Source organism: Onychostruthus taczanowskii, unplaced genomic scaffold (assembly GCF_017590055.1).
Source record: "Onychostruthus taczanowskii isolate IOZ18803 unplaced genomic scaffold, ASM1759005v1 scaffold10, whole genome shotgun sequence".
NCBI lineage: Eukaryota > Metazoa > Chordata > Aves > Passeriformes > Passeridae > Onychostruthus > Onychostruthus taczanowskii.
The window spans coordinates 5,972,774-6,116,328 of NW_024496526.1; the positions used below are offsets into that span (position 1 = coordinate 5,972,774).

The window sequence follows — 143,555 nt, forward strand, 5'->3', positions numbered from 1 at the left end:
AAATTACTCCATCCTAATGACTAAGCTTTTAGGAAATAATTTCTCTTGTGGCATAATTTGTTGGGTGAGCAACCTGTGGTCCGACTGATAAATCACTGAATTGTTCTTCAAATCCACTTGCAACTCAAAACAATGAAACCTTTGGTTTTTTCTATTATTAACTGAAAAAAACCTTCTTTGAATATCTGCAATTTAGAAGATAATATTTCTGCCATTCATGCATTTTAATATTTAGAAACCAAATGTCAATTAAAACAATTAATTTGTTGAGATGTTTAGCGCTGATCAATTTGTTCCCTTATGTACAATCTATGATACAACAGCACATCTTATGTCTCAGATGAGGTTGCCAAGAATGCTGCATCCTTTTGCTTTTGTTCTATGGACTGAATTTCTTTGATCATATCAGATATGAGCAAGGTTCCCTCCTTTTCAGAGACATTCTAAACAGCCAACTTCAATGGCAGCCCCTTCAGTCCCAGCCAAAAATGGTGTGGTGTGTTTTGTTTCTAAATATTTGCCACTAGCTGGAGTAATTCCATTCATTATTTCATGCAGGCCACCACCGAGCTTTCAGATGGCAGCAGCTTTTGGTCCCTCACTTGGCCTGGGATGAATTCTTATTAACTGCTGCAGTTATGGAGAAATATCATAAGCACATCCACAAAGGCTCTTTTCTGCCTCTCTGAAAAGGTGCCTGCAGTGGGAAAAGAGGAGTGAGGTGCTCCGAGAACCCTTTTGGTGTAACTGATAGCACTGGCTAAGGTTTGATAGGGGATATGATCGGGAAGTGTCACAATGGTGTAAGTAAGGATTGTGTCCTAGGTCTGGACACTGGAGGGTACCTGAAATACGGGTTGTGAATGCTCAGAGTGTACTGAGGTGTCAGGCACTCGTGTGGGCATCTGTGGGATGCAGTCACTGCAATTCCCAACACCCCTCCCTTCCAGCCTGAGCTCACCCTTGCTTTTTGAAGACAAGGGAATGGGCCACAAAGGGAGAAAGAGCCTCCAGTGGTTTCAGCAAAGCTGCTGTAGCACAGAGCCCCACTTGAGGCTCGGGGCTCTCTCCCCTTGCACGGCATTGCTGGGGCCAAGTGCGGCTCGGCCTCCCGTGAGCCAGCCCGGAGCCCCATCCCTGCAGCCAGGCCTTTCCCGAGCCCCTGCTCTCCCCGTGTCCTGAGCAGGGCCGGGAACAGCGGGGCCCTTAGAGCCGCCTCGAGAGGCTTGGCATCCCTTAGGTGATGGAGTGGGTGCGGTGCCGCCAGTGCTGTGCCCCCGCCTGACCTGGCACACGAGCAGAGCCCAGGGGAGGGAACAGGGGAGATGGGCTCGCTCCAAGCTGCTTTTCCTGCCCGTGCCAAGCCATTGCCTTTGGGCTGGCTTGCGTCCCGCCTGCGTTGGCTCCGAGTAAATGTTAAAGCCTTCGTGGGGCTGCCAAAGGGAAGAGAGTTTGAGGGGGCAGGAAAAAAGGAATGGCAGAGGCTGGATGGCATTTTCCTGGGGCTCTTGCACATCCCCAGGATACCGCTACCTGCCAGGAGGCCTTCGCGTGACTTGGAAAAATCACTGGTTTATGTTGCTCTTTCCAGTTAAATTTCCTTCCCTCGTCAATCCTAGATAAAAGGCTGTATGTTACGGCAGCTCTCAGGATAAAGCCAAAACAGGCATGTCAGTCAGCATGAGGAAAACAAGCTACTGATTTAAGACTGCAGTGCTGAGTACATGCTCAGCTCAGTCGCTGTATTGATGTCCCTTCCAAACAAACCTCCTCAGACTGGGAAATTCTTGTTCTTGGAGGAGAAATTCAAAGCCTGGGCAGCCCTCGAAGCCGGCTGAAGTGCAGGGAAGTGACTGGGGCTTGCAGAATCACATTCCTTGGTCAGAAAGGTAAGTTCTTTGTTCAGTTAGAAAATACAAACACATACTTTAGACTCATAAAGGTGAATATGAGCACACAGTGATAGGAAACGGAGCAGGCTTTATTCACATAGCAGTGCACAATCCTCTCTGTTTCCAGGTAAGGGTCACGGATGGTCCAAATAGGTAGCTTTTGCAAATCCATCCATAATTTTCTTATTGAATTCATGTGACAGTTTACAATCCTCTCTGTTTCCAGGCAAGGGTCACGGATGGTCCAAATAACTTAGGTAGCTTTTGCAAATCCATCCATAATTTTCTTATTGAATTCATGTGACAGTTACTTGTGAAGAAATGATGAAAGTATCTCTAAATATTCTTGAAACCTGTAAATTACTTGTAAGTCATTATTCCTATGAAATTTTTCAAAAGTGAACTTTTCAAATATTTGGTAGTATTAGCTTACAGTTCCAGGTAATTTCAGATACCAGCAGCTCTTACAGACAGCTGCTGTTCTGTCAGAAGGCCGGTATTTAGTAACTTCTATGGAAATAAATGCTTTGAACACTGGACAATATTACCTTGCAAAACTTTTTCTTTTCAGCAAAAGCACTTTTTCTTTTCAGCAAAGAAAAACCAATATGAACTCAGAACTTACTACTGCAGAGGGGAGATGTGTAACAAGTACTACATAGGGTGATAAAAGAGAGACGGGCTTGGAAAAGCAGAAATCTCTTTAGGGCTAAAACATGAGTTACCAGTCAAAACAGCCCATGTTTTGTGACATTCTGTCAAGCCCTCCTCTTTCTGTTCCCTCCCCACCCCGCTGTGGGAAATCAAACCCTTTTGATTCTGTGTTCAGTCATTAAAGCCAACACTCATTTGGCATATTCTTTGTTCTCACAGATAAAATGCCCTTCCTCTGGTCCTTGCTGATGATTTCCAGGGGACACTCATTGTCTCACTTCCTCAAGGTTATATACAATGCTTGAATATCTTCTAGAATTCAGCTGCTGATTTGTCTGTTGGGTTCCTTTGTCATAGGCCATCTCACATTGCAAATATATTGTGCAAAGAAGACTCAAGAATTTAAAATCTTGGAGAACATTCCTGTTAAGGCTAATCAAATCCCTCAAATGTGACTGTATTCCTCTCTTATGCCAGTGCAAAACAAGCAAGCTTTGCCCCTGAAAAGGCATCTGGTGGAGCCAGTATGGGTTAGTGCAGCTCTGATTTTCAAGGCAGCATTGGCCATTGCAATTTGAAAGGGTATGAAGTGACCAGGAGAAAAGTAACAAAAAGAGCAGCATTCCAACAAGCTCCTCTCAGAAATCACAACTTATATGCAAGTTGTGACTTAAATATATGTCGGGTTTTGTTAACATTGTAAAAAATCTGTTCGCAGCAAGTATGAGAAGGTTTAATTATTTTTTTCCCCAGCATGCTGATAGGAAGCTGAAGACAGTTGCAAGCAGTTGGTTTTCCACCTACTGCCACGGTGGTGGAAATTTATTCCTTCACTTTGCAAGCAAAGCAATCACAAGCAATCAAACTCCATTTGCCTGAAAGAGATCTCAGAGAAGCTGGACAAAGGTTTGCCCCCAATGAGCAGCAGTGTGTTGGTCCTGCTGCTGATCCCACCCCCTGTGGCCACACACCCACAGTCAGGTCTCTCTTCACCCACAGCCTGAGCAGCAGCAAAAGCCTCTCCCGAACAGGCCAACAGATGGAGAGACTTGTCCTTGGACAAACAGCTCCTGTCTCTGTTTGGGCCTAGTCCTGCCTCTGAAGTGGTCTGGAAGGCAGGGAATTCTGCTGGCTCCAGGGGCAGGCTGAAGGTTTTCATTTCGATGGCGTTGCTGCGCTCCGTGGGCTGTGGGCGGAAGAAGCTGCAAAAGCCAGAGTGCCTCAGCACGGGCACCAGCTGGGGGTGGTCCTGCTCACTCTTGCGGTGGCTGGGGCATGTAGCAGTCAAATCTGAGGTAGTTTGAAAATCCACACCAATTCCTAAGATGCAGTGATACATTTTAGGAGAAAAGTTTCCCTTTGTAGTACTACTAAGCTTCTTCCATGTCTGCGTAAGGAAGTTATACCTCCAGAGGTCATCATTAGGGCTGGAATTTGAAATCCCTCCACCAAAAATCAGCATAGAGTCTTTGCAGACTATTGAAGCGTGACCTACCACCGGAGGAGGTCCTTGGCTGAAGGTAAGAGAAACCAGCAGTTAAGGGGAGACCAAAAAGAAACTTAGCACTGATTTTAGCTTCTGTTTTCCTTTTGACTCAGAAGGATGACTGCTGAACAGCTGCATTGGGACATCAAAATTACACTGCTGACAGCTGCATCAACGCCTTGCCAACAGCTCTCCCGAGCAAAGCCAACTGCAGCCCCGGGGATGGCAGCAGCACTGCATCCTGATCTGAACAATCCCTACAATTACCGAGAGGGCATCGCCTCCCTCTCCACCCGCACGCAGTATCAAAGAGTAAGATTAATTCTCTTTCTCTGCTCTTACAGTGTAACAAATAGAATAGTTCACCTTGTTCTGATGCTGGACCAGCTGCTGCTTCCGAAGTCCCACCTCCACAAGTCCCTCTGTTCAGTGAGCCCCACCAGCCCCCCAAAGAGGTACATGGCTGTGTGATAAACCACCGCCGAGTGGCCGTGCCGCGCTCCGGGGCCACTGCTGTGGCAGGGGCTGGAGACACACAACCACTTCCTTGTATCTGAAACGAAAACACTGATTTACAGATGGACTGACTATTTGAGAAAGGATTTACTTCCTGGAGGAGGTAGCTATTCAGCTGGAGAATAAGGGTTTCTCCTCTAAGCTTATTATGAGTTAACGTATTAAATTCTGACACTGAAAAAGTGCATTTAAAAAATCAGTTTTGAAATAAACTTTTAATGAAAATGTCAGATGCTGTGTGACAGATGCCATCGAAATTTTATTTACAGAGCAGTTTTTCCTACAGCTCTGTCAGTTCATTGACTCTGATACAGAAAGATACTTTTCTGGCTGTTCGATGGAAAAAAAAATCAGTCAACAAAAACATTAATTCATTAATGTCTCTACTTATTCTCCTTAAGAGGGAAGGAAGGATGAGATAAACCCATCATTTTTTCCAAAATAGTGACAGAATGGCCACCAGATAACAGTTATGCATTTAGGAAATCTCTGGGAATCATCTCATTTGCAATAATCAGACTGGTAATGAATATGCTAATAAACTATCTCCTGTCAGGTTTGACTCTCCGTGGTCAGTTGGAGATCTGAGATCAAAAGATGACATTAAGAGGCTGAAATCAGGATCCCTGCTGGATCTGAAAGTTTTTACTAGTCCTTGAAGAATTTTAGTGAGTAGTAAACAAATATTCTCCCTGATTTTCAGCTGTAAAACTGGCAAATACTGCAAAATGTATTCCAGTATAATAGTCTAATTAATTTCAGCCAGCAATTAATTGAATTTGACAGAATTTATCACTAAATGTTGTCAAAGAGAAGCCAAAACTAACTTAGAGCATTTCTACTGACAACAATTTTCTTAGCAGAGCAAGCTCTCCTGCTGCGGTTGTTGTTTTACACTGGATCAAAACCTTATCCTGCTTTTTTAACTTACCAAAATGGAATTCCCAAAACTCCTGAGAAATGCCTTTGATGCCAAAGTATCCCCCATAGATGTACATGCTGGAATGGTACACAACTGCACTGTGACCTTTTCTGTTAGCTGGTGCAGAGCTCTAGAACAGTTCAAAAATAAGACAAAAACCTATAAAGTCCTATCAGCAGCAATGTCTGTCTTGGAAATATGCCTTTTTTTTTTAACCCACAAATGATCCTGCAGTCCCAAACTTCCTCTTGACTCCCCCATCAAGCAAAGGTAACCAGAGTGGTAACTGTGTCACATCTCAAAAAAAAAAAAAAAAATTGGGTGTGATTTCAAGGTATAGAAGCATTGTGATGATGACGTTTCAGTAGCAAAAAAATGAGTGATTCCTAATGTGTAGTGATACAAAATCAATCTCAAAAGACCAAGCCACAAATGCTTCCGCTCAGGTTTCAATTAGAAGTGGCAGTAACTTGGTGAGTCCACGTGTTCACACTGAAGAATTGAAAAATGCTGCAGCACTTCACGTTCCAAAACGTATTAGTGTGGCTGCCAATCTGTTTTCACAACCCTACTTTTAAAAGCACAGGCTTCACGTATGGTTGCAATATTCCATTTAAAATTAGTTTTCTTGAAAAGGATTTCAGAAAAACAGAAGCAGCAGCAGAGGAGAGGACTTAACTTCTTCCATAGGACTTAAAATTTAAGAGCAGTATTTTTAAACACTGTTTTGAAGAAGGAAAAAGCCTTAAGTTATTGAAAGTGCAAAGAAATAAAGTACAGCCACATGTCTCTGAAGAGACGAGATTGGAACTGTTTGGGGGAACATATTTCAAAGCAATCTGTTTAATCAACAAAGCAACAGGCATTTGATTCACACATTCCCCACTTCCTGGCTCCTTACCTCCGTCTCTGCTGGTTCGTTGCAGCTCTCTGTCCATCTTGCGGAATCTGGGGGATTGAGTTAATAAAGCGCAGTTTAGATCCCGCACCACAAGAGGACACTCCTCCCGCAGTAATTGCTCAAATTACACAGCTCATTTTCAAGGAAGTCTCGTCCTGGTGTTTTCTACTGACAAGGCTGCAGAAATCCTGCTAAGACAGCAGCACCGAGAGACTTGCAGGAGACACAGTTTGAACAGTTTTCCTCTATCCTTATCAGATACAGAATCATACAGGTGCCACACTGTGTTCCTGTTTCCTAAAGCTAAATTTTATAATGCAGAAGTAACCTGTGATTTTCATAATTTTCTGAACTTGCAGGAATCCCAGATTTCCCTATGGATGCATGAATCCTCCTGTTTACCACACACACCTCATTATGGCAGACTTGTTCTTTTTCATAGGTCCCTTAAATAGCCCTCAAATAACAGCCAGCAATCACAGATCTGGCATCACCATGAAGGAGAGGAAATATCAGATAACACAGCACAGAATACAATGAGAAATCAGTGCAGGCTTGCATTACTTAAAGCTATTCTTGCCAGAAGATTTTAAATAATAACTATGAAACAGCTAGACATACAACCAGTGCTGAACAACTCATTTCCAATTTCCACTGGTAAGTACTGTGAGTAGTAAGATGCTTTCTCCTTTAAAATATGTTCTGAGGCTTTTCTTTCTTCCAGCAGGTTATCTCAGACAACTGGTGTAAAAAACCCCATTGTCTTAAGATTACGTAGTGAAGTAGCAAAAGAAGCCAGGACACTTAAATCTTGGTCTGGACACAAGATTTACTGGCTCAAAAAGAACTGAGCCTCTCTCTCTCCCCTCCTGATCTGACATCAAAATACCAGCTATTATTGCACACAGGATTTCCAAAGGGTGAATCCATGGTGTATGGCACTGCTATTAGATTCAATGCTGCACTGTTTTTCTTAGAATACACACTTAAGAGATCCCACATGTTTGTTATTAGGAGAAAAAAAATCCATGTTATAAAATGTTGATGTTAGTTTCCCACTTTATTTAATATTTTATTTCTCTTGCTCTAGCTTATGTGTTTCTTCAGTAAAAGTACAAATGAGATCTATTTACTGATCTACTTTCTTCCATAAGAGCTTGGTTTTTAAAATATAAGTGGCATTGAAAAAAATTAAATAATACACCAATTGTCAGGTCTTATGATCAAATAGTAAATGTAAAAAGGAGAGAGGGGAGGAATGGAAATTCTGAGACCTTAAAATACATAAAATTTTCCCATAAAATCCTCTCTAATTGAAGTAAGACCTGCATCTCTGATAGCTTAACAGCCTAATTTTGAGGGGAAAATATGCACACAGTTTTACACATATTACTTGCTGTAAAGCTTAAGGAAGGCTCTGTTACAAGCAGCAGAAAACAGTTTGGTTCTTATTATTTATTCCTGCCTATGGAATGTCCCATGGAAAAGACTGGCTTTTGTGTATCATACCAATGTCATATATCCAGAGAGGAGTTTTTGCTTGTGTGAAAGCAGAATCCACCATCCCACCAAAAATATACAGGCTGCCCTGCAAAATGCACAAATATTTGTCACTTACAGTAAGGCACATGGCATTAAAATGATTTTAAAAACAATTCTTAAATGCAAAGGTTGCTCTCAGCAAAATTTATTTAACAAGTTACAAAATATAGTAAACAATGTTTTAACAATTAATCCCAAAAAGCCACCAACTTTAATTATTCTTTTTTTCTCTCCCAGTGGGAAGCCCTGAAGAACATTCTGCTGTTTAATGAGGAGAGTATTTCAGAACTGCTCGTTCCGTGTCAGCCTGGGGCAGCTTCAGGGCTGGGAATCCAGAGCTCTCTTGAGGCATTGCTCAGGTATGTTGGATTATCCATGTTTAGAGAAATGTTTCATTGTGTGGTAGCTCTTGATATCCTAAATTCTGTCTTCCCCTCGCAGGCAGGGCTGTAATTCTTACTTTGCTTTTACTCCCTCATCCCTCTTCTACCAGAGTTCTGTAGTGAATGTTTTTATGCCGTAGCTGATCATGCAAATGAATTCAGAGCAACTGTTACAACTGCACAGATAAGTCAGAGGAAGTGCTGCCAGGGTCTTTATCTGGTATTATTGAGCACCGACTGAGGAAACCAGAGGGCTGCTGCAGGGCTGAATTACTGTCACTCTGTTCAGAAAGATTCCAAACATTGGTACAGCTACATCCAGAACTGCAACAACACAAAAATGCTTTCTGGGCATAGTATTTCAGTGCATAATACCTATGGCATTTTATTGCACTGTATAGTAGGAAATAAAATGTCAGGATATGGACAACATAATCCTTGTCTACTACCTTATAAGCCACCATTGAATGTTCTTCCAGTTCTTCTGGACCATCTCTTGAGCATTCCAACATTTCCCATTCATTTTTCACTGTAAACCAAAGCTGAAGTTAAGACAGTGGTGCACTCAACACATAAACAGTAGGGGAAAGGTGAAAAGGTGGGCTTTGAATGTGGCTGTGCTGCTTAAAATGAAGCATTTTGTCATCTTTCCTCTGTTCTCCCAAAAATTAAATATATGCATTTTTTTCTATTTAGCAAATTTAAATATAATAGTAATAGTTACATTTAAATATAATAATTGTTACTTACATCAAAACTGGACAAGTCCATGAGTATGAACAATTAGCAAAATTCTGTTTTATTCCAGTAACAACTGAACAGGGAAAACCATACATCAAGTCAAAAAATACAAGGTATTGCATTCACATGTTTGTGCACTTTCATATGCATGAATTATTGCTGTGTTAGAGAGTCAGGAAAGCTCATTGATATCCCTTGCTAGAATCAGGATATTTTAAATTATTCAGTATTTCTGGTCGAGAAAAAAAAAGCCTCAAAAACAAAAGGAACTGAACTGAAGTCAAAACTCTGAGGGACACTTGCAAGAGGAGAAAACACCCCCCATCTGCCCAATGAACAAAAAGCAGTTTATCCAGCCTGTGATGGAAAGACCTTAAATGAGGATAATCTGTTAAGTACAGAGCGTCCTCAGTTTCACGGTGGCGATGTAGAACGGCTTTAATCCTGACAAACAGGAGAAGGGCCAGCTCACCTGTGTGGTATCTCCAGAAGTCCCTCAGCGCGGTGCTGCCGTGCCCTCCGTGGAGGTACACGCAGCCCCTGCAGACAGCACAGGCGTGCTTGTATCGGTCACACGGACGCGGCCGCTGCGCCTCGGCCGCTCCCCGCGCACCGCGGGCAGCGCTTCCCTTCATGCTGAGAACCAGGACCTTATCCAAGGATCAACTTGCAAAGGGCTGCCATGTCAGTGGAGGGTCCCAAAATATCAGGGACAGGGCTGAACCCCGTTTGGTCTGCAAAAAGACAAAAAAGGAAAACAGAAAAGTCTCCACCTTATGATAAAATGTTACTGTGTTTTCTTTTCAATCCCCTCAAAAGCAACATTGGACAAGTTTGTGATAATACACCAACTTGAGTAAAGCACCTGAAATTCTGACTCAGATTCTTGTACCAGCGAGGCTGGGACAGGAACATTCCTGGAGCTGAAAGTTTTCCAGAGAATATCAGTGAACTGAAGTCAGTGAAGCTCCAACATGCTACATTTACAATACCGGGGCTTGGTCTTTTTTCACAGCTAAAAGAGTACTTTAGACAAACCTGTACTAAAAACAACTTTGGAAAGAGTGATTATTTCGGATGGAAGTAATGCATTAGCAGTTGTCCAGAATTTGTTTAGACTTTTATCTGTAAACCTGCTGAAATGAGGATGCATCTGGAAAAAAATGACACAAGCCCTTCCCATGCCACAAGATGTCACTGTGTTCTGTGAAGACATAAGTACCAGGAAAACATTCTTCTATTAATCCTCTTCAAAACAGTGGCTTATTTCAACATAAATTATTTTACAAAGCACACACAAAAAACCCCCAAGCATTAGACCAGATTTGGGAATTTGCGTTGATAATGTGTCTGAGGTGACGTGTCAACAAATGGAGTGACAAAGTCTCCCAACTCCAAGAGTTTTCTGTGGGAGCCAGATTCCAGCTGCATTGAGAACCCAGGATGGAAATCAATAGGGTAGAGTAATTTACCTAACAGTAATGTGTAAGTCCAGGGCAAGCTGCACTTAACTTGAGGAAGAACAAAGATTACAGTAAAACAAGCTAGATACAGAAGCTAGTTATATTTCATATTAATATGAAATTGTACCTAACCTAATTTATCATCCATTCATCTCTAAAATTTACCCTTTTTAAGACTGGAATATATTCAGTGACAAAGAGATGCTAGAGAATCTCTTGCAGCATATTCAGGCAAGATTAACTACTTCAATTTTGTTGGGAGATGTTTATTATGCACAACAGTATTGTAAGCTATTACTGTAGAAACTGAAGTATATTCTTTGTATGTTTTTTCTGAAGGAATACAAAGATGGGTGGTACTCACTAAGGGTGCATTTCTCATGTCCAGGGGAATTAGCAGATATGAAGTAATGACACATTATAGGTATGTAAGTCCATAGTGCTTCCTGGCATCCCATTGAAAAGGGAAAAGCAGCTGAAGGCATGAAACAGGGATTATCTCCCTAACTCTGCCAAGCTTCTGAGCAACCACAGCCAAATCATTCACTTCCACACCTAAACGGGGACAGTCACTTCCTTAGTACAACACTTCAAATTTGCTGATGCAGTGCAGTGTAACAGTGCCAAGGTATTACTGCTATTGATGTTATTAACTCTGAAAAGGGTGATAGGTTACTCATACTTTACAAAGGTAAAACAGGCTTGTCCCCTTGCTGTTTGTGGTTTCTTTCTCAGTTATAAAGCTGGTTGTTCTCCTTCTTACATATTTCTGCTTGTTTTTGTTCCTCCATCCTGTTGTACAAACATTCAGAGATGATGACAGCCCTGATTTCATATAACAGATTAGCAACAAAGTCCTGTCCAGTTGTTTGTCTAGCCCAGCTGAACTCTTGCAAGGCAGGCGAGCAGGATGGGATAACAAAAGGCCAAGCGGGGCTGAACTGAATGGGTGTCACCTCCCAGTCACACCTTTTCAGCTTCGGCTGACCCTTGTGAATCTTGGCCATTTACTCTCTGCTGAAGCATTTTTGGTAGCAGACCTACAATCCCTAACAATCAGTTAACTGCTCCACTTCAGAGCTGGGGAAAAAACCCACCAAGTTAATCATGAATCTTGCCTTTCATCATTGGTATTTTAAATTGCAAACTTGACTCCCAGATTGCCGTCTACAGAGTTCACCTACTGTCAACCTGAGCAGTCCCATTTCCAAAGAAAAGCTGCTCCTCTTCTGAGAACAATGTCACCGAGACTTGTCCTCTGTGTCCTGCACCGCTGACCTCAGTTTCAACTTGATACAATCTCAGTTATCCAATAGGAAGCTCTGACTTCAGAAAAAAAAATTTAAAAAGACAACTCTGAACATTTTTATTCAACTTTTTTTTTTTTTTTCCCAAAACAGCTGTAGCACACACAAAAATGTCTGCTGCTCTCCAAAGTCTTCTGCCATTCCACTCTAAAAATAGCTCCTGTGCAATCAGTCCCAATTGTTAAAGGGCTGGAGGAGCTGAGTGGAGGGCCTGGAGAGCTGCAATTAGTGCAGTAACTATAGCACTGTGTATCAATTAATGGCGCCCCACTACTGTTTCATAATACAAATAATTCAGGAAATGTAGCAAGACAGGAATTACTTCAGGAAATGTAGTTTATATGTTCATTATACAATTATTTATATTTCTGATAGATGTGGTTTCTCAGACAAATGATTTATTTATTTAAAGTATTGCATAAATAGATCTTCATTAAAGCTTTTTTTTCTATCTCGGCCCCTTGATTCATTTCCATCTGTTTTCAATACACTCAGAAAAGTTTCATTTTTAAAATGATCAAGCTTTTTGGAATCTAATGAGATATGAAATCACTCATGTGGGGAGGGGCCCAAGTAGGAAATCTTCTTCTGTTTTGGGGCTTTTTGTTAATGACCCAGTTTTCTGAACTCAAGCCTTGAACCTTTCCAGACAGAACACTGCATTTTCTCACAGGCAACTTGATGCTTTACTGCTTTTCAAAAATAATAACAGATCTTCCCATTTGTACTTATCCCAGAAACCTTGGCTCTAGAGGTGGTTTTATTGTAAGTCTTGTTCTAACGGGACTGCCTGCATGAATGAGGAAACTCTGGAGACTTGCAAGGCCCTTACAAAGTTTTAGAAACAAACCCAACTTGTTTAGAATAGAGAAAAGGCTTTTTTTTTCAGTATATCTTGTGTACTTGCAATGCTTCACTATGTGTGATAAATTTAGTATCCTCTGGTTTGCTATTTTATTTTTTCCTAAACTCAGGATCACCTGAACTGTTTCTGTTGTGGGTATTTTTTTGTTTGGTTTGTTTTTTTTTTCAAAATACAGGAAGTAATTTTCAGAGATGCTCAGCTTCAGAATTTCAACCTGGAAATGTGAATGGCTCTAAGACTGTTGGGTGTCTGTGACAGTTCTGTATTATTAGCATTCTGAACTGAAAAAAGGGCCTGGCTTTGCCACGTGTAGTAAAACATGCAATTACCACATGACTGAGCTTACAAGTGCAGGAGCCAAGACAAAAGGAAGGGAACAGAAAGAGGTATTGCTTCTTACAGGGAGAAGCTGAAGGACAGAGAGAGGCTTTGTAAAATGACAAAGCAGAAGACACAGCTCCATCCTGATTTCAGGGTTCAGAAGAAAGACAGGTACTTTCAAGTAAAACAATAACAATCCTGTTGTCTGAATAAAGCTTAGAGCAGACATACTAAAAACTGACAGAAAAACTGGAAAGCTTTTATTTGAATAACTCTTAGTTGAATTTTAACAATTTTCGGGCAGTATTTGTAAACATGATCACTGCTATATCTCAGTGCTTCAAAATGCTTTTTGACATGAACAGGTATTTTAAAGGGGGCAACTTTTCTGACCAGCATATATTACAGTTTCTATAATATGTTCTACTGTATGACACAAAAAATACAATTACAGTTTCTCTGTGCTGTAAGGCTCTGTAGGTAACTGCTCCTTCTGGAGAGAGCAGTGCCACAGCACCGAGGGCATTGGCACCATCACTGCACAACAGAGAGAACATCATCAGTCTCTCCCAGAGAAAAGCTCACTGCGTGGTTCTGGAGCTCTGCAGGCAAGAGATTGCTTTTCTTTAATTCAGATCACATTAATATTAAAGCTGTAATTTTAGAAGTTCATAATAAATTTATGTTTGTGTATCATTGAAAATTAAAATTTGTAAATTGACATTATTAATACATTGTCTTTTGTTTTTTCTAGAAGCTTTCACCCAGGAATGAAAATCCTTCAGTTGTTAGTGTTTTGTAACACTATTTCATCCCTGTTACATAGTGAATTCTTAAGTAGTAATAAAATAACTTATTAAATAAATGTAAATATATGCAGTTGTATTTTCTATATGCTAGGTATAGTTCTTATTTTTAAGTAAACAAACAAAAAAAATATAAACTTGGTTTAGAATAATACAGTAAATATTTCAGCTACTTCCCAAATATGGTGGAGGAGGAAGTGTCTGGAAAAAAGAAATTCAGTATCTTAAATATTTCTGGGGTTGTTACATTTTTATATACACTTCTAGCATATGAATCAGGAAATTGCCTTTTCCACTGTATTTAAATATGTTTTATGGTAAGATGAAAGTGAATACATTTTTGCCACCTTAGTTTCCTTAGTAAATTAAAATTTCATTTGCTGGGGATTTTTTTGTTTGGTTTTTGTTTGTTAGTTATTTGATAGTTTGGGTTTTTTTTAAAGAATGGGCTTTTTTATAAACTAAAAATTAGAATATATTGTTTTGATTAGTAGATCTCCCCATGTAATCTGTTAATTACAATTTACATTTGCAATCATTTAACTGCATCTCAATTTTGAATGAAGTTTCTGAGAAAGAGCTTCCCTAAATACACATCCATGGGTGGCACAAGTGTATAGGAGGTTATGGATATATAAATCCAGGGTAGCAGCCATGTGTGATTAAAAGTTTTTGCTCATAATCAATGTGTGTATGGGTTTTATTTATTTATGGTCCTTAATAGGATATTTACTTCAGGAACCTAATCTGCTTTTCAAATCTTATTTAGGGTCCTGCTGGTGACTCCACCCACAGGCAGAACTCAGTTTCTGTTGTGGTCTCAGCGCAATGGAGAATGGAATGGACACCCTGACTGTGAAGGGTTGCTGCAGCAAGACTTCTGGGCTCTTCAGAAATTATCTGAGACAAACAGGTGATTTTGCATCTTCTAGGTATGACAGAGGGAGGAAATACAGTTTCTGGTCCTCAGACTTTATGAGAAAAGAAATGAGAAATTCCCACCATGTTCTCAAGGCAGTCTTAAGATGTATTTGGCCTTTTAGCCTTTCCTTGGAAGTAATTTGTACTGTCACCACTGGAGCAGGTCATTTCAATGCACAGGTCATCACCCTTTCCCCAGAAAAAGCAGTTCTCAGTGTTCCTAGATGGCATCATTTGGGGATTTCACAAAAACTAACTAGCTGGATTCCTTCAAGGTACAGTAGGCAGGTCCCCTGGAGATTGAATGTAATAAATCTGTCCCTAGGTGTGACTGAATGCATCTTCTTGACAGCTTGTGACCTGCTGCTGAAGTAACTTCAAAATACTTCATTTCCTAAAGGAGACTCTACTCACACTAATTCACAAAATTTTCTAGGTTAGGAAGAAAGACTCTGGTTGACAAAGGAGTCAGTGGCTGCTCAGCCTGACTACTCTCCTCAGGCACGAATTAAGGTACTAGAGTAGTATATACCTGACAGCTGAGAGTCTATCAGTGAAAAACTATTATCTTCCATTAAAACCAAAAAGTCAGCATTGAATTTTACTTGATTGTTCTTTATATCCCCTGACTGAGGAAAAGAAGCATCTAATAAAACACTCAGTCACACTTAAAACTTAATGCCACACTTCATGGAAGATAGACGTTGTGTTTTTCTTGTCCCTGTTACATTTTGCCCTTAGACAAACGTGCAGCAATGAGACAGAGAAGACATACAAGGTTATGAGAATAGCAGAAGCTGTAGCTTGAAGAAATATGAAGGAGTAAAGAAAGGGCACTTGGCAATCAGAAAAATAAAAAGTTCCAGCTGGCAGATACTAAAACATCCAGATATCCTGCTAGAATCAGTATGAATTTAGATTATTCTGTATGGGAGAAGTCATGAGAGACTTGTGTGAGAAAAACTCAGATGGCACAACTGGAATGACTGTCAGTCATGACTGCAGAAAAAGTGAGTACAAAAAGATCTTTTATGGGGAGATGAATTTACACCATCAGGTGAAAGATGATTGCATAAAAACATGATATAATTGCATAGCTGAAATAGATTGCATAGAGAGGAATAGGTGCATTTTAGTCTGGCAAGGAAAACAAAGGTGTCAGCTGACAAACAGTAATAATAACTGTGATGGTTCACTATAACCTTGATGCCAACAGTTACTGGGCTGCACCATCAAGTGGAAAAAACCAAACCCACATCATTTCAATATATAAAAGAGACAGAAAGCATATGAGTAACTTTACACATACACGTTGTCGCTCCAAATTCAAATGGAATTACTCATGTGAATAAAACCAGTGATATGCATGAGCCTGCACAATGTAGCCTAGATACCAGAGCAAAAGAAGGACCAACCCTTTTGTCAGAAGCCTGAAAAAATGTTTTGCAAGCTGTTTTCATATTCAGACTCCAAATGACAGGGTCCGTTTTGGACTGGAGTCCAGCCGTCTGAAAAATTCTCACTCCCAGCTGACATGGTCCAGTATTCATCCCAAGCCAGATGCACTTTGGCTTGGGTTTTGGATGGTTGCATTTCTTTGTTTGTCTTTTGCTCGATAGAAGGCATTTTGTGCTTTATGCTCTTTGACTGTGGAAAAGGGAATGAGCAAAAAGAGGGTGGTGAATCTCCTAAACTGGAAGCAGGCAGCAAGAGCTCTGGCAATTCCTACCACAGACCTCCTGCGCAGCATCGCGGAAGCGGCAGGTCCCGGTCCCCAGCGGTCTCCCGGCTGCTGAGCGCTGACAGCGCTTCCTTCCTTTCATGCGCTTTGTTTCTTTTCGTACCTTTGAGTGAAAGCCACTTTGTGCACAGCTGCACTCAGCCCCGCTCGCTGTCCGGCAGTACCGCGGTGTGCACGGCCGGGCTGTGCCGGTGTTCCCCGGGCTGCTGGGCGTGCATGAGCGCTGCTCAGCGCCCTCAGCGCCCCTCCTGCCCCTGGAGCCCGGCGCGGCTCCTCGGCGGGCCCCGGGCTGCCTCTGGCTGCTGCAGGTGCCCCCGCTGGCGGGCAGGCCTCAGCGCCCTCTCCTCTGATCCCCACCACGGCTGGGCTGGTCCCCACCGAGACGGGGGCAAAGAAAAGAAAAGGAAAAAGAGTCTCGTGAGCCGGCGTGTGGCAGGGGTGCACCAAGCGTGGCCGCGCCCGCTGCCGCCCCTCGGTCCGCCCCAGGCGCACTGAGCCCAGCGGGGCAGCACGGAGGTCCTCGGCCGCTGCGGCGACCCCCGCCCTCCCCCGGCCTTACCCTCCCCTCCCCAGCCGCGGGCGGCGGGGCCGGCGGCGAGCCCGGGGCGGGCGGAGACGCGGCGGGGCCGCCCGCCGCGCGGGTGGGGACGCGCTCGGGGCCGGGCGGCTCCGGCTCTTGTCCCCGTCCCCGCGGCCGGAGCGGCGCCGCGGCGGGGAGGCTGAGCCGAGGATGCGCGGGGTGCTGCGGGCTGCGTTCCTGGCGGGAGGAACGTCTCGTAGTCGTTAACTGCTTTATCAGTCATGGGGAAAGTGCAACATCTCGTTTCTGGCCTGAACGCAGCCAGAAACAAAGATCTCTATAACTTTTGGTTTTCTGGTTTTTTTCTGTGGTAGCGGCCGTGGGAAGGGGGAGGACGGAGAGCGGTGTTTGTTGCTGTGCTCCGTTTCAAGCCCTTTCAAGTCAGCGTTTAGCCCAAAGATCCCTTTTCAGTGAGCCGCAGCCCCAGCGCTTGCTTGGACTTGCGTCCTTGGCTTTCCGTTCGGCTGCCACTGGCTCGCTTTTTTGCCTGTTTCTCGTTTACAGCTACATAAGGCTTCAGAAAACAGGAATGAAACTCCCCCACCCACACGTGCATCTATTTTCCATCCTGACATATTTCCCTGCTTTGAGGCAGAGGCTAAATCTTTCCCCTTAGTATTGTTCCTTAAAAAAGACTTACTTAGGTACTGCAAGTGAAGGCCAACAGAACGACCCAGTCCACAGCAATACAAAGCATATGGTGTGGACTATATAAATAATGCAAATACATTTGATTTTAGTATATTGTGTATAATATATCCGACTGTAGTAGTGATGTGTGCTTCTGAATTTTATTATTCTAGAATTCAGGTGTTATTGAGAGGCAAATCCAGAGCTACAGTGCAGTACTTTCTCCAGCCTTAATTGTGTTCTCCTAGGGATTAAAAAAAACACCAACAACCCAACAACAAAACCCAAACCCCAAACCAAACCCACACATATTTCATAAAAAGAACTCTGAGATCATTAGCTAACATTTGGAAGTCCCTCAAATTAACATGCGTGAAGGACTGTGGCCAAACTCCCACTGGCTCCCATAAAAGCAGTAATCAGTCCTTCAAGTAAGATTCTCCACAAAATAACACCCAGAAGCCCCTGCAGAAAGGATTGCCAATCTCACCATCTGACTAGATTAAAAACAGCAGTAACAATGTGATAATTGACAGAAGAAACTTCCCTGACAAGGAATGAATCAGTGTTTATTTTTAGCCTTTCCCCCAAAAGGCTTTATTTAAATGAAAGATTAGCTAATTATTTCCGTCGTTGTATTGTCCACACTAGAAACAGGAGGTGGCAGATCTGCACTTGTCTTTGGCTCTTCCTTTGAGGTCTGCACCCTGGAAGGGTGAAATTTTGCCAGTTGTCTTTTCATTTCCAGTCTGATCAAATATGAACAGTGTGAAGGTTTCACTAAATTTAGACACCCCCCAATCAATTTTTTTTTCCTGAGTAGAAAGCCCCAGCAAAGGTGTCAGAAAATGTAAATTGTGATTGTGACCGTATCCCACCTTTGCTCAAAGCTTCTCTTGCCTGCAAGTCATTAATCCTGTTGCTGCAACTGCCCACTGCAGCCTTTTGCACTGACAGAGCACTTGCATTCCAAGAAGGTAATTTCCTTTCCCTGTGTACAGGAGCCAGCAGTAAAATTTTATCTAGGAGAAAGCAGCTTACCTAAGAAAAGACTAAAAATATTTGTTCTGTTTTATTGGATAAATGTGAGGAAACTGTATTGATCCCATAGGCGCCAAGTAATATCTGTGTTTCTGATAATAAGCATTTGGGTTCTGTTTTTTTTTTTTTTTTTAATTTTGATTTTTTAAAATTTTGAATTAACTGTGGATTGCAGCATGGGTTTCATAAACAGAAAATTAATCAAACTGCTTTGAAAATGTCTGAGGATACTTTTTTTTTTTTGTTATTGACTTAACTGCTGTGGAATTAAGACACATAAATTACTCATTGTTTCATTCCACCACATATCCATAATATGATGATTGCTACAAAGCACACAAAGAGCTGATTTACCAGTCTCTCACTTTCCATGTCTCAAAGCAGTTGTGCCACATGAAATTCATAAGTCAAATCCCATTAGTTTTAATCTTGGAGAATGAGTCTCACTTTCAGCATTTGAGTCTTTATTCTTCAATGCAAAATGTTTGTGTATATTTTCTTTTCCACACTTGTTAATATTTCATACAATTTTGAATGTGACTACTTTGGCTAGACCAATTCTAGGTAAAATAGTTTATTTGTACTAATTTAGTGTATACTTTTTCATTCTTGAACAGAGTGAAATGTGAAGTAGAAGTAAATGATCATAAAAATATTGTGAAATTCTCAGTTTTATGTGCACCCCACTGATCTTTTTCTTCATCATCACAGAGGGAGAAACTCCACTGTTGTTTTGCTCTTAGGAGGAGCCTGAACCCTCAGCATCTCATTTCACATGCTACTGCAAAAGATGTATCAAAATGGAATTTTTCCTAGAAAGAAAAGTATTATTTTTCCTGTTTCTATATCTCCTAAAGAGACCTGGCTGAAAGGGCTACTCATTGTGATGAGCTCTGCCATGCAAGTATTGACAGCAATGGTGCCTCCACAGCCCCAGATAACTCAATTCCTGTTTAGAAATAAGATGCCTGTAATGCTAATGGGAACATTGTATAAAATTATTTAATCTGTGGGCAATCAGGCCAAAGAAATCCATGAATCATTCATAATCATTCCTTCACATCTGCATTGCAAGAGATACAGTTAAGTACAAAGGAAAACATTACAGATGGGGGAGGCTGAAACAGAGAATAAGGTACAATTGGCATGAAATACATGGGGTTTTAACCAAGATTTATTTTATTGGCTACAGGCCAAGTCTAAAAAATAATTGTTTAGAGGAGAACTTGAGTTCCTAAGTCTAAAACAGAGATGGTGGAAAAACCCCAGTGAGCTGTGTCTGACCTTGCACCACGCCTAGATTCCCAAACCATGTTTCCTGTTTGTACAGAAGCTATATTCTGCTGTATAGAGCCTCTCTGTGTACCCAGTTCAACAGGGCTGAGCAGCTTGGCACTCTTTCATATCTCAGCTCAATCAGGAACTAAAAGCTTTGTGTTGCTTCATTCAGTTCCCCAGAGAGTCTCAGTTCAAGAGGTAATCCTCAAACCTCTCTAAAGGATGCCAATCAGACCGAGTCTTGACAACTGGAGCCGTACCTGTTCCCTCTAAAAGACATTTCTGTGATCTACTAGAGCAGGTAAAGCATTTATCCAGGTAGTGGAAGGTCTGAGTTCAGGGCCTGTTCTTTGCAGATCAGAGATACCAGTAGCCATATTGATGTCTGAGTAAGTATTCACATGAAACCAGCCTCAAAGCTTGATCACTCACAGTGTCAGCTCCATCCCCTGCAAGGGGCACTCCAGAGCAGGTGGTGAAGCTCTGTACAAGGATGCTTAAATGAGCACTGATGTGTTCCTCTCAGATCTGACTGATGCCATGCCAGACAAGGGGGCTGAAAAGTAGCTGAGAGGCAGCGTTAGGGTGGTGGTATTACCTCTGAAATTAGCTGTGCCAGGGGCCTCCCCCTTCAGCATGTTCCTGCTGTTAAGGAAGCAAAATCTACATTCATTGTTGAAACTTTTTCAATATGGAAAGCCGATTTTTTAAAAAAAGAGATAAGTTATCAATTTTAAACAGAAATGTTCCTCTCAGCCTAGCAATAGCTACTCAGGAGTTTGAATTTGCAGCTGACAGGTTGGTAGATATAAGCAGCACTGGCTGCTGGTCAACTCTCCGGGAATGCCTTCAGTGAATACAGGTTTGGGAAATACCACTGGATGGCAATCTTGTGCCACAGAGGCTGTAACCACCTGTGATTTTTTTTTTTTTTTGGCTGCAAACGTAGATGTTTTTTAAAGATTTCCACTTCTTCCAAACACCATCATAGAGTTACTGCACGTAAGGCATTTAGTTTAATTTAGAGTTGCACAAGCATAGCTGGGATAAGAATATGAACCAGATGTTGAGAAGTGATATTTTGACTGTTAATTCAATCAATAAAGTTCTGAACAATTTATGAGACATGAATACAAGCAGCAAGAATAGAGGCTCTGGCCATGGAACAACAAGAGCACCCAGCATCAGTTCTTCTGTGTTGTTACAATCTACACTAAATTCTAATCACCCACCTTAATGCCTTGTTACAAGCCAGTGCTTTTACCCTTAAGACTGCTGTATTATACACAGCATTCTTTAAAGATACAAGAAATTTCTACTATGGCTGGCTTAAAACAAGAAGTTATCTTAGTTCTGAAAGTCAACATTTGAAGTCTTTGTTTTAAGGTTTCCAGTCTATGTATTTAAAATGTTTGGTGAGTGTTTCAATAATTTCTAATATATATTTCATAATATTTCAAATATTATGTTTTTATTTTGAAATATTTGGATAATGGTGCATTTTTTCACAAAGAATAATCATTCTGTAAAAGTCAACATTTTTTTCAGAAAGTATTTAGGTTTTTTGAAAAGGAATAAATTTTGGACTAAATCTATGTTGTTTAAAAGTGGTGATTATTCCAGTTCTCTAGTGGAATAGAATCCTATTCACAATAACTCTTTAGTAAAGATAACCCATTTGGTTTAATGTTCTCTATACTTGTTGTGTATCAATGGGGTGTATGGGAGAACACCAGGAAATTACTGCAAGTACGTTTCAACATCAGGGAAATGTCTTACTTAAATTTGTGCTTCTGCTCCTTTTCTTTTGGCACTGATGGTGACACCTCTTTCCCATTAAAACTTCAGTTCCCCAATCCCAGATTGCACAGTACTCTAAACATTATGAATATCTGACAATTTCAAAAACTCCTTCATTAAAGTCATCTTCTCTACCTTCACTTTCACCAAAACTATCACAAGAACTGGTAACCAATTTGAGCTGAGGTGTTTTCTATTTTGGGGCTGGTAGCATATCTCTGGTTTCAGCCAGGGAAGGAAGTGCTCAGTGTTTTATCACAGCCAACTCTTGTGATTTACTTGGCATAACTGGAAGAAGGAAACTATGTAAATATGGGCTAAAGCTTATTCTTGGGAAATGCACAGTTCCATGGACTTGAGATCTTTAATGTATATTTTTGGTTATTCCTTGCTGTCACTTCAGTTCTCTATTTGTAGTATGAGAATAATAACCCACAAATTCTGTGATGCTTGACGGAAGAGTTCCTTCCATGGGCTAAACATACTCAGAGGCAAACCTGTTAGGCTCAGTGTAAAAATGTTTCAGCACACCTTTCTTTCCCTCCCTGGTTTATAATTCTAAATTAAGAATTGACTGTAATGGCTGAATAACACAGCAACTTGAATATATTCAGAGAATAAGCTGGAAACTATTGTCTTCTTACATTTCTGCCCTTCTGTCTTTACACTTGATGCTGGGACTTAGAGCCTTCCCAGCAGACAGGATAGTCTGCAATTCCCCTATAAAGAACCTGTGTCTCACCCACTTTGGTGTATGTACCCTTGCCATGCACTGAACAGCTGGTAGTTAATTTAATTTTTAAAATCTATTTTGTGGCAATCCCTGCAGCTGTGTTCTTGTTTGTGGTTTCTATGTACTAGCTATTGTAGATATTGGTAGTTGAGAGGGTTGCTCTTCAGGAAAAGTTACAAGCTCTAGGTAGCTTAAATGGAGAACTGAGATCCAGGGAAACAAAGGGATTTGCCCAAGGTCACATGCAAGTTTTGTGGCAGTGTTAATCTACCTGATCTGATTATCTAAGGCGTGTAGGCACCAATGCATATTTAGGTGCATGTATCAGCCACAGGAATGCTAAACTGGAGAAGTCAGTTTGGGAAATTAAAGGGGCGAAAAAAATAAAAGCATGCTTGGCACTACTTGAAGACTTTGCAAGAAATTTCTACTTTCCCATTCTTTGAATACTTTGGAAAAACATAAACACTTGAGATCTGCATTTTAAAGTGTTGTTTCAAGCTGGAGTAGCATCTGTTAAATGCAGTTAAGAAACATCTGTTTTTCCATTCCTGGAACCCTTAGCTGAGGCAGCCGTTTTCCTGTCAGCTCTGCTGTGGAGCAAAATTGGTTCAATAGGTCATTCTGTTCTCTCCATTTCTGAGTTCTCAGTTTCCTATTAAAAAGATGGCCAACAGCATGAGTAAGCAGGAGGGGAAAGGAGATTCTGTGTAATGTGTGTATTGGCCTGTGAAAAAAAATCCATTTAGCTTCAGACTGAGTTAGATAACTGGTGAGAGCAGAGTTATTAAGCATTGCAATGAGCACCAGGGATTATGGGGAGCTGTAAGATTTATTAGCCCCCAAATAGTTTATCGTTCATCAGTGGAAATAACAATCTGATACAAATCTCACTGAAAACAAAACCACACTTCACACTGATGGTCACTAGGCTCTGGATCTGACCCTCCCTGATATTGCTGATAGATGGCCTGGTGGAAACTGGTCACCAGTACGCAATATATTGGTTGCAACTGTTGTTAACTCTGCTCTGAACAGCTCCAGACTGGATGCAGCAATTGGAGGGCCAGCAATGGTGGTATATAACCATCTTTTCAGCCATCACTCACTCCAGTGGAGTCAATCTGAGAACAGCTGGGAGGGAGAATCAGAGGAAGAGTTCAAATGCCTCCTGTAGAGAAGACCAAAAGCATATTGTGTAGGTTTAAGTTCTTACATTCCCAGCTCTCTGTGCTTTGACAGTGCCTTGGACAAACAAATACATTTTGGGAACTGCATATTTTTCCCTTAATTTTTAAGAATAGGATCAAGACTCATAAAGGCATTGAGCTGCTTATGCTCCCCCTGAAATAATCATGAATAACATTGAGATTGTGCACCATAATCTGATATTTAATAAGCAATGAAAACCTGTGTCATTCATTCAGTGGCATTAAAATTAGGTAACTGAGTTGGCAGAACCTTCTATATGTATCCTTACTGAAAAATGACAGCACCCCTGTTTTGAAAACAACTGGAAAAGGACATGTTGTGACCTTCTGTCATGAACACTTTGTTGACAAAAAAAAAAGCCAACAGGCCATTGGAGTCCTGTTTCTTATATGGATATAATTTGGCATCATTCACATTGCTTAAAAAGCAAAACTAATCCAGAGGAAGGGTTTCTTCTTTTTTTTCCTTAGATCTACCTTTCCCTTCCACTTTGTGAATTTAAAATACTGAGGAAGTGAGTCCTAATCGGAGGAAGAGTTTCCAAAACAGAATTGGAGATGCAGCACTTTCTGTGGTGGGGTCTTGCAAAGTGCTGATGGTATAAATTAACTGATGGGGGTCAGGAAACTTGTAAAAGGCAGATAGGGTGCAGGAAAGGAAAAGGGAGTTGAACAACTAGTGGGCAGTTGCAAGCAGCTTCCTGACTCTATTTACTGGGTGAAACATTTTGTTTCCTCCAGAGCAGCGTTGGACTTTGCTTTCGTCATTGCCAGTGTAAGTCAAATGCTGTTATTTGTGTCATGTCTGGCTTATATTGCCCAGCATTCACAGTCTGACACTGACGTGACCATTCCCTAGCTAGACTGGAGCTATCTAAATCAACATGGTGATATGGTCCTTCCAAACCCCAAGTAAACTACAGACAAATGTATGGTTTCATTAAATAAGATCTAGTCTGACTGCCATGAGAGACTATGCCATTTTACTTCATGAATGGCAAAAAAATAATGTGTATATGAAAAAGTGCTGTTGTCAATGTGCAGTTTGGAATGGAATGATGCAGGTTTCTGTGATGCCTGGGATTCTAGTCCATTTTCCTCAATGCTATCTTCATCTGCTTTCTTCAGTCTCATCTGATTTTTGTATTTGCCATATATGCACTTTTTTGTGCAAAAGGGGAGGCTCAGATTGAATATTAGAAATTTCTTCACTGAATGAGTTAAGTTGGAGCAGTTTGTCCAGGGAAGTGGTGGAGTCACCATCCCTGGAAGTGTTCAAAAAAGAGGTGGGCATGGCACCTTTTGATGTGGTTTAGTGGGCATGGCCATACTTGTTTGAAGGCTGCACTTGATGATCTTGGAGGCCTTTTCTAACCTTGACGATTCTTTATTTTGTAATTTGTCTGAACACAGTTACTGTTGTTGTCTGTTAGGAGCACCAATATCTGGAACTGCTGTGACTTACCAAATCACACTCAGCGGTGTGATTCAAACGACCAGCACCTGTTACAGAAAACTGCTGCATGATGTGAACACAAACGTGCTTCTGCACTGCTTGAGTTCCACCTTAGTCCCGCTTTTCCTCATGGATTCTCCCCCCTGGAGCTTTAAGTGGGAACGAGGGACATCTAGTGGCTCAACAGAACATGGCAAAAGATGTTCTGCCCGAAAGGCGCGTTGTTGTGCAAAGAAGACGGTTCAGTGAAAATCAAGCTCAAGACTCTCTCAGTAGTTGAAATGTAGTTTCAATATGTGTAATTCCTTTAGCTAAGAGTCAAATAATCTGTGATGAATTTTATTTTTGTGCTTCTATCTTCTTTGAAAAGGTGGGCTGGCTTTGAAACTTACACAGGTTAAATGTGTTCAGTACCTAATTTCAGGAGGACAGAACATCCTCTTGCACTAGGAGAAGCTGAGATACAGCATATGTGGATAAGAAATAGAAACAAATCATACAACACAGTTTTATATATTTTTTTGATCCCCTAAATGAACAGATTTATTTTATGCATGGCAATTCAGGATGTGATTAATTAGACTCGGTGATACCTAATAGCTTTCAATGACAAGAAATTAATGTGAAGAGCAGTTAAATGGATCTTTTTTCTTTCTCTGCAGTGTGTTTCCTATTTTAATATTTAAATAATGAGTTTCTTTAACAAGAAACCCACTCTGAGTCATGTTTTCCTCTCTCCCTTTTGTTCTTATCCTAACCAGTAACTGCTTGTCATCCCAATAGCTTTTATTATGAGAGATGAGGTGCACTAAAGAGAAGCAAAAATATCTGCATTGAATGATACACTTTTTTTTTTTTTTTTTTTTTGGTTCGTGAGCCCATTTGGGCTAGGTTTGCCATTCTGTCTTTTTCTAGTCTGTACTAAACTAAAAATCTGGATGAAGTCTGTTATGATGCTCAGACCAGGGCAGTGTTTGACCTTTCATCCTGCAATAACTAAAACTGAGAGACCAATGTCAGGTAGTCAAGGGTGTAATCTCTGAATGTGTCTTGTTCCCATCCTAACCCCACAAAAAACCCCAAATTCCATTGATGCAGACAGAGCTGGAGTATTTTGGCTGGGGCACATCACTAAAGAAGGCAGCTACATATAAAGAGGGGGGCTTCTCTGCAAATGAGAGCAAATCATTGCCAAATATTAAGACAGATAATCTTCAGAGAGCAACAGGAGGCATTCTGTCTCACCTGAAATGCTGATAAAACCTGGAAGCCATGGGAGTGAGAGTAGACTGAGAAAAGACGAATGACTTGTTATTTTGCAAACATGTGTAACTTGGGAACTTTTTTAAAAGAGTAAGGAGTGATGATAAAGAAAATACTTTGCTAACAAGAGGATTTTGTCTTCCCTTTCCCCTCTGAACAGATTAAACTAGAAACCTGTAGGCATTGGTGGTTAAACTAAGGAAATTGTGAATAAGTAAGCAAAGGCCTCTCCCAGCTCAGTTCCATGTGGCTCCTCTAAAGACCCTCTGCTAGGGGTCAGGGCGGGATTCTCAGTCTGTGTGTGTGCCATTAAAATGATATAGGAACAGTTATTTTAAAGCAGCTCAGATCGCATTGGAACACAGAAACTGAGTCCAGTGGTTTGGGCTGTTGTTGCTGGGGGATTGTTGTTGGTTATTGTTTCATCAAGATACATTGGAAGCAGGAACTTTATTAATGTCCTACAATTAATGAGTAGTGGAGAGAATATGGCAGCAGAATGATCTTATAATCATTAAGATTAATGAAAATATTTCTTTACAGTAGGGTATTAGCAGCCTTTATTTATGTGATTGAATCTGTAGGTTTTAAACTCCTGAAGTTTCAGGTGAACCAAGAGACACAAAGTTATGTTGTTGAGGTCCCATTTATCTCCAGATTTTTTTCAACAATAGTTCATTGTAGAGAGAAGTTGCCATGAAGAGAGCTTTGAAAGGTTTCTGTTTGGATCTCTAGAGAAGGCTGCATTTAGGATGTGAACATGGATATACCCTGTTGCTGGCAACATTCAAAATAATATTAGGAACATGTGAGCTGGAGTTGGTTTAGCTGGCAAGTAATTCTTTCTATTTCAGAAACTTCTGAGAAAGAATGGCAAAGCCAAGGTACACCTGACAATATATAGGAACTATCCTGATGCAAGTGTGGTCAATGACCAGGATGAAGAAAAAGAAACAGACTGGCTTTTTAATGAATATTAAATGCAAACTTCTTAAATCTCTACTTACCTTTACCACTGTGAGACTCTGGTTACCACATTACCACTTTACCGATTAGTAGGGCAGTGCAAAATGAACCTAGAGTTACATGAGTTCTAGAATGAATAATTTTCCTTGTGAAAAAATCTAGGAAAAATTAACAGTCCTGTACTGACCACAGATGAAGTGAAAAGAGCATGTTTTGGGGAAAGGTTGCAGTATGCCTTAGACAGATTTTGAGCAGAAAAGGTAAATGGGAGAGCTGAGACTCAGCACCTGACATCCTCCACACTTCAGTCTGTTACAGTGCTGGAAATCAGCCTAGCATTCCTCTGTTCTTACTTCTGTTGATGCTGGAGTGCCAACAGCAAAAAAACTGTGACTGCTCCACTCAGCCTTCCACTCCCACTGCCCTGGTGCTTTGCCCCTGGCCCTGTGCAGGCATGGGTACATATTTACTGACTAATACAGGCACACAGAAATTTCCATTGACTAATCTTCCTCTGGCAGGGTGAGTCATCATAAAAGGAAAGGTTGTTTCTGCTTGTTCTTTGTTCAGATTGAATCCAGTCAGAGTTCCAAAAAGGCCAGGCCAGTACCTTCAACACCTATGACCATATCTGCTCTCCCACGGTAACGGAGGGAAGCTTTGAGAGATATCTTAGCTTCAAGATTTCTGAAGGGAAAGATCTTCCTTGGAAACTACATTGAAAAGAGCTGGCAAAGTTCCTGGTAAGAACTTAGCCTTTTCTCCATCTGTCAAAACAAGGCATAATCCTTCCCTGCTTCACAACAGTCTTGGGAGAAATCATCATTAACATGTTTAAATCACTAAAAATGATTTCCTATTATAAACCACCTAGGCTTCAGTTCTTATCAACACAAACTGATCTCACCCTTCTTAAAGATCTTCTCCCTCTTTTCACACATCTGTATTCTTCTTTGCATTCTGCTATTGCAAAGTGCCATTGCTGCTAGCATTGCTTTTATACACCTGAGAGCAGTTTTAACTATCACACTGTATTTTCCTGAACAACTAAATAATCAGCAAAAGAAAATAATTCTTCTTCAATTTCTGTTTTCCTTTTTATCAGTATTGAAAAATGCTTTCTACCTCACATTGCTGACTACTAAAATTTCCTCATCATTGCTCCAACTCCTTGGTATTGTTATGAAGAAGAATATCTGCATATAAAGCATTTTTTAGTCCAGCAGTCTTTAAGAGAATTAACTGTGATTGAAACTGGAGTTCTCTATAAACAGTGCCCTGTATAAATATTATGTGTTGCCTATGCTTGCCTGCTGCAAGGTCTGTAGTTCTTTCTTCAAAAAGACAGCTTTCTCTGGAACAGAACAGCAGCAGACCAAAAGATCAGCACTGTTTTACATGTGAAATGCACTATCCAACTGGAATTGCACAGAGAGCCAAGAGAGCAAAATGCTCTGGAAGCTCCTGCAATCAACTTCATGCCAGAACTGGCAAGATATTTTTAGCTATGACACACTCTTGAAGATTTATTTAGGGTTGTAAGAGGTATACCCAAATCTGGGGGTGGTGACCACTTCAGTTATGGTCCTGCCTTGTCATCATCCAAGTTCTCCCACACATGACCTTGCCTGACCTGTGAAGCAGTCTTTGCTTTTCTCCCTCACTGCCATGATTCCTTTTACTCCTGCTCATCAGTGTCTCTCCTACTATGAATGTAAAATCTTGGCTTTTCCTCATTTCTCCATGGTATAAATCCCTTCCACCTCTTTCCCAAGCCCAGAACTTATTCCCTATCCAGGTTTTCTACCAGATGCTGTATGTTAGCATAAGGAAACCTCCTAGCCTTATATATGTACATGAGAGAGGAACATGAGTTACACTTCATATGGACTTGACAATGAGGGTGGTCAAAGCCTTAAACAGGATGCCCAGGGAGACTGGAGATATTCACACCTAGACCAGGCAAAGTGCTAAGCAACCTGACCTAACTTTGAAGCTCTGTTTTTAGCAGGTAAAGGATGAGGTTATCTCCAGTGATTCCTTTTAATCAAAATTATTTCATCATTCCAATTAAATCTTGAAGAAAAAGAGGAAGAAGGAGAACACAGAAGAATCTAAGAAAATTATGGTTTTCTGGCAAGAAGCAAAAGGAATACAACAAAACAAACTGCTGTGCAAAGTTATCCTGCTTTTCATGCTCACACTGAAGTAACTCAAGATGCAATCAGAGAGATGCTAAAATCTGCAGAGAACCAAGAGAATGAACACCAACGTGTCTGTGGTTAACTAAGGCTTGCTTCATCTGTTTGACCTCAAAGCCTGGTTAGAAATGTGTGTGTTGTCTTTAGAACATTCTCCTCTGAAATATTCCAAAGCACCATCTGTTTTATTTGCAGCAGATTCAGAGTAGGAGCATGATGCAGGCAGTAGCCACCTCCTCAGAGCTTGGGCTGAGCAGTGACCCAGGTGCTGCAGCCAGATGTTCACTGGACATTGACCCCCTTGGGGCTGCAGAGGAGCAGGAGCACACCAGAGGTGTGCCCCCTTCATGGCAAGCAGCAGTTCCAGCTCCCTCATCTTAGGAACACTTCAAAAGGATGGTTTGCAAGTCCAGTGTGTGAATACATTAAATGTCCAAATCAAATCCAGAGCTGTGACAAGTCTTTGCTCTTTTAGGAAATCTCAAATCCAGGTGATCACCTCTATTGGTTTCACAGTACTAGTAAAAATCAAGGTGAGAGCAGAGAAACAAAAATATACATGTAAACTCTATCACAGTTTTTTTAGAAGGACTTCCCAAATTGTACAAAAATTAATGCACCAGTGATCTTAAATCACACTCCTCCAACTCATCAACAATTTGAGAAGTCATTGCCCTCAGATCCTTCATTCCAGAGTACAAGTACTTTAAAAGTCCCCAGAATCTTTATGAAGAAAATGGTTCTGTGCTCTGGTTTATTTTGCTACTGCTGCTGATTTATTTGGGAGATGCATCACCAGTGGATAAATGAGCATTGATAATACCAGCGTCTGTTTAATAAATAATATATTATAAAGTATTGTTCTTCCCTTATCCTCTTAAATAGAACAAGTTCCTGAAATTGAAAGTCCACTAACAAAAGGTACAAATAGAACAAGAAATCTGGCAGCAAAATATTTCTTCTTTAACAATAGAGCTGCAAGACCAACACCCTTTTGTGCAGCTCAGTAGAAGAGTACTGACAAATACTCTTCCATAAAATGCCTGATAAACTGATTTAATATGATAAGGGTCCTCCAAATCCCAGCCATTAAACTAAAAGCCAACAGGAGCTTGAAAATTATGATAAACTATAATATATCGCTCATGGGTGGCCTTAATGTTGAGTCTGGGATGAGTTGCATGAACAAAAATCACTGGAAAAATTTTAATACAAAAGAAGAAACTTGAAAGGCAAGCACAATGACCACCATAACAGAGAATGTAGCAATTCCTAACACAGCATTAAAATGTTGCTTGCTTGAAATCTGGGCTAAATTTTCCTATGAGTGTGTTTTATGGGATTATAACAGAAACAAAATTATCCTGACAACTTGAAAGAAAAAAGAGTGGCTTAGTAGACAAATTGATAAAGCTGAAAAGGACACAGAAGCTTCCAGGCATGCAATGCTGCTTCAGATCTGAAATAAAGCCTGAAAACTTCAAAGCTAAATCCAGTTAAAGAACAATTGTGCTGAGTTAGGACATATGCTTTGCTTCAAATGTTTATTAATTTATTTTTTAAAAGCTGTAAACAATGACCTGGTAAATAAATTTATAGCAATATATCCTTGCAAATGGATTATTTCTGAAGCAGACTTGCAATTAGAAAAGGATCTAAGGAGTAAAACCTAACCCTGCAAATCTGCACAAAATCACATTGACTTCCCATAAGATTTAAAAACCTGTTTGCTTACATTGCTTTAGAAAATATTAACTGGATTCCTTAATCACTTAGATGCTTTCAAAGATTTTACTTTTGCTGAACAAGTCAGGATACTGGCAGGGAGTGGATACACGTGGGTCCCTGTTGCTTACACAGCCCCAGCTGTGGCTGCAGACCCAGCTGTGTTGGGCCTGGGTGTATTTGCCTCGACAGAGCTGGCAACAAGCTCAAAGCTTGAGCTCTGACACGGGCAGCAGCAAGCATTGCTCTGAGGAGGCTCAGTTGTAATAGGTCTCTTAGGCTAGTCCTACTAATGATGAAAACATAGTTTTCTAACTTTGTAATTTTTATTTATTTAAACTTTTCACTGGAAAAGGTAGGAAAGATGAATTAGAAAAGTAATTTTCTTTCACTGGCCATTCAGGATTTTTAAGCTGTTACTTTTTAAATTATCTACAATAGTTTCCTTGTTTTTAGAATGAGTGCATGATATCATATCCTGAGCCCTTCCCTTTTCTTGTAACTTTCTGAGGCACTAGGAGGAGTCCAGCTACAGTCATCCTGTGGATTGGCCTGTAAAACTGCAGTGGAGCTCCTTCTGCCACCTCCTGCCTGCCTGATTGATACTCCTTAAGAAACTGCTGCTCTAGGACGAAGGATCCTTTAAGCACAGTGAGTATCAGCTGAGAAAGCAACCAATTTATCCAGCTTGTAAAGTTGCATCAGAGAGCAATCATTGCTCTGTGTATTTACATTTATGTGCAGTTTGGGACACAAAAGTAACAGGAAAACTTGCTGACAGTATTTGACACTGAAGTGGAGAAGGGAGTTCCCTGGCCCAGCTGGGGTGAGAAAAGGAACAGCAGCGACATGGGAGGCTCTCAGGGTGCAGAGATCGGATTAAGGTGTGGGCTAGGTGTAGAAAAGCTACTTGTATTGTGCCAGGCAACATACCTATTTTTTATGGACAGAGAGACAGGAAAAAACCAGCTGCTAAAATGTATGTACAAGTAGCTGTGCCCAAGCACATGGTATTGTATTAATGCTGGATGATAAGCACCTCTTGTTTATTCTTAATCTGGTTTCATATAAGGAATGTAGTAGTACTAATTAGTAATAAGCAAAATAAAAGCAGAATAAAAGAAATAGTTGTCTTCAGTAATCTTCACTCATCCCTAAAGCATGCAGGCCAAGTACACATTCACAGTGAGTCATTGACTCTTTTTAGTATAACTATAACCTGTGGTGGTGTTACTGCTGCCTTTTTCCATCTTGGTCTGTAGCTCTGAAATGCAGAGCTAAAGGCTCTGCTACCATTGGTGGAGAGACTAAGGTTTTGTCTAGATGTCTCTGGTGTGATAATTTAGTAGAAACTAGTTAAATATATAAATAATAAATTTATTATTGTGATTTATTATTATATTTAACATACGTATGAGTAAGGTAGTATGATCCATGTTTCACAGCGTAAAAACTGTTATAATGAAAGTAAATAAATGATGTGCATTTATAGCTACCGAATGAACTTGCAGAACTTTTTATTAACCAAGAAAGCTGCTTTTAAAAGAATAGAGCATCTGAATTTTCCTGTGTCTGTTGTTCTCATAGAAGACCAAGCCCTAACTTCATTTCGAGGTTGTGAAGGACTTATGACCATGATTTACATAAAGGCCTCGATCTAGGATTAGATGAAACCAACAGAAAGCAGAAATGATATTTCTGTGAAAGCTTAAGATAACAATAACTGTCTTCAAAAAAGTCCTTGGTGATGTGAGCACCTATTCAGGAAAGGCGTAACCTCTGCATGTGTCATTGATGACATTACTTTGTGTTTTTACTTTGCTCACTGGTTTTGATGAGCTCCTTCACGGGGTCACAGCGCAGTGTTAGTAAAAAGCATTGCTTTTTGTTGTCTGCTAAACTGCACTGTGAGGAAAAACTCTTTGGTTAAAAAATTGCTGATGTAGTTAGTTTTATGATAGAGCAAATCTGACATTTTCCATAACATGGCTATGATAAGAGTAGCAGGAGGATAAAGATGTGCTGTGTGCTGCTCAGCCTCATTAGCATGGAGATTGCTGTACCGGAGATGACCATCAGAACACTTCCTCCAGGCTTCTGCCTCCTGCAGTGACCTGATCCAGCTCAGTCCAGAGAGATCAGCTGTCAAACAGACTTCGCAGGTGATGTTTTTACATGCCTACCAATTAGTACTTTTACACGTTTACCAGTTAATAAATGTTTGTGCCATGCAATGTGAGGGGTTTGTAACTCTTTCATTTAATAGAATATCACAGTGGATGTTTTGTTTCCATACGAATGTTTGTTTCTTGAATTCACTGAAAACTTGGTTCCAACAAAGTTGTGTGGCCATGAGTTGAGTAAAAATTATATTTTAGAAAAACATTATTTCCTTTCTCTGAATTTAAATCACTGCCATTCACTTCCATTAGATGTAAACTTGCTTACACATCATTGAAAAAACTCAGTATTTCAGTTGTGTGATCTACTGAAGAATAATTATATATTTTTATTCCTACTTAGAGTTTGGTCTGTCTAGTTTGTGGCAATGATTTTTTTTTCCAACTTATAAACTTATTTCAAGGGCTTGACTCACAGCTTTAGAATTCTAGAATATGTGATGTAGGTTGGCCACTTGCCCTAGATGAAACCATGCTGAATATCTCAAATCTCCTCCCTGACCCACATGTCCTTTCCTGATTTCTTACACCTGGGTATTGAGAGCTCTTGCTCTATGGAAAATGTCTAAGCCTGCCAGCTCTGTTTTGTTCCTTTTTCTCTGAGGAGAGTTTATTGGGGGCTCCTTTTGCTAACTCCTTGAAGAGCTGGAATTTTTTTTTTCCTTTACTAGAGTTCAAGGGCCTGACTTTACTCTTCACCTAACCCATATCCCTGGGGACTGCAAACTCCACTAGTGTGTGATCATGGCAGCCCAGGCTGCTGCCAATATTGAGCTCACCAATTAGCTCACTTGTGTTGCTGACCAACAGGTCCAGTAGTTAATTATTTTGTTGTCATGCTTTAGAGATCCAAAGAAAATAATGAGTCAAATGAAAGAGATGTGTATTTTCCTTTACAGAAACTATCTGATTCTGCTCTTGTATCCTGTTTATATATGTCTTCAAAAATAAATTTTCCGGCACCTTGCATTCAAGAAATGTTAGGTACATAGCAAATGTTTAATTAAGTAATCCCACACAGCACTTGTGAGGCAGGCTCCTTCATTTTACAGGTGAGACAGAGGGTGACAGTAAATTAAGTGACTTGCTTAATATCACACAGTGAGTCAGTGCTAATGCTGAAAATAGACTTTGTCTTCTGGTTCTTTTCCCTGTGTTTTAATCATCAAAGTAGACTTAACTCTAAAGTTGAACAAACTCCTTAGTCTATGAAAATAATTGTTCTAAATTTCATGTTGCAGTTAGTATGTCTTAATCACCTAAACAATACTGAAATATTTACAAAAGTTTTCCGTGCTTAGGACCCTTTTGTCTTTCTTGTTCAGGTTTTGCTTCAGGTTATCAGCTCAATATGTTTTGTTTACAGTGATCCTGAACTTCAAAAACATAATCAAGCAGACCTCCACAAAAAAAAAAAAAAAAAAAAAAAAAAAAAAAAAAAAAGGAATGCACTTTAAAAATGCACTTAAACTCAGAGCAATCTCCTTGAGTCAATGTTACTTTTTTCATACTCTCATGAGTTTAGGGCTGTTCCACTTAATAATACCCATAGCTTTAATTAATGGAGCACGCTGGAGTTACTGGCCCACAGAAAGCGAAAGATAGACTGCTGGTTATGCTGTCATGACTAAATGAAAATGTATCCTGAAGCAAAAAAGAGCAAGAGCATGTTAAGAAATATGTGCTTAGAAGTGTAGTACTGAACTACATGCTGGGTCATCTCTGAATAAACTGGGAGAGAAAGAGATGCCATCCTTGCAGACCTGTTTAAGTGAACAGTACCCGTGTTCAGGCTAATGAAATGCTCCAGCAGCTTTAGAGCTTTCCTGAGCACAGTCCACAGATTTGTTTATACTGATAGGACATATATAAATTTTTCCAATCCTTGCCATGTTACCTGTTTAATAGTGTTCTTCAGTATAGGATAGAATAAACGGCCCAGAAAATATGTACATAGGTATAAGACTTAAAGAGGATCAGGAAAGAGGAATGAGGGAATAATATTACTGTGGCTTGCTCCCTATTAAAGCTGAGTACAGACATAGCTGTCTGTTACACAGCCTTATACAATACTTTGTATCATACAATATTTTTAGTGTGGGTGAGACAAGCAGCAAAGGCTGTGGTCAGCTCCAAGATTTTTGTAAAGACTTTTGCCACATGTAATGAATTTACATTTTACATTGTGATGTAGAAAGCTGTACAACTTAATTGAAATTTAATAACAAAATACCTCAAAAATTCAACTGCTTCATTGCTGAATGCAAATAAAGCTTCTTGGTGGCAGAATCAGTCAGTAAGCATTGGCATGCTATATTTATAGAAACAACTCTGAAGTAATTTAACCTGCTGTACTTGTAAAGAAGATTGTCACATCTTGCCTACTGAATTACAGGCTAGACAGAATGTTTCAGGTAAGATGACAAGGAGAGATGTTCCAGGACATTCTGCTTCCTCTTTGAGGTCAATACATCCAGTTTACCACATAGTTTTCCTTTGGGTTTTATCTTCTTCTTAAAATGAGCATATTTTGCACTTTGCCACTTGGACTGTGTGATCAGTGATTTGCAAGACAGCGCTGTGTCTGTGTACCACTGTCAGGGACAGAGATGCTGCCTTTCAAAGGCTTTTTGAAAAGCAGGCCGGAATTGTTCAGTACAAATTGGGTAAAGACAGTTTTGTGACTTTTATAGACTTTGAAACCAAACCCAAGAAAGCAATGCAAATAACTGACTTTTTTTGGTAGCTCTTCATTTATGTCTCCTTTTATCTGTAGGTCCTATTATTAACCTGTTAAGTGAAATGGTAATAGTGTTTGAGAAGTTGAAAACTTTAATCAAACATTAGACAATATTTTTAAGAATCAGGGTTCAAAATAAAATGCCCAGGTGTTCTCTTCCTGATTGGGAATAGGGAAAAAGTCTGGTCTGTGTGTCTGACCAAAACTAGCCAAACCAGTAGAAATTAAATACATGAACATTCAGTTCATGGGTAGAGATTCATTTTCATTAACAATTCATCTAATAAGTATGAAGAATGAGTCAGCTTGAGAAAAGCAGAAATTACTTGTGGACAATGTGAATGAGAATGGGGGATGCATAATACATTATCACGTTTGAGAGGAGTTCTGACGAAATAGGGGCCTTGAATTTTGGATGCAGAGAGTCATACTTGCTTAATCTGTTACTGAAGAGAATAGACACAAGCCAGCTTCAATGATTAAGTAGATACGGTGCTTTTTTACATAATTAACATTATTTAAGTTCTTACTTTCAGAGAAGACCTCACTGTGTCCTGCCTATCTTAAGTACTTGGATTATTGGTCACTGGTTCCTGGCAGGTCTATTGCAGCCTTGTTCTGTTGATTCAGCGCAGAAAGAAAACATTTTAAGGATGTCAGTTCTTCAAGTAGTGGGGATTATGGGCATGGGAACAGTACGTGTTTGTGAAAGGTATAGGCTGTCAGACTTCATTGCCCATGATGGCAAGAGGGAAACTGAGGTACAGCCACAGAGAGGCTCTGAAGAGTTGATATAGTTAATATAGTTAATGTGTTATTATTTAGATTTGATTCACAGAATTGAGAAAGCATTTGTGGTAATATGGTGCTTAGACATAAGAGCCAGAAAATGAAAGGGAAAAGAAAGTGAAAACAAATGCCTAATGAGGGAGTTGGCCAGTTTATTTTCCAAGCTCTTTCACAGGCCAAAGCACAGTGAAAGGGGCAAAGCTAGCTAATATAATTTAAGAAAAAAATCCAATATGAGTTATCTTAAACTCTATTAATTATAAAATATGCCATTAGCAATGCAGACAAAGTAGATTTTTTCTAACATTCCTTATTATGTGTTAACATGTTACCATAAAGGTCCAAGAACCTTGGATCACACAACTTGCACAATACCCTGTTTCTTGCTGGAACTAGGTACAGCGAGACAAGTACAAGCCGAACTTGTAAATATGCAGAAAACCTTCTGTGTTCAATAAAACAGGTGGTTTCTGCTGAAACTAGTTTTGCTTGAGGACTAATTTGTAGTTCCAAGTGTCTTTCAGTGCTGACAGCTGAAGAAGGTAGCTTGGGGCCAGATTGTAATAATGTTCACTCCTTGATCTAATGGGCGGATGTGTTTAATTAACCTTTGTTTCTGCAGAAGCAGATATTCTGGCAAGCTGTAGGAATGCTAAAGAAGGGAAATCTAAACTGCAATGAACCTAGGCATTTTCTATATATCTAGTACTTGATAAAGAATGTTAATGTAGGTAAATACCGTTTCCTAGGAGATAGATATGTATAAGCAATTTCTGTAAGAAATTTAACATGGATCCCCCTGTAGGACTACCCCTCATTAATTTCACAATTTCCAGCTATGATCCCGTGCCCTTGGGACACTTGTCTCTTGTGTCTGGCACAGTTCTTCAATAGGTGGTCACAAAAGCACATATTTAAAGTGAAAATATTCTGCTTAGTATCTCTTGGATGGAGTTAGACCTGACGGTTGCTTGTTCCATGTCCTCCAGTGACTTTTCCAGATACCAGAGCTTGGACTGACCCTTCCCAGAGCTTCCTGTAAAGTGCAGATCTTAAGGTTTATAGCTAATTCTTCAGAAGGCTTATGGCAAGTCTAATGCAAAGCAGATATCCTTTGCATTAAATTGCTGAAGGCACTGTTTTTTGCTTGAAAAACTAAAGCACTGTAGATTACAATCATACAAGCACAGCAAACTCCCTAGCCACAATGTCCCTAATCTTACACTAAAAAATCACCAGCTTTGTATGAGTATTTGGAAAGAATGCAAATCAGAGCTTATTGTCTCTGACCTTCATCAGTTCTGCTGCCACAATAGCATCATTGTTTCCTATCTCCTCCCCTTAATAAGCAACACCCTCCATTCCTCTCACTTCCTTTCCATCCTAAATCTTTCCATCTGAGAGGCTTTTTAAAGCTCTGCTCTGTCATCTGGTTTTGCTACTACTGTGATCTAAATGCCAAGCATCTTCAGTCCGTCTTAGTCAGCCAAGTCTCTGTGTTCACTTAAAAGGCATCTTATGAGCTTTAGTGTTGGAAATTCCTTCTACTTCTGTAGTCCAACAAACAAGGTATATTCCAGCTGAAAGAAACATTTATGTTGCAGCACTATTCTTACTAAAACTGTGCTGCAGCAACACAGTATTAACCACAATCATAAAGTGCTTTTCCCACCTCAGCACTGTGACACAACTCTTTCCTTCATAATACTGTGCAAAAATCTCTACATTGTCACAGTACATAAGGACGAGTGCTAAGGGTGCAGTTAAATTACTAATTTACTAATCCCATGCTTTATCCACTGGGTTTCTGTTCCAGAATGAAGTGTTGTGACAACAAATGAGGTAACCAAGGAAAAACCAAACTGGCTACAACTGTCAGGATTATGAGTTCAATATAATTCTTCAGCCTGTTCACACTGGTCTCTGTTTGTTTCTAGTAAGGACTGATGACTTCAAAAGCCACAAACTGTGTGTGAAGTTCTTGGGTGATGACAATTTCCATTGTAATGTTGCCCAGTGTCTGAGACTATCCTGGTAGGACTGAGAACCCTGCTTGTGAGCAGTCCTATTGCAAAGAGAAGGTTTGCACTAAGACTGAGGATGGAGTAAGAGTCTTTATGTCTAGATATAAAGAGTGATCTCCAAAAGCTCTTAACACTGAGCATGGTCAGTGGATGCAGTCAGGCTGACGTAGATGAATTTTGGAGATTCTTGACCAGTATGGTTCAAAATGCAGCCCTGTGGCCCAATCTGGTCTGCAGGATCTTCTGTCTTGTTTGAAACACCTCTTCTATGGAAATTCCAACTAGCAAGCTGCTGCCTCTCCCAAAGAGAAGGAAAGGAGTGAGGATTATTCTCAGGATGAGCTGCTGCCTCTTCCCAAAGAGAAGGAATTGTGGGAAAGGATAGCACCCTAATACAGAGAAGTTGTTGCTGCGATTCTGTCTGAATAATTTTGAGTGCTTGGACATGCAACAGAAACACTCCTAGATAGCCTGCTGCCTTATCTCTTTGCTGAGCAGGTAAGAACAGCAGCACTTCTCCACCACTACTGTTCTCATTTGCTACTTGTTGGGGAGTGGGGAGGAGGGATGGGACACAGAGTAGGGAGCAAGGGACAGTAATTTTCTCCTGCAGCCTGTCATTCCACCCAGCCTTCCCCTCAAGCCTGATTTACTGCCCAAGTATGACAGTGTGAATGGTAGGAGGTATGAAATCACAGTCCCGAACTGCTATTCATTGTCATCTCAGTCAAGCTAGCAGGGTACCGCTCCAGATTTTGATCAATGGCAGTTAATTATTTTTCCTCTTTGGAAGTGATATACACTTCTTTCTTTTGTTAGCATGTCTGATAATGGCAGGGGATTTTTCTGAAGGTAATCTTGGAACAAAACAGCAGCTCCAGGCACTCTGTAAGAAGCCAGATACAAGGGAAGGGTGGAGAAAAGTTGCTATTTGATAATAAGAATAATCTACAAGAAAGTTTCCTTATCTCTCTTCAATGCTTGTTTTTCAGAAAGTAACTGTGATGAAAAGGCAGCAACTATTCTTCTCTGAATGTAAAATCTTTTCTGATAAGATTTCTGGAAGAACTTGCATTCAAAGCTATCTTCATTCAAATCCTTCCTAAGATGCATTTCTTCCATAACGTGTTTCTATGCTAATCCACTAGGCGTTGCTATTTACATCTTTAAAAGAAACACAGGACTTAATCTGGACCAATTGTAGAGTAAGAATGACTAAGTGCATGCACGTCCCATAGGAAAACATAGTCTCTGGAAAGAATCTATTGCCTCCTGGCAGTAGTTTTTTATATTGTGGTTTTATTACTTATTGTTGATTATAATCTCCACAAGGAAGGGGCATTTGTCTTTAAGCATCATTTATGCCTTTTACGGCAACATTTATGTCTGTAACTTTCTGTAAGAATATTCTGAGTTGGAAGGGACCCATAAGGATCACAGAGTCCAACTTTTAAGTGAATGGCCCATATGGAGATCAAATCCATGATCTTGTTATCCATGATCTTGTTACCATACTCTGACCAGCTGTGCTAAAAGAAAAGATCAAGAAGGAAACAAGAAGTAATTTTACAATACAAATTAGTTCCATCTTGAATAGCTGTCAAATTTTTCTCTGCCATCCCAGTGTATATCCAGATTTGGTGCTAAAGTCACTGGAATGGAATATGGTCATAACTCTTGAAACAGAGAGGACTGAATGGGAGAGGAGACCAGTAATACTGCAGCTAATAGATTCTTTCCCAGTATCTCAGACTATGCAGACATTAAATAAGGCTTAGTCAGCAGGACAAGGTGAGTCTGTGCTGCCTCGTGTTGTAGGCTGCTAATATAGCTCAGAAGTGCACATCTGCTATGTAACAGTGAAAAAAGGTTCCCAAACCAGGCACTATTCTAGTGAGGTCACAACATCTTGAAATTACATTTGGTCACATATTTAGGCTAGTATTTATTTGGGGTTGCATTAAATTCTTGCTCTAGCAGAACAGTAGCATTTTTTTCAGTGAAAATTTTGGGAAACTTCTGTGATTTACTCTGTGAAAAATTACATGGAGAGACTATTTCCTCTGAGTCATCGCTAGGAAAAATCCATTATTACAGAGGTGAAACATGTAATTGTGATAGCTAGAATTGAAAGAAAATAACTACAACTGTAGGTATTTTGAACATACTCAATTTTTTTGTAGGTATATTGAACATACCCAAATCAGTTGATACAGCATATTTCAAACCCAAAGGTGTCAAAACTATTGCTTTCCAAAATTGTAATTATTATATATGTCCAAAATTTTACATTGCTATAATAATTATCATAATAAAGTTTATCATAATAAAGATTGGTCCTTCACAACCCAAATACTCACTACTAGATAAAACATGGTGGTTATTTATACAGCAGAGAAGAAAGAAATAAGATTACTGCATCCACCAGAAATGTATGGACCTTCTATTTTTTAGCAGCATGTGGATATCTGCTCTGTATTCTGGCAAGGAAGCCCTGACAGAAGTGGCATAGGATGTTGTAGAGTTAGCAAGCTTGGAGCCAGGAAGGAAGGCAATATTTCCTGACACTCGTTAGCAATCTCAGAGGAAGGACAGCATCCTGCCTAGTCATGCTAAATCAGCTAAAGAGGCCCTACTAACACAGCAAATCCCTTACCCACCCTTGCTGAAGCAGAAGGATATTCAGATTTGGTTAGGAAAAAGAAGCCATGATTTTGGATGTGACTGTGCAAAGTACCCATTAAACTTTACTCTCCTACACTGTGACTTTTTAAGTTGCTCAAGGGAGCTATGAAATGAACAACCTGAGGGCTTACCTGTCTTTGGTTTGTCTCCCTTTCTCAAGCTTTAACAAGCACACTTGGTCAGTTTTCCCCTTTTTGTGCTGTGCCTTGGCTTAAATATTTATGCCATGTCCCATTCAAATTCTCAGCAGAGAACTTTCATTCTTTCAGCAGCACAGCTACTACAGGCCATCTGATAATTTGTGAAATTCAAAGGTGATATTAGGTGATTATATCTAAAATCTCAGACTATGTTTTATTGCTATTACCATTTATCAAGGACTTTCAAGCTAGTTCTGATATTTTGTCCCTTTGAGTTTGATTGTTACACGCTCAACTGTTGTCTTCTTACCTAAACTATCTCTCTTAAAAGTTTCTTTGTCCACATTATTTCTGGTTGGATTTGAATCAGCAAAGCAGAACATTTCCTGTCCTTGGTGGGATGAACCCACACTGGATATGAGGAGACTGTGTCAGCACTAACAGGATGCAGAGCAGGAAACACTGCATTTTATTAACAGGAACTAGAATAAGAGTGGCAAAGTTCTGGCACAATTAGAATGAAATGGAGCAAGAGCTGGAACTAGAACTTTTTTTATATAACTAAAATAAGGCTGCCAGCAGACTGGTTTGGTAGGTTTGGAAAACATCAGAAGCATATGAGAAAAAGGTTCAGCTCAAAACCTAGGGTTTGAATGAGAGCTCTGGCTGCCCAAATAACTGGAGCTATGTCTCTGGCAGGCTGGAAAAGTCTTCTCTAGTGAGTTGAGAATACAAATGAGTTATGTCCTGGAGCAACGAGCCATTGACATTCTCCTGAAAAATGAATAGTCAAAAGTTTGGAATTGACAGAAATGGAGTTAGAATTAATATTAGTCAATAAGAATAAAAACAGACTCAAAATCTCCTCCTGGAACACAAAGTATGCTTCTCAGAGAACTAAAAGTGCACATGGACCAAAATACAAATAGGAAATAGCTCTGTGGTGTGGATCTAAAATAAAATCAGGAGTAGCCACAAGTGTGGTGCCTTCTAATCTGTCATAGCTCTGTCTGCTGCTCAGCACTTTCTAATCTGGACTAGCATGCTTTCACACCTCTTCTAGGAGCAACTTTAGAGTCTCTCCATGATCCAGCCCTGTGGGACATTTTTGAAATTTGCTAGATGGAGAAGGAACGTACATCTTAAAAAGAAGACAGATGTTTTATTGGTCAGCTTTAAAGGCTGGTTTTCCTGCTAATTATGGCTATATACTGAAAGAAGTTTCTAAAGAGAGAGGTGAGCATGTCCTCCATTAGTTGACTGGAAAAACACAAAAAGTATTTTTTCTTCTGTAGCCAAAAGAAACTTCTATTTAGCTTGAGGGTAGATGGAAACAATCTTTTTAGAGAAATAAATTTTACAGCCTTTTTCATTGTTGATTTGTGACCTTGAGATCTGTAAAATCAGGCAGTATCCTCCTTTATGACAGCTGCTTTTATAACAACTGACATTGTAGGAGGGCAACCCTTTTATTAAAAGGCCTTTTATTTTAGAAGAGAGAAGGTAAAAGTTGCTGGTGAAGTTGCTTGATACTGTAGATGTGGCAACCAAGGACAAATCATGGCAATCGCACCTTGTTTTTACACTTATGGCTTTTGGGAACTGACAGGAAAGATTATTTTTGATTTATACCCATTTCTGAGAAGCAGACATGATAATTATCAGGTAGTTCACCTGAGTCGTGCAGCAGCTATGTCAGAAGCCAACAGGTAAATTACATGTCATAAGGATCTTGTGTGTGGAGTCACCTCATGAGGACAGCTTTAAACTAAGCTGGAAAATTCTGGTGATGAGATAGAGTGTTTCCCACACTGTCATCAAGCTGTTGAATAAATCTCATTTGCTTTTAATTGGAATGGACTCCTGGATCTGAGGTCTCCTAAGGCCCTCTGGAATCATATTATGATTATTCCTAACTTTTAATGCTGATAATCAATTCTTCTAGCACAGGTAAAAGTTCTAAGTGAATCTTTTACTTCTGTTTGAAAAATAGTTCTCCATCAGAAGTTTTGATTTTTTTTCATGCTGAAATCTTTACCTGCCTCTACTGTTTAATTGCCTTGTTTGCATGACAAGAACTAAGAAATGAAACTTCCATAAGATATGTAGAATCTTAATGGCAGAAAAGCTAACTATGGATTAGTAAAACTGAAAATTTTTGTAAAATCATAGCTCCCTCTGGGCAAAAAATTATAAGAATTGTAAAGATGAGCTCAATTTAATGAAGTATTAAAGATGAGTCCTGAAGTTTGAGGATATTTTAACTGCAAGCAGAATAATGCTGCAACTCTTTCTTCCATGATTCAGACTGTATTTAGAAATGGTAGCTTAGACCTATCTTCATTGATATACAACAAAGCAAGAAAGTGGAAAAGGAATTGAGCTTTACCATCTTTTCCGGAATGAAAGTTTTCTAAGTTATCCCAAGAAAACCCTTGGAGAGGTATAAGAAAAGCCACAAGAAAACTGTTTCTGAGCTAAGAAGTCAAAGAAGCCCAGCTGATCCAAACAAAGGATTCTTTACATGCTAAAGAGAGGGATTCAGCAGGTGGTCACATTGCTTCGGCTCTGTGAAAGGAAACTGAAAAGACAGAACTACATCAAGCTGAATCTAGCATGGACGTGACATGACTGTTGCATTTTGCATCTGACATGATGGATATCTGCAGCCACAATGGCCAAATCCATGGCACTTTTGCTTTCCAAAGAGCATGAAGGACTGCTTTTTTTTCGGAAAAAACTGAAGGAAGATTCCACATTAATTTTAATGCAGTGTGCACTGCTTCCAGAGAATGGAAAAATAAAATTATGGGCCACCTCTCCACATTATATGACCATTTCTCTAGTGATTAAATATCTATCAATTGACATTTAGCATTTTGCAGGTGTTTTCACAGACAGGAATTAGGGGAAAAGCAGGTCTTGTATATCTTATGACCTGGTTATCATTCCATTTAAAATGTTAGTGAACTATTGCATAGAAAATGGAAAGCCTAAAAAATTGCAAGAGTTATAAAAGGAATAACGGTAGTTATGTGAGCCAGATCAAACCCATTCATTTTCTGCTACTGAAAATCTGATCAGGAAAAATAAAGTAAAGGTCTGTTGTTGCCCTTCAAGAAATCCAGCTTAAAGATGAAATTCATGCCTGAGTGCAGCAAATCAATTTTGAAAAGTCAGGATTTGATTTATTGTTCTCTGAAAGGTTGTGTAAAGCTTCTTACTAGAGATCTCAAAGTTACACAAAGGTGTTTTGTATGATTAAAGGCAATGACAGTTCTCAAGGACTTTTAGAAGATGCAGATATAGGTTTATTTTTTACTGTAAGTTTTAGGTTTTCTTTCTGAATAGATGGAACTTTTTTGCATTAATTTGTTCAGCATTTGCATTACAGACACACTGATTCAGCAGTAGTGCAGGTGCAGATTTGCAGTAAATTATATACACAGATTCTGCTCTCATCTATTAAAATGTCAAAACAAGAAAACAAGATTTGAGAAAGCCAAGATATGACACTATTCAATAAACTGTAGTTATCAAAAATGTCTGAAGAAGCCATTCTTTGGCCATTCTGCTCTAGGCAAATCTGTAACACAACTTGCAAGGTCTTAAAACATAGTCCTGCAATGGAAGGGGAAAGCCAGACTAAATTAAAGCAAATATTCACTATTTCCCAGTAAACATCTCCTTTTAGGCTGCAAAGATGAGATGAATTTGGGATTTCAGATATTTATTTTGAGGAGATTAGCCTAGGTAGAAGAGTGGGTGGATTTGCTTGTGACTACATAATGCAGTTCTCTTGTGCTACAAATCCAGTGTGGCTTCAATGAATTTTGGGCACAAACAGTATTTCTGACCCTTAAACACTACTTTAGTTTTGCAAAATCACAACAGCTTCAACTTTTAAATTAGAAATGTATATATACCCACATAGATATGCATCTATGGAGGTTCCTTCCTCCCTATATTTCCCCTTTGCTTGCTCACATTATACACAGTATCAGAACTCTCAACTCAGAACTTCCTGGCTCTTGGCAATTTTTTTAGCCTTCATTTTACTGCAGTGCTCCTGTTTTATTTTTTTATAGTATTCCAGAAAAAAATCATAATGAAATAACAAAAATTGAGGATTGAAGAGAAGCTTATGCCGTGGTTGTGAACTGAGAGAGTCCTGTACTTATTTTTTTGGCCAAGGTACATTACTTTTGTAGACTGAGGACCCCACAAACCAGCACAGCTCCTCCCAAGCTTTTCCAAAGGAATAGGAGATTTACTATAAGTTGTATCAGAAGACAGAATGTAGGGTTGGTGGGGGGTTTTTTTGCCTTTTTTTTTTTACAATGTATTTATTAATGAGTTAGCAAATTGAATATTCATTGAACCTATTAATATATTGAATCACAATTTGCTACTAATGACATAATTAGCTTCTAGCAAATAGTCTTTTCTAAACAGTTAATCTCTGACTCTTCTGACAGATCCTAAGTGTGTGTTACTGTTCACTGAAAAGATAAAAAACAATTCAAAAGCCCAAACGTTGCAGGATACAATGCATGCTTATTTTGAAATTGCTTTCCTTAATCCTCTGATGTAAAGCATATTGTACTCTTATCAATTTAACACTGAGAAAAAGGAGAGGCTCTTTGTAGACTGTATTAGTAGGCTTTGTGGACTGTAGACTTATCAACCACAAGTAACATGTCTTTTCTAGAAAAGGCTGCTGTATAAACTAACACATGAACACTCAGCTCAGTAGTGAAAATTTCTCAAATGCAGCAACATTATCATATGACTGTATAATGTGCTGAACAAGCTCTCTAGCTGAGGACAATGTAATGCTATAACAATACAATACTTACATTTATGTATTCATAGCTACACAAGATTCCTCATAAACTTCACTGGTGGAATAAGTTCCTACAGGTTTACTATCCAGTTTACCCACTTTTTTAAGGTTTTCATTTTTAAATACAGGAACTATATGGTGGTAATTTAGGGAGTAGTATCTGTAGCAAAGTGCAGCTGAAGAGGAATTTTTGTAGACAAAATTTGTAGCCACTTGTTTCACCATCCAAACCGCTTCACGCAGAACTTCCAGAAGAGATTTCCCATTCAAGTTCCCATTTAGACCTTCTTTAATTAGACATTTCCCAGCACAACAGTGCAAAGTGACATTGTAGGTGCAAGAAAAGTCTGATAATTTTTAGTCAAGTTGTATCAGAGTTTATTCTAGTAGTGCCATTCTCAAATAGGTAAAATACTGTCACAACAAAAAACAGTGTTACAAAGTTCAGTTGCCAGGGTCTCTCTGCTAAACTGTGAGATTGCTTTAGAAAAAAAAAATTATATTGCCACTTAAATGGTGAAGGGGTATCAAAGCTTCCAAATATTTGCAAAAGATGTTGTGATTAAACATGGAATAGGGAAAACTGCACTCATAGTAATGAAGATAGTAGACTAAAAATTAAGGGCTCTCGTGGTCAGAATATTTTTACATTAAACAGTTTGGTTTAATTATCTGGTTTAATTTTCAGAAAGACATTTTAACCTCATTCTAAGTTACGCTAACTTAATTAGAGATTATAGACAGAAGTAAATTCTTAAAAATAATATAATTTTAGTTGAAAATTCTTTTTCTTTCTGAAGTATTGCTCCCACACTGCTAGAATGCTGGCTGTTATAAAAGCCAGTAATTTTCATTATTAATGTAATATATTTGTCAATATTTTAATCTGAAAAATTTGATTTAAAAGTAAGGGGGACAAGATCTGTTACCACAAATTTTTTTCAAGTATGCTCAAACTACCTTCCAACAATGGCTGTTCAACAAGGTAGTACTGTTCAACTCAGGGAGGTAAATCCTCAACTGTGTTAGCTGCTTATTATTCTAAAAAAAATATCCCGCCTTATCCATTTTTGTAATACTTTGTGTTTTTACCAAACTGGCTTCAGTGTGTTCTGTAAGACACTAAGGCACACTTTCTACTCTACATTTAACAGGCAAAGCTTCATTTAATGTATCTGCTTCAGCAGTACACTTCAGGAAACACTGGCCAGCTGGAGGGAGTCCAAAGGGGAAGGAGAGTGACTGGCAGTTAGGAAACATGACCTACAAAAAACAACTGCAAAATCAGGTGTTATTTGAAAGAGGAAAAGAACTAGAAAGAGTGAAAAAAGTAATGATTTTTTGCACATATCATACATGTGCAAAAAAAGGGGAAAACAATAATCTCATGGCTATGTCCAGTATGGAACTAATTAATATGCTTAATCTGCAGAACGTGACAGGTAAGGTAAATGATGTTGGGTTTTTTCTTATGATAAAGTAGTCCAGTACTTTAAACAAACTGCTAAGATAATACCACAATCTTAGCTGCATTTTAAAAAGTGGCATGCCAAAAATTATATATGTGTAACTGATCTTGGCTTTGGGCCATGGAATGACCTCTTCTAACTCTTTGTAGACCCTTTATTTTCTTTTGATTCTTGGCTATCAAGTTATTTACAATAAACTTAGCTCCTTCTGTAAAAGTTCCAAGATCAGGCCCTAAATCTGTCATGGTGTTGATAATCATGACGATCAGAAGTGTAACACTTGTAAAACTGGAATGTGAAATCCCTTACCTCACAAAATGTCAGTGAGAATCTCCTTAAAAATGACCTTGTGATATGATCCTGACAAATCCCAGCTGTATCTGAAATGGAAAGGTTATTTGACAGTGAACTTTATTTTAGTGTGGTGACTTCCGGCTGTTTGTAACAAAAATAAAGTGAATGGTACAGTCAAAACACCATAATCTCATACAAGAACAAAACCAGAGTCATATTTCATTGCTTGTTTCAGATATATTTTAGTTTATTGCTTTGTGGTTTTTGAATGCTGAAGTTCATAAATCATGGTGAGGTCAGCTGCATTCTCTTAAGTATACAAATAATCTGTAAAATGTACTTCTTGTTAGGCTATCCATGCCCAAATAGGAAATCATCTTTGACTACATTATTTTTAATATAGAACAAACTCTCTTTGAGGGCACACTATGTACATGTACCTCTTCTTACAAGTTATCTGAGCCTGGACTAACCCTGGCAGCTCAAGTCTGCACGTACCAAAAAACTGTGTGTTTTGGGAACAAATGGGAGATACAGCATTCCAGATAATACAGTGGGGGGTGGTGTTTCTGTTCCCCAAGCATTCTTCTGTTTCCCTGACAAATACTATCAAAGAATAACCAGGTGTGCAAATGGTGTAGGAAAAAAGCTAAATATCTGGGATTTACATTTTTCCCATCACCAGTTTCTGGAACTAACTTCAGCTAATTTCTATTTAGAACTGTTCAAAAGGGAAGCATGAGTCCTAATCTTTGCAAAGAAAAAATATTTACTGTTCAGTCATCCCACCACACTTACTGTTGTTTATGACTCTGGCAGTGACACACAGTGCCCTCTTACATTCTTAGTGGATTAGAAACTAAATATATGCATAAAAAATACTGTCCCCTTCTCCAGGAATTTGCAATTTTAAAAGATGTTACAGCAGGATAAAGCAACAGCCGGAGACAAATTTTTCCATCTCTAGTGAAATTTTACTGTTGTTTAGGAAGTGAAAGCAAATAGAATAAAATAAATGCAATCTATATGACAATGAAAAGGAATTTTCTCCCCTACATTGTTCTATAGAATTTTTCTTCCTAAAGTGCTGAAGCAAAAAATATATCTGTAACCATGGAGATTATACCAGGCAACATGCATAATAATTCAAAATGTAGCATCACACAAATGTTCTTTGTCATGAGTGGATTACTGCAAAGAAGTAGGTTTCCCCTAAACAATTTTCAGAAGCAGGGTAGATGTGGTTAATTTCTTAACCCTCTTTTTTGCAAGGGGAAAGTGGAAGTGTCAGCATTGTGGTATGTGCAGGAGAGCTGTATTGCATTCAGTTTGAAAAGACTCAGCTTCCCAGGTTCTTGGCAGTTTTTAATCATAGATACAATTTGCTGAAAATATTTATCTTCTGTGAATGGTCACATCAGAGCAATGAATCCACAATGCCCACATGGCATGAAAGATGTCTATGGAGACAAAGCTACAGCATAAATTAATTTTTGCTTGGGTCTTCTTTGTTCATTTGTTTTTAGGACCACATACAAATGTCCAGAATTGATATTAAAAACCATTCCTGTTTAATCCTAAAAATACCACCAATTGGCTAATTTAAGTGTTAGCTGTAAAACAGGATTCCTTCACATTTGGCAATATTTTTTTCTCTGTTTATTCTTTCATTGTGTGGATGATAGCAAATAGCTCTCAGTCTGCCAGCTTCTAGTGGAGGATGAATATTGGTGCGGTTCTGATACAATCTAAAAGGCAGAGGGAAAGAATTGCTTTAATCAGGACCTTTTATAATAACTTAATTTCATAATTTCACTTTTCCTCACAAGGAGTTAACTAAAATCTGGTGGTTTGAAGTTTGAGTTAGGAAGAGAAACTGATGATGATATAAAATGATGTAAATCCTGTTTACTTACACACAACATAGAAAATGTTGTTTCCTTGAAAAGAGGAAAAATTCAGAAGATACTTCCTTTTTATGCAGTCCTGAAGTACTTAGCTGTTTCTCAGAGCCACACAACTAGTTTTTTTACTGCCTTTGCAACGTCTTTTTTCCAATTCCTGGCATTTTTTCCCAACTCTGAAATTACAGATTTTAGTAAATCTCTTTCAAATTCCTCCTCCATGTTATTTAGCTTTGGCAATAGGCCATTGTTTCACCTATCACTTTTTTAAAGATGAATTTTTTTTTGCATTTATTTTAAGTGACAGGCCTTTTTTATGTTCTCCAACTTGAAAATGCAATTTCACCCAGCCATCAGTGGATAGAGCTAGAAAGTAATTAATTCTTTCCCTTTCTCTTCTGCAGGAGGCCACACAGAAGCCCAGTGTGAAAGCAGGAGTGAACACAGTTATTTAACATATTACTTCTGTCCCAGAGGAGCTGAACCCTTCAGAGATCAGTGGTAAGCACAATTTCCATCATTTTCCAAAGTGGGTGTTATCATGCAAAGCATGTTTTTCCAGAAGGAAAAATTTTACCCAACATATTCACTCATAAATTTAGTGAGTGGAATTCAAATAGGTCAACCATGAAGCCTAGAAAAATTAAGCAAATTAAAGCAATGAGAAAAGGTATGTTTTCTTTTGTAACTGGCAAGATAGAATCACACACCTGACCGTGTGATTAGTAACATTGAAATGGCCAGAGAGAATTTGGATTTGAGAACTGATAAAGATTTGAAGAAATAATCACAGTAAACACAGCAATAGCCATTGCTTTCTTCCCCTGTGCAGTGAAAACTACTCTGTGCTGCACACACATGACAGTATTGCAGCTCAATGATTTAATAAAGCTCTCAGCACTCCCAACCCATGTGAGCCAAATCAGGGACTCTTCCATTCCTTTGCATTCTGACTTCAAACTTAATTTTTGCATCTATTGGTAGAATTTGCACTAAAATATGTGATGTATTTAAGACAGAGCCCTTCCTAACTTCTTCTCTTACCCCTGCACTCAGCACTGGTGAGGCCACACCTCAAATCCTGCGTCCCGTTCAGGGAGGACATTGAGGTGCTGGAGTGAAGCCAGAGAAGGGAAACGAGGCTGGTGAAGGGTTTGGAGCACAAGTCCTGTGAGGAGTGGCTGAGGGAGCTGGGGGTGTTTAGCCTGGAGAAAAGGAGGCTCAAGGGGAATTTTCTCACTTTCTACAACTCCCTGATAGGAGGCTGCAGCTGTGTGGGGGTCGGGCTCTTCTCCCAGGCAACCAGGGACAGCATGAGGAGGACACAGCCCCAGGTGCACCAGGTGAGGTTTGGGTGGCACATCAGAACGAAATGCTTTACGGAAAGGGTGAATAGACACTGGAATGGGCTGCCCAGGGAGGTGGTGAACTCACCGTCTCTGGAGGTGTTTAGGGAAAGACTGGACGTGGTACTCAGTGCCATGGTCTAATTGACATAGTGGTGCTTAGTCATAGATTGGACTCGATGATCTCAAAGGTCTTTTCCAGCCTAAATGATTGTGATTGTTTTGGATCAAACCGAGCCTGCGAGGCTTACAGGCTCAGCCGCCGGGCGGGGCTCTGCACAGAGCTCGGGGGAACACAGGCTGAGGCAGCCGTGGGGCAGCAGCGCCTCGCGGCCGCTGCATCGCCACAACCGACCCCTCACACGGCGGGGAGCGCCCCTCACGGCCCCCGCCGGCCCCGCCCCAAAGCTGATTGGTTCGTGAGCTCCACGTGACCGGCGGGCGCGCGCTCGCGGGGAGCCGGGCCAGGCGGGAGCGGCGCCGGCGAGGGCGGAAGTGCGCGGCGGGGGCGCGCGGGCGGCGGCGCTGCCCCCTCAATGAGAGTCGGGGCGCGGCGGCAGCGGGAGCAGCGGGGCCGGGGGACACAGCCCAGACAGGAGCCGGGCTGGAGCCGCCGTGCGGAACTGGGCCTTAGCCCCCAGGTGAGAGCGAGCAGCGACCTCGGGATCCCCCCGCCCCAGCCCGATGGTGGGGGCCTCAGCCGTGCCGGCCCCGCGCTCTCGGTGAAGGCAGGCGGGAGTCGCCGGGTCCTGGCTGCAGCCTGGGGATGTGGCTGAGCCCGCCCGTGTCCGCTCTGCGGAAAGGGAGGGAGGGAGGGAAGGTGTCGCCGGCGGTGCGGGGCAGCCCTTCTCTCCGGGGTTTGTCGGGCGAGGAGAGCCCCGCGGCTTCTACCCGGGGGTTCCTGGGCCGTGGGAGAGCACCGGGCGTGGGCGAGGGGAGAGCGGGGCCAGCCGCTGGCCGTGGGGCCTGCGCGGGAGCCGCAGTGCGAGGCGAGAGGCCCCGCTCGTGGGTTCGGCCGCTCCTGCGGCTCCCGGTGGAGCTGGGCTGAGGTGGAGCCGGGGATCCCCGTGCTCCTGTCTACAAGTGGGACGTGGGGGAGGGAAAGGGCGAGGAGGAGCTGGCCTTGAGCGTTAGTGCAGGCTGCCCTGCCTGCTCTTGGTGCCGTCGGATAAGTGATAACGTTTCGTCTGCGGGAGATAAACGGAGGGTTTGGGATGCTGGTGGTCTCAGCTGAGCCAGAAGTTCCTGGGGAGTGTTGTTTTATCTGGCTGTGTTCTCTCTCTGCCCGTCTTTATCCTCCCTGCAGCCTTACCGGTGCAGATCTTGTAGGAAGAGAAGGGTGGTGCCTGAGTGTGACCTTACCTGGAGAAGGGCAGGGAGTGAGGTGAGGCAAAGCAGCCCAGTCATGTTTCCTGAACAGCTGGTGGGGGCCTGACTCGGTCATTCTGCTGGAGCCCTGTTGAATCGATTCTGTTCTGAGAGCAGGAGACTTAGCCTTGACTATGCCTGGGTATTTTCATGGTGGAAGGGACCAAGGAGACTGCACCTGCACAGGGAGCGGCCTTGCCATTTTCAAAGCTCAAGTGTGCAGTCTGATTACTTTTGGGTTTTGCTTTTTTTAAGCTGTTCTAACAGTACTTCTCTGGTTCCAAGATCCTTATGTCTTTTCTGAGGGACAGGGAGGTGCCTGTCCTCATCCTCAGAGGTACATGATTTTCAAGAAAAGATATCTTTTTTTCTTAATGTCTTAAATGCTCCCTGCCCCGACCCTACCCCTCCCACCCCGCAATTAAAGTTGTTAAAGTGAGAGTAGGAACTGGCAAATCAGAACCAGACTTGTGGTTCTTGGATTTGCTTGAAGGCTGAAAATAATTTTATTATAGAGAATTTAATAGAAACAGTTCGATTTCCCTTGACAATAGCATCTTTGCACTTATTCATGCATAGCAGACTTGCTAGAATAGTTTTAACTACTTGGATTTTTGCTTATGATCAGATGATACCATGGTGAAATATTTTGCATTTATTTCCTCTATTAATAAATGCTTCATTTAAGAATAAAATAGCCTTCAGACTAGTCCTGTAAACAAGTTTCCTGTGTTAGACTTTTAGGAGTAAATTGTTTATTTTCACTTCTTTTGGAGTAAGCCAACTTGTTTCTGTTTTGCATGCCTGAAAGAAAGTGAAACTGACCTATTTTTGCTAGTGTTATGTACATACTGCAGAGGAATTTCTAGTCTAAAGATTTAGGTGGAATGCTTTACAAAAGCTTTTAACTGAAAGCTTAATTTGATCAGACAATATCCTTTCTTGGCCGTCCTTTAAAACTCTCAAACTTGTCTCTAATTGTCAGTGCAGTGGTACTGGAAATCTGGGTAGAAGAGCAGTTGAAGCATTTTCTTCAAATCAAGTCAGTAATGATGGGACACTGCCTGGACCACTTGGATGTGTACACTGGAATCCTAGATAGTTCATAGTTTCTGTGATCTAATGCCTCATTTAGACTCAAATTTTTTTCAGCTGCTTAATTGATTTTGCACCTACTGTTATTTGACTAAATGCTGGATAAAATTACTTGCTTCTCTGGGAAGTGTTGGGGTGCAAGCTTCACATGGAACAAAATTGTGCTGTGAATGGAGCAGAAATGGCCACATGAAACAGCAGAACAAGCTCTAGCATCATAATTTGGGAATCTGGTTCTTAGTTTGTTCTTGTCCTGTAAACCTGTTCACTTTCCACGCAGTGGATAATTGCACAGTAACTCAGTCATTTCCTACTAACTAGATTCAAGCTCCACGTGACTGATTAAATGAATTGCTTTCTATTACACAACGGATTCATGTGAATTAACAGCCTCTCTTAGCAGGGGCACTGAGGGAGCCTGTTTCTCATGACAGCTGTGCAGGCACTAAGCACCCATGGGAGGGCAAGTACACGGTGGTATCAGGACAAACATTCCCTGAGGTCAGGAGGTGTCTTGTGGTGCCTGTTGCTGTACCAAGCAACTTGGGATGGCAGTAGTGGTGTCCAGGGGTTTGAGTGAAAGGCAGTGGCTGGGGAGCCCACAGAAGCAGAGAAATGTAGTGTTTGATGCTTTTCACTCCCTGGGTGCCTGACTTCAAGAAACTTTGCATGGCTCACTTAGGAGATGTGCTGATCCTAATTATCAACCAGGTTATGTAGCAACTTATATTCTCAAACTCATTCTGTCTTGAGTTGGAAATATTATCCTACTGATAAAAACCTGCAGATTTTAGGTTTTCTCTCTTTATCCACCTTCAAGCCCCCATGTCTCTGCTAACTGTTCTGCATCACTGTCAAGCAGTGGTGATAAGATTCCATTGCTTGTTGCCTGCTATTGCTTGGAGCAGCAGGATCAGCAGACTGTCTTGGTTGTTTTACTCTCCTAGTGGTAATAGTCAATTTTGTGGCTTTTTTTTTGGTATGATACAGTTGATGCTTGCTTCTTGATAAGAGGTTCAGAACATGTATTTTAAAAATCCTTGCTAAAAGCTGCTATGGAGCAATCATTTTGTTGGTAGCTCTTTTGGCTCATTAAACAGAACTAACCAACCTTCTCCATGCTTGCCCCAGAAATATCAAGTTGTCTTGTCATTTAAGCAAGATAAGTCTGTATAACTCATGCTTTATCTCTTCATGTTCTCCCAAATATTTATTTAATAGTAATATTAGAGGATCTGTTTTGTCTCTTGTGCTTGAGATGTGCAAATGTGTTTTTCAAGACTTGTCAAAATGAAAGTCATGGAGTCTTGTAATGTGAGAATGCTATTTAGGCTGATGTGTAAGTAGCTGCTTGATTCTTTATGGTAACAAAGTGCTTGCTTAGAGCTTCAGCTGTTTTCTGTGGAACCTTGAGCGCATTGCCCTCCTTGCTGAAGCTGTTGACAAAGGAATAATGGTTGATTACACGAATATGAGACTTAATGAAAATGCAGTCCTGACTAGGAATCTCTGCTGGATCACAAGTTGAAGACTGAAAAAATCAGTTCTGGGATTATAAGCATTTGTTAAAGTCTTAATCCTGTCAGCCGTTACTTTGTGAATTAGTGTTGCTGTCAGTTGAAGTGATTAGTGTGAAATGTTTTAGGCCACTAATAATGCAGTGAAACTGGAGTTTTTAATATGTTCTTCTTAAATTTGGAATGTGTCAAAACTAATCTGAAGGCAAAGCATAGAACTGGAAAGCTGGGAACATGCTGAGTTAAGCAGATGCTGTGATTTCTCTGGTTTCTAGCTCTTTCTGTATATATTTTTACCTGTAGTGAAAGATTATTTTTCAGAAGAGTACTGGAGACCTAGACTTAGCCCCTATTTTGGGCATGCTAGATGGACATATTAAAGAATGTTTCCAGCTTGGATTTAATATTGATGACTTTTTTTTTCCTTTTTTCCAAGCTGGTGGTTTGAATCACAGGTTTAACAGAGGAAAGAATCCCACTTTATGGACAAGATTGTTATAGAGTACTGTATTACAGTTTTATACTGAACATGATAAAGCACTTTAAAAGATTATTTGTAGGAACTACCTGAATGCTGGAATTCATGTTGCAGAACACACACCAAAGTGGCTTTTTTTTTTTTAAAGTAGGTGTTTTATAAGGTTGGTGCTACCCTGCTCCAGGGGATGCTGTCTTGGGTACCAGGCTAAAGCAGACATTTAACAAGTGAAGTAGTTTTAGATCAAGTTGCATGTCAGTTGCTTCCGCTTTCCAGAAAAGAGGTGCTTTTACTAATTGAGGAAGCTGCTCCCTGATTAAAATGAATTAATTGTAAAATATGTAGTGATCTGTGATATAGCCTTTCCACTAAACTGCTCTCCATGATGGTACTCTTCTGCTATTTAGTGTTCTTGGCTTACTTGAGATCTCATTTTGGGTAGGTAAGGAATTCTCATTGGTGTACTCACCAAGAAGTCTCACTAACTGACTTTTATGGCAGCTTTCTGCTTTTATCTACCATGTCATAAAACAGAATAGCCAAGAAATTTAAAGAAATGGTGTCTCAAAACAGCCCCAGTTCCAAGTACGCATTCCAATCTTTCTTTGCACTTTATCATGTCTTAAAACACAGTTTAAGAATCAATTTTTTAAGCAATTCTGCAGGTGTTGGAAATTTACTTTTAAGTTTGTCTTATAGGGCAAACCAAATTCAAAGTAGGCTTTATTGGTTGAATCTGTTCTGAAGTTTTAATGGAAGAAGACTAATTAGAAAATTATTAGGCATACCAGTTGGTGGTGATACTGTGCATCTTTATAGTATTAGATAAAGTTTCTAATAAAAGTGTTAGTCACGATGGATTTGCCTTAAGTTTTCTAGCTCTGCTGTACTACTTGTGCAAGTTGAAAAATGGGCCTTCTCACAGATAAGATTTGTAGCAACTGCATTGCTGGGCACAGGCTTGACTTAAAGTTGCTTAGGCTGGAAGACACTTGTGGAGACTGCCTAGTCCAGTCCTCCTGCTGACTGCTGCTCCTGACCCATAAGCTGGCAGAGCTTTGTGCACTCCAGCTTTTCTCATGGGAAAGAAGCTCTCCTGCCTTGCCAGTCTGTCCTAAAGAGCCTGTAGCCATCCACACAGCAGCACTGTAGCCATGAGAGCTATCCCAGCTCATCTCTGTGGTCCCAATGAGGTTCTAACCCCTGCAGCTACACACAGACCACCAGCGTCTCCAGCTCGTTCCCTGTACTGCATGCATTAGTGTGTAGAAGCACCCTGATTTCCCAGGAAAGGCACGAGCTCTGAGCTGAGCTGGCTGTGTATGAGAACAGTAGTTTTTTTTATTCTGGTTAAGTGCTCTGCAGATATAGGAAATGTCTCTAGGAGCACACAAGAATAAATGCACAGTTTACATTCTGCACTAGTTCTGTATGTTCATGTGACCTGTCATTTGCTAGGTCGTAAAGGGAAGTGTCCTGAGCTAAATGTGTCCTAATTCTCTGTGTTGAAGTCAAGTGGTTCTGAGTTAATAGTCTGCCACCCAAACCCAGAGTTACCAAGCATGTTATATTGTGCCACTCTTAATTCTATAGCACTCTGGAGGCTGTTGAAGAGCACACATTTGGCTGTAAATGTCTTTATAGTGGTAGGCACAGCACACTATGAGGGAGACCAAGGATAGCACTTCTCCCGTAAGTAAAGCTGTCCACAACTATAGGGCTGCTGAAATTGCATAAGACCCCTGTACTGGTGTCACAATCCAGTTCCCATTTGAAGATAGAAATACTGGTTTTGTCTTTGAGGTAAAGTGTATGAATACAGTAGTCTGGAGGACTGTCTTATTGAAAACATCTGCTCCTAGTCGAGTAGAAAGGCAGCTTCTTGCATGTGCAGAATACCTTGGTATGATGTTCTATACCTCATTGGGGAAACTGGAGTAAAGAAATCTGTTTAAAGGTGACATAACACAGCAGCTGAATTATGGGTACTAAATGTCACTATTGTTGTTTTGTGTGATGTAAATGCATTGATTGAAAGATGGAGAGAAAGGGTTCAGTGCTTGACACTTGTGTGATGTTGCCTGATTGAGGGAACTTAGTGACTCACTGTATGCATCTGTGAACCCTGCAGTGAAGTCAGTGAAGTGCTTAAAATAGTGGGAGTACCTTCATAGGCTATAGGAAGGTGATCCCTGAGTGCTCCTAGGGAGCTGGGATTCTATGGTTAAGAGTGAGCTCAGAATGGGGGATTATTGCTTGCCTATCAGCATCAAATGTGGTCTCAACAGTGCCTTATATTTCCCCATATGGAGATGTGAGCATGAGATATTAACTTCAGTTTGTGAGCAAGGAATGTAATTGTATGAGCAGAGACAGTTGCTTCTGCGGGTGTTACCTGAATAATGTTTGGACTTGTGACTTACCCCAGATGTCCAGCTCACTATGGAAGCATGACGTAGTGAGATACATCCTTTGGGGAAGCAACAGTAGCAGCTTGTGGCCTGTCTGCAGTGTCTGGTGCCTTGTTGGTGAGACCAATGGACCCGGTCTGGTAGCCCCAGGACTGGGTAACAGTAGTGAGAGCTCCTGCAACTCTGTAGCACACTTCTCAGTTGAATGGGCGTTTGTTGGAGTTTGTGAAATCAATGGTAGTGTTGACTTTCTTGTGGATTATATAGCTGCAGCTTTTTCCCTGAAGTAACTGAAACCATGTTGTAACCTCATACTGAGGTAAGATTTTGGTTATTTTGAGCTCTAGAGTGCCACTTAAGACACTGATTGTGTGATCTGACGTGTTTGACTTGGCTGTTATATTTGTTAGGCTCTTGGAGATCCAGTTAAAAATTGGTATGAGATTAACTATCTGAAGCATGTCACCACTATCTCTTGGTGGCTTGGTGGACTTCGTGTATGCTGTGTATCAGAGATGGACATGTTTCTGCATGGGTGAACTTTCAAAGGAAGTGTAGTTGAAATACACTTTGCAAGTCAGTGGGAGTGAGGCTGTTGAGCAAGTCTGTTGCCTGAGTGTCACTTTTCTGGTATGAGCCAAATTACCTAGTGTGAACTGTGCTGTCATAATTCACCCTAGGTAATTAGGCAACTAGACTGTTATCACCACAGTGACAAACTCTTAGCATAATAATACTGATTAATGGTATTAACTCAGTCCTTGTGCTTATAGAAGAATTTTGTCAGGTTTTCTAGCAACATCTTGCAGGCTAAGAGCAACATGGTAGATCTCTCTCTGCTGTCGTCTGTCTGCAATATGTCTTCTGGGTTAGACTTGGAGGCTTTCTGAAAGTATTTGGAGAGGTCTGGCTAGATATCTCCCTACTGAAGAAGTGGTTTTAGCTGTAATAGCACTACTGTCTGATGACTTTCACTCCAGGTAATACTTTCTTGCTGAAATAAAGAGTATATTCTCTCTGGTGCTACATATGCCCTACTAGCTGCTCTGTACTGAGTAATATGGAAAATAATGTGGAGAGTGATTTCTTACATATTTACCCATAAAACTGACTCTGTGCAACTATGATGCTTGCATGCTATCTGTACAACAGTGAGGCAGTTATTATAACTGTACTGCCTACATGCAATGACAATCTCTTGATACTGTGGGTACCTGGCTATTAAGAGCATTAGCTTTGTAGCATGACATTGAAACCTTATTTACTTATATATAGATGTATGTGATTTTTTGGGGTTGGGGGGAGGGTGTGCTCCAGTGCCTTAAAAGCACTGTTGGAGGGAAGTCCTTTTTCTTCTCTGAGCTACTGCTCAGAAACAAGTTACTTGGCTGTTTTTCTTTCACTCTGATGGAATTCTAAAAATAAACAGTCAATCAAAACCAAGCAACAAAACAAAAAAATCCCTGAAAAAAAACCCCGAACAAACAAATTCACGTATTTAAGTTCCTTAGGAACAGGGATATATGTTTGCTTATATTTAACTTCAGCATAAGATCTGAGTTTTAAAGGGTTGCTTTAAAGTGTTACTCTTCTGAGCAATGGATCAGACTCTTTCCTGTGACTAAATCTTTGAAGGTTGTAACCTTGCTACAGACTTGGACAGGATGTAGTTCCAGTTTTTCTTAGATATCAAGATTATTCTTAGCAAGATTATTGGCTTGAGATTACTGCTGATGTGTAAGGTAATATCTGTCTATTTGTAATGAGTAATCCGGAATGGTTCTGTGCTGAATGATGTGAGAGGGCATATATTTAAGAATTTTATCTAGTAAGTAAATCTAAGTTAAATGCTGTCAGATTTGCTTTCCAAGCTGCATGGATGCATCTCTGAAAACCTGTAAGAAGAGTTAAGCTGTGCTTGGCAAGGATGGAGAGGAGTGTGGGGAATGTGAGTATATACAGGTATTTTGTGCTTAAAATGGATCACTGTTGTGGTGGTCCAGGTCTGAACAGAGCCTTAAAACATGGAATTAACCAAGTCTAGCTATAACCCATTGGAAAGAGCAGCGTGCTAGGCTTTGTAGGTTGCAAGGACAATGACCAGTCAAAGGAGGAGTCTCTTGTTCTTCCTGTTCTACATAACTGTAGGTGCCAAAAAATATTTTGTATACTAATCACGCTTCTCAAAATCACTTGATTTTATTAAACTTTTTTAGTCTAAGTGAAGAGCTGGAGATAATTGCGTGCAAATGTGTGGGACAGTGAAAAGTAAGATACAGTATGGAGACCAAGGTCACTAGTAGAGATTCTTAATCCTAATTGGCTGGCATCCACTGATTGGATGTCTGATGCTATTAATACTATTGGAATATTTTAGTATATAGTGATATCTGCGTCCTCTTCATGCATGCAGAGAGGGCTCCTGATCACAACTATATTAAAAATACTGTTTTTATACTCCCTGTGATATTTTCCAGATGAGCAAGTCTTAGGGACTCTCCTGCAGTACAAGTTCATCTCACAGTCTGCAGTCTTTCTTATTATGAAAGCCAATACTCCAGTCTGATTCTTTTGATGAAAAACAATTCTGAATTGAAATGGTTCTTCAGTCTGTGCCTGCCATTTCCCCAGCCTTGTAGGAGATGGAGAGCAATAATGACCTGGCTTCAGGTTCTGGTTTAACCTTTAACTGCTGTAACAAAGTGAACTTGCTAGTCCTGGTCTTGCTTCATGTGTCAGTTAGTTAGCAGTGTATGTGTAGCTCCTGCTAGAGCATATTTGTAGCAGCCAATATCTGTAAGTCTACACACAATCTGGGAGATTTAGGCAGGACTAGTAACTAATAATAATTGTCTGAAACTGGTGTAATGTAACTTTCAGTGTATTAAGTACATGTATTTATTCTGAGTTTTTTCCAGTAACATTTAGGGATATAGTTGTTGCCACTTAGAACAAGAATCTAGCCTATATAAGGAGGTTAGATCCCTTAATGTGTACAGAGTAAAGCAGTTCCTTGCTTTAAATTCTTACTTTTCATCCTGCTATTATAAAGTATTAAGTTTTCAAAATCTGTTTTGAGTTTCTTTTGCAGTGCCCTTGTTGTGGCAACTGCAAGTCTACTAGTAGGTCTTAGGGAGAGAAAATGCCCGATTACCAAAAGCAAATCTGAGTTTTGGGTTTCACTCCATTGCTCAGCCTGGCCACTGAGGCCAGGGGTGTGGCTGCCCCTTGTCTAAGGAGTGAATTGTGAACATTGCTGCCCGGTTTCTGCAGCAATATAAGTAACTGCATGGCTGCTACACCTTCTTTGGCCTGAGCTGTACAAACTCCCTTCACATCAGCACTGAGGCGTGTGTGGCCTTGCAGATGTGACTGGCAGCCCCAGTGGGCTGTGCTGAATGGCTCTGCTGAAGGAGGAGATGGGCTGGAACAGCCAGGGGCAAGAAAGAGGGGACTGAGGGACAGAGGATGGTTATGGCAGCATTGGGTGATATAAATGGGGACTGCAAAACTACCCCATTGTGCTCTGGGAGTCATCTCAAGATGAATGAATTCTTTGACCCAATTAAACGTGGCTCAGAAAAATTTATAAGCACAACTGAGACAGTAGAAACGTCCAGCATTACATGGGGATGAGGATATCCCAAGCAGGAATTTCTACCAAACACATCATGATCTCTGTTTAGAAACCATTAACTGGGTATATGCTAGAGGTAAGATATTAGCACAGCAAAAGAGGACAGAGTAGCATTTGTAATTTTTCAGCCTGCATATCCTAAAATTTTCAGTGGCATTAAATATGCCACTTAATCTCAAATGGATTTTTTTAGTTGAATTACCAGTTGGAGCATTTACAGTCCATTGAAAGCTAATGGAATTTCAGTACTTAAATATTTTTTGGGTAACCTCAGAATGGCTGAGGAGCTCTTACAGTTCATAGCTCAGTGAGATTGTTAATTAGTTTTGTGATCCAGGGAATTTCTGTGACTACATTCTTATGGGCATATCACAGAACCAAACACTTCAAAGCCTCTAATTCATATTCTGATAAATGAGGATCACTAAAATACCATTGCAAAACCTTGCTCTTTCTGTGCTGGCTTTTGATGACATCATATTAAGTCTTTATAATAGGTTGAATACCCAGATTTTCCTTTAAAAGTAGGTATCTGAAGGGTTTAACAAAGCTTCTCTGTCAAGCTATTGGGCTAAGGGTTTCTAGAATCCTGTTTTAAAATCCAAAGAATGGCTGCTTTCAGTGGCAGGATAGCAGTGAAAAGAAATGTCCAAAGATATCAGCTGCACAGCAAGAGAACAAGGGCTGATCTCAGCAATTTTGAGCTTAGAGCTTTATTTCAGTTTTAAATCTCAAACTGAATGGAAGAACTAGCAGCAATTCCAATTAAAGCCTTTGGAGGGTCTCAGATTCTTTTATTATAGCAACAGAATATTTATTGAAAACCAGGTAGACTTAGTGAAGCTTCTGTTTTGGTTTTTTTTTTTTTTTTCCTCATGTACTTGGATGAACTGTAGCAAAGTTTCATTCTTGTGAAGTGACAAGAGTGTTTTTCTTTAAGTGTTCTGCCGCTGTGGTCGTCCTAATTCACGTGAAATAAACAGGGATGTGAAAGTGTGGTCTGGTTTGAAATACATATAGTTATTCAGTCATAGTCTTTGAATCTTGGTATTAGGTAAAGCAGTCCTGTTTATAATCTGTGTTCTGAGCAGTTTTACTGTTTAGGTTGAGGAGAGGGTGGAGAAAAAGCAGTTTACTAAGATGTTTATAAACAATTGCCTTGAAGTGCTCAGTTTCAAGGTACCAGCCAAGAATGACACAACATTGTTCAGGGAGCTTTAGTTAACCTGCAGGAATTGTAATCTAAACAGATAAGGGAAGGCTGAAATAGCTGGTGAGTTTAGGTTTAGATATCTTACATTGAAGGTGGCATGGTTTGATTAGTCCTGTGGCCAAGTAGAGATCTTCAGAAGTCTAAATCAAAACAGCTGATTAGTAACTCCTATGGTTTGAATTGTAGATTCTGTGCTTCATGTGGGCAGCCTGTGGGCTGGTGTAACCTTCCTTCCTTGATCTGAAGAGCATCTTTCACCAGCATCACAAAGCTCCCATTGTGCATAAGGCTGTGTGTTACCTATTATAGAATAAATGCAGAGTTATCAAGTCAGTGGCTTAATCCTTATCTTTGAAAACATATGAACCAGGTAATTACTTCTATTTTCTTGAAGAAGAAAGACTGCTAGAAAAAGTTTATTCTCTGACATGGCATCTGTCTAGCAGTTTATTTCAAGGCAGGGTGATTGGTAACCAGAAGGAACCACCTCCCCTGCCTCACTCCCCCAAATAAACTTTCAGAAGGCTTGGGGTGTGGTGGGTTTTTTTTTGTTTGGTTGGCTGTTTTTGTGGGTTGGGTTTGGGTTTTTTTTTTTTTTTTTTTTTTTTTACAGCTTATGACACCCAGCATATGAAGTTCAACATGGTGTCATTAAACCTGAGGGTAAAGTGACAGATGGAAATTAAATAGATTGACTGACTGCCCAATGGATTGCTTCTTGTCCTGTCAGAGGAGGGTGAATCTTGCTGGAAAGTAAACTGAGAGCATTAGGGGAGACGAGGCATCTTACCACAGCTTTGGGTGTCTTGTCTGGACACCTACTCAGAGTGTGCTCTTCAGCATATGCAATAATACCCTTTGTCTTAAATCTATGCTCCTTAAACTGAAGGGACTTGAGTAATGTTTTAAAGCAATTGCAGTTGTCGCAGTTGTCACAGTTGTTCTAGACACTGCTCCTTTTTTTGAGAAGTGGTTGGATTTCCCAAGACGTGTTTTTCTGTGAACAGGTGAGTTAATGTCAGTGTCTTGACTGCCTCAAGGATGCCTAATGTACAGAATAGGAAGAAAATTCATCCTTGCCTACTCAGAGATAGCAGAGGAGAGACCTTCCACTTGTGTTAATAGATTTTGGGGCTTTTTTTACTTTTTTTAACCTCAAGTAGCTGTTAGATGTGAGCTTTGAACCATGTTGTGTAAACTGTTTCTTGGGCTGCAGAAGTGGAGATAAAAATAAACAAACAGTTGGCTCCAAGGCCTTCTCTTGTTGTTTCATTAGAATATTCCTATTATAATCTCACCATGCCCCTTTCTGAAGCAGTGATGTGCTGTCAGCCTGTTGTTCTGTAAGCACTGGCACTTCTGCACTGATACTGTGTTAATCCTGTGTCACACTGCTTCAGCCTTGCCTTGTCCTCTGTTCTTGCCTCCTCACTGCTCGGCTCTTCTGGGCTGGAGGGGGCCATGCTCTCCCTCCCATGCCACCAAAGAAGAGCTGCTTTGTGTGCAGTTTCTGGGACCTCACTGAGTGCACACTGCACAGGGTCTGTGTTGTGAGCATACTGCTGCATTCACAGGGTCCCTGTAGTCCTAATCCTCTGAAATATTTGAGTGGCACTTGGAACAGCTCTGCAGGGAAGATCGAGTACCTTGGCTATGGAGAGCTTTAGATGCAAACTGTCAATTTTGATGCTATTGGGTGGATTTTGCTTTGATTATGAATCAGGTAATAGTGTAAGGCTGACCTTGCAGTTTCTACACGGCTGTTGTTTGGGTGGAATAGAGAAGGAAGGATTTAAGTATTCCCTCCACTTACCATTATGATGAACTCAAGCTTGTCAGTATTTTTGCTAAAATAGAACTATTAATTTGCCATAACCATGTAAAGATGTCGTATTTGTATTGACAGAAAGGAAAGTCTTATCTCTTGGCTATTAGTACATTAAGCCTTTATTGCTGTTGCATAGCACAGTGGACTTAGGGCTGGTGCCTATTACATATTCCTAAGTTTGTGATGCCAGAAAATTGTCTAATTTGAAAACTTTGTATTAAATAACACGACAGTTACAATAATGTTAGGATGTCTGATAAAAGAATACTCACAGGTTAAAACCAGTCACAATTATATGAAAAGTAGCTAAGGGTCACACTCTAGAAAGCGCTTATCTACTACTGTGAAAGCCAGACTACTCTTGAACTATGACAAAACAGCATTCTCTACAATTTAAGAGCAGGCTGTGTTATTTCTAGAACACTTAAAGTCCCTGAATTGTCTTGTTGTGTGGCCAATCTGTAGCTCTTGTTTCTTGGGTGTTTATGTCCAAGCAAGCTGAATTCCAGTTTACCATTTGTAGACTATGTGGACGATAGGCAAAACAACAACTTCGAGTTCGGGTGCTACCTGTTGTGTTTTTTCACATTCCCTTGGTAGGGAAATGTTCTCTTCCTCTCTTGCCTCTCCAGTGACTGAGTTAAAAATCAATCTCTGTGGTAATTGCTGAATTCACTGTCCCAACAAATACATGTTTGTGCTGTACAGGGAGAACCTATGGAGAAGTAGGAATTGTCACGCCTCATTTCTGTACTAAGGAGTGTCCTGGATGAGGGAGCTGATGTATAACATAATAGAGAAGATTACCAGAGGAAAATATCTGTCTTCACTTACCAGTGTTTATCCCAGAATGAGCACTTAAAGATGATTAATTTGCATTGCTGTACTAAATGTATGTAGCAAACAGGTGTGAGTAAAAAACTGCATGGAAAAATACTGCTACTCAGATGTTTGACAGTGCTGTCCTGAGGGCACTTCTTGATTGTTGGCATGTTTGTTCTTGTATGCATGAGTCAATGAGAACTTAGTTTGATTTGTTGCTTTTCAGAACATCAAGTCATGACAAGGGGAAAAAAATAGTTACTATCAGTGTACTCTAAGGGCAGTTGTCCAGACTGGTCATGGAATTGTCAGTCTCAGAATGCAGGGCACATAAACTGGATTGCTTGGAGCAAACTGCTTTCAGGAAGAGGGTTGGACTGGACAGTATCCAAAGGTCCCTTTCCAAGCTAAATAATCCTATGGCATGTTTGTAGGCTGATGATCCCTTAGTCTCTTGTTAATTTTGTTTAAGCCAGCCGGTTGTCCTGAAGCTTTTTCCAGTATACTACTCAGTAACTTCTACTGTTGGCCTTGTGTTTCCATACAATTGCACTTGCTGATGTGGCAGTTGCAGTGTTTTTCTAGAGTAATTGTGTCCAGGTAAATTTGAAACTCCTGGAAGGTCCATTGCTTCTGGAATGAAGTGTGCTGCTATAAATCAAGGCTGGTACAGCCACTTCCTGTAGCAGTGTTTTCTGAATGGTCTGCTGGTCTCCTTACAGCTCTCTGCCAGGATATGAACAGCTGGGGTCCTTTGTGGTGCTCCAAGGACACAAGAATGTCTATCCTGCCATCTACCATATACTCTTCATGTGTCTGAAATACTAATATTTGGGTTTTTTTCCTGTGTGGGAATCCTGACTGGTGACACATCTTTGTTTCATTTATTTCTGCTTTTATCTTCAATGTGCTGTCCTTGGAGATGCTGCTCTGTGCTAATCAGCATGGCAGCTGCTGTTACAACTACTGTGTCCAACTACTCTTTAAAAAACCCAACCAACCAAAAAAGAGGCAGTATTATTTTTAAGGAGCCTCCAGTATTTAATTACTAGGCTCACATAACACACAAACAGAGGCTTGTTAGCTAGGGCTTGTTTATTGAAGCTTACTCCTTTATGGCTTAGCAACATCAGGAGGAGAATAGGAACTGAGATTTTTTTGCAGTAAAGCAGGAATGTTTTTTTTCCTAAGCAAATTAGATTTGCAGCATCAAAAGGCAGGAAGAGTGTAAAATAAATGGTAATACCATGTCATGAGACTTTCTGCTAGAAGCTTTTGCAACTTGTTCCTGCCAATTTACTGTGTATCTCTGCTGTTTTCTTAGCCTACGCAGGGAGAAGATCAAAAGCCAGATTTCTGCCTATGAGCAGATCTAAGGTATAGCTGTATCAACATTAAAGAAATATTTTAGAAAGGTGTAATGCCTTATAACAAGAACAATAAAAACCACTTAATTTCATATCTTTTAAGAGAGAGTGGGTTTTTCTTTAGAAACTCCTCTAGACACTAGTCTTGTAGGCTGGGTTTACAAATTAAGAGTAGCTTGTTAGAAACCTTTGGCACTTTTATTAATCATACTGTTGTCACAAATAGAAGGCATTTGTTTTCATACCTTGTCCTACTCATACCTTAGGCATGGTTTGCATGCCAGTGCATTGGAGTGGCCCATTCTTTAGGCTTGCAGGGCAGAGTTTTAATCTGTTTTTTCAGCACTTGTGAGACGCTTTACCTGCATGCTACCCTGATGTCACCAATGTCATGGATGGGTGACTGTGCTCCTTCTCTCTGCAGATCTGATTGGTTGCCTGGCACTTCGTCTGTGGCAAGCAGGACAATGGCTGCCAGCAAGAGCAAGAACCAGAGTTCCTTGGCCCTCCATAAAGTAATTATGGTTGGCAGTGGAGGTGTGGGTAAATCTGCCCTCACACTTCAGTTTATGTATGATGAGGTAAGTAACTTCGGTTCAGCTTCTCTAAAGCACAAATTCACGTGGCTTGCTAGGCTTTTTTTTTTTTTTTTGTGAGACAGGAGAAGTACATGTGATGAGCAAAAGACCTGATGACCCAGCTGGGCAGGAGCAGGATGTAGAAAGCTGGGAGATGTGTCCTCTGGGAACATCTCTGGCTCAAGGTGACAAAATTGATGCTTATTTGTGAAAGAACTGTCTTCAGAAGTCATACATAATGTATGGGTGCTTGTGTACAGAAGCTGTTACTACTTGGAGTTGAACTTTAATTTTGTAATTTAGGTCAGTTAAGGCTGAAGTCAGAAGTAAACACTCTAGCTCATTCTGAGCTGAGTGATGAAGTAGGCATGTTCATAGCATGAATTCTTCCATGCTGGTATACTGGAAGCTAGATTAGGCAGCCCACACTAGTTAGGTGAAGGAATACATGATCTTGTAGTTGAAAAGTTAGTATTTATCTACAGTTTGTCCACACATACTGTAGTAGTGTAAGTATCTGAACAGGGGATATAGTCATTAATGAAAGCCAGCCAGCTTGATTGGGCTTAATTGTTGTGTTCTGAGGCTGAGAGGCTCTTTACCTCTCTACTTCTCTACTGGATGTGTGCTGTTGAACTGGCAGTGGCTTTGTGGATCTGATCAATACTGAATGGACTAAAGTATGTGCCTGTGTAATTATGGAACAGGCTTTCATGTTCAGCAGCTGGATGCTCTCATCTACACCTGTTAAAAGTTCAGATACCTGTTCCTGAAGTATATTCAAATGCATTTTCTAAAAGTGGGAGATCCAGATAAGGCCAGCACATTGCTTAACTTATACTGCAAGTCTGTTCTTAAATTCTGCTGAAGCTGCTGACAGTGTTTTGTGTAGCAAAACCTGACTAGGCAAATTGGCTCTTTGATGTATTAAGGGCTTAAATAATTTGCTTTTAATAGTAACACTAAAAAAAAAAAAAAAAAGTGGTGGAACTTAGTGGCTGACTGAATTATGAGAAGGTTTTGGGGAATTTAAATGTCACTGAAGTGAAAGAAGGAAGATAGACAAATACTGAGACTTTGACAGTAATTCTAAACACTGATCCCTTTCTTGTCAGTTTGTAGAAGACTATGAACCTACCAAGGCTGACAGCTACAGAAAGAAAGTAGTTCTGGATGGTGAAGAAGTTCAAATAGACATTCTGGACACAGCAGGGCAGGAGGATTATGCAGCTATCAGAGACAACTATTTCCGCAGTGGAGAAGGGTTTCTTCTTGTCTTTTCAATAACAGAGCACGAATCCTTCACAGCAACAGCAGAGTTTCGGTGAGTAGTTTCTCTCCTAGGCAGGGGAAGTTATCCAGTTCCTGTGTTGCTCTGACAGCTCTGCCTAAAAGCTACAGCTCTTTATTCTTTGTCTGTTATCATTTGATCAATGAAAGTGACACCTGACCATTTTGCTCTCAGTAACTGATAATCTAAACCACAGTATTCAGCCTCTGGCTTTAGTCATCTTCGTGCCTGTAACTTACGAGTACACTATGCCAGCAGCAACTTCAGGCAAGTAACAGATTCTTGGACTCCTAAAAAAGGCATATTCCAGCCAATTTTCAGTCTTCATGGATGTGAAGTTTAATTATCTTAGAACAGTACTTCTGGAATTAAGTCTGTCTTTTGGCCAGGTTTCAGACACAGTATTGCTTACTGCTAGAAGCAGGTGCTCTAAGGAAGGGAAGGATTAGCCTCCACTCTCAGGTATGGATTGGTGCCAAACAAGGGTTGGCAGCCAGGCATTGCTATTGTAGGCAGACGTATTCCTAGAAAGACACAGGGTAGTAGTAAGCACTTCCATTTTTCTTCTTGGAATTAGCAGTTCTGATGTAAAAATTGGTACCAGATTGACCACAGAAACTGCTTGTGTAGTGTGGGGGGTAAGTAGAAAAGGATTTAAACCACCTCTCTGGTTTTAGAATCCATGTGGCCACATTCTTCAGGGCAAGTGTTCTAACTGTTTTTGATAATACCTATTGCCTCAGTAGGAGGTAAATCAGAGATTGCCTGGAATAGCTGTATAACTTGAAGGAAAACTTCCCAAAGCATAGGGAAATTATAGGAGTTCTATGCTTGTCAGAATAAAAGCTCTTTATCAGTCTGCCTTATGTTCCCTTTGCTTCGGTGGTACGAGGTTAACAGATACTAACTGGTAATGGAAATGCTGTAGCTGAGGACACTTATTTCTAGGTTTTTCTTAAAGCTAAGGCAAACTTCCTTGCACTCCAGAACTTGCCATCCTCTTTCAACAGTACTGGATGACCACAAAATCTTTCATGAGGTATACAAATACTGATCCTTTGTCACGTAATACTTCTGTGACTTTGTTCTGCTTCAGAAAGCTGACAGTCATGGGACACACAAGCAGAGCTCAGTTTGCTCTAACTGCAGCTCTGAAAGGAGCCAACAGTTCAACTGTTACAGGGCTGCAAAACTGAGTACTAGGACTCTTCCTAATGTAAGATGGAGGAAAAGGTCAGGTAACACTCAAAGAACACAAAGAAAATGAGACAAGTGGAAGCACTTGGTTTTGGCTTATACGCATAAGTGAAATATAATGTTAAATCCAAAGTTAAAGGCTTTGAATGAAAGAGAGTAGGAGTAGTTGTCTTGGCAGTTTGGTTTTTTTGCCAGACTTCTGTAAGTAGGTTAACGGTGTGTTGGTTCAAGATTCCAGCACAGCAAAACAATGAAAAAGCAATGCTAGCCCTCAAGATGGGCAAGAAGGCCTAAGAGCTTTGTGATGCAGAATCTCCTACTTTTCAGTGGTTCAGAAGTAAAACAAATAGTGAAATTAGTTAAATGGAATATTTAGGCTGACATGCAAGAACCAGCTCCTTGGTCCAGGAAGGAGTGTGGAATGGGTAGTATGAGTCACCAGCATCCCAAGCCAAACTGCAGAGTGCTATTATTTACTGCAGATCAAAAGGTTCCGGAATCCTAACGTTACAAAAAAAGTTGAATACTGAACAAATGATAGGCTTGTCTTTAAACCCTAGCTCTCCTGCTGATGCTATGCATTCAGTGTTTTCTTTCATCTGAAAATGTGTGAAGATGCAGTTAAATGCAACAGCAGATTGTCTGCTTCAGTGTTAATGCTATTTTAGAGTCTCATGTACTCTCCGTACATTGTTATTTTGTAGATGGAAAATGCAGGCATCTTAAGTAGTGTGGTAACTCGGTGAGATGAGAGGGTGTAGCACTGTGCTCATGCCTTGTTTAGCTCTTCTTCATAACCATTTAAAAATAGTTCAGAGTGGTAGAGTTCTTCCAGCATCCTAGATGGACAGCAGCACGTGTCAGTCTGGTTTCAGCTTGTGTTTTACCCCAGTAAAGAACAGACTGAGACTGGTATGCAACATCACTCCATCTCCTTTCCTGGATGCCAGTACATCCTCATAGCATGACAGGTTAATGCTGGCAGTTTGAATATCTTCCTGGAGTTTGTGAAGGGGGAAGGTTGCTAGCATTTTAGTTCAGAATTGTGTAGTAAGTCTGTCCTTTGGGTAAAGTTTAGGTAGCCATTAGGGATGATCTCTGCCAGCTACTGTTGCCTTGGCAAAGACTTCATGTTGCCCAGACCTATATAGAGACTGTGAATTAAAGATGGTGACTGAATGCCAAGGTGGAACTTGGCAAACATGGCACTTGTACTTTTTCCTCATTCAAATGTGAACTCCTGCCAGTTGCTCTTCTGCCATAGTCGTCTTCTTTCCTAGAGCCTGATTACTCACTAACTAGATGGTAGAATTGCCTTCCTGGAAGTGTGAGGCTTTCAGTAGTGTAAAGCCCATAGCATTACTATGCTAATCTTGGAATAATTTTAAAGTGTGTGTCCAGCTGTTGGGAAATAACCAGCTGAAAGCACTGATAATGTGCAGACCACTTGATCCACTTCACATAAGCGTGAGAGTTTTGTTGCTACTACTAACAAGATATTTTTATTTTGAATACCTCATGCATTAGGGAACAGATCCTGCGTGTGAAGGCTGAAGAGGACAAAATCCCTTTACTGGTAGTGGGAAACAAATCTGACCTGGAGGAGCGCAGACAAGTGCCTGTAGAAGAGGCTCGAAGTAAGGCAGAAGAATGGGGGGTGCAGTACGTAGAAACCTCAGCCAAAACTCGAGCGAATGTAGATAAGGTAAGAGAAATTACATCTGCTCAATTAGATCATCACTACTTGTTTAGTAGCTGACTCTTGCTGGGACAAAAGCAAGTCCACAGTTTGGTTTCTGAAAGCCTGGTTTATTTAAAACAAAAAACAGTGCACTTGCAGGAAGGTGTGCACTTAAGCACATACCTAGCTTAAAGTAACCTCAGATCTGGAACAAGTTAATGCTATTGTTTTGTTTTAACTGTTTGGACCTGAACCAATAGTTTTTCAATAGTACTTTGGGTAATTGGTTCTAAGGATTCCCTAAGTATGTAATTTTATTTGTAGGGTGTGTCCTTGTAACACCAATCAATAACAAGCTATGGACAATTAGAAGTTGTTCCTCCTTCCCTGTGAAGCTACATGTAGTGTGGTTAATCTTAAGCATTTTAGTCTTGTTTTCTGCCAAGACTACTTTGAATTGTGAGAAGAACTTGTTGCTGTGTCCCTGTCCTGTTATGACTTGTCCTTGGTGGTATAGGACAGTTATTCTCATGTTATTCTGCTGATGGTTTCTTGTATAAACAGTGTTGGTGGAATATTCTAGAAGAGGTATGAATTATGACTGTAGAGTGTTTGTCCTGTATAGAGGACAAATCAATTTCAGTCATACCCTTAATTTTCTTTGTAGTGAGGAATTCTTGAAGAAAAGGGTGCCTTTTTACTTCACCAATTCACGGAAGATGACATGAAATTACTGTTTGCACCCTAAGGGCTCCAAATGTGTCTTACTAATATGCATCTGTTTAAAGATTACAAATTCTAAGCAGTTTTCTCTTTGGATAAAGAACACTTGCAGCTAGCTGTACTCTTCTAGACTGCTTCCTGTTCTTCTATACTAGTTCACTAGTGGAAATGCTGGTGGTGCACAAGTTACTGGCAGGAACTCCTTCTCTCATTAAAACTACAGTATATGAAACTCCTGAATTGAGACCTCTTGATTTCAAGAACATGGTATAATTTCAGTTTGGTGAAGTCACTGTCCGTTGCATAAACTGGGTGATGTAGTGAAACATGAATATTCAGACTTGCTTTTTCCTATAAGCATCTGATATTACTAATGAATGGCTAGCCTATTTTATATGTAGACTAGTTTTTCTGATCAGTTGGGATTAACAGCAGTGGAGCTGTGTGTCTGGAGTGTACTAGCATGGTGATCTAGATTTGCTGTTGCAGGTCTTCACTGGCTAGCTCATGTGGCATACTGGTTATCCTCTGTATTAGCACTGTTAGGTGTATTGTACAACAAGATACTTCTCTTTGTGGTGATTGTGTGTTAGTACTGTAGCAGAATAAAAAAAAACCTTTAGAGGGTTTTGAATTTCAAACTAATCTACTTTTGATCAGTAGCATGGTCTTGTTTCCAAGTATCAAAGGCTTGAGAGTTCCCTGTTTGGAAAAAACTGCACTTTAGTTCTACAGAGCGATGCTAAACTCTTGTTCTGTAATCATAAAAATAATTTCAAATAATAAAATAAAATTATTTTAAAATAATCCTAAATATAAATACCCAATGACTGTACAGCAAAACGGCTCTTGCATCTTAAGTGGTATGTACCTAGACATCAGGAACAATCAGGGGTGAAATTGCCTAAGTTTTGGATAAAAAAAATGAGAGACGTGAAAGGAAGCATGACTTTCTCTGAATTTTTCTTAGAACATTATTTTGAGAATTTTTTGTGCCCTGTCACTTGAATGCTGCACCTTTGTAGTTATAGACCAAGCAGAATAGTAACTGCATGGAAAAGGCTGGACTAACTGCTTTCCATAGTTAACAGCACTGGAAATGTTGGCTAGGCACAGACAAATGTTCTCATGAGTTCTCTGAATGCTGCTTTTGTTCAACAATGGTTTTTAATAAAAAATCTCTTAAAACAGGGCTGTTGAATTTTTTGATAGCCAGGTAAGATTGTGCAGCTTTTTGTCACTGCTTAACACACTACGTGATTCTGATGTTGAGTTTGTCACAGGAATCTTTGCCTAGCATTACTTCTACTGTGTTGAGTACAGTGTGGTTCTACATCTTTATTTGGTGCTGTGGAATACAGTAGTTTTTATCTGCTTTCTGGTGGCTGATGTTGTTTAATCTTTCTTTATTTTTCCCTTCTAGGTGTTCTTTGATTTAATGAGAGAAATAAGAGCAAAGAAAATGTCAGAAAACAAAGACAAGAATGGCAAGAAAAGTGGCAAGAACAAGAAAAGCTTTAAAGAAAGATGTTGCTTACTGTGATGCTTTGGAACTGTAAATATCCATCTACAGGTGGCTTGGATAAAATACCACTAAGGATATAGGGCTGGATTCATGAAAGGAAGTCTGTATTGACTCCCTTATCTTTTGCTTTGCATATCACACCTCCAAAATGTGAAAACAACTTTGCAACCATTTCCAGTATCCAACAAAACCTTTGCCTCCTTAAACTGAAATGGGCTCCATCTTCCAACTTTCAAAACTAGAAATAGTTTCAGAACTACAATCCTTCTGCTTGGTTAGACAATGTACTTTTGTATTAACTTCCTTCTAATGTTTCTGTGTGTTTCTCTTGAACCTCTATTGGCCTTAACCAGCACAGCTGTTCAGGTTCAAACACTTTTTCCCGCTGTTGCTGCCCTCCTTGATGGTGCAAACTGCAGAGAGGCTAGATGACACCTAGTAAAGGGTTTGAGTCTCCATCTTCTCTTAGTTGTCACTGATATTTCTTACACTGAAATCTGCTGACTTCCTCCCCACGCTCCATGTAAGAAATAGCGACCGACAGCTGAGAGTCAACTCAAAACAAACTTTCTTCTGTGTTCTGTTTAGTCAATACAGCATTCATGAATCAAGCCTAAGGACTCAATTCATACTTATTTAGGAAATGAAAAAATTGATATTTAAATACAGGCTGGATGCATTCCCTGCTGGGGTCTGTCTTCTCATCCTTAAATTAGTGATATGGGGTGAGAAAGTGACTGTAAGCCTTTCTTCAAAAGGAATAGTATTATCACCATCTCCCTGAAATGCTCTCCTGGGTTTCTTCCATGTATTGTCTTGACTCAATTACACTCTACATCTGTCATCCTTTCCTTCCCTTGTACTGGAATAGTGGAAATAGGTGTTGATTTAATCAGTTATGTTTATATTGGAACACTTGTGATGATAGTGTTGGAAAGTGAGAACATCTGCATCTGTCTCCTGTCTTGCTGAAGATGAAAATGCTGAATAAGTGTGGGTCCCATCACACAATCATGACCTGGAATAGGTGAGGCATATATGTTACCTCTCAATGATTAGCTGGCTAGTGAGCTGTATGGTGTCAAAAAGCAAATGAAGTTAAGCAGTTGCCACATCTATTACTCACTGTTAATTTTATATGTACTGTTTCTGATGCACAGCAACCTAGTACATGATGAGTTTTGCTGTCACTTACACAGTGGTGGTCATGTCAGTTCAACAAAAACAGTCTAGAAGTGGAAAAGTCAGTACTTAGCAGGTTCTGTTGTCAGCTGAATGAAATGAACTTTCTGATGCAGTTTAAATGAAGTGCAGTTGCCAAAAATCACTTCTGTCACTGTGGAAAAGAACTCTCTTCTGGTTGTGGAGTTACTCAATGAATTATGGCTATCTTCTGCCTCAGGAGTAGAGAAACTTGAAGAGTAACTGTATCTTGCTCGTAACTGGATGCTTAAAACACAGTTGCTTGGTGAAACTAATTTAAGTGATTGTTCAATGAAGCTCATTGCAGCACTAAATTAACTAATGGTGTTTCTTCCTGAAATGGAGTAGTGAATACTGTTCAGTACTTAGTATTGTCATTTGAGGTTGAAAAATATTTTTTCACGTGTACTAGATTGCTTGTGTGCATTCCCTCTCTGAACATTGAAAAAAGTAAGATGTGATCTACATCAGAACCTCTGTTGACCTGAGGTTTTACAGGGATTTATCACAAACTCATTGTCTTCCATAACTAGTTCATCTTGTCAGGCAACTCATTGAATTGGGGAAACTGTACTAAATAAAAGGTGCTGTAATCTTCATTCTTGTCAAATTAAATTCCTTCTTTGTTACTCTTATCTTGTATGGGCAGAAAGAAAGGTTAACCAGCTCTGGAAGTTATTCTCTGTGAACAGTATAATTAATTGTGAAGTTGGCTTTGTAATGCCCAATAGTGTTTTGAAGCGGAAGCTGGAAGCCTGCTGGCTTACAGAACTTGTCACTTGAGCTGTGTCACCTGTATCTAAAGCCTAAGCACTGAATAGGACACTGGGAGCTGTAACACATCTAACAAAGCTTCCTATTCAACTTCCATGGATAAAAGTCCTTTTCTGACTGTATATTGTCCATACAGCAAATGAATGTCCTCTTCTGGAGAAAGGCAACTCAGGTTTGGTTTTAGTTGAGACTTAAAGGTTAAGTCCTTAATTAACCTAAAGAGTAAACAACAGTTGAGTTCACATTACAAGCTTATCAAGGTCAAGCCCCTCTGAGGCGGGCTGTAAAATGTGTATAACAAAATTGAATAAACTGTCCTTGCTGTATGAATAATGAATTCAGCAAAGCTCACAATGAGCAGCTCAGCTACGTTGGCTCAAGAGACTTGCATGCCTTGACTTTTGATCTCTATAGTCTTAAAGCACCCGACAGTATTTGACAGGACAGATCAATTTCTTCTCAGAACAGCGAGTCTCTCACTGGTGTTCTTACAGTCCATGTGCTGTTTTCACTCAGGTTATTTTTTTCTCCAGCTGATAAAGCTATGCCAATGAGGTGGACTTACTTGGAAGAAGGTGCTTGCTGTTTCATGGCTTCATGCTGCATCTCTTCAGTGTTCTGTTCTTGTCACCTGCTCCAGAAAGACTAGGCCTGGAGACTAAATAAAGCAGCTTTTCAGTTTTCCTCTTTTGCACTTGCGACAAACTCAGTTTAACTTGCCAGTTACAGCTGAAAACACAATAAACAAAGCAGCTACATTGCCTACTTTGGAACAGTGGGCAGCAAGCTTTCTGACTTGTACCAGAAAGGCAATAAAACTGGTCCCCTGGACTGAAATCCTGTTGTCTCCACCTCATGGTGGAAGTGCCTGAACATATGCCCTTCTGAATAGAGGCAATATGATTTGGGGGTTCTTGAATGGCTTTCAGGTGTGCTTCACTGGACATCAATGGATATCACCATCAGGTGGGTTGAGTGGAGTGAATATAACACGGCACAGCATCCTGTAAGCAGTGTGAATGGAGCTTGGAGTAAGTGGGGGTCAGGCACATCAAATAAGGGATGACTTTGGCAGCAGGGGGTTCGTGGCTGCCTGCTGGTCCTGCAGTGTAGCTGAGGAGACTGAAGGCTGGATTGAAGCTGATGTATTCTATCAGCCTTTGCACGTTGGGTAATTAAAAACCACTGCTTCTCTTTGTTGGTATAATGTGCTCTTAAATCATTCTGGAGCATGGCTGTAGGCAGGTAACTGGATATTTGCAGCTGGAGGTCATGCAAGACTTGACTATGCACTTGCACTTAAGCATTCAAGTATTATTCTTGCGCAATGGCTTAACATGAAGTCAGGGAACTGTTTACTGCTATGTGCAATCTTCCATATGTGGCTTAGCTTCGAGTGCTCCAGTTTTCCTTCTGGTTTGAGCAGAACAAACAATCCACTGTTATAACAAGGGCTAAGTCATTATATGAAAAAAAAAAAAAGCAGGACTCCAGGACTGCAAAGGCAGACTTGACTCTTGTAGAGGAGCATGTCTCCAGGTGGGAGTACAGATGTAGCATGAAGTGTGTTTTCAATGACTTGTGCCATATGCGTTCTTATACAGACTGATACACCTCTGCTGCAATTTCTAGGGGAACACTTGGCTTGATGAGGAGGAAGATGTATGCATATATTTACTGGGCATTAAACTTCAGTACGATGTTGATAACCATCTGAAGTTCCAGTTGAGTCCTATCTGGCTGAAGTATAATGCTCAAGAATACTTCAGGTCCAAGGTACAAAACTACAATCTGGAATGCAGTAAGAGGCATGTAAGGGGGATATGCATCTAACTAAATGCTCACCCAGATCTGTTTTTAAAGCTTTTCAAAGCATTAACCCAGTTCTTAGGCCTGACAGGTCTATCAATTCTTGCTCAGAAAGAGGATACTGTTATCAGTTCAGTTCTGTTATGTAGACAGAAGCTTTCCTTAATTGCTATAAACATATGTTGCAGTGTTCACCTCCTGTTGACTTTATAGTTGGGAGAAGGAGGGAAGAGGAACAAATAAAAAAGCTATGATTTTCACCGTAATCTCCACACTTCATGGAAATGGCAGGTGTTCCTCTTGGGAGGGGAAGGTGTTATCTCTAACACCAAGTGAGAAGTTTAGTGTAGAGGAAGTGATTGTGATTGCAAGACTTAATGAAACTGCCTCTAAACTATGTATGCTATACTATACAATGTAAATTTATTTTTTTCCTTACATAGCTTCAGAGCTTTGTCTCTAACTTGCACAAACATTTTTAATGTCTGTAAAACTGGTCACTTTTCATTATCATGCTAATACAACTGATTTGTATTACTATTGATAATAAAAAGAAAAAATGAGCTTCATATTTGTTTGTTATTAATTTTTACAGCATTCTAAAAGCCTACCTAATCCCCAAATTCTTGAATGAGCCAACCACTGCTTTTCAGTGTTGGAAACTAACCTTTCTATCAAATATGTAACAAGATTATATTGCAGACTATGGGAGGGGAGGAAGAGGTGACTGAGACACTCATCATTGGCTTTCTGGAAATGGTATGCATGTTTTTCAGGACTGAATTGACATAGTAGTTTGGTTCATTCACAGCTGATTTTCCAGAACTTAATTGGATAGACAGCTTGTATATGAATGACAGAGTTGCTTTGTCTTTTCTTCAGACAATCTTGTGCCTTTGAATAACAGAATAAGCAACACTGTGTGGAAAAAGTAGTCCTTAGTCTTTTGAGTATGCCAGACTCCATTCTCTCTGTAGGTTTGTGGTGAATGAACTGCAGGAGAGAAGCTGAGATGCTTCTGAGGCAGGATGGCTCAGGACAGACTCATTGCTCTCTAATGCCACTTAATTTGGAGTGGCAGAACAATGGGTTTCAAAGTAAACTTTCAGGCAGTTTCTGTCACCACTGCTGTATAAGTTGGAAGTGGAACATTCTCTAGCTGATGACTTCTGGCCAAGGACTACAGCAATTTACATAATCTTGTTTACATGGTGCTTGCCTGGTGTTTGCCCTGTGTTTCTGATTGCCACGGTGCTCTCCTTCTCTGTGAAGTAACTTTTAAAATACTCTGTGGCAGAGAAAGGGTAGCATGAAAGTGTCGTGTAGGAGGCAGGAGAGGGTTCTGAGCACACTTGTTTTACAGTGCTATACCCAAACCCAGATTGGCACCTTTTTCTTCAGATAGTTCTGCAGAGGCTTGTGAGGAACAGGCTTGCCTTTGGTTGCAGCAGGATAAAACAGGAGGGTGATGACTCGTACATAGCTTGGCTCCTGCCTTTTTTTGTTTGCCTGTATTCTGCCCCAACCAGAACATTTTAGTGTGGTTCTGTGAGCTAAGTGCTGACATTCCTGGGATGGTACAGGCACCTCTTCCTGAGAACTGCTGGCTCCATCTTGTGGATTTAGGAGTTAGAAGCTCTGCTGTGGAGAGGGGCTGTTCTGCATGCTCAGACGAGCAGACAAGTTGCTGCTATTTATCTGCCACCTGAAGTACATGTAGAAATCCACACTAGCTAGATTCTTCTGGTCTTGTTGCTTGGCTGTATTATTCTCTCATGTGGTATGAGACTTTGTTCTAAAATTAAATTTTCCTTTTGCATGCAAATGCTAATGTTAAATCTTGCCTAAACATTCTTCCGTGCAGCAGAACACCCAATTTCTCATGAGGACGGCGGATTTACGTTTTTTCTGGCATTAAACCAGTTTGCCTTGCAAGTGTAAGTTTGTTCTGCTTGCTGAGCACTGATTTGCATGCCTGAAAGAATACTTATTGTTCCCTGAGACTCTGCAGTACTTCACTAAATGTTTTGTTTCTATGGGTGACTAAAGATGCTGGGCTTTCTTTGAAATATAAAGCCTTAATTTGGGGGTGGGGCAGAGAATATTCTATGGGGTTTTTTTTCCCTGGCCCATGGTCTTTCCTCCCACAAACTACTCAGTGTCTGTTATGGGAATAGGATCTACTAGGGATATAGCAGCAAATGGCCCCTTAAGCATTGTAACTCCAAGGGAATTGGAACTAAAAAGTTGAGGTGAGACTGGGATCACATGCTCTGTACTTGCCTTCCTGATAGAGTTGATTAATCTCTAGAGTTTACAGTAAGTTCCCTTCAATGAGCTTTGTTACTTGGCTTTGAGGCAGAATCATGTTTTTGATATAATCAGAGTTTATGGAGTTTGTTTTTAAAGCCTAGCGTTTGGGGTATCGGAGGCTTTATGCATGTTAGCTTCATAGGCCAAATACCAGAATTCAAGGACAAACTTGTGCACACATGTAGCATTGAGAGACAAGGAAAGTTACTCCCTACTGTTTAATAATGCTGTGTTTTTATTCTAGAAAGGAAAACACATACAACAAACTGAACCTGCTGTTTGGATGAGTGTTTCAACCTGTGGTCTGTACAAGTGCTCTGTAACATGATTACTCTCCCACAAAACGATGGCATTACAATTCTATACTTGTAAACAAGGAAAACAACTGTGGACTGTGGGAAGGAGTAATTATCTGAAAAAATAGCCAAATTCTTCCTTGTTTCTAAATGAAAACCATCATGGTACCATTGCCCAAGATACCCTGCAGTTTTACTCCTAGAAGTTTGGCTCTTCAGTTTTAAATGGCTGCTGAGAAGCAGAGAGACATGGTCCTGGTGAGACACAGACCTCCCTGACAGAAGTGTCCTTTCCCAGAATGACAGGCTTCAGAAATGAGATATTAAAACTGTTTCTTGCTTGGAAGTTGGTGCTATGAAAACCCAAACCTATTTGGTTGCTGAAAAAATGCCTGCAGGAGGGACTAGGTGTTTAGTTTTAATTTTCTAGTTTGTGCCCTGGGCATTGGTGTGGAAGAGCCTCTTTCACTCGGGGGTCTCTGCTTTCATTTCTCTATAGCCTGCTTGAGGGGTCCAAAGGGTTTCCTAGGTCTGCTTGAGTTCAGGCAGCTTCATAAAATATAAGCCCTTCTTTTCCTTTCACTCCTGGTGATTGCACCCCAATTAGGTGCTGAGCAGTGCCACTGTGTGACAGGTACTTGCATTCCCAGCTATGGTTGGCTGCCTCATTCCAGCTCTGAAGACTGTAGGACAACAGAGTGAATCGCTCTATGGGAAGAACAACTACTCACAGAGAAGGATTATGAGCACTAGGAGAGCTGGATGCTTCAGACTTTGCTAATGAAAGCTGCTTCCTACCTGAAGAACAGCAGCAGAATATGTGATTCACCTACCTCTCCAGTCAAGTTAGAACTTTCTAATGTGGTACCTTGAGTAAATCTGCTTGAATGATGACAGTAGTGCACTAAACACTCGTGGAGCAGAGGGAAACACTGTGCCTTCTTGAATTTTTGATTTGCCTTTTTTTCCCCCTTTTCCCTCCCTGAACAGTACAGAGGGAGGAGGGCAGGCAGAGCTTCTCCTGCGTGGGAATAAAGGCCACATTTGCAGCTTTGCCTCAGGAGCTTGAAAAACCGTAAGTCAGGCCTCCAAAACTGCATTTGGTTTAGAAATAATGAGATGCTTTAGAAAATGAACTTGGAGTTCTCTTTCACAGTCTTTTTGTTTCCAAGCATTTTGAGTACCCTTGCTTCATGTTTGCAAGCTTGCTTTCTTCAACAATGATGGCAGAAGTACTTTTTTCAATGAAAACAAAGATGTTCTTATGCTTGCTGATTCCAGCACCTGGGGCATAAATTTTAAAATATTGTGGCATTTGGAGAGAACTGGAGGCAGGACACGCAAACCACTCAACTTTAAGCCCCATTTCTGCTGGGTCACCATCCTTTCCAGTAGGAATCTGAAGGATTGCAAAAGCCAGAACATAAGGATCCCCTGTTGGTGGTCCCAGTGTCTGTCTTGGCAGCTTGCCAGGAGCCCAAGGGATGCACTTAATTTTCTTTATTCATTAGCATATTTTTAATCAAATCCATCAAACCACAATGTTTCCACATGTCTCTCCCATGGCAGATGAACAAAAATAGGTCAGTGCCCAAATGTACCTTTAACACACTGCAGTTCACTCCCCTTCTATAGTTGCAGCTGGAGGACAGCAAATGACTTGTACTCTGCACCTGGTGAAAACTTGTGATGAAGACTTTGCTTCTGTCCTGAAAGAGGTGAGCACATGGAGTTTGTCCATGACACAAACTGCTTTCCATCCGCTGCCCAGTCAGAGGGCAGAAAGAGCTGTGTCTGAATCCTCTCCAACTTGCAACTAAGTTTACAGCCATTTGTTTAATAGTGAATAATCAAGCAGGTGCAATGTCCAGGGCTGAATTCCCTGGCCTTAATGAAGTTCCAAGACTGCTTACACCTAGTTTAATAACAGGCTTTTACATTCTTGTCACCTGTAACCTACCTTCATATACCTCATGCTGCCAACCCATCTCTAGCCAGGCAAGGAAAATGTTGCAGTGTTGAGATCATGTTCACACTTGCAGCTGAGACGTGTCTTGCCTTGTTTCTTATCTCTGAATTGTTCATAACAAGAGCTAAGTAAAAATTACTCTTCATGTTTTTTACATGAGCTTTCAAAGTTGGTTCTGGGTGGGGTGAATATTGCATCAACACCAAGTTAAAACTTATCTTTTGTTCTTCTTTTTTGGAAAGAAATGGGGATATAGATTCCAGGGAAACAGTCTTCCCTATGAGACATAAATCGGGTAAAGTCAGAGGTATTAAATAGGTTTGGAGTTTTTGAAATACAAGTGTATGACAAAGGGATGTGTGCTTTACTTTGTTTTCTTTCTCTTTTCCTAAGAAGCCTTTCCCAGGACTTCAAATTTAAAAAGTTGATGAACACATATCCTAAATGCAGAAATTGGAATGGACTTGCAGCCTATTCCTAGCTGCAGAAAAGCTAGGGAAGTGAAAGGTGAAAAGCTCTGCAGCCCCACCTCTCCTGGTAACCCCTTCCTGCTGACAGCACCATCACCCCAGACAGGCTGCAGCAAGTGACGCATGCACAGAGGAAACTCTGCTGCTGGCAGAGTCTCTCTTTCAGTCATCACAGGCTCCTTTGCGGTTCCTCTTGTTTTGGGAAATAACCAAGGGGTGAGGGTAGGAAAGGTGTCTTAGCAAGACTGTTAATTTTGGCTTCCCAGTTAAAGGATTTGGGCACTTCCTGCTGGGAAGGCCTTTTGCATGTATTTGTGTCAGAAGGCCGAAAACAGAGTATAACCTCTAAAGGCTGAAAGTCCACAGTGAGAAGATGAAGTTTTCTCTGATGTGCACCAGGTGGTCCCAGCTAAACAACAAAGCTCCATCAGTTGTGGGGCTGGGGAGCTGTTTACTCCTGCCGTGTTGCATGCCTGTAATCGTTCACAGCAGCAGTCCCATGTTACGGGCAAATACTCTACCAATTTATTGTTCTATTCATTTGGCTCTTCCACTTCTGCTCTAAGTACTATCTTCCTTGACAGCTACCAACCACTTGGTTACTTTCAAGTCTTAATACAGACAGTTAATGGTTTGCCTTGTCTAAATGACTTACCCCTGTATTCTTTTATTGTCCTTTAACCATTACTGTTAAACAAGCTCAGCCTTGCTACCTAGACAGAAAATAAGTTCCAGCAGGACTAATTTTCCTACAGGATTAATCCTGCAAGTTCATGACTTGTCACTTTGAGAGGGAAGAGAGTCACTTGGCACATTTACCTCACGATCTCTCTGCTCTCCTGTAGTTTTGTGGGCAGACCTGGGTCTGCACAGAATTTATTGTGCAGGGTTTGTGCAGCTCTGGGGGAGCTGCCTCTGCTTTTGCTTTGTGGAGTGCTAGCATGGCAACAACAGTGATGTTTTAGTTTGGGGGAAGAAGGCTTAGAAAAGGACTTGGGCATCACTGAGGAGTGTTGCAATGCCAGTTCTTGGCAGCTGCTGCAAATCTTTGCCTTTTGAAGTGATGCTTCCTGAGCCATGCTCTACCTCAAAATGGCAGCCACCAAAACCAAGAGGCTGCTCCTCTGCCTGAGCAAGCCATAGGCAACACAGCCTCTTAAATTTACCTTGCTTGGGGGCTGAGGATCCCTTGGGCTTCACAATTTAGGCTCTCTCTTGGCTTTTTTCCAGGAACACAGCGTGGGTCCGTTCATGCAAGGGAAAGGCAGGGTGGTTGGCAGCACAGCAGTGTTTTGTATACACTGTGCTCGGCACTCAAAAGGCTAGTGCTGAACATGGGGAATTTCACATGGCTCAATTCCCTTCTGCCCCGGGGAATGTGTATGCCTCCTCTCCCAGCAGAGTGCGCTTACCAGGGTATGCTTGGTGCCAGGGAGGGGACTGCCTCCATCCTCTTAAAGCTGGTCTCATGTGAATTAGCTAGTTCCAAATGTTTTGGCTAGCAGGGTGAGAAGAAGGGAGGCATGGGCTTGTGGCTCCCTGAACTGTCTGTTTACAGAGTTGTGGGTTCCTGCTCCCTTTGGTCACGCACTGACTCAACTGGAGGCTTGGGGAGTGCTCCTGTCCCAGCACCACCCCATGGCCTTCTCCTTCTGAGAACACCTGAGCTGTCTCTCATGCTCCCTGGGATTCCTGTCAGGCAGAACAGAAGACTGAGCCCAGCTCTTCTTCATGAACTGTTGGACTACTGACTAAATTAAGGTATGAATAAAAATAGCCTACGCCCATATCCTCCACCCACCTTGGGCTCTTTTAGAAACAGAAAAGAAAAAAAAAATTGCATTTATTGCTGCATTTTTGGACACCTGATCTGGAAGGTGGGCTGACTGAAAACACCTGCTGCACTGAGTCCTTAGGGAAGAAAGTCAGAGATGTTCGTCTAGTCATTGTAAAGGACTTAGTCTGAGATGGATGCTGCTAGCTTTGCAAGGCTTGGAGGCCTTTGGTTTGCCACTAAAGCCAGCAACAGGCACCTGGGCATCTTAAATATATCATTATGGAAGTCGCTACCACATCAGATGCTCAAGGTTTCTTTGCATTTGCTATGACACAAGTGATTTTAACATAGAAAGTCAATTAATAAGGGTAGCAATTCAGCAGCGGCTAAAACCAAACGTTTCACAAATTTCAAGTTGCTCTAGCAGAAGTTGAATAAGTGTCTTTTGTCTCCTTGAACTTTGTCCTGACCTGCATGCACAATATGATTTGTACTGGGAGTGACAGGGAGTGGACACCCAGAAAATGTTTCCCCAAAGTGAAATCTATGCCTTATTTCTCATGATATTTGTTCCAGTAGTTCACCAGGCTGTGGTCAATTTACTTAGCTGCTGTCCAGGAAATACAGACAAACAGTATGCAATCATACTGATGATATTAAACAAAAGCACCTTTCCAGTGTGACTGCACATCACTGGCAGCTTGAGTGCACATTTTGAGGTGGGGAAATGCCTATGACCTGAGGAGCTCCTGAAGCTGAATGAAACAAGCAGCCTTAGAAATGCAGTCCAAGCCATCACAGCTAATGCTCAGTTTTTATGTCGTTATGAAGAGACTATCTTTAACACACATACACACAAAATATAGGGTACTGTGATGCCTAAATAACTGGTTATCTTAAAATTTTCTCTAACCCTGACATCTGGAAAAAGCTGTGGCTGTACAAAATACCATCTATTGCTAATTCTTTATGCTCTAGCACCTTTCACCCTGAAGGACCAGACCCCTTGAACTCTGGCCCATGACTACCTTCCCATTCGCCCCGAAAGACCACAGTAAATGAGGTCATCTTAGAGAAGTCCAGCTGTGTGATAGCAGCTGCTGCCTTATGCTCCCCTAAAGGGAAAGTGGGGCCTGTTTTGGGGTGTGTTGGGACCAACTGGATGCAGGCCTTGCATTTTCTCTCAGTGCCCTTCACTGTTCTTGTAGAGGTGGCCCTGCAGAAGAGGGTCCCAAAGGATGCAGCAGCCAAGTACAGCATCTGATGGAGTGAAAATTTGTGCACAATTCAGAGCAAGTACCAGTTCACAATAACCTCTAGTAAAGAGGAATTGTGGAGAATAAAACAACTAATTGGGTCTGTGTCAGGGTGCTTTAGTACCAACAATAAAATTTGGCCAAAGAAATGAAGCTCACACCTTTCTGTTGCACACAAATAAACCAATATTTCCTAGGGATCTTTCACAACCAGTATTGGTGAGGATTTATCACACATAATGTCCAAACCTGAATGCACCTGGCCCCGGTATGGGATCCTTAGTGATTGTTTTTTGGGGTTTGGGTGGTTTTTTTAATATTCCATTTTCAGCTGGAAATTACTGATGTGACCAAAGTCCGATTCCTTTCAGCAGTTTCTCCCTTCCTCCCCCCACCTTTTCGCACTCCCTGAGGTCTGACCATCTGGAAATCCTCCTCCACCTCTTCATCATGTGTGAATTTCCACCTAGGGCTGAAAGTGTCACTGTACTAAAGTGTGATGCATTAACACATTGAGGCAGAAAGCAGAGGGGAGTTGGGGATTATAACACTTCATGACCCACTCCGCAGTTGCTCTATGATTTAATCATCTTTATCAGCTTGTATCCTTTTCTTTGTATCCCATATTTTCCCTGTATCTTTTATTTAAAAATTTCCATAATTAAAAAAACCCCAATGCTGTACACAAACACGTAGAGTGTAGAAACTTATATTGAGACTAGGATCAACTGAAAAAGGCAAACATGCCTTACTCAAGCAATCTGGGGGACCTAGATCCCTCTTTCACAATGAAGCTTAATAATTATCCATATCTCCTGTTGCAAACTTGGGTTTCTTCCTCCCAACTCTCATGCATATGATCTGAAAAATATATACTTATACCTAAAATGTAAGTAGTAAAAATGTTATCTTATATAGAAATGAAACAAACTCTAGAAACCAGGTGCCATGTTGGTTTATACTTTAGGTAGACTGGAATGGAAAATTCACTAATTTGGAAGTCAGTTAGTTGCCTAGCCTTCTTCTAACTAAATACTGAGGCTTATTATGCTTCAAATAAATATATATATGTATTTTGTGGCTTGGGTGCTGTAATCATCTTGGATGTAATAATGTTACTAGCCTCAGGGCTATATTTATTAAGATTTTAATTTAAAATCTTTCTGTCCTTCAGCATTTAAACAGAGGAAAACCCCATGTGGAGTAGCCAAAAAAAAAAAAGTTCATCCTTTTCTTTTTTATGCATTCCCCTCCCCTAGGCCCTCTCTCTCATCTTTTAAGCAAAAAACCCTAGAACAACACACTTTCCTGTTGCAGCTCTGAACCCTGCTAAGACTTCAGTACCTGTGTATGTTTGTAAGACCCAATGTCTGCTTAACATGATCTGTGTGCTTCTGCTCTTGCCATCTCTCAAGCAGTGGTTTATTTTCTTATCCTGGTATAATGGTATCAGTATATTTCACAGTAATATTTCCACGTATTATAATTTATTCTTAATAATGTTCTTGGTAAGGATCTCAACCACAGCTGTAAACACTGAGGGGGCAAGATTATTACTTAGAAGTGCAAAGGGCTGTGGAGAAGTTTGAGGGTTATTCTTTGTGTAATAAGCTCCCCCACCTCTGGTAAGATCATGGCAGGGAAATAGCAGAACAAGAAGACCTGTTTGTAGGCTGGAGAGTGAAAAAGCTGTCACAGTGTAAGTGCTTTTTCATGTGTTTTGGAAGAAATGGCAGAGGTTGCATCCAAGTCATACAGCGCTTGCAACCCATTTTGTTTCAATCCTGCAGCATACTCAGGCACTGACTTATGACTGATAGATACTAAGCAGGGCAGAAGGTGATTCAGAAATATTTGTTAATAACCTTCTCCTGTGATTTAGTGTGGTAGCAGAGGACCTTGCTTGAAGCCAATGTCCATGCAGCAAACGTGGTGGGTGAGGCAGTGTGAACATTCTAGCCAGAGGCCTGCAGTGGCTAAACAGCACTGGGCAGATGAGCGTGAGTCGTGTGGGGCAGCTCTCAGCTGGGCTGAATCTATAGAGCTCCACTAACTGCGACACTGCTGCTGCTCTGCCCCAGTGGGAGAGCCTCCCTGCTTGAACTGGGGCACTTTGGTGCTCTTACAGCAGCGCCTTGATCCTGGCCCTAGCAGAGAGTCAACCATGTCACAATCAACTTTCAAATCTCACTCTGACATTCTTTTGCAAAGAGCCAAACTGCACAACAGTTTTCGTTTAATATAATAAGATTCATGGAAACAAAACTGTGCAATTTAACTATGAACAGATTGAAAAATTACTTTTGACATACAGTACCAAGGCCATGCTGTTTGTGTCAAGCTCCATGGAAAAGATGAATTCTTGTATGCCTCTTTTCTTCATTTCAAAGCAACTTACAAAGGACTGAATGCTGTCATCCTAACTCACAGCTAGTGAAAATGGGGTAAAGAGAGAGAAACTCAGGCCTAAGCCCAGGACTTCTGGCTGCAGCCTGTCAGCAGGAAGTAGGTGTAGACACTTCCTCTACATTGTGCTACTTGCTTGTGGGGAAAAAAAAAAGCTTGTGTTCAAGTACTCATGGAGTGCTACTGATTGTCCTTTGTGACATGACTCAAGTACTTCATTTCTCTTATGGCATTGCAAAGCTACCGGCCATTTTTTGATCCTGAGCTTCATTTAAAACTTGAGGGAAACATCTCCATCTTGTCACCACTCCCTGATAACCACTGCTTTTCTCAGGACAGCTGATTTTAACATTGCTCCATCCTAAAGTTAATTTTCTGGATCTGTCGGATACATCAGTCATGGGTGGATGACAAAAGAAAAGCACCCGTGGACTTCTAAATGCGCTGCCTCAGTAAGTAGCATTCAAATTACAAAAAGTCAAGTTTTAAGTATTTTGTTTACCACTTAAATGCAGATTTTATTTTTACCCACTTTGCTACTTTGCAAGCCTTTTGGTGTGAACTTAAACAAACATGAAAATCATGTTCTTTACAGCATGCTAAAAGTGCTTATATGTTAAAAGTGCTCACCACAAAGCAGACACTTCTTTGTTGGGCAACCAGCACAGCTTTTTCATGTTCTCTGTGTGTCCTCACCCGCCCCAACCTATTTAGGTCAATACAAGCAACTTCAGAGGAAGTCACTGCCTGGTTATAAGGCTACGGCTTTGGACTGCAGAGGACAGACTGTGCGAGGAAAACAAGAACACTCTGGGCCACCAACAAGCAGAGGACAGCTTCTGAATATCACACGGGATATCCACCCCATGGCATCTGGTCCCTTTACTCTGGAGACTGGAGCAGATCCCTGAAGTCAGCCCTTTTGGCAAAGGGACACTGCTGTGCATAGAGACCTGTCTGAGGCAGGGACCTGGCTGCACTGCACCACGGGCACGAGATTCAGCCACGCTTCATTCCCCACTGCGAACCTGGGCTCGGCTGCAAACCTTCCCAGAGCATGGAGGGCTCATTGAAGAGGATCAGCCAGCCAACACATTGCCCATGAAGCACAGCCAGGTAGCTGAGGTGAGGGGAGTGGGACTCCAGCCACGCTGAAGCAGTTGCAGTGGGAGCAGGAGGCTGAGGCTGTGAGTATACCCCTGCCACCCTGTCCTGCTGTCTCCCCCATGTCCCCCATCCTGCCTGACACTTGTGCTGAAAGCTGGCATTCAATAGGTGCTCTTCAAAACCTGTTGAGGGCTCTACTGTATTTCACTGTGACTCAGATTCTCGTTGTACCTGCTTTAGATGAAGAGTTCCCAGTTTGGTCAGGTCTTTTGTTTCTGTCTGCTAAACCTCTGTTCTTCCAAACTCTGTTCAGAGTAGGATTCTTTCTTTTAGAGAACAAATCTCTGTTAACAAACGTTTTTCAATTAAAGAAGCATGGGCAGGAGCGAAGAAACCAGATTAACCTCTTAGTGTTTTTATTTTTTAATGAGTTAGGTCTATCTTTGACAGATCAGAAAATGTCTAGTCATTCAGAATGGCACTTAACCACCTGATTTTCAATAGGACTTTTCTTTTATACAGAATTATGCTGCTTTTGAAACATCCACTGTCTTTGTCACACTTATTCAAGAAGTAATTTTGTGTAGTGAGGAGTGAGTCTGATTACAGATACATAATTTCATCTGAGGTTAAAGAATGTAATGAACACAAATTCCAGATAGAGAAGAGCACTCCCAGCCTACCCCTGTGTGTCTCAGCTTTTCTGTATTTCCTGCAAGAGGACAATGGCCACTTTGTAAAAAGCTCTTTCAGATATGAGGCAGAAGTATATACTTCAAGGTCTAGCCTTGAAACTTCTGTGGGATAGCAATGCTCTTCTGAAGTGCCATTTAAAACAGATTGCGTTTCACTACGTGCAAAAATCCCCCATATAGATGCAGCTATATGAGCAAAAAAAAAAGTGCTTTTGCCAGTATAGCCTATTTTATTTGGGAAACGCTTGCAGAAAAAGATGCTTGTGCTAGTAAAACTTGTATTTGCTAGTTATCAAAGGAGAAGCATTTCTAGTGCAAACCAGGCCTCTCGTATGTGAAGCTTTTATTCAGTTCAGCCATCAGTACAGTAGAGAAAATCCTACCTCAAAGGGATTAGTAAGGTTACCTAATAGATATTATTAATGGTTTAAGTGCATAAAAAGTGCTTTAGCTAAAGGTGAAGGGCTAGATCCTTCACTAATGTAAATTGTTCATGGTCCCACTGAGGGCATGGTGGAAACACAGTGCACTGAGGGAGCTTCCTTGTGCCATCGCCTCCTGCTCAGCTTCTAGCTCAGGGCTGCACTGAATGGCCTCTCCAAGAGTGACTTCTGCATCCTTACCCCTGAGAAAAATGTGTATAAGCAAATATCTAGGTTATAAAGGAAGAGTTGTATCTAGGAAGACCCTGTTTGGGCAGGGAGGTTGGATCTGATGGCCCCACGGGTGGTCCCTTCCAACCTGACCCGTTCCACGATTCTGTAGCAGTCGGATGTCTCGGGAACATGCCGACTTACACTGCCTGAGGATCTCAGTTTATACTGCTTTCATTATACTAGTAGCTTTTTATAGGCATCAGATTCCAGTCATGAGACTTGATGATTCTACAGAAAATACCCTCCGACGCTGTACCTTCTCACAGCAGGGCTCTCTGGCTAATCGTGTGCCTGCCCGTCAAGCACAAATCCCAGCCATTTCCTTCCCAGTTTTCCCCTGCATTTAATGTATGGAAAAGCATGACCCTGAATCAGATGAATAGCAGCCGGTTTGAGAAGGTGTGTGTGAAAATGTATCCTCACGCAGATGAGCTCAGAACAAATAGAATGGAGGGGAGGAGGGGAAGAGAGCAGAGCCGGGGAATGTGAAGCTACCCTCTCCCTGATAGTTCAGCCACTATGTGTAAGCAACAAGTTTATGCCCAAGGGAAAGAACTGAAAGCTGAGGAAATCTTAAAATTAACAGAGCTTTATGGCTCAATCAATAGGCCATGCTCCCTGAGCGAGATTAGAAATCAGATGCCACATTTCTTTCTGTGAACCCTGTTTGCTCTCCCCGAAGGCTCTTCTGCCTGAAAGCATCTGAGGTTTGATTAAGTTCTTCTCTAGGAGAAAGCCAGAGAAAGTCCATTGTATGAGAACTGCCTCCAGAATGCTGTGTTGGACACACTTTAAATAACAATAGAGGTTATTAGAGTATTAGTTTGTTAGTAATTGTGAGAGAAGATAAGTCTTCCCAATATTTGAATATGCAAAATGGCTTTGGCTAACTGAGAAAGGGGGGGGGGGGGAAGCAAAAACCAAAACATGCCACTACAGTGAGTAACAGGGATGATTAAAAATACCCATATGTAAAAAAGAAAACCCCTACCTTGTTTTACTGCTAGAAATACCTTGCCAGATTTGTTATCCCCATCAACCCCTTATATTTTCCCTCTTTGGCATTTCATCTTCACTGGGGAAATGAAATAGTTTTTTCCAAAGGGAGATGGACTGTGTTAGCACCTATGTCTTGTATTTCTTGACAGTGACCTCTATGAACCAGTCATCACTGCTCTGCCTGTTGTTTTCTTGTTAGCTCTTTGCTGTCAAATTAATTACTGTGAAGTACTAAGCTTGTTGCATTCACGTGCTCTTATTAGCTCACAGGATGTCAGAGTGATTGGATTTTTAGCATTATTTCTTTTTTTACATTCCAGGCTTTCCATTCAAAACCTGTTACTGGCAGGGAGGAAATACTGTACCTAATTCTGATCTCTCATCAGGGTAGCTCCAGTGATGCTGAGGATTTACAAAGCTGTATATTCAATTAGACTTTGTTTATATTAAACCCAACACGAACAATTAGATTTGGATTGTAATGTGACTTTGAAGCACAGCATTAAATGTCCTTCCTTTTGCAGTATAGAAGAAGAAAGAAAGCATTTATGATGAGAATAGCATTTGTCCCCTCCATTCTTAAATCACAGTAATAAGCTGATCCTCCACTTGACCCTCTTCACACTCCTGAGTTGCTTGTATTAGTGACATCTAACAGCTCTCACTCGAGTGCAGTCCAGGGATCAATGAGAAGTTTTATTATTTTCTTCTTCTACAAAATGAAACGAGCAGAAGGGACTTCTTTGCTGTCATGCTTGAAATTTGTGTGTCCTGCATCTGCCCTTGAAAAGCACCATCTGGCTCGGTGAAAGAACTGAAGGTCTTGAGAGTTGTCTTCATTCCTGAAGGTAGATTTTTCTTTGTTATTTTAAAAAAGAAAAAGAAAAAAAAATAAAAAAAAGGAAAGTAGATGCGATTAGAAGGGCCGGCTGCCCGGGCAGGAGGCTCAGCCCAAGGTGCTCCTTCGCCCAGCGCAGAGCTCCGGCTCCAGCGCGCACCGCCCGCTGCCCAGCCCCAGCCCCTCGCCTCTGCGGGACCTGACACCCCAGCCCGGCCCGCGGAAACCTCCTCAGCGCCCCCCACGACCCGGTCCTCCCGTGGGTCGGAGGGCTGGCACGGGATGCCGGCTGTCCCCGTCCCGCTGTCCCGGTGCCGCTGTCCCGGTGACCCCGCCCGGCCCCGCCGCCGCTTCCCCGCGCGGCCCAGAGGGGGCGCCCTCGGCCCAGGCTTCCCCTGTGGCGGCGGCGGCGCGCGCGGGCCCCGCGCAGGTGAGCGCGACCCCGCGGGGGCCCGGCCCGGCCGGGGCGCGGAGCGGCCGCGGTGACGACACCTCGGTGGTGACACCTCGGTGGTGACACCTCGGTGGTGACACCTCGGTGGTGACACCTCGGTGGTCACGCCCCGGTGGTGCCCGGTGTGCGCCGGGCTTCTCCCCCCGCCCCCTCGGCCCCGGTCCCTGGCCGCTGGTCCCCGGGCAGGGCTTCTGGCGGGAGCCGGGCGGGAATCTCTCCTGACGCCCGCCGTGAGGGGTGTCACAGCCATCCCCTTTGCCTCGGTGCCCGCTCCCCCCACCCCCCGCCACAGCGCTGCCCCGCGAAGGCGCGCAGGAAAACCCGGTCCCCGGGCGCGGGCAGGGCCGGCTGTGCTGCCGGCTCCCCGCCACGGCTGCGGGAGTGCAGCGGTCCCGTTATTTCCCCTCCCGGCTCCCCTCGGCCGCCGCCCCGGTCCCCCTCCCCCTGCTGCCTCCGCCAGGCTCCGCGTCCCTCCTGCCTCACGGAAAACACACACAGTCCCCGGCACCCGCCCCGGCTACCCGGCCCATTCAAACAAACAAACAGAAACCCGCCCCGTCGCAAAGCCAACCGACGGTAAACTTTCTAATGACTTCTTCTTTCAAGTGCTTAAAAGGCAAGGAGCACCGGGGGGGGGGCGGAGGGGGGGGAAGAAGGGGGCATCCATCTCCCGGCCGGGGCGGGAGGGGGCCCAGAGCTGCAGCCGCTCGGGGTCCGTCCGTCCGTCCTGCCGGACGACGGGACAGGGACGCGAGCCGGTGTGTGGTGGGTGTGTTTGCAGGAACCGGGAGGGAGGGAGGGGACGGGGGGAGTTAAAGAAACAGCATAGTTAATATTTCCACATCAGGAAGTTACTGTAATAGCCCAGGGGGCAAAAGACTTAACTTAATCTCCTAAATAGTGAGGAACCCATGGCGTCTCTGTTATAGGTTGGAGTTCCCACGTGGTTTTAACTCCTGTATAAAAGTTTCAGTAGAAAGTGCCACAATGTCGTGATTTTGCAGGGGGGAAAAATTAGCAGGAGGAGATCAGAGAAGATAAGAGAGGAGCAAGCAGCTTCCCCGAGACCTTTCACTGCGGATCCGAGAGGGAACATCAGACGCGTAAAAAAAGAAAAACAAAAAACAAAAACCAAAAAAGCCAAACAAAACAAAAAACCCCAAACAAAACAAAACACAGCGTTCAAGCCAGCACAAGGCGAGCGAAAGATCAAAAAGACGCAGAGGGAGACAGATTAACTGGAGCAGCAGCAGCAGCAACAACAACAAAAATCACACTTAAAATAATAACAATAATAATAAAACCCAAACCACCAACAAGGGAGATATTGTTTAAAAGAGCAAGCGAGGGAGCGAGCCGAAGAGCTGGTCTGACCGAGTGGATCCGTGCAGCTTCTCCTGGGATCGCCGGGATCGCGCCGCTTCTCCGCTCCGCGTCGCGCAGCGTGCGGTGCCCTGCCCGCGGTGGGGGTCCCCGAGCGCCGCCACCGCATCCGCGCCGGACTCCGGACCCTCCGCGCTGCTTTGAAAATAAAAGCATCTCGCTAATAATAAGCGGGACGGTGTGGGGAGAAGACTCGCAACAGTGGAGCTGCCAGCCGCGCACCCCCTGCCCGCCGCCCCTGGCTCCCTCCCCAGCTATGCTCCGGGTCAACTTTGATGGCACGTTGAGAAGCAGCGGGCGCTGAAGGGGGACAACCGAGCGGCGCGGAGCCGACCTGCTCAGAGACCTGCACCCACGGATTGTCTTGCGGGGGCGGAGTGGGCGGGGGGGTACAAGTGGCATTTCTCCCCCCCCCCCTCCTTCCAGGCTATAAATTGGATTGTATATAAATCTGCTTCGTTTATCTCCCTGACCCCCCTCAATGACGCTGGACTAGAGAGCTCCTCTCCGCGGCCCGCCCGGACCTGCCGAAGCGAGCGATGGACCACGAGCGACTGCGCCCGGGGATGCCCCTCTGAAGCGACGCGGGGCACCGGGGCAGAGCGGCGCCGCCTCTCCCCTGCTCCCCGGATCCCCTCGCACCTCCGGCTCGCTCCCCGCTCCCCCTCCCTCCTCCCCGGGCTCCGCAGCCACCCCCTCACCTGCTGCCGTCCCCCTCCCCCGTGGAGCCGGGCTCTCTCCGTGCACGCCAAGCCTGTTCCCCCCCCCGCCGCCAACTTCGCCCTCGGTGCCTGCGCGTGCAGCCTCCCCCCTCCGCCTCCCCGGCGGCACACGCCGCTTCCCCGGGCGCCCCCTCCCTCCGCCGCGGCTCCCCCCCTGCGCGGAGCGGTTGCGGCCCCCCAGCTTGGCTGCCACCGCCCCCTCCGCGCCGCGGAGCGCTCGGAGCGGCGCTGCCTGCAGACGGGCTCCCTGCGGCGCTCCGGGGCGGCCCCCAGCTCGGCCCCCCGCTCCTCCGCCATGGACGGGGCGGCTCGCCGGGGGGTGCTGGCCGCGCTGCTGGCCTGCGGGCTGCTCCTGCTGGGCGCCGCGGCCACCCCGACCCCGCCGGCCCCCGCCGGCGGCTCCCCGCAGGACACATGCACCTCCTGCGGCTTCCGGCGGCCCGAGGAGCCGGGCAAGGTGGACGGGGATTTCCTGGAGGCGGTGAAGAGGCACATCCTGAGCCGGCTGCAGATGCGGGACCGGCCCAACATCACGCACGCCGTGCCCAAGGCGGCCATGGTCACGGCGCTGCGCAAGCTGCACGCCGGCAAGGTGCGGGAGGACGGCCGCGTGGAGATCCCCAGCCTGGACGGGCAGGCGAGCGCCGGGCCCCCGGCCCACGACCCGGTCTCCGAGATCATCAGCTTCGCCGAGACAGGTGGGCGCCGCCCGGCCGCGCGCCCCCGCCGCCCGCGCCCCCTGCCCGACCCGCCGCGGCCCCTGCCCTGCCGCGCTCCCCGCCCGTCCTGCCTCGCCCCGTCTGTCATTCCCCCTGCTGGACCCCTGTCAGTCCCCCTGCTTGACCTCTGTCAGTCTTCCTTCTCGCCCTGCCTGTCCTCCTGCCCACCTTCTCTTTCCGCCTGCCTGACCCGTAGCAGTTCCCTGGCTGCCCTTGCCTGGCCCCCTGCGCGCCCTGCCTGTCCTCCCGGCTGTCCTTCGGCCTGGTACAGGCACCTGGCCGCCCAGCTCACCCGCTTGTCCTTCGCTCTCCCCTCTGCCCCGCACCGTCTCGCTCTGGCCCTGCCCGCGCTTTCCCGTCCTCCCTGCTTGTGCCCCTGTGCCCGGGATTCTCCCCGGGCTGCGCCTTGCAACTCCCTGCTCTTGTCCCTCCATCCCTCCGCAGCCTCTGTGCCCCCGGCTCCCCTCCGGCCGTCCTTCCAGCTGCACCGGGGCTTGTCTCTGTCCCTGCGTGTCCCACTGTCCCTCCTCTGCCTGTCCCGCTCCATCTCTTGCATCCCTTGCCTTGTCTGTCTGCCCTGCACATTCATCTGGTTCACTGCCTGCATCTGTCTGTCGAGGCTTGCATTTGCCCATCCTCTCTTTCGTTTGTTTTCCATTTATTTAGCTTTCATTTCAGTATTGGCCTTGTCTGTTTGTCCATTGCATGCAGTGTCCTACCAAGTGTGTCTGTCTCCTGTCTGTCTGTCAGTCCGTTTACTAACTGCCCTCCATCCCCACGGTACCAGCCATCTCAGTCCTGTCCAGCCATTGCAGTTATGTGTCACTGAATCCCTTCAGCACAGCTTTCCAGTAGTTTAACCACTGTCCCTGTGAACTTTGCACATCTGGCTGGAACACCATCACTCTGTGAATTACCTCTCTCCTGTCTATCTGCCCATCTCTCCTTTCCTTCATCACTCTATCGCTCGTTTCATTTTCCTCTCTCTATCTTCTTGTGGCATCTATATATCATTTGTCCACAAAATAAATCTCTTTCTATCCTGTATGCTGCCCACTCATCTTCTTTATCTACCCTCCCACTTACCAAAGGCATATACATTTACAGTATCTATGGGATCTGTTGCATTATACATATGCTTGTTATATTCACATACAAAATTTATGAGCGCACACAATCTCACACAACACAAGTGATGTGGATCGGTGCAGCAGTACCGTACTGTTCTTTTTCTGTCACTGTCACCACAGTTTACGAAAAAGTTGTGTATTTACTAACATGCGAAAGGCTTTCTTAGTGTACATTTTGGGGGTTATTATTTTTTAATAGGATGTTGTTGGGAGATTGGGGGTGGGCTTGTACTTCCATTTGGTATTCAGTCAATCGCTGTCTTTTGTAACACTTCCAAAATTGACTTTATGTAAAACGTAGACAAACACAGTGAAAATTTTTGTCACTGAACTATTACAAGGTACTGAATGGGCTCTGGAGGCACATTTGAAAGGCATCTAGGGTAACAAATGAAGACGCCGACTACGCAAAAAATCCCATTCAGAGATTGACAAAAATGCTAAAGATTCTTAGGGAAGGAAAAGGCAGAAAAAAAATCTACATTTAGCTCTGTACAGACGGAAGCAAAACTGATAAGGGCAGATGAGAAAATGCCTTTCCAGCAATAATTTTAAATAGCGATTGGGATGCTTTGATTCAGGGACCAGAATTACGGTCTCCGCCATAAAGGCCGGCACATTTATCACCTACACCAAATTTAGTTCGGACTTACATTACAAAATTGCAGGAAGGCCGCTGGTATTTCTGAAATGTTTCATGCAGCAGGCTCTTCTGTTTACAAATAAGGGGTTATGTCAGACATTTGGTGACATTTGGTTTTCTGTGACAATTTCTCTCCTTTAATTCTGGTGTTGCTGAAAAGCGTATTGAGAACAGCCAATAACGGCGTTACAGCGGGAACAACCGCTCCATTGCCTTGCCTCGTATGGGAGCTCATCGTTCTGGGGAGAAAAGGCAGAGATCGAAAAGATTAATAATAGCTGATATTCTACCAGACTAAGTGGGGGTTAGCTTGATCTGTTGGACAAGCAGGCACATTACTGAAATATTTTCCGTTCTGTCTCGTGAATCCTCTCCTTTAAACCGCAGCGAGAATATGTGCAAATCGAAACAAAATCCCTGGTTTGGCATTGGCGTTTTAGTGGTTATTGAAAGAGCTCTCCCCATGAGAATTGGCAGGTAGCTGAACGTTAAAACTATTCTTAAACTGATGAGATAGCAGAGTCTAGTCCTAGTGCTGGTCTTTTTCAAGGTGCTGCTGTAGCATCTTTAAATCTGGCTTTCTGGAAAAAAACATATATTCTGTAAAACTCTTGTTGATGTCTGTGGATCTGACACATCCGAGTACAGCCCGATGCTGAAGGCTGCTGTGGGAAGTCCCCTTTTCAATGAATTCTAATTGCAAATTGGGGATATCTGATGCAGTGCATGCCTTCTGACTGGCACAGCCCCGTCACTGTTCGCTCGATCTGCTGTGCTCTAGTGTTGTCCCTGAATCCAGAATGGCACACAAGCTAACATTTCCTTTTTGACTTAATCTTGCTGATCTCTCCTTATCTTGCAGACGATCTGGCCTCATCTAGAGTCCGCCTCTATTTCTTCATCTCAAATGAAGGGAACCAGAACTTGTTTGTCGTTCAAGCCAGCCTGTGGCTTTACTTGAAGCTGCTTCCATATGTCTTAGAGAAAGGCAGCAGGCGAAAAGTAAGAGTCAAAGTCTATTTCCAAGACCCGGACACTAGCAACAAGTGGAATGTGGTTGAAAAGAAAGTTGATCTCAAAAGAAGTGGTTGGCACACTTTTCCCATGACAGAGGCGATCCAGGCTCTGTTTGAGAGAGGAGAAAGGAGACTGAACTTGGATGTTCAATGTGAGGGCTGTGAAGAGTATTCAGTGCTGCCAATTTATGTGGACCCCGGGGAGGAATCCCACCGGCCTTTTTTAGTGGTGCAAGCCCGCCTCGCTGATAACAAACACAGGATCCGGAAAAGAGGCCTGGAGTGCGATGGCAGGACCAATCTATGTTGCAGGCAACAGTTTTACATTGACTTTAGACTCATTGGGTGGAATGACTGGATCATAGCACCATCAGGTTACTATGGGAATTACTGTGAAGGGAGCTGCCCGGCCTACTTGGCCGGTGTCCCGGGGTCGGCTTCCTCCTTTCACACCGCTGTCGTGAATCAGTACCGAATGCGGGGGCTGAACCCGGGCACCGTGAACTCCTGTTGCATTCCAACCAAACTTAGCACAATGTCAATGCTGTACTTTGATGATGAATACAACATTGTGAAAAGGGACGTTCCCAATATGATTGTGGAAGAATGTGGTTGTGCTTGATTTAAGGTGTGTTTTGGGGGGGGAGAGAGAGAGAGAGAGAGAGAGAGAGAGAAACATTCCCGTACAAGATGGTGTTGGAGGAAGTTTCACTGTGTATCCAGGCATCAGTGTTGGAAAGTCACTGTGGAAAAGTTTGACAAAAAAAAAAAAAAGAAAAAAATAATCATTTCACTTTGGTGTCAGGACAGTGGCAGTTTGTGGATCATGGACGCTTATATATTCTATCACTTATAAGTTAATGCTATGAAATATCTTAAAGACACACACACACACACACGAGATGTGGGCACGCACACAAACACGCGCTCAGACACACAGACACACACAGACACACACACACGAGGCAGCTCAGAAAAGGGACATGAGCACAGAAAGTCAGTGACCAGTGACGATGGACCTAAATGCCTGCCAGTACGAGTGAACGGCTGAGCAGCTGTTTCCCCGCCTGCCGGCAAAGCCAGACCGAAATGAGCTCCCTTTGCTCAGGCAAAAGCACAGACTGTGAGAACACAACGTATTCTTGCACGCAGGTGTCAAAATGACCAAACTTAGAAAATTAAAAAAAAATAAAAAGGAAAAAAAAAAGTTGACTGTCACCTCTTAGGTCTAACAGGAAGCTGCAGGACACCTGCTTTGGGAGGTGATCACTTCCTCTTAATTTAAATTTATCTGAACATAAACATCACAGATACCCACTTCTTGCTACAGCACTTCCAGCAAGGAATCCTGTGGTTCCATCGGGGGGAGAGAGAGAGAGAGAAAAGGGGGCAGACATGTAAGAAACTGCTGTATTTCTAACACCTGGCCGTTGCGGAGTCACAAGCTGGGCTGGCGTGATCCGATGCTTTTACTGCCCACTAGCAACCCATGGTTGGCTACACCCGCCGTGTCTTGGAAAAGGGAATCGATACCATATCTGGACTGTGTTAACTGTTGGCATCTCTCACTGTGCAAAGAACAAAAAGTCAAAAGTTGCAATCTGTGTTCTTCAGTGGGGGACTCGGCAAGGCTACGTCACGTGGGGGACGAGCAAACAAGCAGTGGCCACCACGGCTAAACCAATGAACCCTAAAGAGGAGTGACAGCGACAGAGTGGAGACGTTCTGGGAAATGCAGTGCATTTAATAACAGGCGAGGAACATTTTTACGAGTCTTGGAAAGGAGGAGAGAGGAGAGTGCTTTCAATTTCCTTACCAGGAGGTGTCAAGGATGGCCATAAAGATCAGAAAATAATGATACAGCATAGCACTTGCAAACTGCTTGAATGCACGTATAATAGCACTTGCAAATTTCAATGCCTTGAAAAGTGGTACTTGATAGTGCACTTATCTTTGCTCACTATCTAGGTAAACAGGTGCCGCATGAGCTATGCAATTTAAAGTGTTGACCCATACTAGACAAAACTGGACTTATGATATGACTTTTTTATATTTTTTTATACTTGAAATTAAATCTTTTGCTTCTTTTTTAAAGCGAATGATTGCTTTTAATGTTTGCACTGATTTAGTTGCATGATTAGTCAAAAACTGCCATTTGAAAAAAAATGTTATTTTTATAGCAGCAAAAAATGAATACAGTTAAATGTATTATACAGAAATTTTGGAACCAAAGAGGCCAACATATTAGTTATAATTTTTATGAGATGGCAAAGCCATCATATATCATGTAGTCATACTGAGCAATCCCTCACGAGGCCTACCAATTGTTTCAGGGTACAAAATGGATTCTGTTTGTTCTATTCAGTGTCTTTTCTATACCATACGCACATGGAATGTAGAGTGAAAAAAAAGTGACTATTGTAGAATACATTACAATATGTGCATCCTTTAAATCCAATTTTTATGTTTATTTAATAAAGTTCCTTTTAGGTTCTGTTCCATAATAATTTAAACCAAACAATTTTCACTTAGATTTGCTGTTGAAGTATTTTACATTTGTGTACAGTTTAAATAAATAAAAAAGATTGAAAACTGGATGTGCTTTTTTTTTTTTTCTTTTTTTTTTTCTTTTTTCAGTGTGTAACATCTGGAGGAACTTGCTTACTTTCGGGACTGAATAGGCTGCAGACGGTGAACTGTCGCATTAGACCGTAGTCGTATTAGTCATTGCAGAAAGCCTTGTCTGAGAGCTCAGCTGCGATCCTAAAAATGTTACACTCCAGTTTTATTGCTGTCTATACATGTAAGCATCTGCTTCTTTCTCTCTGCAGCAGTGCAGGGGCTCTGGGCGCAGGAACGGCGCTGTTCCGCATACCTGCAGGTCATTTACAGCAAGTTCCTGGTTCACCTGCTGTGTAAGAATGTAACTTCTTCTCTGGGTCACTCCCTGACTGCTTAGAAGAAGTTAAAAAAAAAAAAAAATTAGATGTGGAAAGCACTTCCAGGAATAAAGGACCAGTAGTAAGTTTGATTAAATTTTTTTTTCCCAAAACTAGCTGACACTAAGAAAATGTTTTTTTTTGTTTTTTTTTATTTTTAGTAAAATATTTCCCTTTTACTAACAAGCCCTCAAAAACTAGCTGACACTAAGAAAAGGTTTTTTTTTTTTATTTTTAGTAAAATATTTCCCTTTTACTAACAAGCCCTCAAAAATGTTGAGAAATACTTAAGTACTCAGGTGCACTTATATCCAGATATTGATTTAACTGATTTTCACAGGTAAATTCTTCCTCCTAGAGACCTGAGCAAATGCCAGCTGAAGCTGACAGAAGGACCTCTGTTGACTTAGCAAATGTTAGATCTGACCCTGAAACCCGAAAAGTGTTGAAGAAGCAAGATCATGCAACTAATGATGGGTTCTAGTTACAATTCACATTCAGGTGTAGCTCTGCCCAGCTCTCCTCACAGCCAGGCTTAAACAGGAGACCTGCAAGAGTAATTTGCTGTGACTGTGTCAACAATCTGCTTCTCAGAACTTTGTCCTCCAGATCAAATTTTTTGAATATCTCACAGCTTTCTCACCACCTAGAGCTGCACATTGATTGTCAAAGCCACTAACCACTCAGTGTTGCTGCTCCACCTCTCAGCAGCCTTCTCTCTGGTTTTCATTCCGTGGGTCAACTGGGCTACTGATGAGTTCAATAAATTCCCCTTGAAATCGGTGGCCAATACACCCCCCTTCACTCTGAAGGCATGTTTGCTCTAATATGACGCTGTCATTATAAATGAGATTGAGCAGCCCCTTAAAAAATGGGATATATTAAGAAATCTTGCCCATTGAAATGCAAGGCCCTGGAGGCTGGCTCCAGTTAGGTTTCCTTCTTAATTGAAAGGGTTTGGTTCCTGGGGTCAAAGCCAAACCCTGCATGGGACACTGGGACTGCTGTGCTCAGGAGGAGACCAGGGTGTGTCGGCGAGGGGTTTGGACCTGCAGCCCCGGGGACCAGGGAGCTGCTGGCAGCCAGGATGCAGCCAGGATGCTTTGAGCCTGGGCTGGCCAGGAGTGAGGGGCAGGAACTGTGCTCTGCTTGGCGAGGGGTTTGGACCTGCAGCCCTGGGAACAGGGAGCTGCTGGCAGCCAGGATGCTTTGAGCCTGGGCTGGCCAGGAGTGAGGGGCAGGAACTGTGCTCTGCATCCTGCTGCAAACCCACAAGCGAGCTTGGGATCCTGAACCCTTTCACACAGGCCATCAAAAAGCACCCCTTTTCTTGGGGTATACAAGTCTTTCCCAGCTTTCTTCCCATATCCCTGCCTTCTCTGCTTCCCGATTTGTAGCTAGAGAGTAGCATTTGTAGAGTCATGGTGTTTATGGGACAGAAACAAGTGCAAGGAAGAGCATGAATATCAGGATAGTGTGAGGGGCATCACCTGGGAGTGGGAAGAACTGGATCATTGTCCAGGCTCCCAGGTCCTTTTATTTCGTGTGAGACTCTAGAAATCGATGTGAACTGAACATGCTTGGAGTTTTCTGCAGCATGGAGTCACTTGCTGCTCTGGGCAGCTCTGCTGCTCTGCTCTCTGCTACAGACAGTGAGGTGTTCTTGTATCCTGGTGCTGACAGCAACCTGTCACACAGATTTCTGAGGCTAAAATGAAATTAAATGGTCTTTAATTTTGTGGGACCAATCTGAGACAGTTTGGGCTTGATTTTTCAGAGATGTGACAAAGCTACTGCTCTTGCCAGCTTTTTACAGGGGAGTGCAGGAATTCTGCTTTGTGAAGCTTCCTGCATTTTTGAAATCGGGCAAAATGAAAAATGAGATGGCCAAGCCTGATGGCTGCTTCTCAAAAATTTTGGGGTGTTCCCATCTGTCATTCCCATCCTTATAAAACCGAGCATCCAGTTTCATTGCTTTATGCCAGGTAAGGTGTTCTACCTCAAAAACCAGCTGGGTCCTATCCATACCCCCCCACCCAAAGGTGACTTGGTGACTCTCTCTTGTCTTTGATAGGCTTTGAACTCGATTTTGTAAGTGCTAAATCATTGTCTTCTGTCATGTGACAGAATCGATCTCTGGAGCTGGAGAACCCTTTAAAACATTCTAACACAGGCAAAACCCCATCCTGGACCTCCCACTGCTGTTAGTGGGGACGGTGTGAACAGGGTGACTGTCACAATGTGGTGCAACAGAGCACTTGTCGGATTAACTCTGCATACATCACGTATTTCCACACATAATAGACACCTGCTCCAAAATTGCCAGCTCTCACCTTCTTTGCTTTGTCACTTGTGAGAGATGAACTCAGCAGCTGAAAATTAACTGCTGCACTTGCCCTGCCACTAGAGAAGAGGGAAACTCCCCCACTGAACGCATCCTTTATAAGGATAATTTTTGTATGGAGTGGTTTCTACTGGGAAGGGTGGGAAAACATTTTGCAAAATGGATCAGAAATACAAATTTCTGTCAAAGAGGGGAGTCTGTTTCTGTTAATACTGATGTCAGTCTACAGTAACTCCTCTAAAGTCTGCAGATGTAATTCAGGCTAGCACCAATATGAGTAAAGACACACCTGAATCTGGTTTTCTGGAATTCCTGATTGGGCCCAGCTGATTCTCAGTTTTCAGTATTTCCAAAAGAAGTAATTTTTCCTTTAGAATCAGCAGCTAAAAGTTTTAGCAGAACCCACACATTCTGGGTGACAGATCAGAACACGAGTAGAAGACATCTAACTTTGTCATGAATCCCTACATACACTGGAATTTGGCCAGGAATTAGCAGTCTGCATCAGTAAAAAATGTCCCAGTAGCTTTCATTTGCTTGCCCAGTCAGTAACCTTGAACTAAAAGCTGGATTTACATGCCTGCTTATAACAGTAGGGGCCAATTTTATTTGGGTAACTTCATTGATTTCAAGGGAATTGTTTCTGATTTGTACTAGAATAAGTGGGAGCAGATTTAGGTTCTTTAATGTTCTTCCAGTTTAGCTCTTGGAATAACTTATATTTCATTATTATGTGTTTATGTAATTAGTGCAATTATATCAAATTATATAATTGGTACAATTACTTGGACTCATGTAACCACTGCATATAGCATTCCATGCTGTAAAATCTTTTACACTGGGGGAAAAAAAGCAAAAAAAAGCAGTCAATATTACATGGGAATCTTAATTTGTTTTTAAATTCCAGTATCAAATTTAGGGCCTGACCACATGCAAGGAACTTCTGGTTCACATCAGTGGAATCTCTGAGCAGGCAGCTTGCAGCCTTCACCATAGATATTGCGTTTTTAATCTGATTTGGCCAATTCTATTCAACAGAGGCCCTCCTGGAATGTGTGCAGCTCTAACCAGCCTTCCCTGTACAAAGCAGAGACGTCAAGCTTTTACACACACACCACATGCATGACCTGAGAGATCTCGAAGCCATCAGAGCCCTGAGATATGTGTACAGCTTTTTTATACTTGATCAGGTATACTGTCTTTGTGATCTGCTGTTGAGAATTTTAAACTAATATTTTATTAAATTCATAGACTCCCACTTTTTGGTCATTGAAACTGGATTTTCCCCCTCCCCTTCTATAATTTGCTTTCAGGCTACATTGCTGTGAGGGCTTGGAAGTAGAGGGTTCTGTTGTATCTGTTGGGGGCAGAGGGAGGTTTTTCTGCCCCTGTACTCCACTCTGGTGAGACCCTGCCTGGAGTCTGCACCCAGCTCTGGGGCCCCCAGCATAAGAAGGGCATGGACTTGTTGGAAGAGTCCTGAGGAGGGACACGAAAATGATCAGAGAGTATGTCTCAAAAATGATCAGAGAGTATGTCTCCTATGAAGACAGACTGAGAGTGCTGGGGCTGTTCAGGCTGCAGAAGAGAAGGTTTACAGTGCCTAAAAGAGCCTACAAGAGAGAGGGAGGGGCACTTTTTATGAGAGCATGTAGTGATAGCCAAGGAGTGATGGCTTTAAACTGAATGAGGATAGGCTTAGATTAGCTGTAAGGCACAAATTCTTTACTGTGAGGGTGGTGAGGCACTGGAACGGGTTGCCCAGTGACGTTGTGGGTGCCTCATCCCTGGAAGTGTTCAAGGCCAGGTTGATGGGACTTTGAGCAACCTGATCTAGGGGAAAATGTTCCTACCCATATCAGGAGGAGCTGGAACAAAATTATTTTTAAGATCCCTTCCAAACCAAACCATTCTATGAATCTATGAAAGTTAAAGTAAGCACATCCAGCAAAACAGGAAAAACAGGTAAGAAGGAAACTGATTTGATTTCCCTGGGTCAGACCAAGGAAGACCCAGGGTGAGAGCTATGATTGATAATCACCTGATGGACCTCCCCACAGAAAAGATCAGCCCTCTCAGGTGCTGTGCATTTGGAGTTCTGCCCTGGCACAAGTACAATCATTGAACACTGCTGCCAGTGCACAGACCCCAGGGGAGGCTCTGCTCTGCCTAAGGACATCTCCACAGAGTTTGCACACTACTGCTCTTTCTCATTTTGGACCTGCTTTTGGAGAGGGTTCACCTTTCTGTGTGCTCTCCTGCAGTCTGGCCTTTGAAATCAGGCTACAGCACAGCCATTTTAGGGCTGCAGCTCGTGCTGCCTCACTGCCTTCCTCCAGCTGGTAAGTGTGCTCAGTGCCTGTTATTTTTATCTTAAGCTTTTGCTTTGTTTTTGAGGATAATTACACATTATTGCTGCAATATGTTATAATAAGTGCTATGAAGATGGCTATTGTATCCAAGGGGAAAGAAGATGTGGCTGGGGAGCAAACTTAAACCTATGTGTCAGCAAAACAAACACGCTGTGTTTGGGCTGCGTCAGTCAAGTGGTACCAAAGTGGCGTTTAGGTTTTGCCTGAGTGGAGGCTGCTGGACTGATCTTTGTTGGCTGGTGTGGCTCATGCCCGTTTCCACAGAGGAGTTTGTGAGGAGCTGGGGAAGAGCAGCAGCAGCCGCGCTGTCCTGCAGCAGCAGCCGCGCTGTCCTGCAGCAGCAGCCGAGCTCCTCACCTGCTGATGGGGGAGCTGGTCCTGGGCAGTGCAGCAGGAGCCAGGTAGGAGAGCTGGATGCTGAAGGCAGTATCCATTTGAGGATAAAGAGTTATAAATAATACTGCATCTGGCTCCTGTGAGCTGAAGCAGACTGGGCTCTTGGACTTTTGGACCCCCATGTGCCCATATCCTATTCCCTTTATACTCTGTATTCCCATTTGGTCTCATATGGCCTGGTTTTGGGTCAGGTTTTGGAACTGATCCTCAGCTGTTAGGACTCCAAGGTTATCAAAAATAATTCAGGACCTTATAAATTAAGGCTTTGGGCTCTCGTGAAAGGAAACAAACAATGTTATCTGTGTTAATGAGAGTTGTGTATGTGTATTTTGTATCCAATTGTATGCATTATCTTTAGCAGTGATACTTCATAAGACCATGTAATTTATGAGGTGGTTATCAGTGACTCATAAGTATTTATTTATGTCTTATATGCATTGTGTATGTTTGGCTTGATCAGGGTGGCATGTTTGCATGGGTGAGCACCATTTCATCTGTAAACACACGGACAAGAAACAAAAAGCTTTATCTAAGCAAATTGTCTTCTGCCATGCTAATGCTCCTGTAATAAAATTTATTTTGGGGGATCCTGATGAGAGACTGGAGTAATGCAGTGATGCTACTGACTATTTTGAGTAGATTTCTTGCCTCTTGTGTGCCCCATCCTTGGTTTGCTTTCAGCGTGTGGTATGTAGGTGCCCTTGTGCTGGCTGAAGAGAGGCAGCCTGTTCTCAGATGTGGCTCTGCTCCAGCCTGCTCCACATCCAAGAGAGTGCAGCAAACCACTTTGCTCAACTCGTGTTTTGAAATTGTTCAGAAACTGGTTTGGTCTTTAGCACAGCTTGGAGCAACCTTGAGGCTGCCTTTAGGACAGCTGCCAGGGGTCCCCAGTGCAAAAGCAGAGAAGGGGCTGGAATACCACTGTGCCCTGACCACAAGCTTTGTATTTGGCCATGCTTCCTATACTGGGAGCTTTGGGGTGGCACTTGGATGGAGTGGAACCCATCTAAGTCTCTATGTTGAGTGTTTCTTATTAAGTATGTGATAGGCACAGAGATGCAGGATTTAAACCAGCTCTGTTTCTCTTAGCTGTGCACCACAGTGGTTGAATCACTATGTTAACAGTGCGTGACAATGAATCAAGCCCTATATTTCATTTTATGGGTGGGTTCCACTTTGTTCTCATTTTCTCCTCCCCTCCTTTGACAATTTAGACGTGTGCATCTTGGAAAACATTGCTTCCAGACTGTATCCCCTTGAATGGGGTTACTGCATCAAGCAGGGAAAGTAATGCTGTGTTTAAGTTCTACCCTAAATGAAAGCTTTTTCTACTTCGCATACCGCAAATAGACTTTTAATTATGGGGAGCACATGCTGTAAGTGCACTCCAGGATTTGATTCCATCCTTTGTCTGTTAAGCTTGTGGATGTGCCAGCTCCTAATCTTTTTTTTTCAGTATCACCAATTGCAATCCATAGTTAGCAGATAAAGCAACAAAAGGAATGCTAAACCAGTCCTTGTGCTGATGGCCACCAGTTTGCTGCCACTGGTAGACTTTCTTGAGGTGATGTTGAACGTTAAAGCAATTCAGATGTGCACTGTGATTTGTTGATGTTAATGTAGGGCCAGATTCAGTTATTCACACCTGTGGAAAGCAGGTTCAAAATCCTACCAAATTGGAATTCCCCAGTCAATTACAGTCAAAAGCAGACTGCAAGACTGTACAGAGTAAAGCCTGTAGAACTTTTGGTGCAATATCAGAGCCTCAGCTGAAGGTGCTGTTACTCCATGAGCTTCTGTTCAGTTGCACCCATTTGCACCAGGTGTGAGTTTATCCTGTTGGCTTGTAGACAAACCCCTTGCTTTAGATCAGTCAGCAGTCGGGCTCCTGGTGCTCTGTGCATTTCTGTAGCTGGTGATAGCTATTGTTCTTTTCTGCAGTATGTTCACGGCATCAGGCATTATGAGTCATGTCATAACACCATTGTGAGCCATTTGTTTAATAATACAGCATCCGTGTTGTGTCACTCCAGCAATGTTCTTAATTCTTTCTATTATTAACATCTGTTTTGAAGTGTTTATACTTGTAATTTAGCTTTTCAAATTCTCACTGGATATAAGCTGGTGCAAGAGGAAAATTTTCATAAACACATCTAAAACAATCTGACACTTTATTGGCCATACCTGATCAGAAACCAAGAAGCATATTAGTTTAGGCCTCTTTTTGGTTTGCAATAAATGGTAATGCAGGTTTCTTCAGCACCTAGAAAGGAAAATTCAGGTGCTACTTTTTTGTTTTTGGTTGTTTTTTTTACTCCTATGGGACTAGTTGGATTTTAATTGTTAATGGTATCTTTTAATTTGACAAATCAGATGCCGTAAAAAAGGTAGCTTACATTTTTCCAGTTGGGCAAGCTACTAATTTGTTAGCGTGGTGACTTTTTTAGACAGGGCTGTATCTACATCCTATCTATAGATCTTTGAAGCTGTTTGTGCATCCCTGGCACTGTGCAGAATGTGAAGAACCTCCTTGGGTCCTTCCTTTCTGTCTACTGGCAAAAGAGTGGAGTGAGATCCAGCAAATATTTGGGCAGCAGATCTTCTGTTGAAGCTGTTGGAGTAGAAATGCTTAGCCTATAAACAATTTGGGGTCAGGGAACTTCTGAAAAGTTCTTTGTTGCTGTTGTTCTGTTGCTGTTTTGGTTGGTTTATTCTTCTGACTGGCTCAGCTTCTGGTGATGTTGCCATACAATGACAACTCAGAGGTGTCTTTCTGGAACATAAATGTAGCTCTCTTCTGTTCTGCTGGGATGTCTGCAGTGACCCTTTATTGGGGCTCTGAGTAAATCTTGCCATAATTGATAGAAACAGCTTTAAAAGAAAAGCAAAACAGATCATGAAGAAAAGAAAGAGCTGATAAAGCTTCCAGCATCAAGAGTGTGCATGTTGAAACACTCTCTAATTATATATTTATCCAATCCAGTTAATACTACAGAGCTTGCAAAAAAAGCCCCATAATTAGGGGTTATGAAAATGTCTACATAGCAATAATATGGCACCTAAATATAGCATCTTTCCTCCTGAAGCACTTTACATCATTTGAGAACCATGGACTCAATTCACAGCTGGCATTCACAGGTGCAACCTTATTGATTTCAATGGAATAGTGCCATTTTTACCAGGGATGAATTTTGTTATAAATGGGAGTTTTATCTTAGGGGCTTGTAGGGCTGCCCATCACAATAAGATCTGCATATCTTTTACATCAAATTGGCTGGCAGTAGCAAAACCTTTAGCAGACTTCACAAAGTCTCTGCCACATCTGCCTTCTTATCCTGCAGAAATATTTTCTTGGGCTAAACTCTCTCATATTTTGTGTCTTTTGGAGACTGGGGGGGAAGAACAGCTGATGGTAGTGAAGATGTACAATGCTCTTTTGGTGGGTAATGTGACCATGGGTTTCATTCAATGTTTCTTCTGGAAGCTGAATTCACAGTTGTAGTTTCTGGATTGAGAATATCAGGACTTTGGGACTCATGTTGCTCAGAACACCCCTAGAGCTCAAACACATTGTGACTGTAGCAGGACCTGAATTATGTATTGGTCATGGTACCCATCACTGACAAAATGACTGCTACCTACAATTAAAATCCTAAGTGAACTTTGTCCAGTACCTGGTGAAGTTACTGGGGGTAAGGCTCAATGCTTATGTGAAGCTCAATGCTCTGTATTCCCCAGTGTCAGAGCAGACCCTGGAAATTTTGGTCTACTTCATTGTCACTTTGCAGATTACCTATAAAAGTAATGACAAACCTGCCACCTACTTCCTTGTAGGAAGGGTGCATTGGGAGCTCAGAAGCAAAGAAAAATAGTTGGCTTAACACTTCAGTTGTATTGCCACAACCTTCCGTGTGAGGAAAATTTGATTAGGCTGAAACTCATCAACTTGAAGATGAGATGTTGGTGGGGTAGGAGTGAATCCTTCGAGTCAGAAGGTGGGCAGGGATTGTTTGTTCTGTGGCAGTGTATCAATTAAAGTCATTAAATAAAACTTGGAGCAGCCAGGCTCAAAGCAAACAAAAAGATGTTCTCTATGCAATTGGTAGTGGACACAAGGAATTCACTGCCAAAGGTGGTTGTGGAGGCTAAAAGCTTATTAGAGTTCAAAGGATGACTGGACAAGTTTGTGTAAAGAAATGCACAGAGGATTACTAAGTAGCTAGAAACCACATCTGGCTTAGGAAATACCTTGATCTGAAAATAGCTGGAGGCTAGCAGAATGTGAGGGAAATAGCATAAGTGGTTCCCTGGCTTCTGCTTCTTTCTGGCTTGCTCCAGGAGCCAGCTCCAGGAGACTTGATGCTGGGCTAGATGGACAGGTATGGCCATGCTTCTGTTTGTACTTGATGTGACAGCTCTGCCCTGCAGGTTGTTGCAGCAGGCACATGTGGGTCAGTGCTCTGAGAGGTGTCGTGTGCTCCAGTTCTCCTCCATTTGTCATTGGTAAACTTGGTCCCATGTTCTCTGTGGAGGTCTGGGTTAAGAACCTCTTGTGAAATGCATCTGGATGATGTTTTATGTTGGAATACCTGCCTAGTGTGAATGGAAAGGCAAGATTGTGGAGTACTGAAAATCAGTCCTGTTTCCTGTAATAACTGATTTTCCTTTGAGGCTTCTTCTCCAAAACTTACAAGACAGACCCTGTGTAGTTCTGAAAGGATCGAGGAGCTATATAGTTTTATTGTGAAAGAGAATAAATTATATTGAGCAACTCCTACACACACATACGGAAGAAAAAATTTCACCTCCTCCCATAATATCAGATTGTTGATATTCCCTGCATAGAACTGTAGGGAATAAACAAATGCATTCATTAACATTTACCCAGTAAGGTGAACTGAGGACAGAATATCAGTCCAGATATCCAGGCTTATCTCTGAATTTCCTGGATTTTATGGGTTTAAGTCTGACTCTGAACAGGTCTTAAGGGCATTTTCTTGGTGGATTAGAAGGATCTGTGTTTGGACGGTCCCATCTATAGTACCTATGGGATTGTACAAAGCCCTAGTTTTACTATTTGTATCTGTTTTAAAATCCTGCTATTCATTTGCCTGAGTCAAACAGCTTTCCAACTAGAATTAGAGTTGGGCACATAGCACGAGGAGAATACACATCTGGAAAGAGCTCGAAAGACTCAACCAATGCTTCACAGACAATGTTGGAAAACAAACAAAAACCTCTCTGAAAATGTGGTCTGCAGATGGGTCTTTATATTCTCTTCCCCATTATTTTAACGGGGAAAATTCATCTTCAACAGAAAGGCATTCAGCAGGAAAACAGCAGGAAAAGGGCTCAATGGGAGTCATTTTCCAGGATATCTTTCTGTCTGGGTCAGAGAACAAATTCTTGTGTGCCAAGAGCCTCTACTCCTCATGGGGTAGCTGCAGTGTTGAAAATGTCATCATCAGTGTCTTCTGCTGGAACATTGCTGGGTGAAGCTGTAAATTTCCTCAGGATATTTCTCCAGTAGCTGGTATGGGGCTCTGCTGTGGGCTCGCCCAGTTTGCCACAGAAAGCGTCGCGTGGCTCGGGCGGCCAATCCCAGCTCCAAAGATGGTGTGCTTGTTGCAAGCTCGTGCCAAGCCATCTGTAAGATTTGTCAGATAAATGTGACTAGCGAAGTGGCACTCGTGAGCAGATGAAGGGAAATTCCCTAGGGGATTCTTTATTCGCTCATCATTAGCAGGAGAGGCAGTGGGAAAATTCATTGTTTAGCTGTTCAAAACAGTGGTGAACATTTGATACTGAATAATCTTTAAATCTTTGTCAGGGGATGTCAAACGTGTCTTGAGCAGCCCAGACTGTGCTGGAGGCGGAGTATCATGTTCTGCATGTCGCGCTTACCTTCATGAAGAAGGATAAAGATATCCCAGTTCCTCAGTTTTGTATTTCACCTCAAAACCACCTCCCCTCCCTGGGGTAGCTTTATTTAAAGTGAGCTCAGGCATGGAGTGGCCTGGAGGTGCATTACTGCTGTTTACCTGTGTGTGTCCCTGATCCTAAAGAGAAAATAAAATGTGTCCCTGCTGTGAGAAGGTACTGCCCATTCACTAAATGAAACTGGCTTGCAGGCTTTTTGGTGGCAGCTTTGCAGTGAGGACTAAATCTCATTTGCTCCAGTCGTGAGGCTGACTTAGATGTGATGTCTTGAGTAAACTTACTGGGCTCTTCCACTGGTATTTTGTGAGCTAAAAGTGGGCCCATTCTCCCTGCTGACGAGAAACAGGTCATTAGTCTCACATGTTCTCTGCAGAACTCCTTTTGTGCAACTCACTTTGCTGCACCAAAGGGATTTTTTAAGTCTTAGAAGTGATCAAGCTCCTATAACTGCCTTCCCTAGCCAAGATATTTTAGGCAAAGCCCTTGCTTCTTTTACATTTTTATGGTGGGACCAGGATGCTTTAAGACATCTGTGTGCTGACAAAGGGACATGTGGCACAGAGTATTCTGCTTGCATTGTTAGAAGCCTTATTATTTATTCAAATTCTATTTAGACTTAAATTTAAACAGGAGCTTTGAAATTAATGGGAATATCATCTGATTGAAGGATACAATGTTGTAGTTGCATTCATTGGGGTCTTTTCCTCCGAAGGAGGATTGGGAGAGGGTACTAAGTTAGTGTTTGGGGAGAAGGAGAGAGGGGTTTTCAGGATCCAAGTCAGAACACTGTGATTCTGTGAGATTCCCAGTTCCACAAATTCTACCATGGCTGGAGACCAGCACAGGTTTCATCTTCAGGGAGGTTGACTTAGTGGAGAGCTGGTGAAGAGGACCTAGGAAGAAAGGTGGTCTTTTACTGGATCCCATAAGACCATTCGCCCAAAGGCTTGCTGGTGTAAGGTACTGTAAAATATTAAGGTTTTGTCTTCCACCACTTCTTCCCATAATTCAAGATGAAAATCAAACCAAACAATCCATAACACCATTGTACCACAGCAAGGGTCCCATATCCACATTCAGCATCTTCACTGTGTGAGCAGATTTGAAAAAACTGAACCCATTTGCAGCTCCACTTGGCTTGAGGGAGACATACAGCAGTATCTAACTTCAAATGGTAGTACGTGAAATGTAAAGGCTATCAGTGAATCCTGAGGAGTGAATAGGTAGTTTTTCAGATGCAGCAGGTTTCATCAGTGAAAAGGTATTTGTGAATTTGAGTTGAATGCAGTGGATAGCTAGAAAGAGAATATTCCAACAACAGCTCCAGAACTTGCTTCAGTTTTTCTGTAAATAGATGAACTTCTGTTGACTCCAATACAATGTTACTTGCTTGCATGACATCGGTCTTTTTTATTACAAAGGAAAAAGTCACCTCACAAGAGACCTTTGATGTTTTAATGTGTCCTGGCATATCGATGGATACATCCAGTGGAGAAGAACAATCTGGGACACTTGGTCTGCATTTGTGCTTTGCTGGAGATTTGCTATGTAACCTCGAGCAAATCTATTAATCTCCCAGTACCTCAATTCCCCAAATGCAAAATGGAGATAATAAAACATAACTCCCTTAGCAGGGTAAACACATTAAAAAATGCACTTAAAAGCAGTTGGGTACTAGGTTAATGGAGACCTATATCTTGTGGGGAAGATTTGTTGTATTATAAATAATACATCTTCACAATTATTCCACTTAGTCTGCCTTGAAGCCTTCAAAGACATACCACGCAAATGTTTACTGGCAGCATGTTTCCCCCCTTTTATTGGCCAACAACATGTTTAGACCAGACTTTGCTGTGGCAAAGTATTTCAGCACATTGCACATGGCAAATGGCTCTTTTACTGTAAAAGTAGATTTTAATTTTTTTTAGAGAATACCCCAAATAATGCTGTACTCAGCAAAGGCCTGTGCACCTGGAATAGCTGTCTCCGAGCAGATTTTCCTTGCAAAATGTTCAGCCTGCTTCTGCCTAGAGCTTTCAGCAGAAATGGAGAATGAAGGAGGTGTGGTGGGTACCAAGGACAAACTTTTTAAGGGTGAGTTAACTTTGCAGACCACCTGAAAGAACTTGGGTCTATCTCAAGTCAGCTAAGCAATGCTGGTGCCAGAATGTGCTGGACAAAAAGGCCAGTGTTGCAGAGCATGGTTGAATTGCCTAGGGTAGAAAGTGGGGGTCTGGGGGACTCCACTGCCGTGTTAGTGCACAGAAGCTATTCAAGCCCTTAGACCACCCACTGTTTCAGCAGTGTTACTTAGCTTCCCTGGACTCTGTAATTGCTCTTGTCACATTACTGAGGATAATGTAGAAATATTGCAAGCATTTGCCTTGAACTTGGAGTGTTGAAGCTTATGTGTGGGGTGGGGGGAAAGCTACACAGAATAAAATGAAGGGTGTGATTCTTATTCCACTTGTGCTTGTTTTACACTGGTTTTCCCTCTGCTGGAGTAATTCCTCTTTAATGATGTAATATGTTTAGAAGAAGACCTCTGTATGTTTGTGAAACATCTTTGCCTGCCTAAAAGAGGTGTGTTATGAGGGTATTTTGAGGAAAGCAGTATCCTGGAACTGGCATTTGCTTCAGATAAGATTTTTTATTTCCCCTTCGTACCGTGAAAGGCCAGTGTGGCGTGAAGAAGGAGGAAAGCTTTGTTTCTGTGATCAGGACATCAAATAGAGAACTGCATTTTCTCAGGTGCCTTTCTCATGGGGATGCTCCCTAAGAGCTGACAATGGCAGAGGTGTGCTGTCACACCCTCTGCCTCAGGCTGCTGGAGATGGGCATCTGGATTTGCCGGTGTGTGAGACCTGTCATGTCCCTGCTTCCCAGATGGGGGGGGCTGGTGTAATAAACCTGTGGTAGCTCTGGTGACACAGTTAATCCCAGGTCTGTGTCTGCTGCACAGCTTGGGAGGTGTCATGCAGCCAGCTAAGAAAGGCTGGGTACCCGGAGAGTTTGCTTTTAACCTCTGCCCTGAAGTACAGGAACTATGGAATTGAGGGTTTTTTGGTATCTGCAGTGCAATGCTTTTGGGTGAGAGGCACCGTGGAAGAATAGCAGCAGTGCAAAAATATGAAGGACCCTAAGAAGAATACTCTGAAATGAGGATTAGATGGGAAGAAAGGTGGCCTTGCAGAGAGGCTTCCACACTTGTCAGTAGCCCCTGACAGTTCTCCTGATCTGATGCTAACAGAAACCCCAGCAAATGTTTATTTTAACCTCTGGCAAACATCTATTCATTGGGTAAGACTAAAAAGTTGACCTCATGCTTGGGAGGAGCTTGGGAACAGCTAGTACATGCCACTTGGCTGTGCTTCAGGCACGGCTGGCCAGTCCCTCCAGCAGGTGATGCTGGGCACACTGGGAGTGCTCCTGGTCTCTCTCAGGCTGTGTGTGCAGCAGTGAGCACAGCTCTGAGCCTCTCTGCAGCCTGGTCTGCATGGGCTGTGCTAGAGGAACCTGTACGAGGGCTGAGGTTTGATTGTGTTTGACCCCTAAACAGTATGCTATTGCTAAGAAGATAGCATTAATTTGTGGGTACCCCGTGTGCTGCTCAGACTGCACCTCTGGTTGCACACTTCGTGTTTATTCCACAGCATAACCCAAAGCAGCTGAACCACTGTCCTGTAATAAGGCAAAGACATGCATCTGCATTATTTTTTTTAGTCCGTTGTGGAGAGGCCCAAGAAGAGAAACTAGGTAGGAGCAGATACTTTAACCCTGATAACTGATCTCCCACTGATGCTAAACTGAAGGTCAATTTTTTTCATATTGTATAACTGCTACTGTTGCTCCTATATGTCCTAATCAAAAGCATTTATTTTGACCCTGTATCTTGGGTGTCTACCATATCTTGATGCCTAGAGTCTATAGGTTAACTAATTCTTTGTTTTATTGGGAAATATTTCAAATTACACTAGATATTAATTTGCTGATATTATGTCTATTTCTATTGTGATTCAGATTACCTCCTTTAGTAGCGTCTTGTCCTTTCTCCTTGTTTTTAACTGTGTTTGGGACATGAAGCTATGTAATGCAGGGTCACTTATTCTTCTATCTTGTGATCATCTGTTACCTAGACTAGCAGACAACAAAGAAAAAAATGGTAGTGCCAATCTATGAGGTGTCACTATTTATGTATAGCACCTAGCACAGTTGGGAGTATATATTATCGACATTGCTGTGGTGTGAAGGGACCTTAATGCTCCAGGCATTACACAGACAGACAACAAAATATGGTGCCTCCCCAAAGAGCTTATGAACAAAATGTGGTTAATGATCAATTGATCTTCGCGGCAGAACCCTGCAGAACCCCAGTGGATCAAAGCTGCACAAAGCAGTGACACGCACACAATGGCATGTTTGTCTGACTGACACGCTACGCTTGTGCTGAGGCTCAGGGCGGGCTGTACGCCAGAATCCTCGGAAGAACCTGCAAGCACTACTTGGTGTGAATAGGAGGACTTAGAATGATGAAGTTATGGCCTAGCTAAAGGCCAATGGATCAGACAGAAGGGATGGGTGAAAATGTGAGTTTGAAGAATCCCTTCAGAGAAGGCTAAACGGGTATTTCTACCCATGCTAAGGTTCTTTACACACAAAGACAGGCCAGCCAGAGGCTGACACTTCTCTGCTGAACCAGGCAGAGGCTGCTGGAGAAGCTGCCTTGGTAGGCCTGGGTGTACCCATTGTGCCATCACCCTGTGGCACATGAGGAGAGGTATTGAAGGCCCAGGCAAAGCTGATTAGAAACTGGTACTATGGAGAGGCAGGGTGGAAAGAAGGGGATAATGAATTTGAAGTTGTTAAAGAGGTTTAGTGTCATGGGGACTGGGGGAGGACAAGGCTTTCAGAAGAAAACACAGATCTGCTGTTGTGCAGGGGTTGATGACTGCTCAAGGCTGAGGATGGGAAGACTTAAACTCATGTTTCCCTAGGAAAGGCACTTCAAGCCTCAGACTTCTACCTTTTAGACCAGCAGAGTGTAGGAGAGTGTTGCAAGATGATGAAACCATATCACATCTTTGCTTGCTTTTTTTGAGGGGAAAAGATGCAATGGCATGGGAAGAAATTCATGGAGGCAAGGTTGAAGAAGTATCAAAAACGAATGGAAAAGCAATGAAAGTGCAGGAAGTAAAGGTTCATTTGTCTCAGAGGAGCAAAGCTGGCCCTAGAAAAAATGGCAAAGCAAGAGGGCAAGTACGGGGACAAAAATGAAAATCCAAGTCACAAAAATGTGAACAGGAGGCTTTTGGAGAACATGTGGGGCAGGTGGCCAGCACCTCAGGAAAGGAATGCAATGGAGGTATAACCAGACAAAAGAAATTGAGTTAAAGTAGAAAGCACAGCTTGTGACTAAATTAAAACAAATATTTTGTATCTTGGTTTTTTTTTTTCCTCTCCCCCAGATTTTACACACAGCTTTTGTAAGGACTGTAAAGTATTTTGAAATGTGTTGTTGGAAAAAGTAGTAATTTCAATATCAATGATTTTAACTATTTGTTTTATGGTAGAATTTGGGAAAGAGTTGTAAATCCTCAACCTGCATTTCTTGTTTTAGCATGAATATGTGAAATTCTTTGTATGAATAGGACAGAGCTTAACACTTAGAAGCATAGAAAGAAGGCATAAAAATGCAGATTAAATAGATTCAATATGAATCAAATGGATTCAGATGTGAAATCTGCAAATGCAATCTACTGTAGTGTAAATAGGGTTTATTTCAAGTCTTTATCCCAAGCTTGATCTGCACCTGAAAAAGCTTAGCCTAAATAGAAATACAAATCTGTACAAACATCTTGCCATAGTTTAAAAAAATAATTTCTACTTAAATTAGTTCAGCTTTTAGTTATAAACAAAATATGTATGTTAGAGTGGAAACTGAACTCTGATTTCTGCTCTTCTAATTCAGCACATACACCACAAGCCCACTGCTTATGGTATGAAAATCAGAGCAAGAGGGGCAGATGCAGAGCACAGTGGCACAGGATGGCAATGTTTTGGTCTTTGTCATGCAATATCCTTCTGTAAGAACTGCAGATGAGAGGAGCCAAGAGAGGGCTCTCTCTAGCCCTTGGAGAGCAGAAGGTCAGGGTGAAGTATTTATATTGTAGTGTTGGTGAACTGAGGTTTCACAGAATGGGAAAGGTTGGAAGGGAGCTCATTGGGTCACCTGGACCATCCCAGAACACATGGCACAGGACTGGGCTGAGACAGTTCTGGAATATCTCCAGTGAGGAGAACTCCAAAGCCTCTCTGGGCAACCTGTTCCAGTGCTTGGTCACTGTGCAGCAAAGAAGCTCTTCCTTTTATTCAGGTGGAACTTCCTGTGCATCAGTTTCCACCCATGGTCCCTTGTCCTATTGCTTGGCACCAAGAAGAGCTTGGATCCATCCTCTGTCACCTCCACTCAGAGTTAGTCAACAAATTGATAAATTTCCCTGTCATTCTTTCCTCTCCTCTCCCCATAGTGTGGAAAACCATGGCTAGAAACATCACCTGGATGTGTGAAATGCTTTTTTCCCCTCCCTTGCAGGCTGTGGAGGCTCAGATCTTTCCACTGCAAAGTGAAGAGCTGATAATCCTCCGCAGGGTCATCAGAGATGCTGAGTTGTCAGACTTTGGCTGCTCCCTGTGTTCCCATGAGCACAGGTGCCCATTCTTCTTGCTTTAGGGGATGCTGTATTTGCAGAGCCTTAATCAGCATGTTATGGTTTTGGCCAGTGCAGTTTATGATGGTGACAAAGTATATATATATTTTTTTAATGCAGAATTGGGCCATGCCTCATTGAACAATGTACAAATAAAAGATACGGAAATAAAAACTGGTTTGGCTTGCTGGCCAACATAGACAACAATAAAAAAAAAAAGGGTGAACAATTGTAGCAGGTAATTCCCAGTCTTTAGTGTGTGCCTAAACTTCCACATGTCAGAAGGAGAGAGAGCAAGACTTTTCCTAACAGCATTGCATGCATTTGGAGAATGACGATTATGACTTGGAAACATTAATTCTCATACAAGATGTTCTTCTTTGACATTCTAGTTTTATGAATATTAAAATCTTTATCATCTGGTCAACAACTCCTGCTACTCATTTTGAGAAAAGCTGATATTTTCATGTTGTTCTCTAGGTGGAGATTACAGAAACACTGTTCTGTGATCCTGCACAGGCAAGAGCACAAACAAAATCGGAAGCTGGGCAGAGTCCTCTGCTATAATCAAACTTGCTCAAAACTTTAGGTGAAATAAAAGGAACGTGATTAACCATTTTCAGGTCTGACCCTGCTGAAAGCCTCTGAGAAAAAATAAATATCTTGCTATGTGGGCAGGCTGCTTTCAGTATCTATCTCAGGGAAAGATTTCACTTGATGACAGAATTATTATTAAATCATGTATTTGGTTGCTGGGAGTTACCTCAGACTTGAAATCCAATAGATAATAGGCTTTATGTCGCTGATGAAATAACTAAATCTGCATATATTACATCTGAAGTAAATGAAACAAGCAAAGGGAATCTAGCTTAAAGACCTTTTCTACTTCATTTTGGAAACAAGTGAAAAATGAAACATTTCCCAATGCTTGGCTGAGTGCAGTGACATCATGTTTGTTAAAGGGTTTAACTGCAGCAAAACAAATAGTCCAACTGCTCTGTCTCTGCTGGGGTAGAGAAGAACATCTTGGGTCCTAAATGCACTTAGGGACAATACCCATGGGATACTTTGAGAATCCTGAACTGAATTTGAGTAACATATCTGTAATAAATAATAAAATCTCATTTTCATTTTCTTTTTTAATACCTGCTTTTCTGTTTCTAAGGTACATAATAATGCAATGTGATTGGAGTAGTGAGATCACTCTCTCTTCTCCTTAAGAAAAAAGATTATGCAAGGATATTAATCATATTAGTTGTAACAGAGGGCAGCTATCTCTTCCAATACTTGTTCCATGACATAAATAATTTTTCTGGATGTCTTCAGGAAGGATTAAAAAGTCTGCTGTTAAAGAGCAAGGAAGATATGGACATCTTGATTTTGTCTTTACCTTTGTTACTCCCACCCAAGATAAAACGTCAGCAGCAAATTTATCTCTGTTGTGTCTTCTGTCCAAGTCAGCTTGGGTCTCTGCTTCAGACTATTCAGTGTTTGATAATTTGCATTTAAGTCAAAGCTCCTGTTACCTTCTGCCTGTAATAGCTGTCAAGGTGTAAAATACACAGCCTCCACGCAAGCACTGCTTAATTGGCAAATAATTCATGGCATAGGCCTTCAGCTGCGATTGCAGATCAAACTGGTAACAGGAAAAATCCTGCAGTGAACACAGTCATCATTATCTTTTAAAAATGGAGAATCTCACAAGCAGTTTTTCTTGCTGTGGGGTGGAAAAGCTCTGGCCAACCTAAACCCCTCTCAAAATTCTGAGGAATTCTCAGGGAAAATGATTAGATGTGTAGCTTTTCCAGGCATTGCTATAATGGATTTTGTCTCAGAATAGAAAATGGAGGTCATACTGAGAAAAGGAAAATGTTTCTTTTATGTGGTCAAAAGTGGAAGCCTTCCAAATTTGGGAAAATACAGTAATAAATCTGCAGCCACCTAGAATTATGTGGTGTTACAAGTGAAGACAGCTCCAAACTTCATTCCTGCAGCAGGAGCAAAACTCCATTCCCCCACCTTGAATCCACCACTGCCTGAGCTCATCTTCATTGGCCCAACATGGAGCCAGACTGCCTGAGCCCCTGCCTTCCAGGGCACTGCTGCCCAGCACAGATGTTTTTGGTACAGTCACACCACAATTTTTACAAATAAGTATTGCTTGTACTCTAACGTATGGGACAGTGAAATTCAGAGGTCCTGTGGGGCTGGGTGGCATTGTGTGTGTTCCTGGATCCCCAGCTATGGCAGGCTACCACATCAGTTGACTTCAGGAGGGGAACTGACACAAAGATGGGTTTGGTTTCTCACCTCTGTTGCTCTCCAGAAAGTATTCAGGTGCTTCATCTCTGAGGGTTAAGCAGTGGCTGCTTCCCCTGCTGAGGTTCTGCACTGGGTGCTGTGCACAAGCCTGGGAGAGCACCTTTGCCCCCTGGCAGCCTCTCCTTTACAGTTCTCTCTTGCATGTTTAATGCTGTCAATTCATTTCATTTTTTTTCCCCCCTTCCTTCTTGCTTGGGGATTTTCTGCCCATTTTCTCTGTGTTGCCAAGTGGTTCTGTGTTGTAGCTTGTTAACTGCCAGTGTGTTGGTGTTGCATATGGTAAAAAAGCGTAGCTGGCAATGTAGTATCACCTCCGCAAAAGAAAAAGATGTGAAACCCTACTGAATTCAGCCCCGAAGCTGCTTTTGCAGCGAGTCAGGGATGCTGGGCAGCCTGCTGCACAGGTCTGAGCTCGGGCAAAGGTCTGTGCACTGTGTCAGGCTCTGCCACCAGGGATTTTAAAGGTTGAGCTTAAACACTGTTGCTGGAAATTCCCTGGGAAATGGGGGTGGAGGGGGGGACTCCAGAGGGAGCAGAGCAGGTAACGAGGGCGGGAAGGGTGTGAGAGGGGAAGGGAGCACGGTCGCTCGCCGCTTAGGAGGAAACAAGCGCCGTGCGAGGCAGGCTGTGCTCGTGTGCGGGGACGGGCGGCAGCGGAGCAGAAGCCTGCGGAGGAGAGGGGCTGGGGGCGGCGGGGCGAGGGGCCCGGGGCGGGGGCGGGGGCTGCGGCAGCGCTCGGGCTGTCGTTGGCACCTCGGTCACGTGCGTGGCGAGCACCGCCGGTGCACCGGGCCCGCGCGGCGCGTGGGTGCCCGTGGCGAGGCGAGATGTGGGACGGAGCCGAGCGGGGCCCAGCTGCTTCTGTTTATGCTCCGCGGCACGGAGGCACACGCAGCGCGGCTGCGGCTCGCCGCGAGTCAGCCGTGGGCCGCTGTCCGCGGGGACCGGCAGCGCTCCGCAGCCCTCAGGCCGGGCCCTCTCGCTCTCTCCGGGCCGTGGTGCTGGGACAGGGGGGCTTGTGTCACTTGGGACTCGCAGTGCAGCCCTCATCCCTCCTTGCTCTGCTCGGGAGGCCCTGGCAGAGTTCAGGATCGCTTTTTTCTCTTTTCCATCTTGAAAACAATAGTGAAATTCCTGAAAAGGGGTGAGCGTGTACCTGCATGCAGGTCTGTTTAGGGAGGGAGGCAACTAAAGCTGAGAAGCAAGTGGTGAAGGGAGGCAGCCCGGGGTCTGCCGCGATGGTCTGCTTGCCTCAGTGTTTCTTGTGAGGCCATCAAGGCTTTGTGGAGTTGCATCACAAAACCTAGTTGCACTTCATTTGGCTTTTTGAGTCACAGTCCATGTCCCTGAGGACCATAAGTTTTTAACACACACCTCCCCCAAGGAAAAAAAAAAAAAAAGTCGCACGTAGTCAGTGATTGCCGGAGCTCTGGCCTGGTGATGGTCTTGGTGGTGTCATGGTGGAAGAGCAGTGTACCTGGAACAGTCATGCAAGGAAAGGAGAAGAGACCTGAGCGCTCTCAGTTCTGTCTCCCCGTTTCAATTTGAGCAGGACACGTGGCTCCTGACACATGTTGTCTAACCAGCTTGGTTTTATGTGCTACTTCAGTCAGGAAATTAATCGGGCAAAAAAGATAAGGAAGCATTATGCTATTCAGAGTAAATCGCCGCATTACACAATGCTGCTCCCATTGCCTAGGTAAAGCTGTTTAAGAAAATGGGCTGGCTTGAGGGCTTCCTTCTGATTGTCTAATTAAACTTCCAACCTTTGCAATTATGAAAATAACCATGTGGTTAGAAGTACTCGTATATGCTATAGGTAACTCTTGAATTAGCTAGAAAGAGGCTAAGATGTTTGCATTGAGATCTTATTCCAAGATATCTTTTTTTTAATGCACTTTGGCTTTTTTTCCAAAGACACTATTTCAGTGTAGAGTAGCACAAACTCATAAATGTAACTGCTGTGATGACTAAAGCTAGAGGTTCACTTGTTGCAGCTTCACATTTGCAGCAAGACCCGGTTAAAAAAGGCCTTTCAGGAGACAAAAGACATAAACCAGTTGGGTCTTTGTAGCCCCAACAATTAGTTTCCATTTAAAAATCTTTCATCCAATGACAGCCAAGCATTTGAAAGATGACTTCTTGTGCCAGGGAGTTCCACTGGTTAGCTGTGTGCTGCCTTAATGCAGAAAGCATTGTCTATTTTTCTGTTTTCTGGCTTGCAGATGTGCTTCACATGCTATTATATGAGAAGGTAAAGTTGTACCTTGGTTTTTTTTTGCATCTGGGAGCATTCTGGCTATTTTTTTATTTACAGTTTTGAATGCAGGTAGTTAATGCATAATTCTCAAATTACTGTTTCATTCAAAATACTGTTTCATTCATCTCACTTAAGTCAATCAAAGTCAACAAACTGCTTTATGATGGGTATGTGCCCTAGCTTCATATAATTTGCTATCTTTCCAAGACTGATATGTCAATATTGGAAACAGCTGTCTGCCAGATCTCCTGGGGTACAGGTGACTCCATTTTTCACGGTACACCTGTGTGTGGTGCAAGCAGCATGCTCTGCCTACCACAGCCATGAAGGCTTTCATTAAAGCAAAGCTACAGATGCAGATGTTAAAAATCTTGTCTTTGAAAGAATTGTCACTTCTGCCTTACGCCCCTGGCTCATCACTCTGGATAACCGCATCAGACAAAGGACTGGTAGCAGAGGCTGTGTTGTCCTCTTGTGCATTGGAAATGGACTTCATGCCACCCAAAGTGTTTCCTGTTAGTACCTTATCCTCAGCTTTGCTGATGTGAGTGAGCACATCCCTTTGCTAGTTTGCTTTGCTTTTTTTGTCATGACCCTGAGATTAGCAGGGTGCTAATATCACTGAATATCACTGAGGTTGTGGGTTCAATCCCTGTATGAGCCATTTACTTAAGAATTGGACTTGATGGTCCTTGTGGGTCCCTTCCAGCTAAGAATATCCTGTGCTTCTCTTTTTCTCCTGTTTTATCTGATCCTCCTTATAAAAACAGAGCTCTGTCATGCACAGCTGGATGCGCTTTGAGAAATCTGCTGCCTGAGTGCTACCTGTTCATGTGATTGGAGGGGAGTGCTGAGCTGAAGAATAGAATGTGTCTTTTGTGATTGATCTGCCAGGCGGGTTTGATAGCGCGGAAAAAAGTAGGTGTTGTACATACAGGAACGTTAGGGCTTGGACTCTGTTTTCAGTATGAAAGATGAAGTGTTGAAATTGGAAGGGAGAGAGGGCCTTTGCATAACCACGTGGTAAGTGCAGATGAGTGACTTGTCTGGTGTGTTCGAGTGATTTTTTGGTTTTTAATGGTGCTGGTTGCAGTGGGGACTGCAGCGTGGTAGCCCGTGGAGGTACTGACAGAAGCAAGGATCTGGTGGTGAAGGTGCGATACATGTGGTATTCAGCCATCACTCAATGCTTCACATTCTTGTGAGAAATCTGCTTTAATCTGGGTCTGGTTCCAACTGGCAGTGCATAACAACAAGGCTTTCCAGCCTTCGCCTCCCCCGGGGTTTCAGTCCTTAAAGATGCAGGTTCTGATAGCATGTTTTTCTTTCTAATCCAAAATTTAGTTAAAAAATTGACAAGCACTTACACACAGCAAAATATTTAACCTTACTGCCAAGATGGAATTAGCCTGTGAGTTACTTACTGCTATTTCATGGTTAGCAGCACTATTGCAGTGAGAAAGCAGCACAGCTACTTCTCTTTGCATCCAAGAGCACCATGAGGTCACCATTTTATCACCATGGCTTTTCTGATATCTTTCTCTAGTAAGATTGTCACCTATTTCTTTTCCTTGTAATTTAATAATCCCCTTCTCACAAGGTCCCAGGAAGCAATAGGTAAGGGATCAGATCCCCTTGGGACACAGATGTGATCCTTCTTTTCCACTCCCAAGATGCGCAACTTCCATGCAGTGGTGGTGACTACCAGGATCTGTTCCGTGACTGAGCAGGGCTACATATGGGTAGAATATCCTTCCCCTGATTTATTTCAGGGTGACCTTTAGTATTCTGACACCATTTTTCTTATATTTAGCAGAGTGAAGATAACGTAGACTAGAGATTATGTGTCTAGAAGTGTATTCCATTGCCAGCTGTTTATGCCCCTAGCCACTGAAATGGACTGTTGTCAGACTTTGTTATGTAAAGTGTATGATATTTGGTAAAAATAGGTTTTAATATGCAAAGTCAGTGCCCCAGTGCTAACTCAGGGAAAACCTTTCTCTTTCTAGCTGTAGTAAGCAAACCAGGCTAATTCTGCTCCAAAAGGCCAGTTTTTCATGTCCTTTTGCAGTTGATGTGCTCTTAGGTTTGTTTGTGCTGTGAAGAATACTCAGTTCTCTCACATGGGTTGTTTTGATTTTTGGGGTGTTTTTTGTGACCAGTACAAAATAGCTCTTGTCCTTCCCTGAAGACTTTTGAATTGTGACTGACTTTCCATAATCCCTCTTAAGATGTTTGTGACATTGTAAGAAATGCAGCCTCAGTGTCTTGTAAAAGTCTTGACAGCTTCTTGGTAAGCTGACTGTAACAACAAGGCTGTCCTGTGCTGGTAGCTCCAAGTTAACCTGGTGGCAGTGACGCTGACTGTCTCAGCCTAGTCCATCCAAGGGGGAAGGGATCAGTTTTTGGAAGGTTTTACAGGACCCCTTTGTACAACATCTTGCGTTGCAGAGCCACAGTGAGCATCACAGTGCTCCATCCATACAGACCATGTGAGCACCAGTACTGAATACAGCCCCTGATACCAGGCATTGGCCTTGGTACAGCGCAGCTCTGAGAGCACAGGTATTTGGGTCTTTTGCAGTTGGCAAATCACACTGATGCTCAGTTCTTCGCTGGTCTGGGACCTAAAAATCCCATTTGTAGAAGTTATAGGGGACCGAGTTTCTAGGCAGAGAGACTCCAGCTGACCTCTGAACAGTCCTTGTGAGTCTCTAGATACATTCTTTTTTGCACACACTGCTTAGCTTTCTCCAAAGAGAAACCATAGACACTGGCTCTCTAAAGCATACTTGATGTAGGTTATTTTCCATTTACTTTAATCATATTCTCAACCCATTTAACAAACAGACAAATGTGTAATGCTTGGGGCAGACCCAGTTCGCCTGTGGGAGAAATAGTTATTTTAAATAAAAACAGTCTGATTTTTCTGGAGGTGATGAAGACCCGCAATTCTGATTGACTAGTTCACCAATAGATAAAAATCAAAATATCATCAAACTTATCTATTTACAAATTGTCCAGGAGCAGATTGTGAAATTGTCAGGTTTGTCATGTAAAGTTATTCACTAATTTCTTCAGGGAATAATTAGATCATTAGACAAATATGCCATAGGCAATCTGTGTGGGAACTTGTGTAATTAACCAATCCAAAATGAGTGATAAATTGTATATCGGTAATTTTCACACTTAGCAATTTAAGACGTGTTAAGTAGTTTTGTCATCAAGTTAAGGAACAGAAACAATACATTATGACTTATATAACTAATTAGCATTCCCGATTTTACAAACACAAACAATTTGGAATTTACCTTGGGCGACAGTTTGCTCATGTGATGTAGGAGAATATTCATGAGCACAGAACTTTGCACTCACTTTTTGCAAATGCTTGAACGTTAAAGAGGTCATAAATCTGGTTAATCAGAAATTTGCCTTTCAATTTTAACAAATGTTCATGGTATGTTACTAAGAAAAAAAAAAATCTCTTTTCTTTCCCTGATACTGGCTCAGCTTCTTGTAAAATCCTCTTGATAGCACTTAGTGAATCAGAATAGTGTTGTACTAAGGAATGGGCCTGTGCATGTTTTGTAAAGTACTGGGTGATTCCTTTGTTCACCGAATTGCTGAATTTATGGTACAATGCCAAATTATGATTTTAATTGTAAATTAACTTGGGGGGGGGGGGGGGGGGGGAGAGGGCAGAGGAGGTTGAAAACAAAAAGGTTTAGTAATTGGAAAAGATTAAATTCAGAACGGATGGAAGTTATCAGGAGAGGTTAGAGTGTGGCCACAAGTAAACGGGAGTGGCACAAGCCTGGTGACCAAGTGGAGAGGCTGTGACCAGTGTGGCATAAGAGGAGTGTAGCAAGGAAAGGTGTTGCACCATTAAGTGGTGAAAGAACAAGATAAAAAACTCTAGGTGCTGCGTTTCTTTTATGACCTCACTACAGCCATCTAAAAAGGTGGGATATGTGATGGTAAAGTGGGTAAAGACAAAGGATCGTGCTGAAGGTTAGCTGCATTTACGTCTATACTTGTCTATATATATGCATATATACCATGTGAAGAAAGATGGAGCAGGAGACCTCCCGGTCCTCTTCCATACCTGAATTTGAGGTCTACAAAGCCCACAACCTTGCAAGTGTATTAGGCACAAGTCCTCTCATCCTCCCCTTCTCTACAGCATCCTTTAGATACACAGTGAGCTCATCAGTATAATATTAGGTCAAGCACTATGCAACACCATGTATATATAACAAGGCTGTGGTGTGTGCAATCCAGGGCTACTGATGATATCAAGGTCTCTGGGAAGAACAAGCAGCTGTCTGCTTTTAAACATTATGCTGATACTACAGGAACTGTGAATGGTCTCTGGTTTGCTCAGAACACATAATTAAACACAGAGACAAATCAGTGACACGGTCCAGTTGCATCAAGTTACCAAAAAAATCCCCAGACCTACCTGACTGGAAACTCTTAAAGATCAGTGTGTTGTATTCTTGTTTTCAGCTTGAAAAATGTGTGAGTGCCAGGATAGTTTTAGAGGGAAGAGTGTTGTGTATAGATGGTTAAAAATAAAATTAAAAAAAAAAAAAGAGGAAATACACTGCACCACTGGAGAGTCAGCAGAGGGAGTGCGAGTTAGGAAGCCCCTCTTTTAATATCTGAATGGCTGCAGTGCTGGAGGAGGGAAGTAAACAAAAAGATGTGTGAGCTAGAATTGTGGGGAAGAAATAGGCCTAAACCAAAATCTTGATGATAAGGTGACAGCAACACTTTGATGAAAACTGTGATACTCTTGCTCTTGAAGGTATGTGAGCTTAATTCAATCCATTTTAGAAAATGCAATAAATTTCACAAGGTTGCCTAAGCACTTTCAGCTCCTGTGATTTTAATTATTATCCTACAATATTTTGTATTCATACTCTCTGGTTCATCAAATCATGGTTACATTAAAATCCTTTCCTTTTCTGTATTTTTGTCTCTTTAGTTTCTGCTGAAATGTTATTGCGTCTCAATATTACCGAGATGGTTATGAAGTCAGGCTTAAATTGTGATCTGATTGCATTTAATGTGTAAAAAAGCCATAAGGCAAATAACGAGATTCTCAGGGCTTGAAAAGTCATGATGGTGCTTAAATGCTTTGAGCTGGCAGAGCTAGCACTACTTAAAATGACATTTAATGAGGGTGCATTTCTGGGCAACTCCACAGAATCTATTTTACCTCTGCATCTTGTAGGGTTTTTCTTTTCAGTTACAGAGAAAATATGTAATAAAATAGCCTGAAATGGCATTTTTGCATTTGTGTTTAATTTGTCTGTTCCAAGAATACAGTTATTCCTTAGAGACACACTCTATATTTTTGGTCTGTTCAGGACTTTTCCTTAAGCCATGCCTGTAGTCGATCAGTCTGAGACCAGCCATTTTCTTGAATATGTTTTAGAAGGATGTCCAGGAGTGGCCCTAAAAATTAAACCAAGCTTCAGTTCTAATTAGGGAAAAAGTTCTTTCTCAGTCTAGAGGTAAAAAGCAATGCTATACTAGATGGATAATTTACTAAATAATTGAATGTCATTTTGTCTGGAGCTTCAGAAGTACACAATGTGTTCTTTTTTACTTCCAAACATACATGCATCAATGTAGATGATCAAGATGAAGATAAGCAGTTGTATAGGAGATACTTGTGGGCTACTTACATTTTTGCTTGGCTTTGAATATTGTTCTTTATCTGTGAAGAAATTTACTTTGAAGTATGTGCTCAGACAGAAATGCTCCTTGAGATTTAGGGGGCAATGATGCTGAAAATATTGTTGGCTGGGGTTTTTTGGTGTTTGTTTTTTGTTGTTGTTTTGGGTTTTTTGTTTGTTTGTTTGTTTTTGGGTTTTTTAAAATATATTAGGCACACAAAAACTCTCAGTAAAAATATTCAAGGTCCACTGTACTTCTGACTACTAAAGATCACTCTTAGTAGGCTGCAGAAGTGTGACTTCTAACTGTGTCTGTCTTGTATGGGCTATTGTGCTAGTAACTCCTCATGCATTTTCAGTTTGTTTCTTTCCAGTATTATGCTACCCAGTTTATTTTCAGTGGTGGTTTTTTTTTTTTTCCTTCTCCTCTCTCCCCTTCCTAAACTTCTGTCAATGTGTTATGGTAATGCAGCTCGGCTTTCCACTCATGAGGTGCCTGCATTCATTGGTGGGTGATACGAATAAGTAAAACCTGTCTCGTAGTGCGCATTCACAAGAGTGTTGAACTGAGATTACACTGACATCTGAAATTCTGGCAGTTTGTAACTCCAAGTGCTTACACTTTGTAAATCTCAATCGCGTCCTTAATGTAGATTTTGTTTCGTTTCCTGCTAAAGAGTAAAAAATGTAAATTTAGAAAGACTGTCACTCTCCCCCTTGGTCTTTGAGTGATTTAAGTCATTCCTTTGTCAAGCGATCTAATGTGTTTTTGCAGCGATAATGTCTGCTTAGTCTCCAACATCTGTGTGCTGGACAGAAACTGAGATTCCTTGATGTGCCTTGGGTGCAACTGTATCTGCACCATAGCATAGTGACATGTAGGTAAAATATATGGCTCTATGCAACAAGTACAAATGAGACTGTTTTGAACTGAGCATTGTTTGAAAGCTATGATGAAAGAAACAAGTGTCAGGTGCAAGCTTATTTTATTTTATTGAAACTCTCCTCTTACTTGAAGAAACTGGAAGTAGAGTGAGCCTGTTGTGCCATAACTGGCTCTGGAACTGTTGACTCCTTGGGAAGGTCAGGTGTGGGTGAGAGTGGCATGAGTCAGGGCTCTTTCTGACATGGGCTGAGTCACAGCCTCAGGTTCATGTGCCTTTCTGTTGCCTGCAAAATCAGAGACCTGTAACTATGGCCTCTGCTAAGAAGTGCCTGAACCACGTCCTGGGTGAATAGAGCAGTTCTCTGTGAAGAGAACATTTTCTCCTGATTTATTTGAACAGACATCTCTTGCTGGTGGTTGTTCCCACTGGGACTGGAGGACACTTTAGGTTTGTTCCTGGATTGGGTTTTGGCATGACTTTAGCTCTCAAAACTGGGAATGGTTTCTTTCCTTGTCTTCTTACTTTCTCCATAGATGTCTGCCACCTTCTTTGCTGCCTCTATTTGCGTGCACTTAAGAACTGTTTATCAGCTGAAGTAGCCTCAGCATCGCTGTGTGCTGCAGGATGTCTGTGAATATGGCTTTTTTTTTTTTTTTTTTTATTTTTTAAATTTAGAGCAGAGGGAACCAGAAAGACTTAGCTCCATGCCTCTGAGCCCCAAAGAGCCCAAAGGCTAAGCAGGTACCTGACATCCAGTTTTAACCCACAGAAGATTGGGCTTTTTTCTGCATTGTTGTTTAGTGAGGCTGGAGTTAACATGCCATGAGGGTCTTTTTCTGGTCTAGACCTTGGAAACAGACTGTTCCCCAGCAGAGAACTGATGAGCCTCAACATGTCAGACCAACAACTGCCATTTGCCCTTGTACGGCATCACCTGCTAAGTAAGGAAGGGAAAGTTCCAGCTACAAAATCATATGGTTATACAAATACAAAATGCTTCTTACAAAATAAGAACAACATGCCAAAATAAACCGCCACTCTCTGCAGCAGAGAAATAGAGCAGCTGCTCTTGGGCAAGATCAGGGGTGTAGCTGCAGATGCGGAAATCAGCCTCCGCGCCGGGGGGCAGCGGTGGAGTGAGGTGGTTTCTGTTGCGCAAAGTGCATGGTCTTTAAATAAGTGAAGGGCTGTGTGCCCTGCTCTCATGCCTTCCTGAGGAGAAGTTGTGGGACGTGGCCGTGCTCACTCCACAGGTTCTCTGAGCTGGCTGGTTTCTCATGATGCTGATGTTCCCATGGGCCCCTGGCAGGGGAAAAGCAGAGGGGCTGGTGGGTGGTGGGCTCCAGTCTTTGCCTGCAGCAGTGGCTTGGTACAGCCATGGGTGTCCAGGATGGTGGAGGAGCAGAGTGAGGTGGGGTTGCTGTGGGGTCTGGCACTCTCCATGTGCTGTAGTGGGGATTGGCCGCAGGCTGTGTCCAGCCAGTCGCTGCTGGTGTCCCTGGGGGCTGTCCAGTTTTGCTCAGTTGCTTCATTGTTTTAATTACTTTTTTCCTTTTCCCTTTTTAATATGGGAGATTAAATAAATAGAAATGCTGACAATTTAAATGCAGTAAAGATCCCCTGACTCCTTCGTTTAGTGTCTCCTTGTAAAAGTTTGCTTTGGACTTAATTGTTGAAATTGAAATGGACATAATTCTTCTGAGTGAAAATTCATCACAAGCAAAAGTTGCTTCTGGCCAAACCAGTGTCTTTAATTTCTTGTTATCTGAACTTTCATTAAGTTTTATTAAAAAAAAATCAAATTAAATCCCATTTTGTATTTTAACTCTTCCCAGAGTTAAACCCAGAACTCATTTAAAAGTCCGAGGAAAGCATTTTGACTTGTAGAAGTTGTTCTCAATTCTTTCAATAGACAGATCCAAGTTTGACATGCAATATCAAACCCTGTTAATTTTAAATAAATTGATAAATAAAATAGTTGTCAAGAATGTTGCCAAGCCTTTCTCATGTAGACTTCTATGTGTCAACTGCATTTGGTTCTTATTTTTAGGATTTCTCTGTATTGTAACAGGTTTAAGTCCCCAAAGTGAGGACTGACATCTTGAAGATCAACATCATCGTCTCTTGTAAGCTTAGGCCAAAAGACAAGAGTTGCACGATCTCTGACTTATGTAGCAATACATTTTCCTGTGAGTGAATGATTAAATTTCTGCAAGTAATTTTAATTAACTTAAGCAAAACAAATTTTCAAGGATGCTCTGCTTTTCCTAATGAGAGGTTAAGTGGGCCACCAGAATTTTATTTAATTGGCAGCATTTGACTTCTAAGCTATTGCAGTTCACCTTACCAGCTGAAACTTACACTGTGTTTGAAGCCCATGGTGGGTAGATAATTTTCCTTTAGAGCAGGGGCAGGTCATGATGGTGCTGCTTGCACATTGACAGTATTCCCCAAGGGGACCAGGTTGGAGGAATGCTCTGCTTTTGCAGCCAGAGCAAAGGCCTATGAGCTGTGCTTTCAGTTTTGGTCGTTGGGTCCTTCTTGCCTCTATTTGAAGAAATATTTGAGAGAGCAACAGAATCTTGTGGATCTCTGTGTGTTTTACCTTCAAGACGTTCCCCATGACATAAGGTGTGCCACCTTCTGCTCAGACCATGCAAGCTATGCCTTACAGTTTCAGGTGAAAAGGTAAGCAGTGCAAAAGGAAGTACCAGTGGCAGTGTTTGACTAGTTTGGACAGAAAAGCATTGACTGGATATGTAATATGAATTGTTTCTGGAACTCTGACCTTGATTAGGCAAGTGTGATTATCTATAGAAGCCCTACTGACACCTGTAGCCACCCACAGAATGTTTTTCCAGCACAGTCTCTTCTGCTGCAGAGAGCTCAGAGGGGAGCTGGTGCTACAGTCTAGATATGTCAGCTCTCTGCTGTGGATGCTGAAGGAAGCTGCTCACAGTTGGCTTCTGCAGAGCTGATCTGTGGGGCAGCCAGCTGAAGGCTGCTCTATCTGTCTATCTTCTTCACCCACCAGGTCATCATTTTCTGAGAATCCCTGAGCTCCTTGGCCATAGGTTCAGGTTGTGCTTATCCTTCCTACCGGGTAATAAGCAAAACACTAGGGACAGCTTTCAAGCCTGTCTGCAGTATAAGCCTCAAGGACCATGGAATAGTTTGAAAATAGGGTATGTAGCTCTTTGTAAATTTTAAGAATCTTAGAAAGAAAAAGGGGAACACTCTCCCCCACCTTTGTAATTAAAATTTTTTGGCATCTTTTTCAGTCTGAGTTGGACCAGTGCTTCTTCATTGATCCGTGTGAAGATTGCTGAGCCATATAAAGACCCTGCTGTCATATTCTTGTCAGATATCCTGTTGTGTTCCTGCCCAACTAGCAAAATGTCATGCACAACACAGCCTTTCCTACACAGAATAGCCTTAGGCAAATGCACTCTACTAGTGCCTAACTACCCATGGGATCTAATCTCTGCTCCCTTACTGACTGTTCATAACCTTTCTGTGCACTTCAAGACTTTTCAGACTAATCCTTCTGCATATAATCACAGCAGATACAAAATTGGGAAGGGAGCACTGGCCGGGGCTGGGTCTGGGGATCTGAATGTCTGCTATGGTAAACCTATATTTTCATCACTTTTCCACATTATTTTCACGAAGCAAAGTGTCTGTGATGACTTAACCACAGGAAAATGTTTAATATATTCTTATTGACAAACAGGCAATGACAACCCTTTTGCTATGGACAGTGCTTCTAGTATTTGGGACCCTCTAAACGTGACCCCTGAAGAGGACTGCAGTGGAGCTTTTATCATACCTGACTATCCTCCTTGGATAGCATATTATTCTCTGTGCCAACAGGAAGCCCGTTGAGGGGTTATTTGGCATTCAGTGGTAGTGTAGTCATTTCCAAATAACTGGATTTCTGTGGTCTGCCAGTGTTGGTTGGTGCACCTGGAGATACATGCCTTTCATGAGCTGCAGTGGGGGAGACTTATTCTGTGGATGTGATGATTTGGTATTTTCTATGAGATGGTCCACTTGGGGGCATGTGTTCCAAAAGTCCTGTAAGGTCCTGGAATAACTGCTATTGTGAAGATTATTTTAGAGTGAAGCATGTGCTGCAAGGTGACATTTGAGACTGGGTGGAGTTGAGATGCTTGATTAATTGCTATAGTTAATTAAATCCACCTCTGAAAGTGGAAGGAGGTGGAGATGCTGGCTCAAGAGACATGGGAATGCAGCAAGTGCAGCATTGCAAACTCAAGTGAGCTCCAGAATGCTGGGGTTTCCTTGATATTGGCATGTCTTTCCAAAGACAAATCTCTCTCCAAAACCCGATATTTTTTGGCCTGGGTATCTGATGGGATGGCATTAAGCTGCCTTTTATTTATTTATTTTTTTAATGTGTGAATCCAGCCCAGTTTACAGCAGCTGTAAGAAAGTAAATTAAACCAGTGCGTGCTTGGTGACTGCTCACTGCAGGAACCTCTGTTGTGGCTTCAGCCCTGCAAACAAAATTCACTGCTGTGAGCTGAGCAACTCAGAAGAGATCAAGGCTGCAGATACCAACTTCTGCTCTCATCTCCCATGAGAAACTTAGCCCTGCAGGTCAGGGTTGGGCTGAGATGGCCTGGCAGCAAAGGTGCCTCTAGGTAAAGAGATCACATTTTTCATCAGCACTGCCAAAATGTTTCCTTTTGCCCCATGATAATTCTCTGAAGTATATTTACTGCTACACTTTAGAGAGTTGCAAATTGGGTGATTTGTGTGTCAGTAACTAATTGGGTGATTTGTGTGTCAGTGTGTCAGTAACTAATGCCCTTTGCTCTGAAGACAGCAAATAGGGACCTGCTGCTTCCTTTTTCTCCATTCCCGTTGATAAACAAGTTCCCCAAGCTGTTAGTTATTCCAGTGAATTACACTTGGGATTAACCTGTGCGTTGGCTTCACTCATCTGTGTGTAAAGCAAGCAGGAGCTCTGAGAACATCCACAGGAGCTGGAAATGAAGTATTCCTGCATATTGTGGTATATTCCAATGAAAGAGACACTTTGCATTATTTCTTGCAAATGTAGCAGCTCCGAGGGTACCAGGAAGCTTGCCCTGCCTGCTCGGCATGCTGTAATCCCGGGGAGGTGTTTGCAGTAGCAGCTTTGATTGTGTGGTACCTCTGACCTCCACAGACCGGGGTGTTGGAACAGCTTCAGCCCAGGATGGCTCTGCTGGTTGAGGGGAGAGGTCAGAATGCCCAGGGACTGAGTGAGAAAAATTGTTCACTGAGACAACTTATGTCTGGACTGACACACTTTCTTCAGTCTTGGAGAAAGTTCAGCAGGTTTAGCTTCTCTCTCAACACGCTGTCCGTAGAAAAATAAGTTCAACCAGGGGAAAGTGCCCAGACATCACATTTTCAAAAGAAAGTTTCCATTTTGTTCATGCGTTCATGGCATTTTGGTCAGGCTGTCTGAAATTCTAACTGTGCTGTTACAGCACAAAACTCAGGACTCTCTGTCTTGCTGTATAATCTCTATGTTTGCTCTAGGTATAATTTAGGAAATAGCCAGAGACTGGGGTCCCTATAATGAATTACTTACTGGTCTAAATGATAGATGTGACAAATGACAATATAACAGACATCAGAAAAGGAGGGAGCAGCATACTGCAGCTTGCAGATTTGTGGTTTGAGTTTAGATGCACCTATATTTTATTGGGTCCTCTGTTTATACCAACACGGGAGGCCAGATTCTCATGCCGTGTGAACGACGAGCTCGGTGCAGGGCCTGCTCTTTGATGTTTGTAGGCAAAGGGATTTCTCAGGAGCAGTTTGAATGAGGTGAGGGGCTGATGTGTGCTGACTGGAGCTTAGAAAGCTGTTCCAAGCATGAGAGAAGGTGTGGGAGATGGTGCAGAAATGCCTCTGTGATGAGGGAATGAAGGGGAATGCAAGGTCAGTGCTGCAGGACTCGCTGGGGGGTGGGTCGGGTCACATGCAGGACCGTGGGCAAATCCATTAACTGCTCTGTGCTTAAGCTTTACTGCTGTAAAGTGGGGATGGTAATGCAATATCCTTGGCTCCTGTGGTAACTCACAGTTGATAACAGAGATGTCCAGAGTAAACACAGCTAAGCCTGGATCTGGGTGTGCGTTTGGGTTTGTGCCGTTCATTCTTTTTGATGCTTTTAGAAATCCTGCCAAAGTCAAGGGGCTATGAGAGACCAGGATTTCTATCAGCATCTGGAGGCCAAAATCCCATCAGAAGACCAGTTATTGTATTATTCTGCTTCATTAAGTACCTTCTTGAGGGGTTAAAGTAGCCTGTGAAAATGTCTTATTGTGAGCAGTGGAGTGTCTTATAGCCCTTTGGGAAAAGGGAAGATATGCTATCTCTACACTTCAAGATCCATTTGTAGTGGCAGCCACGTAGATTGCACCCCCAGCTTTCTGCTCATCATAGCACCTGGACACTTCAGATATTGTGGATAACTCTGCTTCACAGAAGGAGTTTCCCAAATAATGCATGTTTAGTACTTACTGGAAGAATCTTGCATACAGAAGCCCTGGAACCATATAGATCAAAACTCAAATAACATTTGACCAGGAATATATATTATGTTGCCCATGAAGCCATGGAAGTAGAAATAATTTCACTTGCATCCTTGAAGGAAGCTGTTTCTTCTACTGACAGCTATACTACTACTGGGGTGTGTATGAGTTAGTGCATGCTGAGCAGTATGTTATCCTTTCCTGGTAGTTCCTGACCTGAAATGAACATTGCTCTGTTACCATTTTTCATGGAGTTTCAAGCAAGAAATGCAGGGAACTTTTTTTCAGGACAATGGAAAGTTTAAATGTGAGTTCAGGAGTTGGTAGAGTAATAGATCCTGTCTTGTCAGATTCAATACCAGAGGGTATAAAATATGTCAGATAATTCATCAGCTGTTGGGATTAGATAACATAACTTAATTAAGGTACAGTTTGGCTGAAAAACACGCATTAAGACAGGAGTAATGCTATTACTGAATACCATGTAGCAACACGTAGATGTCTCTTCTGGAACAATAGAAGAATAAACAGACATCAAAATGGATAAATCTTTTCACATATTGCTGAAGATGATCAAATAACTAATGGCAAAACCTATCTTTGTTTTTTTCCATTTTTAAATCCTTCATAATCCGGTCCTCTCTTCTATTTTCAACTTCTTATTGTCTGCCAAATTGCTTCTGAACATTTTTCGGCTGATGAGTTGCTCATGAGGGCTCTGCTCTGTAACTAGCTGGTATTTGTTCATGATGTGCTTGACTGCCTGCACTCTCATTCTTTCTGAGTAAATGGCTTAAACTTTTTGAGCACAGAGGAATAACAGAGCCAGACACACTTAAACTGCATAATTTGATTATTTATATTGAAGTCATGAAATCTTTGGGTTTGTTTCGTAGGCAGTGATACAGGCAATCCAAAAAGGGAATAAGTATGACTGGACTGGTAGCAGCAGCAGACAGATTTCATTGACTTTCCCTTCATTTAACCTGATAAAAAAATATTTCAACTTGTGGTTCTTGTTCTTAGTGGGGTGCAATGTGTCCGGGTGTGGTGGCTGACCTTTCTCCTGGTTTCCTATACAGATATGGGTTGGTCACTGCCTCACTGCCTGTACTGCTCAAGCAGCATTGCTGATCCCTTCCAGCTGTAGAGGTGGTCCTCTCTTTACAGGCTTGTCTTGGAAGGAGTGGAGGTGGCCTGAAACAGACTGATCTAACAGCAGACTGCAGTGGACAACTGGGATTCTTATGCTTGAGGCCCTTGGCCTCCTTTAACACTATAGGTGTCATGATCTACGTGACTTATCCTTGACAAACAGCTAAGGAACTGATTCTCTCCTATCTTGGAGAAGCATTACTAGGGGATGGGAAAATATTATGTGGCAGTTGGTTTAATAATAGGCTTTTTTCATTTTTTTAATGGGCAAAAGCAATTAGAACCAGAAAACATTCTATACGCACTAAGGGAAGCCTTCAGGATACCCAATGTTATGCTGCAAGTAGAGGTTTGCTATGGATATAAAAGGGAAGAAAAGTGCAACTTCTGCAGTAGTGAAAACCTTGAGATGGCCCAAGGAGAAAGGATATATAGGATCTCTTCGCCTGTAGGTCACCCCTCTCTTGTCATGAGGAGCAGACTAATGCGTGTGAAGAATATGCTTATTTATATCTGTGGTTTTACCAGAGGGGGTTGTCAGATTATACTTGATAAAGCTTGAAAATGTTTCTGCATTTATGGCACTGTTGATTTGCTGAAAGGAACAACCCAGCAAATAACTGATGACTGATTTTTGCCGCCTTGTGCAAAAATATGTCTAAGTGCGTGACTTCCCAATCACTGCGAGAGAGATCAACATCAGTATTGCAGACTTTTGGACTGAGGGAGAAACTTTGTTCAGAAGCAAGAGGAAAAATGATAATTTAAGTATATTTCAATGGGACATTACTGTATCTACATGTATTTTTTCTTGCTTTTGCATTAACTTAGGTCCCTTACTTTGTTTATCTTTGTTCTTAGGAGGGACAAAGGAGTGATTCATCACCAATGTGCAGGGATACCTCACTTTGCATTTGTATGGTATTGTCTGTCCAAGTGGCTCAAAGGCCTTTACAGACTTCAAGGGCTGTCTTCAGCTGGTATAGCAGTGCTATGCTGACACCATCTGAAAATCTGATCCTATCTCACTTCCATTTTTGTCTGTATTTTTTGCCTTGACATATCATAATGTTACAGATGCAAAACTAGTCCCCCGCAAACTCAAGAGCAGCATGATTTACTCATGGATGACTTCTCTGACATCAGCTTTTAGAACTGCAGGAGTACCTGATTCTCTGTTCTATCTGATTTTCCTTGTTCCTGTAGTTTTATTTATCTGTACTGAAACGCTCTGAGTGAGTCCAGGTTAGCAACTGATGTGAATTATTTTGTACAGCAGCCCTGCATTTACTGTTATTTACTATCTGTCAATCCTAGAGGGGTGTCTCATGCATTTTACGATGGTTTGTCTTGTACATGATAATTTTATGTCCGTGAAAGTTTCAAAGCTAGATGTGCATTCAGATGTGGAGAGCTGCTCAGAACTCCCCTCTGTGATTGCTTTCTGTACCGTAGCTAATTATACATTAGTTGGGAAATGTGTGCTACTCATACTGTTGCAACATTCTAATGTCAAATGTCACACTGGACCAAATGCTGCAATCCCTGTATTTCTCTGCAAGCAGTTATATTGATCTTGTCACTTCTGCAAAAAATTTATATATTTTATATATACATATGTATGTATGTGTAAAATTTTATATTTGCATGTTATGTATAATTGTTTTCATTAAAATAACACTGATGGGTGTTGATTAAAACAGTAATCTAAGTTTTTTTTGTTAACAGGTCTGTTGGGCTTTTTGTTTGTTTTCACTTGGCCACATTACTCTGAAAAATGTACAGGTTTTTTGACTACTCAAATATTTGTCACTTCATGTACTTCCCCTTATCTTTGGGATCATCTGGAACTGGTTTGCTGTTCCACTCTAAAAAATAATAATAGCATCAGTAAGATATTTTTCAGCTGGCTATCTTTGGTATATTTAGTTATGAATTATCTGGTCCTATTCACTAACAAACATTGTTTAACAGTTATTAATAATTAATATTTTTCCCTATCAATAGAAAAAGTTGGAAATCTTAATTTCTGATAGGAAGTACTTCATCTTTGTAGTTCACATACATAAGAAGAAACTAAGAACATTGAAGGCTGCTTGCTACAAAGGAGGTGGTTAAATTGTCAGTAACATTGCAGAAACAGCAGAAATAGTTTTGACTGCTTTGAGGAAGCAGCATTGGCCTTTTGATTAGCTCCTCATTAAAAAAAAAATCACACTTTCCTTGGTATCTCTTGCATCTATTAAGCATGATCCCTGTCTTTTGAAACAAAACTTTATTAATACTACTGGCTGTGGGCTGCCCGCACTGATGCTGAATGAGTTTGGGTCCAATTAGTCCTTTTGGGGACTGCTGGTATGTGGTTTGGCAGCTAGTTTATTTTGAACCCTTAAAAATATAGCAAATAAAAAATAGAAAGTCCATATGTAAAGGTTTTCATGCATGAATGTTGTGTTAAATATTACCTGTGATTTTCAGAAATGTCTCATTCCAATCTGTGAGGGCTTCCAGAAAACTGGAGTCATGTAATGCAGTTTTTAATTCTGAACGTTTAACAAGTGTTCAATGATTAAATAATTCTGCTCCCTGATGTGCTTTGGTGGTCTAAAACAACGTGGACTAAGATTCCCCCATCTGGGCTTTACGTTTCCCTGAAGTCTTATATAAGCCATGTAATACAACGGGATGCTGTGTCACTTATTCCAAAGGTATCATCACCAGTGGAGATTTGCCAGGTGACTTCATCCTCCCACTCAGTTTTGCCTCTGTCTCATGGTTGTGTTTCGGGGAGGGAGCATACCAGCTTGTTGTCCTTGTGCACGTTGCTAAATTTTCTTTCCATATTTCCTACTGTGGAGTCCTTGAGGATTAGTTGCCCTTTTAGGAAAGCTGAAAGGCCTCCTTTCATAGCTGCTTAATTCCTATCATAAAGATATATTTTTTTTTTTCCTCTGGCCCCTCAGTCTTTCTTTTTTGTTCCCCTCAAGAAGGATTCCTTGGTATTTGCTTTGCTAAATATTGGATATTTCTAGCTGGGTAAAAATGTCTCCTGATTCTTTTTCCTTGTGGTCACAAATCTGTTTCTTGTATCTCCAGTTCTTGTACCATCTGTCCTTCCCCCTGCAGCATGTGTGGCTGTAATTTGGGTAACTTATTGTCCAAGAAGTCTTTGTTTTCTCAGATGCTGTGCATTAATGACGTTTGAGTTTTAGACTGTGTGTATTCTTCCCTTTAATGGATCAGGAGTTTATTTGGACCACTATCAGATTGGAAAACCTGAGCACAGCCAAGACACTACCAGAAAATCTTGCCTGCTCATCTGCTCTTTGCTTACAGAAAACAGTGAGCCTCTCCTACTCAGGCTGTCTCCCAAATTGGGGGTTAAATGCAGCCCCTTCCCCAGAAACTGAAATGAGCTTCATTTCAAAGATTTGGTGACATCATTTTGCAGAAGTGCTGGGTGAAGCATAAGTTCATTTCCCTCGGCACCACTTCTTAATGCATTTTTGTTCATCAAGGCGTACAACTAATGTGAAGAGGCAATTCAGTCTCAGCAGTCATTCTGCTGAGGGTGAAATACTGATAGGTACTTCATTTAATAAAATAATAATGCTGTGCAGCTGTACACTGTCTCTCCCACAAGGATCTCTAGGTACCTGAAAGAGTATTAAATAATTAAGCCTGACAATACCCCTGTATTTCATTAGTTCCATTTCACAGGTGGATTAGCAGAGGTTAAGTGACTTGACCAAGGTCAGGATCAGACCATATTCCTGGGAGGGAAGCCTGTTTGGGGGATAGTTTGTATGTGGGTGGATCAGCTAGTCCAGCATCGGGTTTCTGTGACAACCTGGGGTCTGTGCTTGGAGGCAGAGCCAAAGCCCGTGGCAGAATGGGGAGGGAACCAGGGAATCCTGGCTCCGTTTTCTTAATTTGTTTCCAAATGTCCAGGCCTAAGATAATCCATACTAAATGCGGTGACAAGACTGAAGGGTTTGATTTGCTGAAGCCACAAAAATATATAACTTGCTGCCCAAGAGACCTGTAAGCATTTATTTAATATTCACTGACATCTCCTGTCCAGTTGGCTCAGCAAGTCATATTTTTGTAAAGTTATTTTGCACCATCTGTATTGAAAATGGCAACCTGGCCAATTACAATGGATTTTAACTCTCTTCTGTGAGAGAGTTTTAAAATGGAAGGAATCCAGGAGTGAGGCAGGGGGAGGAAATACCATATCTTTCCCAAGAAGAGTCGGGGTTTGATCCTGTGGGCAGCTGAAACGTGCCAAATTAGTTGGGTGCTGAGTGTTCAGCACCTTTTCAGTGGTGCTCGGGACTTTGCAGAGTCAAAGCTCTGAGCTATAAGGTTAAGCATGAACATTAATGAAATGTTATCTCTCTACCAGATGGAACTAAGTGACAAGTACTCTGGCTGTCAAGCGCAGAAAATCGTGAATCTGTCGCACATCCCCTGACAACAGCAAGGCAATCTTCTTAAAACTGACTTATGCAATAGGAATTGCTCTGTGGTGGGGTATCTCATTCATGTGGTCAGGAAGCTGACCTTTGCTGGGAACTATTTGTCCTTGTTTTTTGTTTGTTTTGTTTTGTTTTTTGTGGGATGCATCTAGCTTTCTGATCAGCTGCCACCTTGCAAATAATCCACTTAAAAGGATATTTTTTCAATGCTAAAATAGCTGCAAGCTAAGGCTCAAATTGCATAAAAATTACATGTATGCTTGAAATCTTTACAACTGATGATTCCAGATAAGAGCAGATACTCCGTTCTGATCAGCCTTTGGCTGAAAGGTGTAACCACTACCAACCTTTTGCTGTCAATGAAACATCTTCCCTGTCTA

General features: G+C 42.0%; 3 protein-coding genes across 10 annotated transcripts; 2 read left to right on the plus strand and 1 right to left on the minus strand.

The window, feature by feature from the left end:
- Positions 1-2,135: 2,135 nt before the first annotated feature.
- On the minus strand, positions 2,136-17,073 carry LOC121338557 (leucine-zipper-like transcriptional regulator 1 homolog). Of its 4 annotated transcripts, none has more exons than XM_041409669.1 (9): positions 17,021-17,073; positions 16,457-16,828; positions 9,510-9,771; positions 8,746-8,825; positions 7,881-7,959; positions 6,372-6,418; positions 5,480-5,600; positions 4,399-4,585; positions 2,136-4,060 (listed from the first exon to the last, which is right to left on the minus strand). In XM_041409669.1, the coding sequence occupies exons 3-9, from the start codon at positions 9,670-9,672 to the stop codon at positions 3,397-3,399; spliced, it is 1,341 nt and encodes a 446-aa protein (XP_041265603.1). In that variant the 5' UTR covers positions 9,673-9,771; positions 16,457-16,828; positions 17,021-17,073; the 3' UTR covers positions 2,136-3,396. The 4 variants fall into 4 exon arrangements, with proteins under 4 accessions (XP_041265603.1, XP_041265610.1, XP_041265594.1 ...); XM_041409685.1 differs by lacking the exon at positions 17,021-17,073 and having other exon boundaries at positions 3,673-3,866; positions 3,953-4,060; positions 16,457-17,004; XM_041409676.1 differs by lacking the exon at positions 17,021-17,073 and having other exon boundaries at positions 16,565-17,004.
- Positions 17,074-31,905: 14,832 nt separating this feature from the next.
- Positions 31,906-76,295, plus strand: RALB (RAS like proto-oncogene B). 5 transcript variants are annotated; one of them, XM_041405990.1, is made up of 7 exons: positions 52,221-52,403; positions 53,069-53,146; positions 66,018-66,201; positions 67,923-68,079; positions 69,192-69,400; positions 72,092-72,269; positions 74,392-76,295. In XM_041405990.1, the coding sequence occupies exons 4-7, from the start codon at positions 67,966-67,968 to the stop codon at positions 74,509-74,511; spliced, it is 621 nt and encodes a 206-aa protein (XP_041261924.1). In that variant the 5' UTR covers positions 52,221-52,403; positions 53,069-53,146; positions 66,018-66,201; positions 67,923-67,965; the 3' UTR covers positions 74,512-76,295. The 5 variants fall into 5 exon arrangements, with proteins under 5 accessions (XP_041261942.1, XP_041261924.1, XP_041261934.1 ...); XM_041406008.1 differs by lacking the exons at positions 52,221-52,403; positions 53,069-53,146; positions 66,018-66,201 and adding exons at positions 31,906-31,996; positions 50,821-50,917; XM_041406000.1 differs by lacking the exon at positions 66,018-66,201.
- Positions 76,296-95,390: 19,095 nt separating this feature from the next.
- On the plus strand, positions 95,391-100,303 carry INHBB (inhibin subunit beta B). Its single transcript, XM_041408079.1, has 2 exons — positions 95,391-96,318; positions 98,975-100,303. Exons 1-2 carry the CDS (start codon positions 95,916-95,918, stop codon positions 99,748-99,750), a joined length of 1,179 nt encoding a protein of 392 aa, XP_041264013.1. The 5' UTR covers positions 95,391-95,915; the 3' UTR covers positions 99,751-100,303.
- Positions 100,304-143,555: the final 43,252 nt, after the last annotated feature.

What these genes read in the sequence shown, in the direction of transcription:
- LOC121338557 (XM_041409669.1), bottom strand. Translation starts at nt 9,672, where the DNA reads ATGAAGGGAAGCGCTGCCCGCGGTGCGCGGGGAGCGGCCGAGGCGCAG. An exon ending in CTTCTGGAGATACCACACAG is followed by an intron (nt 8,826 to 9,509) that starts GTGAGCTGGCCC and finishes TTTGGTTTACAG; the next exon opens with TGAAAAATGAATGGGAAATG. An exon ending in ACGAACCAGCAGAGACGGAG is followed by an intron (nt 5,601 to 6,371) that starts GTAAGGAGCCAG and finishes GAACTGTTCTAG; the next exon opens with AGCTCTGCACCAGCTAACAG.
- RALB (XM_041406008.1), top strand. Translation starts at nt 67,966, where the DNA reads ATGGCTGCCAGCAAGAGCAAGAACCAGAGTTCCTTGGCCCTCCATAAA. An exon ending in TTCAGTTTATGTATGATGAG is followed by an intron (nt 68,080 to 69,191) that starts GTAAGTAACTTC and finishes CTTTCTTGTCAG; the next exon opens with TTTGTAGAAGACTATGAACC. An exon ending in ACAGCAACAGCAGAGTTTCG is followed by an intron (nt 69,401 to 72,091) that starts GTGAGTAGTTTC and finishes CTCATGCATTAG; the next exon opens with GGAACAGATCCTGCGTGTGA.
- INHBB (XM_041408079.1), top strand. Translation starts at nt 95,916, where the DNA reads ATGGACGGGGCGGCTCGCCGGGGGGTGCTGGCCGCGCTGCTGGCCTGC. An exon ending in CATCAGCTTCGCCGAGACAG is followed by an intron (nt 96,319 to 98,974) that starts GTGGGCGCCGCC and finishes CTTATCTTGCAG; the next exon opens with ACGATCTGGCCTCATCTAGA.